Source organism: Humulus lupulus, chromosome 9, assembly GCF_963169125.1.
Source record: "Humulus lupulus chromosome 9, drHumLupu1.1, whole genome shotgun sequence".
NCBI lineage: Eukaryota > Viridiplantae > Streptophyta > Magnoliopsida > Rosales > Cannabaceae > Humulus > Humulus lupulus.
The window spans coordinates 162,235,184-162,379,362 of NC_084801.1; positions in this window are offsets into that span (position 1 = coordinate 162,235,184).

The window sequence follows — 144,179 nt, forward strand, 5'->3', positions numbered from 1 at the left end:
GAGTAATCGGGGATCTGTTGGGAGCACAGGCGTGTGTTCATAGAACCGCGTGGTCTCACTCTCCACGGGCTGGGCTTACCTCAGCTCGTGTCAAGGAAACACATTCAGATTCTTCTCCATTTTTAGGTCACCTTTTTCTAAAATTTCTTCTTTTTGTTCGCTAGGCGACCAAATGAGACCCAAGAAGAACGCTCTCAAGAAGTCCGTAGGCAGCTCGTCCTCCCAACAAAACAAAGGAAAGGAGGTGATGGCTGAATCCCCGATTCCCAACTTCGGGCCAGCAGTGGAACGGGAGCTCGAGGTGGCCCCCGACGCGTTCTTCGAGGCGGAGAAGATCGTCTCGAAGATCACTGACCAGGCGAGGGTAAACAAAATATTCCTCTCCCATAACATCGAGCTGGGGAGAGGATCCGTGATTGCCCGACCTCCCGCAGAAGGCGAGCGGAGCTGCGCGTCGCTTGATGAGGTGTTCTCGGCCTGGAGCGACGAACATTTCAAGGCGGGGGCTTTCCTCCCGCTAGACCAGTACTTCGCCGATTTCCTCAACTACGTGAGGTTGGCCCCATTCCAGCTCCCCCCCAACTCATAACGTTTGTTGGCAGGGTTAAGATACTTGTTCTTGAAACAGGAGTGGGAGGTCCCCACTCCTGCAGACATTCTGTATTTCTTCTGCCTCAAGGCCAGCCCGGAGCAGCAGGGGCGAGGTGACGGGTTCTATTACTTGACCCGGTTCCCCAACACGGCTGCGGTCATCGAGCTGCCCAGCCACCCCAACGACTTCAAAGACCAATTCTTTATGTCGACGGGGTTCCGAAACTGCGAGCTGTACTACTTCAACCGTCCTCGTAAGTGCCTTTCAACCTTAGCTCATAAGTTAAGTATCGGTTAGCTCCCCCTGTATCTATTTCTGACTTAGATTAATTCTGCAGCTATCTTCGCGAGGACAGAGAAGTCTGTGATCCTCGGGAGCCAGTACGAGACACTGGCGGGCTTGCCCCCCAGTGAAAAGGACTATCGCTAGCTCGTGACAGACGAGATGATGCTGGCCTGCAAGTTGATCTCCCCAGGCCAAACTTTGAATCTGAGGAGACCCTGGGTGCCTCCCCCAGCTCGCGAGATGAGAGCCATCCCCGAGGAGGAGGTCGTGGGGGATGAGGACGAGGTGCCCCTCGTGAGGACGAGAAAGCGGGCGCTGGAGGTCGCCCAAAGGACGGACGAGGAGAGGATCCGGTCCAGAGCAGCTGCAGGTTCCTCCGGCCAAGGTAACCCCTATATGTTTAGGAACTTAGATAGGGCCATTGCAGACCCCCGGCTAGCTAGGTTCAATCCCAAACAGCTCGTCCAACGTCACCGAAGTGACCCAGACTTTGATGAAACCCTGCTCCAATGCGTCGACCAGCTCGTGCTGGATTACGAAAGTAGCCGCCCTAGGGGTACCATAGTTGTAGACAACATCCTAGCCTTTAGGTCGGTCCTATTCGAGGAGTATGGGACTAACCTTCGGTCATGGCCATCACTCCGGGAGGGTGTCGTAGCTCCGGGTCTTAGGCAATACGTAGAAGAGTCTAGTCCTGAGACAGCCTCGGATCCAGAACCTGCGCCAGCTCGAGAAGTAATTGTCTTAGATTCCCCCGCAGAAGCTCCGGGGCTGATGGTCGTGACCATAGATTCCTCTTCTAGCTCGGGGGGTAGGATTCCCCTTAGTATATATATATATACTTGAGTTTCTCCTTTTTTCCCCTTTGTTTTTTGTTTTTGCATGACTGCTTACTGATATATTGAAGTTGTCTTTGTTTTGCCAGAGGAAATGTCTCAGCCCGGGGGAAAAAATCTACGAGCTATGTTCACCGGAGGGAACTCCTCAGCTGGGGCCTCCGGGCCCAAAATGAAGAAGCTCCGGGTGGCGAAGAAAGTCGCTGGGACCCCAACCAAGTCCTCTGCAAAGGGGAAGGAGCAGCCCCCAGCTGCCCAGGTCAAGGAAACTGCACCTCCTAATGCAGTGGAGAACATGCCCCCACCCCCTCCGCGAGCTCCGGCCTTTGTCCGGGACACAGGGGTGGAGCTCGGGGCCTCGGCAACTGTGCCCCCTGAGATACGTATCCCAGTGGACCCCCAGGACCTGGAGAAGATTCCAGATGTCTTTCGGGGGACGGTGTATGAGACGGCGAGCTACGCCGTCAGCCACTTCTACCGCTTCAATGAGAGGGAGCTACGGGCCATCGAAACAAGGAGCTCGGTGGGTGTAATGGAGTCTTCATTTGGCATGGCCCTAACGGTAAGCTCACTTTACCCTTATTTTTTATTATCATGCCTTGCCCTGTTTTTCCTCTCTTTTTTTTTCTAAGGCAGTTGCCTCTTTGATTTTGCAGAGTGTCTTGGCCCTTCACCGGAGCATAGCCAGGGCCAAGGCCCAGCTCGAGGATATGAGGGGCGAGCATCAGACGGCTTTGGCCGTCCATCAGACTTCCTTGCAGATGGCCCAACAGAAGGAAAAGGAAGCCAAGGATGCCCTGGCAGGCGCGCCAGCCGAGCTAGCTGAAGCCCGTCCTAAGCTTCAAGAGGCCGATGCCACCAAAGACGCCCTCTCCGCTGCATGGGCAGAGCTAGACACTGTGAAGGCTGGGGCCGAGGAGGCCAAGGCCGCCCTGGAAGCCGAGAAGGCAGCCTCCTGCTCCGCCATGGAGGACATGCTCTACCACTGCTGGGTCTACAACTCGGACGATGATTTCTCCTTCTTGGGAGCGGACGTCTGGGAGCCCTTGCTGGAGGGGTTTAAAGCTCGCCTCTAGAAAGAGGTGCCTTCTGAGACCGGAGAAGTCTCCATCGTAGCCGAGCAGGAGGGCGAGACGGCGACCTCCACGGGGCAGCCCGGTGGAGCCTAGGGCCTTTCTTTTTCGCATCCACTCTTTTATTATTATCATTTTTTTGTGTAACTTTGCATGAGGTTTTTTTTTTTACCTCGAGACAATCGGTTTTTATCAATTTTTGCCTTTGATTGGTTTATTTCCCTTTGCCCTTATGCATTTTAGTTACTATTTTGAAAAACTTAGTTCGCGTTAATTTTTATCAATATCTCGTGCTCTTTAAGAAAAACAACGATCAATCAATTTAAATTAACTTCTAAGCTTTATGACCTGGTTATGTCTAGGAACTTAGTTTGAAAACTTAGTTCGCGTTAATTTTTATCAATATCTCGTGCTCTTTAAGAAAAACAACGATCAATTGATTTAAATTAACTTCTAAGTTTTATGACCTGGTTATGTCCAGGAACTTAGTTTGAAAACTTAGTTCGCGTTAATTTTTATCAATATCTCGTGCTCTTTAAGAAAAACAACGATCAATTGATTTAAATTAACTTCTAAGTTTTATGACCTGGTTATGTCCAGGAACTTAGTTTGAAAACTTAGTTCGCGTTAATTTTTATCAATATCTCGTGCTCTTTAAGAAGAACAACGATCAATCGATTTAAATTAACTTCTAAGTTTTGTGACCTGGTTATATCCAGGGTAGAGCTTAGTTCGCGTTAATCCTTTATCAATATCTCGAGTTTTTTAAGAAAAACAACGATCAATCAATTTGAATTAACTTCTAAGTCTTTAAGGTGACCTGGTTATATCCAGGCACCATATGCCCCCCAAGTAACTAGGAAATGGTCTTTCGTGGTTGCTTTAGATTACACTTGTAAACATATACAATCATAAGCGAAAAGTTAATTCTCATTGCTTAATAAATAAAAAATGGCCTTTTAGGCCTTACAAGGGGGTCATTGATAATATCTCTTCAAATGGATGGCGTTCCAAGTTCGTGGGACTGCGCCTCCATCGAGCCGAGCTAATTTGTAAGTTCCTTCTTTAATGACCTCAATGATTTGATATGGCCCTTCCCAGTTCGGTCCCAATACTCCATCTTTGGGATCCTTACCGGCTAAGAAAACCCTCCTGAGGACCAGGTCGCCAATGCTAAAGGCGCGCTTTTTGACTTTTGAGTTGAAATAACAAGTGATTTTTTGCTGGTAGTGCGCGAGCTGGAGTTGTGAATCTTCTCGTCTTTCGTCAACCAAGTCAAGGGAAGCGCAAAGTAGCTTGTGGTTGCGGTCCTGGTCATATGCCTGGACTCTATGCGAAGGTACCTTAATCTCCACGGGGAGGACCGCCTCACTCCCAAAAGTCAGGGAGAAAGGAGTATGACCCGTAGGAGTCCGGTGCGAGGTCTGGTATGCCCACAGAACCTGGGGGAGCTGTTCTGGCCAGACTCCCTTGGCTTCGTCTAGTCTCTTTTTAAGGCTCGCCTTTAACGTCTTGTTGACGGCCTCGACCTGGCCATTCACCTGAGGATAGGCCACGGAGGAGAAGCTTTTCACAATCCCGTACCTTTCGCAAAATTCGGTGAATAGGTCGCGGTCGAACTGAGTCCCATTGTCGGAAACGATCTTCTTGGGCAGCCCAAATCGGCAAATAATGCTCTTAACCACGAAGTCGAGGACTTTTTTGGAAGTTATCGTTGCCAAAGGTTCTGCCTCAGCCCACTTCGTAAAGTAGTCGATGGCCACCACGGCATAGCGGACCCCGCCTTTTCCAGTAGGGAGGGCGCCAACCAAGTCGATTCCCCAAACCGCAAATGGCCATGGGGAAGAGATCATTTTCAGCTCGATCGGGGGAGCTCGGGAAACGGTGGCGAATCGCTGGCACTTGTCGCACTTCTTGACATACGAGATCGAGTCCTTGGACAGAGTGGGCCAGTAATATCCTAGCCTCAGGACCTTTAGGGCCAAGCTTTGCCCCCTAGTGTGATCTCCGCAAAAACCCTCATGCACTTCCTGCAGGATGGCCTTTGCTTCGCCTGGAAGAACACATCGTAGGAGAGGTAGGGAGTGCCCACGTCGATACAGCACCCCGTTTACTATCGTATACCTGGGAGCTTGATACAGTACTTGCCGCGCATCATTACGCCCTTCAAGTAGCTTCCCCTCGGTGAGATACTCAAGGATGGGGGTCATCCAGGTCGGCCTAGCGTCGATCATCTCGACCTCCGTCCTGACTTCTTCTATACTTGGTTTCTCCAAGAATTCTACCGTCACTAACCCCAAAGCCTCCGTCTCCCCGGAGGTGGCGAGCTTGGCAAGAGCGTCTGCGTTGGCGTTCTGCTCCCGAGGTATCTGCTCGATTGAGCCTCGCCCAAATGCAGACAGCTTGACTTTTACCTTCGCTAGGTAGGCAGCCATCTTGGGTCCTCGTGCTTGATATTCGCCCAGAACCTGGTTTACCATGAGCTGGGAGTCGCTGAAGCACTGGACGGAGCTCGCCTTCAGCTCCTGGGCTATTCTTAGCCCGGCCAGCAAAGCTTCGTATTCGGCCTTGCTGTTGGAGGCCTTGAATCCGAATCTCAGCGCCGAGTGGAATCTATGCCCCTCTGGGGATATCAAAATGATTCCAGCCCTGGAGCCGTTCTCGTTGGATGAGCCATCCACGAAGATCTTCCACGATGCCCGGGCCGAGGTGACCTGGGGTGAGTCTTATGCAGGATCCTCCCGGAATCCTGCGCACTCTGCCACAAAATCGGCAAGGGCCTGACTTTTTATAGCAGTTCTTGGGGTGTACAGAATCTCGAACTGACTGAGTTCGATAGCCCACTTTAACAGACGTCCCGATGCTTCAGGTTTTTGCAAAACCTGCCTTAAAGGCTGATCGGTTATGACGTGTATTGAGTGGGACTGGACGTACGGCCTGAGCTTTCGAGAGGCCGTGATAAGACAAAACGCCAATTTCTCCATCAACGGGTACTGGGATTCAGCTCCGAGAAGTCTCTTGCTGATGTAATAGACCGGTTTCTGAACCCGGTCTTCTTCTCGGACCAGTACGGCACTAACTGCATCCTCTGTGACAGCTAGGTAGAGAAAAAAGGATTCTCTTGCCTTCAGTTTGGACAGTACGGGCAGCTCGACCAGATGTGCCTTTAGCTCGAGGAAAGCACTTTCACACTCTTCTGTCCACTCGAACTTTTTATTTCCCCGGAGCAGGTTGTAGAATGGCAGGCACTTATCGGTGGATTTTGAAATAAACCGATTGAGGCCTGCCACCCTTCTTGTCAGGCCTTGGACGTCTTTGCGCGACCTGGGTGAGGGAAGCTTGAGCAATGATCTTATCTTGTCGGGGTTTGCCTCGATTCCTCGGGTATTGACGATGAAACCCAGGAATTTTCCAGATGCGACTCCAAAAGTGTACTTCTGTGGATTAAGCCTCATACCATACTACCGTAATATCTTGAAGCACTCTTCCAGGTCGGAAACATGGTTATCGGCAGTCTTTGACTTGACTAGCATGTCGTCAACGTACACTTCCATGTTCTTCCCGATCTGGTTGGCGAACATTCTATTTACTAACCTCTGGTATGTAGCGCCAGTGTTCTTCAGCCCGAATGGCATGACCTTGTAACAATAAACGTTAGTCGGGGTCATGAAGCTGGTGTGCTCCTAGTCCGCCGGATTCATGGCGATCTGATTGTAGCCTGAGTACGCGTCCATAAAGGACATGAGCTCGTGCCCCGTCGTGGCATCCACCAATTGGTCAATCTTCGGCAAGGGAAAACAATCTTTGGGGCAGGCTTTATTCAGGTCGGAGAAGTCGATGCAGGTCCGCCATTTCCCGTTGGGCTTCGGGACCAGCACGGGGTTGGCGACCCAAATCGGAAACTCGGCTTCACGAATAAAGTCGCATTTCTTGAGCCGGGCTACTTCTTCCTCTAAGGCTTCAGCCCGAGTTGTTCCCAGGCGCCTCTGCTTCTGGGATTTCGCAGGAACGCTCTTGTCCAGATGAAGGGTGTGCATGATGACACTTGGATTGATTCCCACCATGTCCTCGTGTGACCACGCAAACACATCCAAGTTATCCTACAGAAATCTGATCAGCCCCGCTTTCCTCTTGTTAAAGAGGTTTTTCCCGAGCTTGACCATTCGTGAAGGGTTCTGCGGATCGATGTTTACTTCCTCGAGCTCTTCAATAGCCTGGAGCTCGGACTTATCCTCGCCTATTCGGGGGTCAATATCCTCACTTAAGACGATATTTTCCCCTTCGGCGCTCTGAGGTTTTTCAATCTCAAGATCAGCTAAAGGTCCCTGAGGTTCCTCTCCTCCGCCTTGGATGGCCATTGCTAGCTGCCCGGGTTTCGACTTTCCCTTCATGGAAATGTTGTAGCATTCCCTGGCAGCGAGCTGATCGCCACGGACAGTGCATATTCCTGTGGAAGTGGGGAATTTCATCGCGAGGTGGCGAACGGAGGTGATGGCCTCAAAAGCTATGAGTGTGGGTCGGCCCAAAATTGCGTTGTACGCAGCGGGGCAGTCGATGACCACGAACTCGAGGAGTTTGGAGATTGTCCGAGGTCCTTCTCCTAGGGTGATCACCAGCTCGATTGTCCCTATGGCCGCTGATCCTTCTCCCGAAAAACCATACAGCATCATGGAGGTCGCCTTTAGCTCGGCGACAGTCAAACCCATTTTCTCCAGTGTGGACCGGAATAGAAGGTTTACCGAGCTTCCATTATCGATCAGCACCTTCCTAGCCTTCCGATTAGCGAGCTGCACTGCTACGACCAGAGGGTCGCTATGCGGGAACTGAACATGGTTGGCATCTTCTTCAGTAAAAATAATTGGATGTCTCTCCAATCGCTGCTGCTTTGGCAGACGCTGCTCCGGGACGAACTCTACTTCGTTATGCGCCTTGAGTTCGTTTACGTACCTCTTCTGGGCACCCCTGCTCACGCCAGCTAAATGCGGACCTCCAGAGATTGTGGATATCTCTCCTCCTATCATTGGAGGAGGGACGTCTTGGTCTACCCGAGACCCGGGCTGACTGACCGGGACTTCTGGAGCAGATCGACTTACTGGAACCCTGTTCCGCGCGTACTGAGCCAAGGGGCCGGCTCTGATGAGAGTCTCAATCTCATCTTTCAAGTGCCTACAATCATCAGTATTGTGGCCAACGTCGTTGTGAAAATGGCAAAACTTGGAGGTATCCCTTTTCCCCTTCTGGTGCTTTAACGGCTCCGACTTCTTCCAGGGGAGGCGAGCAGAATTCTCCAGGAAGATGTTCTCCCTAGAATGGGTGAGCTCTGTATAAGTCGCGTAGACCGGCTTAAATTTGTCTACGGACTTATTCTTCTTTGGGCCATGCTGGTTGCCCTCGCCGTTCTCCTTTCTTTTGCCTCCACCGAACTGGTTATTCTGTGTGACGTTTTGGGTCGCTGTCACGACCTCCGTCCCTACTCCAGCGGGCTGCTCAGGGACCTGGCTGGTTCCTGCAGCTGAGGCTTCGGCCTCCTCCAAGTTGATCCATTCCTGGGCCCTATTTAGGAACTCGTTCACTGAGCTAACTCCCTTCATTTGTATTTCTTTCCAGAGTCCCCCGACGACGAGGATTCCAGTTCTCAGGGCCATGAGCTTGGAGCTGTCATCTGCATCTCTGGCCCGAGCAGCAACGTTCGCGAACCTGCTCAGGTAAGCCTTCAAAGGCTCGTCGGGCTGCTGTCTCACGTTGGCCAGAGAGTCGACCTTGACGCGGGCAGCCTGGGAGGCTCGGAATGCCCTTTTGAAGTCAACGGAGAAAGTTTTCCAGGAGCTGATTGATTGTCTTTTGCTTTGTTTGAACCACTTCCTGGCTGGTCCAGTCAGTGTGGAGGGAAATATCAAACATCTTAGCTCGGGGCCAATGTTGTGGGCCATCATCAGGGTGTTGAACATCCCCAGATGATCCGACGGATCTCCGTCTCCATTGAATTTGGACAGGTGCGGCATACGGAAACCGAGTGGGTAAGCCGTTGCTGCTATGCTGGGGGCCAAGAGCTCCAGCTCGTCCCCCGAATCATATTCATCTTTCTCTTTCTCCGACAGGAGCTTCCTCATTAGCTCCTCCATCTGAGCCAGGCGCTCGAGGGTTTTGTCCTGATTTCCTTGGTTATTCCGGGGCTGCTCAACAGCTCCGGATCCACTGTGTACGTTTGGTGGGTTATTGCCCCTCCTATCTTGAGATAGGTTATTTGGGGCGTTCCCGCCGTTACGCATCTCGGACAGGTCTCCCCCTGAGCGAGCATGGCTGCCACCTCCTACTGGTTCCCCTCTATGAGAGTTTAGGTGATCTCGCAGGTCGCCCCCCTGGGTGGTTTGAGGACTTTGTGCTGAGCTTAAACGTTGACGCAGGTCTCTGCCAGAAAGGTTGCTTCGGCGACTGCCGGTCCAGTAGCTCCCGCTAGAAAAGCTTGGAGTCCGCCTTTGGGGTGAGGATCTGGGCTCTCTCTCGGCGCCCTGCTGCGTCGGGATGGTCCTGCGGACGGCGGGTTTCTCCTGCTACTTCCGTAGGCTGGAATATCTCGGATGGGCCGAGGAGGGGACGGATATCTTATTGGAGACGGAGGATGCCTAACCGGAGATGCAATCCTGGTTCCATCAGGGCGGATCAAGTTAGGTGGGGGCCTTTCAGCCCTACCAACCTGCGGGTACCGCGCCTGGCGATCTGGACGAGGCGCAGGACGTCTGGTGGGGACAGGCTGATGCTGTGAGCCCTCCCCGGATCTCCTTCTGGAATTTCCTCGAGCTCTCCTGGGCGTGCTCGAGGCTGGTTGGGAGCTGGGAGTTGAAGTTCGGACCGAACGGCTGTACTGTTGTTCGGCTCTAGGCATTTCTTTGAAGTTTGCCTCTCGACGGTGCGATGAGGGAATAGAGTTGGCTGTCGAAGGTCTGTTCGAGCGGTTAGGCCTGGACCGATTACCACGGCGGGACTTATGAGTCTCGCCTTGCCTCTTTCCGACGCTAGCATCGGTTGTAAGAGGGGGTAGTCGGGCCAACACCTCCTTAATCTGCTGATTAGCTTTCGCTAGTTGGCTCCTCAGCTGAGCGTTTTCCATCTCCACTGTAATGTAAAAATCTTTGTTTGGATTAGGTGGCCGGGGCGCCGAACTTCCAGTGTCATCTTGGCCCACCGGCTATTTGCCCGGCCGCTGTTGGACTTCAGGAATTTGTTCACCGGGGATGGCGATATGATGAGCCTTCTGCCCATCATGCTATTCCGTCTCGTTACCGTGTCTGGATCGAGTGGTCATCATAGTTGGATGTTTGCGATAGCACCAATCTAACTAGCTCTTAATGAAAGCACCAAACTGTTGACGCGGTTCTTCGCCAACAGGTAATTAAGAAAATAAGAGGAAGAGATTAGTGCTTAACTATGAATCGAAATAGATGAATGATCTTTTGAAAATGGGCTGGTGACACAATTACATTTTTTAGGTGGTTCAAAGGTTAAAATCCTTCTACTCCACCAGTCAATATTATTGCTATATGCTTGGTATTCTTTTACAGGGTATTTCCTTACACAATAGAATCCAAACCTTTGCAACTCCCAGGGTCTCCATATTTATAGGAGAGGGCACCTGTGAGTTGGTAAGAAGGTCATCCCGTGACCTTCTTACCTATCATGTCAATTCTGTGACATTCATGATTAATTCCTAAAACCTGACACATGAAGTGTGGTCTAATCAATAGGTAAGGGGGATAATGGGACGCACGGCCCAACCCAGTCGTGGGTGCCAGAATACGCACGTTCATGCTGCGTGTCCGAGAAGTCAGTGATATATCAGACACGTGATGTCTGATATATGCACGTTTACCTTGCGTGGTTGACTTTATAAAAGGTCACAGCCTCCAACTCTAGCTCGTACCACTAGCTGGATGCTTCCCTCGACCTGTGGTCTTCAGAGTCCAGACTCGGTCCTTAAGTAATCTTGGCGAACCCTTAGGTTACCTCGAGCTAAGGAGGTAGGATCTTACGATGAAAGCTCCGGTCTTGGGGATGTCTACGTGGTTGACATGATTAGGCCGTATCTCAGCTCGCTAACAGCCCGTGGAAAAATCAGGGCGTACAGACACATTTATATAAACACACATGTTAAGTAACATGCATGTACAATTTTTATAGATTTATTTTTTGATAACTTTACTAACTACTTGATTTAAAAATAAAAAAAAACAAGATAATCAATTATATTTTTGGAAGAAAAAAAAACAAGAGATGTATATAATATCAATGGCAACCCGTACAAGTATCATCTAGAGTTTGCGTTGAAGACTAGGTAAAACTATCTTTACTCATAGTCATCACTTGCTTTATCATATATTTAGGTTCCAATAGCAACTTTTTTTTTCCTATTTTCAAATACTATACCATTATGTATTTGTTTGTACAAATATTTTAGATTAAAACTGTAGTTTTGATTTTTTTTTTAAATTATTGAGCTTTTAGTGTTATTATTCAAAACCCAGTCAATTAGTTATAATTACTATGAATTCGGAATGAAACCAAAAACAGGTCAAACCAATCATATGTGACAGAACACCAATCACTATATAGTGTATTAGAGCATTTTAAAAGGAGTTCCAAATTATTGATGTATTACTAAAATATAATTTATTTTATAAAAAAGTTATCCAACAATGCATCAAAAGATAAGTTAAATTTGTTACATGCTAAAAATTGTGTCAAATTTGGCACACAATATAACATTATGCATAGTTTGCATCACTATAAATACTATATTTTTTTATATATTTTTTATTATTTAGTATTATTTTCAATAATCACCATTAAAGAAAAATATTTTATTATTATTTCTAACTATCAACAATAAAATATAAAGAAAAACTATTACATTTTGAATATTTTCAATAAATATCAAATAAGCATTAATAGAAGATTGATTTTTGCATCAACTTTCACAATTGTGTATTGCATAGCACATGTTGATTTTTTATGCCAAATATAGCACTATATTGTTAATTCCATTTTTTGCATATTTTTATTTGACAAAAATATTTTGTATTTTCTTATTATATTCGGCTGTATCTAAATATATATTATTGATATATGTTTTATTTGTTTTAAATAATAAATTTATAATTGATGACAAACTTTTTTATATTAGGAAAGTTTGCCAAAAATAGTGTGCATTTATTATTATAAAAACAAATGAGTTGTCTTTTTCCAGCCGATTACCTCATTATATATAACCATATAATTGAGTTTTATTGCATGATTAGGTTATAAAAGGGAAGCATTGATTCCTACATCAAATGATGGATTGTTACTATATATAGCTCACGATTATGTAGCTACATAATCAGGAAATCTTGTCAAATTGAAGAATTCTTTTAGGAAAGTTTTCTTGTGGGCTTAGGTCGGTTTAGACTGTGTATTAGTTGCCCAATATGAGTTTAATGACTATAAATACTCATATTGGCTGCTAGGTTTTAGTCACCTCTTTTTGTATTTCATTCTTATTTGTAAAAGAGAGTCTTTGTTTTGTAGAGGTGAGTGAGTTTGACTCTACCTCTGTTTTTCAGTGTCCTTGTGATGGACCCAAAACGGGTATGTTTTAAAAATTTATACTTGCAAGCGCACGAATCATATATGGAATATAGAGTTCGTGCAAGCACGAGATCGAACCCAAAGGAGTTGTCTAAAATAAAAAATAAAACTATTTTAAACCAAAATTAATAAATTCTAACATAGCTCCAAAGATTGATGAGTTTTAATATTATGAACATAAAATAAAATATTTAAAATAAAGTTATTTACGAGAATAAAAGTAAATCAATTATGATTTAAAAATAAGTAGTAAAAGAAAGATTATTAAGTTACTCGAATCCACAAAATGTAAGTTTGATAATACTTATTAGTATATTGATTCCCAAGTTTTAGTGATAGTTAAAATAAGTCAAACTATCATTTTTCAAATAGGTTTATAATTTTAAGCACAAATTACTTCTAAAAAAATAGGATTTTTCTTCACTTTTCAAAAAAGTATAATTTCAAAGTATTTAATGTGAATCAACCTAATGAAACAACAAAAAATCAAATAACATTATTTATAAGGAAAAACACAATATTTTTGTTCTAAGCATGGATGTGTACAATTTAATGACACATCTTACACAAAGAATATTATATTTTTGCAAATAAAGAACAAAGTGCATATTATCTAACAATCCAAAATATGAGATATTAAAGATGAAAGACATATATGAAGAAAAAAAATCCATAAACTTTGTTGTATTACAAGGGAAATCAACATACAACATAAATATTATCTAGTTTCAAGTTGCTTCATCATGATCTTAATAATCTTATGAAAAATATTAGAAACACATAACTAGAGTAGAAATTACAAAATAAATGACATACATACTTGAAAATGCTCTTGAAAAACCCAAAATAGAAGAGAGAATGGTAGAAAGAAGATGGTAACAAAAAATTAAGCACTAAACTCCCTTATTTATAGCCAAAAAAAAGGTATTAAAATAATCAATTTAAAATGATTAAATTAATTGAATTAATTATAATATGGCAAATAGTGGTAAATTGTAGGATGTAATGATGATTTTTGGGTAAAATGTATAGAAAGGGGGTAAAAATATGACATTTTTAGACAAAGGGACAAATGAGCTATGTTCGGCTCAAGAAGGGAAAATGGCAGCTTTGGGTGGCTGGGACAGCTGTGTTGGAGGCTTCTGGTGGGCTTGGCAAGACTGGGTCGAAGGGAGGCAGCTGCTAATCGTGGGCCGCAGAGCACGGGCTGAAGGCTTGCTTGGTTGTGATGGTGTGGGGTGCTTGCTGGCAAATGTTGGGCGTGTGGGCTTCTTTACTGGGCCGAATGGCTAGGAGAGGATGAAGGCTTTGGCTGGGCAACTGTTGGGAACGACTGGGCAGCTGTTGGGCCTGATGTGGGCTGGATTGATGCTGGTGGGCCCAGGAGGTGGTGAGAGGCAGGCGGCTGGATTTGGCTTCGGCTGGGAAGGGAGGCAGCAGGGAGACGGGTCGTGGGCCTGGGGAGGCTGGGCTGCTGGGTGGAAATGAAGCGGGTTGGGCCTAATGCTGCTGGGCCGGTGGTGCTTGGCATTGAAGGAAGCTTCAATTTCCTCATTTTTCTCCTTTCTTTCTTCAAAAATGTCACTTCTTTCTTTTGATTTCCTTATTTCTCAAAGCCCAAAAAAAACAACAAACTCCCTACAAAATAAATATAAAATAAATCATAATAAAATATTTCCAACTATAAAATAAATCAAGTTAATTCTTTGAAAATATTAATTGTAACTTAATTTATATTTAACACTTAAGCTCAATAATACAACATTTTTTTTACCTTAAATTAAACAACAATAATTCCAATAATTAACTACAACATAATACAATAAAATATCTATAAAAACATATAAAAATCTAGAAAAATACAATAAGACTAATAAATTCAAAATTACTTAAAAATTTAATAAATCAATTAAAAACTCAAGAACTAAGCAACAATTAGCATAAAAATTGTGGTAAAATAACTCTGTTTTGTAGAGTTATCACCTTGTAATTGTTTTGAGTCTTCAAACAGTTCTACAAAGGAGGAGAACAAAGTGCAAACCTTTGGGAGAAGGTTCTTCAAGCCTTCGGGAAAAGGTGGTTCAAGTCTTACTTCGGGAGGAAGCAAGCACACTTCAAGCAGATCGAGGGGAGTTCGTATTCTTGAAGGTTCAACAAGGTTCATTTGTCAAGGTGGAATACATCAAGCTTATGGCATATAATAAGAGGGATTATATTTATGCATAAGTAAAAAACTTTGTATTTTTGAGATCTTACTAATGAATCTTATCTCTGGGCGTGGCCCCGTAAACTAGTAGAAATCTGCAAGGATTGCTAATACCACGTATAAAAACCTTGTGTGTTTTTATTTTCTGTATTTTAGTTCTTTTCTGGTTTTCAGGTATGTAGTTACAGAACACTGGTCTGTAGCTACAGAATATCTGTTTCAGTACCAACTTAATTATTCCGCATTTAATTAATTGATTAATTAAATAATAAGCTGGTAATTATAAAATATCGAATTTCATTTGGTATCAGAGCAAGTCACTAAACTCTTAGTGAGATCTTGAGATTATATTATTCCGTTTAATTTGTTTTGTGTGAGATGTCATTCTTTGCAGAAGGAAACTCCATCACTCGACCACCTCTATTAAATGATACTATCAATACTGGAAGGTTAGGATGAGGGCATTCATCAAGTCACAAGATGAGAGGGTTTGGAGATCTATACTCTCGGGTTGGACTCCACCAATTGAAAAAGATGATAAAGGTAATTCAAAGGTAAAATCTGAACTTGAGTGGTCCATTGAAGATGAAAAATTATCTGGTTATAATAATAAAGCTTTGCATGCAATTTTTAATGGTGTTGGTGAAGGCTTTATAAAATTGATATCATCTTGTGAATCTGCAAAGGAGGCGTGGAAAATCCTTCAAACTCAGTTTGAAGGTACCGCTGATGTAAAGAGATCACGTTTTACCATGTTGCAAACTAGATTTGATGAATTAAGAATGTTGGAAACAGAAACTTTATCTGAGTTATATGAAAAGTTGTCTGATATTGCTAATGAGTTTTTTGCCTTGGGAGAAAAACTAGATGAATCTGTGTTGGTCCGAAAAATATTTCGTGTGCTTCCAGACAGGTTTGACACAAAATTGCTAGCAATGGAGGAGGCTAAGGATTTTGGCAAAATGAAGGCTGAGGAGCTTATGGGTTCGTTAAGAACATTTGAGCTAAATCAACAAATAAATCAAAAGGGTAAGTTGAATCCTTCAATTGAAAAAAGCAAAGGTATTGCATTTAAAGTCTCTGAAAAAGATGTTTCTGATGATGAGAAAGATGATGAAATGGCCTTGTTAACAAGAAATTTTCAAAAGTTCATGAAAAAGGTCAGAAATAAAAAGAATTTTTCAAAAACTCCAAAAGTTAACACCTCTTCTAAACCTTTTGTTTCTAACAATAAAAAGGGTATTCAATGTCGAGAATGTGAAGGTTATGGTCATATTCAATCTGAATGTGCCAACACATTGAAAAAGAATAAAAAAGGTTTTAATGTTACTTAGAGTGATGATGATTTTGAAAGTAGTGAAGAGTATAATGAGAAAGTTACTTTAACCAGTGTTTTGTCAAGTGCTTTTCAGGAAAGAGGAAAAATTTTGTGTTTAAACAATACCTTAACTGATGTTGATAAAAAGGAAATTGAATTGGATTTAGACGAATCAGAACTCAATGAGGAATCATTGGCTGAATCATACAAGGTAATGTATGGTAAGTGGTTACAGGTTTATACTGAAAATCATTCCTTAGTGAAAATGAATAAATAATTGTCTCACAATATCAAAGATCTTGAAGAAAAGAATAAATGTTGTGAATTTGAGTTGTGTTCAAAAAATTCTGAAATTGTATTTTTGACAATAGAACTTGACACATTGAAAAGAAATGCTAAATCCAGGTTCTAACATTTTTGAGGAGGTTCAGAATTCAGATCAACTGAGTCATGCTGGATTGGGTTTCATTGAAACCCAATCGAAAATGAATACTAAATTTGTTAAATTTGAAAATATGTCTTCTGGATATTCTGATTCGACTTTGCAGGCATCTATTTTTACAGCTGAACGTTCTGTTTCTACAAAAATGAAGCAGTCAGGTAAACCTGAAAATTCTCATGGGAAAAAGAAACATTTCATTCCCTCTTGTCATTTTTGTGGAGTAAAAGGTCACATTCGACCTAGATGTCTTACTTTGCAGAACATGTTTAGTTATAATTTTTTTGGAAATTTTAAAGTGTTTCAAAATAAACATGTTTTTCAAAAATAAAATTGGGTTGTCAAAAATAAATGTCTTGCTGGTATCTCTTGTTTTAAAACTGCTGCTTCTCAAATGTGGTATTTTGACAGTGGTTGTTCCAAGCACATGACAGGTGATAAAGACTTTCTTGTCAATATTAGACCAATGCAATGTGGAGAAGTTACTTTTGGTAATGATCTAGCTGGAAATGTCATAGGATGGGAACTCTTAATTTTGAAGGTCTACCCAGGCTTAAGAATGTAATGTTGGCTGAAGGACTAAGAGTTAATCTTCTTAGCGTTAGTCAAATTTGTGATCAGGGTTACACTGTTAATTTTAATAGTAATCGTTGCTATGTTGTTAGTGACCAAGATGTAATTATTTTGCAAGGGTTAAGATCTAATGATAATTGTTACACTCTCACTACCTATGCTATTTGTCACTCTGCCATAGATAACTCTACTGATTTATGACATGAAAAGCTTGGACACATTCACTTCAAAATTTTGAAAAAACTGTCAAATGCAGGAATTGTTCGAGCCAAACTGGGTAAAGAATCCGTGGGAAAATGCAAACCTTGTCAACTTGGTAAGCAACTGAAAATTTCTCACAAAAGTATTCCTGATGTGAATACTTCCAAAGTTCTTGAACTTCTTCATATGGATCTAATGGGTCCAATTCAGGTTGAAAGTTTGAATGGTAAGAGATACATTTTTGTGTGTGTTGATGATTTCTCTCGGTTTTCATGGGTAGATTTTTTGAGAGAAAAATCTAATACATTTGATGTTTTTCAATCTCTTTGTTTGAAATTGTGTGTGGAAAAAGATTGTAATATTGGAAAGATTGTTCGGATTAGGAGTGATCATGGAAAAGAATTTGAAAATATTGTTTATGATGAGTTTTGTAAATCTAAAGGTATTTCTCATGAATTTTCTGCTCCTAAAACTCCTCAACAAAATGGAGTCTTTGAAAGAAAGAACCGAACTCTGACAGAGATGGCTAGGGTAATGTTAAACAGCAAGAAACTTACCAAGCGTCTATGGGCTGAAACAATTAACATTGCTTGCTACACCATCAATAGGGTGTTTTTGCGACCAGGTACTCATAAGACTCCTTATGAGATCTGGAAAGGTAAGAAACCAAATGTGAGTCATTTTCATGTTTTTGGCAGTGCTTGTTATATTTTAAGGGATCGTGATCATACAGGTAAATTTGATGCAAAAGGTGATGTTGGTGTGTTTATAGGATATTCTATTAACAGTAGGGCTTATCGTGTTTATAATATGAGAACCCAAATTGTGATGGAATCTACTAATGTTGTTGATTATCTAAAAGATTTCTCTGAGTTTTCCACAGAAGAACAAATTTAAAGTTTGCTAGAAAAGTCTCCTGAACTGGCAGACAATTTGGATGCAATCACAGAATCTTCATCTGAGGCTACACTTCAAGATTCTGTAACTACAACTGATGATTTTCCAGAAACTTCAACGAAGAAAGAAACTGAGCAACCACCAAACATAATCACTGATCCAATTCAAAGAGAACCATCCTCCAGAGTCAAGAAGAATCATCCTACCGATCTCATACTTGGGAATATGGATGAGAGCATGGTTACTAGAAGAAGGTATGATAATTTGATTCAATTTGTGTGTTTTGTCTCTTCTTTAGAGCCTAAAAATGTGAAGAAAGCCTTGATGGATGAAGCATGGATTTGGGCAATGCAAGAAGAGTTGGATCAATTCATTCACAATAAAGTATGGACACTTATTCCTAGACCGACTTGTGCTAATGTCATAGGAACAAAGTGGATTTTCAAAAACAAAAGTGATGAGTTTGGTACCATCATTCGAAACAAGGCAAGATTGGTTGCCCAAGGTTATACTCAAGTTGAGGGTATTGATTTTGATGAAACTTTTGATCCAGTAGCAAGACTTGAGTCCACCAGGTTACTTTTTTCCATTGCTTGTATTATTGGTTTTAAATTGTACCAAATGGATGTTAAATTTGCTTTTTTGAATGGTTTTTTTGAAAGAATAAGCTTTTGTTGAGCAACCCAAAGGATTTGACAATCCTCATTTTCCTGATCATGTATATAGGTTAGACAAGGCGTTATATGGTTTGAAACAAGCCTCTCGTGCTTGGTATGAACATCTAACTGAGTTTTTAATCTCTCATGGTTATAGAAGAGGAAATGTAGATAGAACACTATTTATCAAAAACATTAAATCAGATGTTATTGTTGCTCAATTATATGTTGACGATATTGTGTTTGGATCTACTTTTAACTCTGAAGTGCAGATATTTGTCCAACAAATGCAACAGGAATTTGAAATGAGCATGGTAGGTGAACTCACCTATTTTTTGGGTCTTCGGGTGAAACAATTTGATGATAGCACATTTGTTTCACAAAGTAAGTATGCAAAAAACTTGGTGAAGAAGTTTGGGCTTAAAAACGCCAAACATACTAATACTCCTATGAGCACAACTTTGAAATTATCCAAAGATGAACGAGTGAAGGTAGATCCTACTTTGTACCGAAGCATGATTGGAAGTTTACTTTATCTTACTGCTAGTCGTCCTGATATCTGTTATAGTGTTGGTGTATGTGCTCGTTATCAGGGAAATCCCATGGAATCACATATTTCAGCTGTGAAAAGAATCATTCGCTAGGTCAATAACACTGTTGATTTTGGGATTTGGTTTTAAAAAGACACTAACTCTAATTTGGTGTGTTTTAGTGATGCTGATTGGGTATGAAATGCAGATGATACAAAAAGTACTAGTGGTGGATGTTTCTATCTTGGAAACAATCTCGTTTCATGGCACAGTAAGAAGCAAAACTGTATCTCGCTGTCAACTGCAAAGGCTGAATGCATTGCTGCAGGTAGCTATTGTACCAAATTGTTATGGATGAAACAAATGGTGGAAGATTATGGGTTTGATTTGAAAACTTTAACCATTTTCTGTGATAACACTAGTGCTATAAATATTTCAAAAAATCATGTTCAACACTCTTGCACTAAGCACATAGACATTCGTCATCACTTTATTTGAGAGCTTGTAGAAAATAAAATTCTTGTCTTAGAATATGTTGAAACAAGCAAACAAATAGCATATATTTTTACTAAAGCTCTTGATTCGGTCCGCTTTATATCTCTAAGGAAATCCTTAGGGGTTTGTTGTTGGATTAAGCTTATACAGGATCTTTATTTATTTTCATGTATATCTAATATTAAACAAATTAATACAAGATAGCCTAAAAGATGTTTCTAAAATTGAGTTCAAATAGAAACAAATAATATAATACTTACAGTATACGCAGCAGAATTAAGAGTCATTCTTTCAGTTTCTCTAACTCTTGTATCCTTTCTGTCGCAGAGGATTATCAAGAAACTGAACCGAACTTCTATTTTCTTCACAATCTTCCAATGTATCCTTAGAACCACCTAGACTAGTGTGGGCAATTCTCAACACATGAGATAGATATAGAGAGAAGAAGAGAAAATAACAAAGTGGCTTAGAAAATGACTTGTGTTTAGAGAGAATCTAACACTATAAGAAAATCTGACTTGTGACTTATCAAACTTTTTTTTTTTTTTGACTTCTCTCTAAGCACTCCTTTTATAGACTCAATTAGGCCATTTAATTTAATTAAAAAAATAATAAAATAATAGTCATTTTGAAACCCTAGGTCGAAATTATTATGGGCTATAGGCCCGTGAAATTTCCCATTTGATTATAAGCCCATTGGACTTAAAATCAAGGCTTGTATTATTTTCTATTGATTTAATTAATTAAATAATTATTTAAATCCTTTATCAAATTAATTATTTATAATTTGAACCTTGATTTAAACTTATTTATTAATTTAGATACCAATTTATCTTAATTAATAAATCTGCCATAATTTCTCTTTTCTTCTCAAAATTACATAATTCTGTGAAACTATCCAAAATTGACCTGGTCAACTTTGATAATTCTAATTGATGATTAAATCAATTAATTGAGACTATCTAGATGATTTTATCCAAGGTACAGTGGGGACCATGGGCCTATGAAATCAAGCTCCAATAAATTATCATAAATCTAACAAATAAATTTACTAACTTATTAATTCCTCGTGATTCCACTATAGACTTGTCATTGCACTCTTGAATTCATAGAACGCTCTATAACAAATATAGATACGCTATTAATTATCCATTGTTACAACCATAATTGTCACTCAATCCTCTATAGACGGTCTACAATAAGATAGGACTAAAATACCGTTTTACCCCTCATTGTATTTTATCCTTAAAACACTTAGTTCCTTGTAAATGATATTTCAGTAAACTAATTTAATTACTGAAATGAGATCTCTATCATTTATCACCTTGAACCAAACTAAAAGGAAACCATCGTTTCACTTCTTCATCAGAAGCTATAGATGTTCATATCTATGATTAACACTCCCACTCAATTATACTACCGAGTTCCTAAGATGTAAGTATGGGCTAGTCCGTAGGGTAAGCTGGTAACGAACAAGTCAAAGAACTCACATAATACAATCAGTTAGAATACTAACCACTCAGAATTGAGATTGAATTGACCTATGGTCAACTATATGATATGACTAGAATAGATAATAACGGTATGTTTACTTATCTTATCAACTGTCAATATCGGTCATGTCCGATGTAACAAATACATCCGATCTTATCTACTTTACTAATGTTCTGGAAAGAACATAACACTGTAATGTGTAAGTAGATCATATCGTAGATTGGCAAGTCAGTGCAAATCCAGTGCACTGACTAATCTTAGGACTAACTTATTTTGAACATATAATCATATTTATATTCCACTGTGATTACATCACTATAAATAAGATTAGCTATATGCTCGGGATTTGATAGAAGTTTATATTAAACAAATAATCATGAAAATAAAACATGTGAGCAAAGTGATTGACCAAGTCAAAAAATGATTTCTATTCTTTTATTGATAATAAAATGAGATTACAAAGAATTTGAGTTTTAATTAGGACATAAAACCCCAACATTTGTACCATTTAATTTTGTGTTCTTTATGGTTCTTGATATTTTGCTTTGACTTGATGTACATAATGTTGTTGTTGTTGTTGTTTTTGTTTTTGTTCCAGAAGAAAGTTTCAAATTCAAGAGAATTGCTGATTACTATTTTTATTGCTAAATTTTTGGTGCAATGTTTTCATACAAGGTTAGTTCAGGAAAATATTTTCACTCCTCCTAGAAATATTTTGGTCATTCAATCAGTGTTATGTGTGTGCTACCATTTCAAAAAAAAAAAAAAGTGTGTTCTAGCTCCATTGGAAGAATATAGCTACCTATTTCAATGTGTGAAAGCCTTCACTGAGTAAGTTGGTACTATGTAATTGGGAATTATGTAGAGAATACACTACCATTGAGGTAGTGTGACAGCATCTCCTTTGGTTACAAATACTCAGAAAAAGTCTATTTGACAAATTGGGCAATGTTCCCTGCTTACATTTTCACACACAAATGCTTGACACATTTTTTTTTGAAAAAAAAAACAATTGCATAAAAATAAAAATAAAATGGTTTCAAAAAGCTGTTACATACTGATTGAATTTCTTAAAATATTTTTTTGGTGACTGAGTAAATTCCTTCATGCGTAACTTGTATGGTCTTATTGCAATAAGAAATTAGCTTGGTAAAATAATATATGTGCATTCTTTCAAGTTTGATTTTTTTATCAGGAACAAAGGCAAATCAGACATGTTGTTTCATATTGTTGGCAAAAATATCTAGGTTTGATTTTTTTTTAAAAAACAAAAAAATAATAAATAATTTGTGACCGATTTTCATGTTGAGCTTAACTAAAAATATTTGTTTCTTTGTCTTGTTTTAATTATATTAGGGAAATTTGGGTATTTATTCATATTGTAGGTGCATATATAAAAAAATATCATTCTTTAACATCATTCAGAAATAATGCTAGTATTTGTTTGGTTTCCAAAAATACCCTTATCATTTTTTTAGCTTCCATCCGTCTTCTCTCTCTCGGGTCACATTTATTCTTTGGACACTATCCATCCATCCATCCATCTCTCCATCCCTTATCAATTAAGATACTAATTTATGCATTTCGAATAGATCTGTGCATGATTTTTTAGTTTATTTTGTAATATTTTTCACAATATTTTAGATCTGAAACGTAAAAATTTGCAGAAAACTCGATAAACCTCGATGTAAATCGATGCCCAGCTCGATGGGCCCTTAAAAATCATGATTTTCAAGAAAAAAAATCATCTGTCTCGATAGGTCTCGATAGGCCTCGATGCAAATAATTGTAATTAATAAAAAGTGCATAACTTTTCACTCGGGTGTCCGTTTGAGGTGATTTTTTTTTAATTTGGGTATTTTCTTGAGATCTACACGTCTGGGATGTGTACATACACATTTGGGAAGTTGAAAGTTTGAAAACATACCCAACTTTGAAAATATAAGGGTATTATTTTGAACTTTGCTGTGTTTTCAAGCTTTCAACTTCCCAAATGTCTGTGTACACATCTTAGATGTGTATATCTCAAGAAAATGCCCAAATTAAAAAAAAATCACCTCAAACGGATACCCTAGTGAAAAATTATGCACTTTCTATGAATTGCATTGAGGTATGTCGAGGCATATCGAGGTGGTATCGAGACATATGGCTTTTTTCATGAAAATCATGATTTTTAAGATATACTTCGATAGACCTCGATGTAACTCGATGCCCAGCTTGATGGGCCCTTAAAAATCATGATTTCCATGAAAAAAACCACTTGCCTCGATAGATCTCGATAGGTCTCGATGGAAATCAATGCAATTAATAGAAATTGCATAACTTTTCACTCGGGTGTCCGTTTGAGGTGATTTTTTTTTTGAATTTGGGTATTTTCTTGAGATCTACACATCTAATATGTTTACACATATATTTGGGAAGTTTAAAGCTTGAAAACACACCAAAGTTCAAAAACAATACCCTTATATTTTTAAAGTTGGGTATGTTTTCAAAATTTCAACTTCCCAAATGTGTGTTTACATATCTCAAACGTGTAGATCTCAAGAAAATACCCAAATTTAAAAAAACAATTACCTCAAACGGACACCCGAGTGAAAAGTTATGTAATTTCTATCAATTGCATTGATTTGTATCGAGACATATCAAAGTCTATCGAGACCTATCGAGGCAGATGATTTTTTTCTTGAAAATCATGATTTTTAAGGGCCTATCGAGCTGGGCATCGAGGTACATCGAGTTCTATCGAGGTATATCTTAAAAATCATGATTTTCATGTAAAAAACCATATGTCTCGATACCACCTCGATAAGCCTCGACATACCTCGATGTAATTCATAGAAAGTGCATAATTTTTTACTGGGGTATTCGTTTGAGGTGATTTTTTTTTTGAATTTGGGTATTTTCTTGAGATCTACACGTCTAATATGTTTACACATACATTTGGGAAGTTGAAAGCTTGAAAACACACCAAATTTAAAAAACAATACCCTTATATTTTCAAAGTTGGGTATGTTTTCAAAATTTCAAATTCCCAAATGTGTGTTCACATATCCCAGACGTGTATATTTCAAGAAAAATACCCAAATTCAAAAAAAAAATCACCTCAAACGGACACCCGAGTGAAAAGTTATGCAATTTCTATCAATTGCATTGATTTGCATCGAGACCTATCGAGGTCTATCGAGACCTATCGAGGCAGATGGTTTTTTTCTTGAAAATCATGATTTTTAAGGGCCTATCGAGCTGGGCATCGAGGTACATCAAGGTACATCGAGGTATATCTTAAAAATCATGATTTTCATGTAAAAAAACCATATGCCTCGATACCACCTCGATAAGCCTCGACATACCTCGATGCAATTAATAGAAAGTACATAATTTTTCACTGGGGTGTTCGTTTAAGGTGATTTTTTTTTTTAAATTTGGGTATTTTCTTGAGATCTCCACGTCTAATATGTTTACACATACATTTGGGAAGTTGAAAGCTTGAAAACACACCAAAGTTAAAAAATAATACCCTTATATTTTCAAAGCTGGGTATGTTTTCAAATTTTCAACTTCCAAAATGTTTGTTTACATATCCCAAACGTGTAGATCTCAAGAAAATACCCAAATTCAAAAAAAAAAATCACCTCAAACGGACACCCGAGTGAAAAGTTATGCAATTTCTATCAATTGCATTGATTTGCATCGAGACCTATCGAGGTCTATTGAGACCTATCGAGGCAGAAGGTTTTTTTCTTGAAAATCATGATTTTTAAGGGCCTATCGAGCTGGGCATCGAGGTACATCGAGTTCTATAGAGGTATATCTTAAAAATCATGATTTTCATGTAAAAAACCATATGCCTCGATACCACCTCGATAAGCCTCGACATACCTCGATGCAATTCATAGAAAGTGCATAATTTTTCACTGGGGTGTTCGTTTGAGGTGATTTTTTTTTTGAATTCGGGTATTTTCTTGAGATCTACACGTCTAATATGTTCACACATACATTTGGGAAGTTGAAAGCTTGAAAACACACCAAAGTTAAAAAACAATACCCTTATATTTTCAAAGCTGGGTATGTTTTCAAATTTTCAACTTCCAAAATGTGTGTTTACATATCCCAAACGTGTAGATCTCAAGAAAATACCCAAATTAAAAAAAAAAAGATCACCTCAAACGGACACCCGAGTGAAAAGTTATGTAATTTCTATCAATTGCATTAATTTGCATCGAGACCTATCGAGGTCTATTGAGACCTATCGAGGCAGAAGGTTTTTTTCTTGAAAATCATGATTTTTAAGGGCCTATCGAGCTGGGCATCGAGGTACATCGAGTTCTATCGAGGTATATCTTAAAAATCATGATTTTCATGTAAAAAACCACATGCCTCGATACCACCTCGATAAGCCTCGACATACCTCGATGCAATTCATAGAAAGTGCATAATTTTTCACTGGGGTGTTCGTTTGAGGTGATTTTTTTTTTTGAATTTGGGTATTTTCTTGAGATCTACACGTCTAATATGTTTACACATACATTTGGGAAGTTGAAAGCTTGAAAACACACCAAAGTTAAAAAATAATACCCTTATATTTTCAAAGTTGGGTATGTTTTCAAAATTTCAACTTCCCAAATGTGTGTTTACATATCCCAAACGTGTAGATCTCGAGAAAATACCCAAATTCAAAAAAAAAATCACCTCAAACGGACACCCGAGTGAAAAGTTATGCAATTTCTATCAATTGCATTGATTTGCATCGAGACCTATCGAGGCAGATGGTTTTTTTCTTGAAAATCATGATTTTTAAGGGCCCATTGAGCTGGGCATCGAGGTATATCGAGTTTTCTGCAAATTTTTACGTTTCAGATCTAAAAAATTGCAAAAAAAAAACCAAAAAATCATGCACAGAAATATTCGAAATACATAAATTAGTATCTTAATTGATAAGGGATGGAGGGATGGATGGATGGTGTCCAAAGAATAAATGTGACCCGAGAGAGAAGACGGATGGAGGTTGAAAAAATGATAAGGGTATTTTTGGAAACCAAACAAATACTAGCATTATTTTGGAATGATGTTAAAGAATGATATTTTTTTGATATATGCACCTACATTATGCATAAATACTCAAATTTCCCTTATATTATTAGACAAATTTTTTTGCTCTAAAAGTTTTGGTTGTTTGTCTTGTGTTTCTTAGCGTTTTATCTTTATTTTTTTTATGTTTCGTTGCTTTCTTAATTATTAAAAAAAATGTATAAATTGAAAAATCATTACAAATGGGGGCATTTTTTTTCGACTGGTCATTTTTTTTTTTAATTATTTTTTCATTTGATTTGATTTGGGGTGTCATATTTTCATGGGATTGGTCTCTTTTTGGAAACTATTGATTTAATTTCAAAATTATAATGAAGTATTATCTGAACTCACTGGAGACAAGGATGTCGAGCTCACCGATGCTATGCACATCTTTCAACTCACTTATCAACATGCAGTGCTTATGAGGTTTGCCTTGTCGAATTGGTTTCCTTGCTCCAATTTGTTAAATGTTTCTAATGACCTTGCCTTTCTATTATACAAAATCACTACTGGTGCTCAAGTTGATTTGGTTGATCTTATTTGGGAACAAATTATGTCTTTTAGAAAGGGTAAAAATCCCAAACTTAACCTTTTGTTTCCCAATTTGATTTATAAGATCTTTTCTGCTCAAAGGGAATTGATTCTTGACAATGAATCAATTGAGCCTCCCACTGTTGGTCAGACATTCAAAATCTCAGAAAAACCCTCTCAAGGAAAGTCTTCCAAGAAATCGGGTCGTTCTGCTTCTCCTGGAGTACCAGATGCTTCACTTGCTGCCACAGCTTCAACTTCTGCACCTGCGGAAATGGCAGAAATCAATACTCGTTTGGCTAGGATGGAGAATAGTCAAGGACAACTTCTAAGGAAGATGGACAACATCATGAAGTACTTTCAAAGTGGCTAGGATGGCTAGTTGAATGAATGTTTATGTTGAACTTTCATGTTAATTTTTATTGTCTTTTGTGGTTTTTGGCTCCTTTAATAGACAAAAAGGGGGAGTAGTATTAATTTTTGGATTACAACTCTGGACCCTATTTTTAGGGGGAGTTGTTTGTTTGTGGTTTCGTTGAACTTTTTCCTTTTAAAAAGTTATCATGTTTTTTGTTATATGTGTTAGTAAACTTTCATGCAGGGGGAGTATTTTTATACTCTCATTTTTTGTTCTAACACTTTGTTTTGCAGATTCATCCTTGTTTATTTTCTTCAAAATATGTTGTCAATCAAAGTGCCAAAGGGGGAGATTGTTAATTCCATTTTTGGCATATTTAATATGATAAAAATATTTTGTATTTTCTTATTATATTCGGCTGTATCTAAATATATATTATTGATATAAGTTTTATTTGTTTTAAATAATAAAAGTATAATTGATAACAAACTTTTCTATATTAGGAAAGTTTGCCAAAAATAGTGTGGCTTATTATTATAAAAACAAATATTTTTTAGTTGTCTTTTTCCATCCGATTACCTCATTATATCTGACCATATAATTGAGTTTTATTGCATGATCAGGCTATAAAAGGGAAGCATTGATTCCTACATCAAATGATGGATTGTTACCATATATAGCTCACGATTCTGTAGCTACAAAATCAGAAAATCTTCTCAAATTGAAGAATTCTTTTAGGAAAGTTTCCTTGTGGGCTTAAGTCGGTTTAGACCGTGTATTAGTTGTCCAATATGAGTATAATGACTATAAATACTCATATTGGCTGCTAGGTTTTAGTTACCTCTTTTTGTATTTCATTCTTATTTGTAAAATAAAGTCTTTGTTTTGTAGAGGTGAGTGAGTTCGAATCTACCTCTATTTTTTAGTGTCCTTGTAATTGTTTTGAGTTTTCAAACAGTTCTACAAAGGAGGAGAACAAAGTGCAAACCTTCGGGAGAAGGTGGTTCAAGTCTTACTTCGGGAGGAAGCAAGCACACTTCAAGAAGATCGAAGGGAGTTCGTATTCTTGAAGGTTCAACAAGGTTCATTTGTCAAGGTGGAATATATCAAGCTTGCGGCATATAATAAGAAGGATTTTATTTATGCATAAGTTAAAAACTTTGTATTTTTTAGATCTTACTAATGAATCTTATCTCTGGGCGTGGCCCCGTGGACTAGTAGCAATCTGCAAGGATTGCTGATACCATGTATAAAAACCTTGTGTGTTTTTATTTTCTGTACTTTAGTTCTTTTCTGTTTTTCGGGTATGTAGTTACAGAACCCTGGTCTGTAGTTACAAAATATCTATTTCAGTACCAGCTTAATTATTCCGCATTTAATTAATTGATTAATTAAATAAGAAGTTGGTAATTATAAAATACGGAATTTCAATTTACATTTCACATTAGATATGGCCTTACTAAGTATAATGTTTATGATCAACCATCATAAATTTGTGGATTATTTCTTTATCACCAACATTGTATAATGTTTATGATCATAATCTTACTAAGTCAAACCAGCATAAATTTGTGGATTATTTCTTTATCACTACTCATATAGAGAGAGTGAGAGAGTGAGATTTGAGATTGAAGATATTTGGTTGGTTTGAAAGTTTTAATATAATAATATTGCGGAATTTGGATTAAAATTTTCAGTCTAGAATAAGTGTTCTAATTGATATATAATTCTACGTAACATTTAAATATTTGGTTAGAATAAGCTTAATGTTAATTTGTGTACTTCGTAATATTTAGTTAAAGAACTTATAATTGAATCAAGACTTACTATTTGTTATTTTTTTAGTATGAGATTAACAATCTTAGGGCCTGTTTGGTATTGTTTTCTGTTTTTTGTTTTCAAAGTTGTGTTCTCAGAGAAATGAGAATAGAAAATATTTTTTGTAGTTTTCGAAAAACAAGAGGGTTAATGTTTTAAAAAAATATATTTTTAGTTTTATTTCTTTTAAATCTTAAATAAAAAATTAACAAATATATTTACAAATATTTTTTTAAAAAAAGTTTGTAATAAATAATGAGATAAAATAATTTGAAAGAAAAAATGATAAAAAGTAAGGAGTGAGAAAGTGAGGAGAGAAAATTTGAAGAAATAAAAATTGAGAAGAGAGAAATTGATGCAAGAAAAAATGAGAGAGAAGGTGATGAGAAATAAAGTGGAGATAGTGAAGTGAGTAGAGAGAAATTGATGAGAGAGGAATGGCGAGAGAAAAAAATGATGAGAGAGAAAATGATGTTATATTAAGTGATGAGAGAAAAAATGACGAGGGAAAAAGTGACGATATAATAAGTGATGAAAGAGAAAATGATGACATAATAAGTGATGCAAGATAAAATAAGGAGGTAGAAAATGATGAAAAAGAAAATGAAAAGATAGAAATTGAGAAAATAGCGAGAGAGAAAAGATAAGGAGAGAGAAAGTGATGAGAGAGAAAATAAAGACATAGCAAGTAATGAGAGAGAAAGTGATGTGAGAGAAAGTCAAGAGAGAGAAAATGATGTGACAATAAATGATGTTAGATAATAATAGATAAAAAAAGGATGTGAGAAAAAAAGTTGTTGTTCTCAAAATTTTTTGTTTTTTGTGACTTTGTTTTTAAAAATTGTTTTTTGAAAACAACGTCAAATACTCTCAATTTGTTTTCAAAAAACAATTTTTAACTTTTAAAAACAAAAAGCAATTTTTTAGTTAAATAGCTAAACACCCTCTTACATTCTATAAATAAATATTCACACAAATATACGAAGATATAAGATTATTTTGTAATCCCAAATTATGGTAAGCCCAAAATATGAAATCAAAAAGTGACAACCAAAACATTACACATATTTATGTAGTAAGTTATTGTAATGACCCAAAATTACTAATAAGGCTTAAGGGCCTTGATTAGTGTGCCAGGAGGGCATAATTGATTTATGTGTGATTTAAATGATTAAATGCATGATTATGTGATAAGCATGCCTATATGATTATTTGGATGTATGAGATGCATGATTATGAGTATTAGTATGCATGTAGGCCTTGTTTAGATTATAAGTGCATATTTGTAATTTTGGCCCGTTGATGGCATAAACATGATTATCTATGATAAAGTGTCGAGAACACATTATTATGTGGATATATTTGCAGCTTGTGGCACGAGGCGATCCTGGTGAGCGGTTTAGCAAAAAAGTCACGGTGGAGATTTATACTCAGCTTGGGGGAGCCTGGGGGTATTTATGGGAACTTGGGAAATATATTAGAGACTATTTGACATTGAGGAAAATAATTGGTGATTAGTTAAGTGTCGATGTTTAAGCGGTAATTATTAGGGACACTCGAGGAATTAGCGGGAATTGGGAACAAATGACCAAAATGCCCTTGAAATGTTTAAAAGCTTAGGTTTTAATGGAAGGGAAAAATGGTCTTTTGGATGGTTAAAAGAGGATAAGTGTTATTCTGCCATTTAGCCTTAGTGGGATTAGTAGAATGTGTGAGAAGCTGAAGGAAAGAAAAGGAAGAAAGAAAGAAGGAAAAACAGAGTTCCTTACCTATATCCCATTCTCTCTTACGGGGAATCACCATTTCTTCTGGAATTTGAAGCTGTAACTCAAAGGAGGCTTAGGCTAGAGCTTGGGGCTTTAGTTCTTGGAGAAGCTAGGAGGTTCAGCTGGAGTTAGTGTCCAATTAAGGTAAAATTTACAGAGATTGGTTTGAATTTTCTGTCTTGGATGAAGTTGTTTCTGAATTTGAGTTTTGAATGGAAATCAAGGGGCTTGAGCTTGGGGAATTGAGGACCTAAAGGCTAGAAGGGTACTAAAGGCAACCTAGGATCCAATTCTCCATTAAAGGTAAGGATTTCTGGGTTTGATCATTTGAATTTTTGGGTAGTTTCTGGTTTTTCTGATGAAGTTCTTGAGCTTCAAGCTCAATTCTTGTTTTCTATGTTTGATGGTGCATGTGGACAAATTTGATGTTGTTGGGCCATGTGGGATGAGATGCAGTAGATGGTAGACTTATTTTGAAGTGTAGTTGAGGTTTGGAGGGGTTTTAGGGAGTTTTGGCTCGGGGAAATTCGAAGGAAGAAGTCAGAGGACTGATGGTGCTGTTTGTAGCGCTAGCCTTAGAGCTTTACAACGTTATGCTTGGTTCTGGGGGGCGTTTTTGCTTCTGTTTGTAGCGCCCACCTTGTGGCGCTGTAGCACTACCCTGCCTCCAGAATAGGGTTTTGGGTATTTTTCTTAGGGTTTTCGCTTGGGGTCTCGGGGGTCGATTCCACCACTCCGTTTGGTGGAATTAGGGCTTCCTAAGGGCTCGGGATTGGTCCCGAGGTTAGGTTACATAATTGAATGTTAACGAGGGTATCATGTTACGTTTGTGGCTAGGTGTACGCTAGGGCTCGGATGGGATCGTGCTCAATGATCATTTCAACTAACCAAAGCGCTTGGAATCAAAGGTAAGAAACTGCACCCGGTTATGTGATTGTATTGGGACTAAGGGTTCCCTATATTTGTATGTGATGTCATGAAATGGTATTATGCCATGGGGACATATGATAAACGACCTAAGAGTGTTGTAATCAATATTTTTGCATAGGGCGCAGCTCGACCACTGGTAGCTGAGGTTAAGTACATAAACACTGAGCTCGACCTAAGCGAGCCGGAGTCAGTGGGATAATCAGAGGGTGCGGCCTAAGGGCGTCGACCCTGAATTTTGGTGTGATATGTTTATTGTTGTTTAAACTGATGATTGTGACGAGTTTGTTATCTGAATAACTAATTAATGACTTGTAGGTTGGTATCATTATTTATGTAAGCAGTATGACCTGTTGTATATCTGATTGATGACTTGCGAATTATCTGTCTATTGGTTGTTGCTTATGTTATGCATTATAGTTTTCTTGTTGGGCCTTGGTTCACAGGTGCTACGTGGTGCAGGTAAAGGCAAGGGCAAGGTGGACCAGTCCTGAGTTGTTGAGCTTTGAGGCTAAATGTACATAGTCAGTTGATCGGCCGCCACAGCCGAGGAGTGGTACAGGACAGGAGAACCTTAAATGTCTATTTTGCCCTTAGAGAGGGCAGTAGCTGTATATATATCCTGAAATTTTTGTAAATTGTCTTTTAAACTCTATTTCTTTTGGGATCCCATGTACAAAATGCTTATTTAAATTAAATGTATCTTTTATGACCAAAATATTTTAACCCTAGTTCAGTTATAGTTTCAGTAACACGATTCTAATTAAACGACTTGATTAGCAAGTCTTGCACCTTTATAAACATTCAGTGTAACGGTCTTGGCTACCTAGGACGTTACAGTTATTTTAACTTAATAAGACCTATTTTAAATGAATGTGAATGATTGAAAAAAATTACCAAATAAATATATGTAATATTTTTGTGTGTGTAAATTGTGTGTGCACTTAATGACACTTGCTTTAGAGTAGTAAAAGATGTGGCAATGCCTTTGATAAAATAATAAGGGAAAATTACATCATACACGGTAATTTAAAAAAACATTCATTTTATACAGAAATTTAAAAAATTACAAAATTACCGTGCTCCTCCCAACTTGTGTGTACACGTATGTTTTTTTCTTCCTACCCGTAACTTATTGATACGTAATTTTGAACCATCATGTTTTTTTTTGTCAAATACACTTTTCTTTCAAATATTGTATGTCAAATCACTTTAATATTTCTTGTCAAATCAATACAATTTTAATCTTATATTTTAAACTATTTTAATTATATTAATTTCTATAATATAAATATTACAATTTTCATATTATATATTTAATAAAAAGTCTCAATACTTTAATTTTTTTTTTATCTTATTCTCTTCAGTAATTATTTCATAGATATTTTTGGTACGATAATAATAATAATAATAATAATAATAATAATAATAATAATAATAATAATAATTACAAATAAACATATTTTTCTTATAAATATTTAAAATAAATATAATTATTAATATTAAATAAATATTTATGCTTACATAAAATATTATATATTTAATCATTATAATCTATTTCTTTATTAGTTGTTACAATTTAAAATATATATATGTTACTTGTTTAATGCAATTTAACATTTTTGTTTATACTAGTTATAAAATTATTTTAGTTACAAACTTAGTTTTATATATTTTTGTTACAAATATGTTAACTAAATTCATAACTTACTTTTTAAAAATATTAGTCACAAATATAATTTTTTTAGTTATGTAAATCATTGTTACAAAAAAAAAAAAAATTAGCAATGAATTATTCTGTAAATGTTGTCTTCAAAAATGTAAAATTTGTTTACAAATCTGTAAAACTTTGTTATATATTTGTAAATGTTGTTTACAAAAATATTTTTATGTAACTGGTTTACGCATCTGTAACACATGTTTACGAATTTGTAACGACTATTAACAAAAAAAAGTTGTATTTCACTACTACTCCGTATTTACACTTTTGTCATTCTGTGTTTTTCATGAAAATTCCGTATTTTTGTAATCTCCCGTATTTTTCATATATTTTTTTAAATGTTAATGTATTTTTGTGAATTTCCCTAAAATTAATCTCTTTAAATAATATTAAAAGATTAGTAATTATTAAAATAATAACAAGATGTTACAAATTAATAACGTTATGTTACGAATAATATTGGGAGAATAAATAACTATTAAAATTATGAAACTAGTAAATTTTTACTACAATTATGTTAAGTAAATATATAAATTATTTATGCAACTATTAGTTGAAAAATATAATTTTATTTGTGAATTAGTTTTATAAACTTTTGTTACAAAAATAGACTTTTTTTTTGTTATGAATTAATGTGTAATTGTTGTTTACAAATTTGTAAAAAATTATTCACTTATTGCAATAGTTTTGTTACTACTTGTTACAATCTTGCAACATATTTATACTTTTTAATGTGTGCTAGTTATTGTATGTAACAATTTTATTATTAATTGTAATAGTTTTGGTATTACTTGTTATAATATTAATATTAGTTGTTCTAACATCTAACATTTTTGTAAATTTTTTAGTTACAAAAATTGAATATTTTACTTATAAAATTAATTATGTAAATCATTGTTACAAACATGTTAACAAAATAAAAGAATTTGTTACCGCGATAATAAAATTTTAAATTAGTAAATTAATGATGACCGAATTTTAAGTATTAAAATCTATATTAATTTGTTTGTTAAAAAAAATAATATTTATTTAGATTGGTTTTCACGAGTACCATTTTATTTTGCAAATATTTTTTTTGTTATGATTAATTTAGTTAAAAGAGAATATGTTAAAAAAAATCAAACCGACAAACTTTATGGTGATAAATTTGGCCATATTATAATATTATTAAATAAATAATTTTCAAATTATTAGATTCATCTTTATAATACTAATAATTAATAATTATATTGTTAGTTTCTAAAAAGATTAATAATTTATTATGAGGAAAAATGATGTGTTGTTGAATGGGCTTAGGTGTCATATTTACCAATAGATTATTTATTAGTTGGCATCATTTAGGTGTCGTATATTTGTAATTAATCACAATTACCGTATATTTAGACTTTTTTTTATTAACTTGCCGTATATATTCAAATTTCCCAAATAATAATAACAATAAGAGAAGTTTACATAAATATGGGAAACATATCTATAGTTTCTAAATTTATGGGAAAAAAAATAATTGAAGAAAATATGGTAAGTTTTGGAAAAAAAGTTTAAAATATAGTAAATAAATTACCATAAACTTGATTCTCTTATTTTCTCTTCTCTCCTCACGATCTCTCACTCTTCTCATTTCTTTCTTTCTCTTCCCCAATTCAATGGCCATCTCAGATTTCTTCCGGCGATGCTACCTCCGCTGCTGCCTCCGACGACGACGAAGAACTGATTTTCTTCTTCTTCTTCTTCTTCTTTCTTTCTTTCTTTCTTCTTTTTCTTCGTCTTCTTTCTTTCTTCTTCTTCTTCTTATTTGGTCTTTCTTATTCTTCTTTTTCTTTCTTCAAATCTAGTTTTCTTCTTTTTCACATCTGATTTTGAACTTCATATTTGATTTTTCTGGGTTTTTTTTCTTTCTAAATCTGTTTAAGTAACCAGGTACTTGACTTGATATTTGATTTTTCTGGGTTTTTTTTCTTTTCTAAATCTGTTTAAGTAACCAGGTACTTGACTTCATATTTGATTTGATTTAAGAAATGTACTTAAGAAAAGTTGACTGCTATTATTTAGTGTAGACTAGGGTAGTATAAGAAGCTAGGTAGTTAAATATTTTAGGGTACTTTTAACATATGAAAGCTTAGGTTAGCTAATTAGTTTTTTTGGTTGAAAAGGGAAAAAGTTGTCAAAAGGTTCTTCTCTCTGATGTTTAGATCAAAAGGTTTAGCAGCCAAACATTCATCAAATAAGGTTCTAACATAAATATTTATGTGTTTATTAATTATTTAAAGAAATAGAATTAGAACGTTTGCTCAAAAAATGTATCGATAGGTTTACAAAATTTATTCAGAATACAAGTACAAGAAATAAAAAAAACAAGCAAACAAAACTTTTGATTTTTCTGGGTTTTTTTTTTCCTAATATGTTTAAGTAACTGGGTACCATGACACCTGAATCATTTTATTCGTATCAGATTTTTTTTAGACCTAGGTGTAACCAGTTACAGTAGCTATTAATTTAGATTTTTTTGTTTAGATTTGATTTTGTTTTCACACCTGACTAAGTAACCAGGTACCATAGCAATTGGTTATTTTTTTTAGATTTGATTTTTTTTTTCAAACCTCGCTGTAACCAGTTACGATTATCAATTTAGATTTTTAAGTAATGTGGCAGTAACCGGTTACTACTATCAATTTTAACTGTCATGGCAAGTACTCAAGTGAATTGTAACTGGTTACTGACAGATTTGGAAGAAAAAAAAAAAACAGATCAGAATACATCCAGTAAAGAAGAAGAAGAAGAAGAAGCTAACCGGTTACCCCTATTAAAATAATTGATTGATAACTAGTTACTGAGCCAAACCTAAAAAAAAAACTCAGAAAATAAAAAAATAATATGAGAAGTAGTAGTAGAAGAAGAAGTGGTAACTGGTTACCCCTGTCAAAAAAATAAAGTAAGGGAATCAATTGAATAGTCTAAAACAGTAGTAGTAGACTTAGAAAAAGCGAGGGTATTTTGGTCGTACAACAACTTATAATTACATTCATTTCATTTCTAGCCCAAGCCTTACACTTGCCGAAATTTCAGTTTGGTTTCTTAATTAAAGGTCAGGCAAGGCAACGTATTTTTCTTATTCGTTAAGAAAAATAAAAATTAAAAAGACAAATAAATGAAACAAGAAGATGGAGGAGAAGAAAAAAGAGAATATGCCATTGTTGTAATGCTATGTTCTTCATAGACATCCATCCATCCCTTCTTTCCTTCCTTCATTTTTTATATTTATTATATAATTATTCATTCCCCAAGACCACTACAAGCCTTAAGTGTACTCGTATAGGTGTGTTCATCTGGAACTTCTCTTTCTTGCATTTCACGAAACAAAATCAAAGCTTTTTCTCCATTTCCTTCAAGTGTGTAGCCACTGATCATTGCATTCCAAGTTACAAGATTTCGAAGGGACATTTTGTTGAACATCTTAGCTGCGTCTTTAATTCTTCCACATTTAGCATACATGTCCATTATAGAATTGCCCACCACAATAACCCATTCAAAACCAGATTTAACACACAACTCATGAATCTGCATACCATACTCAGCAATACCCAAAATCCCAGATGCCTTTAGATTCGTGCCCACGTTGAGAAACTGTACTAATGGCACCAGAAAAAACTATATCAAGGTCATACATAACTTTAACATTAATATATATATATAAAGATCTTTATCACGTAAAACTGATTAAGATACAGAACCATATATAAATCTTGATCATAACTTTTAACATTAATATATATATATATATTACGTACTATAGATAGATACCAACACATGCATATACTATATATATATATATATAAGTACAACGTACGTACCGACGTGACCACTGCGAGCAGTAGAGAAACTCCACTGCCTAAGAATTCGCCTAAACAATCGAAAATCGCAGAGCCAGCGTTAACAATGGAGTACGTGAGTTTGCTTTTCGAACAAGTGGCTGAACGAAACGTTTTTTTTTTGTTTGTAAAATATGGTCTACAAATAAAGTTTTACAAATATATGAAAAAAAACTCCCATAAAAATGTAAATAAAAAAAATATGCCATAAAAAACTTTAAAAAAAAACTGCCATATTTTTCAAAGTTTATAAAAAATTCTTCCTCTAATAATAATCATAGCGCCACTAGAAGTTGGGCTCCATTGAGGTTGGAGTGGAATGTGCTTCGGTAGGCCATAAGAAACAAATCAAACCAATATGGGCTTATTATAATAAGTGTGGGTCAAGCCCAAATAGTATATGGTTCAGCCCACAACATCGATCTTAACCTCTCTCATTGGCCTACACATTTCAAGCTCAGTTGCTACTACATCCAGTTTTATATCTCTCTCCTTCATTCTTTTTTATGAGAATATTTAGGTATTTTTCGTTAATAGATCTGAAAAATTGAAAGGTATGTAAGTTTATTTTTTCTAATTTAGTAACTAGTTATTAATTTTTTTTTCAATTTATGGTTTGGATTAGTAATTATGGGTGCGTTCGATAATCATTAATTTATCACGTTGTTTCTGAGTTAAGGTCGGACAAAGTATAATTTAACCTAAATTATTAATTTATTGATGTTATATAAGAGATATTTATTGAGGTCATGCTGTGAAGACCGTGACCCTTAACTTCCCCGGGTCCCTTGTGTATTTGCTATAAGACAGACATATCACCATTTGCACAGCCAAACTCCAACTCATCATCTCTCTAGTTCTATGAATTTCTATGCATAGAGACCTAATCCAAATCAAATTGGAATATTGTGCATTACGACACAAAATATCTCTTTAATGCGTCTAGTCTCTTTTTACTCTATATATATTACTGTTTGTGTGTTTGATTAGGACGTTTATGTAACGTGTTTTGGAGTATATAGGTCTTTGTATTTATATTCAACAAGGAAAAGTGTGAAATTGCATTAAAAGAAACTTGTTTTTATTCTCCCGGCCCTTCCTAATTTTGGCTTGGCTATTATGTGGGGCATCCAGTGGCCCCACACCCTACCCTAATATAACCCCAACCAAATAAACTAATTTATAAGAAACTACTTGTAATGGTCATGTGATAAGAGCAAAACATATAATATATGAGTACTCTTGTATCTGAGTCTCGAGATGATGACATGAATATGAATATATATATATATATCTACTAAATTTAATATGTGTATATATAATATAAATTATAATGGTTGACCTAATGTATCAAACTATAACGGTGGTAGATATATCAACCATCCAGTAATGATATGCTTTATTAGATTAAGACCTAATAATTATTACGATGAAATCCACTATTATCAGTATGACAGGGTGTCATGTTTATCCTAAATTGATATAAATATATATGTATTAATTTAGCTGATAACAAATTCAGATATCGTAATTATTTTAATACTAAAATTAAAATAGAATTGCTGTACACGTAAATGGCATGAATTTAATGTCTATATATGTAAAAAAAAATATTACACAGGAACTTTATTCGCAATAAAACTTGAGGTAATATATCCCCATATATATATATACATAAATATATTTTTATTATTTTCGTCTTATAACCTTAATAATAAGGGTTTATATTTTTTTGGATTTTGTGTTTTGTCTCATTATCTGTTTGGATCATGTGTTTTGATAAATTACTTTTTGGACCTTATGTTTTGTAAAATGGTAAAAATAGAACCTTAAACTCAATTTTGATGAAAAAAAATTGAATATAACAACACAATTTTTAAGCAGAATGATTTTATTTTTGTTTTAAATTGTTAGTTTAGTAAATTATTTGTAATTTTAGTTGAGAAATTATTGACCAAAATCGGATTTAGGGTTGTATTTTAACAATTTTACAAAACACATGGTCCAAACAGGTAATGAGACAAAACACAGGGTCCAAAAATGTATAAACCATAATAATAATAATTTAGTGATGTTATTTGTGATTACTTACCTACTACTTGGTTTAGAAAAATTGATTTTCCATGAGGACCATATATATACCTTTCTCCATTTTTTTTAGGGTAGGTAACCATTTGGTACATTGTGTTTTTGCAAAGTATCATTTTGGTACTCTTTGTTTTCAATAATGCTCATATGGTACCTTGTGTTTTAAAATTGTACATATTTAGTACCCTAAACTCAAATTTAATTAATAAAATTTTACCATTTTAATCAAACTGTTGTCAATTATGTAAGTTCCAAACTTAAATTTAATTACTTAATTACATATAACTGATGACATATTGATCATATGGACAAAATTTTATCTATCAAATCTGAGTCTAGGGTATCAAATATGTATAATTTTAAAATACAGGATACCATATGAGCATTATTGAAAACAGATGGTACCAAAATGATACTTTGCAAAAACATAAGGTACCAAATGAGTAAATTCCTTTTTTTTTTATTATTCATTTTCTAGTGATAAGAGTTTTTTTAACTTGATCTTATCGTTATTTGGCAAACACATAATAACTCGGTTAATTGATGTCTAGTAAAAAATAAAGGCCAAGTATTTTAATACATACTTTATTAATAATGATTATGGAAGAACTTTTATATTATTTATAATATTAATGTTTAGATTAAATAATGTGAAAAGTGTGTCACATATTGTAACATAATATATATGGGAGTTACATTTTTTTAATAGTGTGAACATCAAAATGTGTAATGTATTTGGTGTTACAAAAACAGTTACAAATTTGTAACTTCCAAATATTACCCAATAATTTGTAGATTTGATGTTACACATTTTGATTGAATTTTTCAAAGTCATAAGAGATATGGTTGTTGGAGATGTGATTTTAACTCCCATAATGTGTATGGAAGTTACAAAATCATGTGGGAATGAATTTGTAACGTTTTGGAAAAGTTTGGAAAATTGGGTAGCTGAAAAGCATTGTGGCCGGGGCCAATGTTTGTCCCAGACTGCGACCTAGAATACAGAAGCCAGCGGCTGTGGCTTGGAGTGCTGACCGTTTTTTCCAATTTCAGTTTTATCCAACTTTGAACGTTTCCAACAACCAAGTAACTCTCAAATCTCATTTTTAATTTCATAAACATCCAATTAAACATTGGAAACATCCATGGGGTTGGTGGAATTTGAAATTCAACGGGGTGTCTCACATAGAGGCTTGTTTATTCCAAATGGCTATTTCCATTTGAGAGAATCCCTTAGTGCTTGAGATATGGGGAAATAAGCTTTTGGACAAAGGTTGTAAACCTTGTTCAAGTTTGGTAATTCCCAATGCTCTTCACTTTGGTTGTGTGAATGAGAGTGTTTGTTTTTTGTTTTTGTTCTTCTTTTCTTCTATTGTTTTTTATCTTCATCTCTTTATTTGTTTATTTACATATTTAGTTGTATCTTTATGCTATAGAGTTGTAAATCCATCTTTATCTTTTGTTCTTCATCCTTTAGTTTATTTGTATCATTTTGTTATAGAGTTGTATTTTCTATTACTCTCTTCTTCTACATCTTTCTATATTTACATGTCTTTTTTGCAATAGAGTTGTAACTTATTTAATCAATCATTTTGTCTTTTGTATTCTTTTGCTTAGAGTTGTAAGAGTCTTACTTTTTCCATTGGGGCAATATATATATCTCTAACATTCAAAAGCTTATTTCTTGTTTGTTTCAATGGAAGGTGAGACCATCAAGATCATGAACCAAGACCTAGTGAGGTTGGATAGGTTTGATGGATCCAATTTCACTAGGTGGCAAGACAAGGTGAGATTCCTTTTGACCACTCTTGAGATCGCCTGCATCCTAGAGCCCATCCTTGAACCTCTCCCAATGCCATCTGACAAAGACACTCCCGAGGTGGTGGAGAAAAGAAGGAAGAGAGAGGAGGACAATCTTCTTTGTAGGGGTCATATCCTCAAAGCCCTATCCAATAGGCTCTATGACCTCTATACCGAGACCAAGTCGGCAAATGAGATTTGGGATGCAATTGAGACAAAATTCAAGGTGGAAGAGGAATGTACCAATTTTTTTATTTCTCAATACTTTGGTTTTAAATTTTTTTGGTGATAAACCTATTCTTCCTCAAATTCATGAGCTTCAAGTAATTTTTAACAAATTGAAAGTTTTGAAGATTGAGCTTCCCCAAGTCTTTCAAGTTGGTGCAATGGTGGCAAAATTACCACCAACTTGGAGGAGTTATAGGAAAAGAATCCTTCATAAAAATGAGGATTATTCTTTGGAGGAAATCCAAAAACATATTCAAATCGAGAAGGCATTGATATGTAGAAATAAACTTGTGGAGGGGTCTAATGGAGAGACTTCCAAAGCAAATGCGGTGTCACAACCAAAACTTCCCAAAAATAAAGAGAAAGGCAAGAAAGGAAATGAGAAACCTTTGGGTCCGAAAACCAACCCAAACAAGTTTAAGGGCGAGAAAGGTCTTTGCTTTGTGTGGGGGAAAAATGGTCACTATGCTAGAGAGTATAGGCATAGAAAGGAACAACAAGGACCTAAGGTGAATGCAACTCAAGAGGAGAATATAGTTGCTATCCTTAGTAAGGTGAATGCGGTCCAAAGAAAAGTGAAAGGGTGGTGGTATGATACATGTGTCACCGTCCATGTCACCTATGACAAATCATTGTTCAAGACCTTTGGAGAGTCAAAGGGCAACCATGAGATTCAAATGGGCAATGAAGGCAAATCCAAGGTACTTGGCAAATGTACCATTGAAGTCTTTTTCACCTCCGGCAAGAATGTCACATTAGTGAATGTGCTTTATGTTCCCGAAATGAGTAGAAATTTGGTAATTGAAGATTTGCTTGGCAAGCCCGGCATTAAGGTCTTTTTTGAGTCCGGTAAACTTATTCTTACCAAGTCCAATGTATTTTTGGGAAAAGGGTACTCTTGTGAGGGTATGGTTAAGTTGTGTACCAATGATGTAACTTTCAATGTTATCAATAAAGATGCTAATTCCGCTTATATTGTTGAGTATGATTCTTTATTTTTATGGCATCTTAGACTATCTCATATATGTTTTTCAACCATGAAAAGAGTAGTAAAATATGGTATGATTGCATGCAACATTAAAAACTATGGAAAATGTGAAACATGTGTTAAAACAAAAATGATAAAGAAATCATTTTCTAGTGTAGAAAGATCATCTAATTTACTTGATTTAGTCCATAATGATCTTTGAGAATTCAATGTTTTTTTAACTAGAGGTGGTAAAATGTATTTTCTTACTTTTATAGATGATTTTAGTAGATATACCTATGTGTTTATTTTAAAGCATAAAGATGAGACTTTTGATGCTTTTAAAGTTTATAAATTAGAAGTTGAAAATTAACCAAATAAAAAGATTAAGGTGCTAAGAAGTGATAGATGAGGTGAAAACTTCTCTAATGAATTCAATGCATTTTGTGAAAAAAATGGCGTAATTCATGAGTGCACCGCACCTTATACACCACAACACAATGGTGTTGCCGAAAGGAAAAATAGGGCTTATGTAGAGATGATAAATTCTATGTTGGTGTTTTCTAAGTCGAACCTCGACTTATGGGGTGAAGCGTTGTTAACCGCTTGTCACATTCTTAATCGAATACCGATGAAGAAAAATGAGATATCTCCATAAGAGTTATGGAAAGGAAGAAAACCCAATATAGGGTACTTCAAAGTGTAGGGGTGTCTTTCATATTGCATGAAAAATGAACCTAATATAATAAAGTTAGGTTCAAGAGCCATAAAGTGTGCTTTTGTTGGTTATGCCAACTGTTTACTGAGTTTTTCAGAAACTATAAATATATTATAAAATAAGAGCTGGTAAGAAAAGATAAGAGATGAAAAATCATAATTTTTACGTGGTTGGGGCGTTAATGAGCCTTAGTCCACGAGTCACTAGTATTAGGCTTTAGAGAGTTTTGACAATGGAGGTTTTTTGCAATTTCACCAGCATTTTGCTTACAAGAGAAATTCTGGGATCCTCGCTACAGTGCACAACTGACCCTATTTATAGGCAGTCATGTCACTTGGGTCAGACTAATCTGGGCCCAATGAGGATGTAATTATAATTTGCTCGCTAACAGAGCCATAATACAAAGAATGTAACATAATTAGATGTTGTTAATCTGGGCCCATTGGGCCGACTAAGGTTTGGTCTAGCCTTACAACTGCCCTTTGTACGTAAGCATGGACTGATCTGCGTGGGCTACTAAGGGGATCCTAGGGACATGATCTGTCAGAGTAGTGGCAGTACCATTTCCTAGGAACAGTGTACGTTCCGTGCGTACCCCCTTCTGTAGGTTAGTTGGGGAGACCAACTGCCGAATTTCTCAGGGACACGTCAGCATCATGGAAGACTAGACTTGTACTATTCGGACATGTGGTCCAGGTTCATTTATCGATATCTGTGATCATTTACCTAAGTCCTGGTTCATTTACCAAGACCCAGGTTCATTTATCAAGGCAGATATCTTGATGACGACGTCTTCTCCTGGATCCCATTTAATGGGATCCGTCTCTTGGAGTGAATTGTCCGCCATCATAATTTATATCTCGAAGGATGTAGATTGAGAGTGGCCATGGAGATGATGCGGGTCTGCAACTTAGTTCTGGCCCCCTCACTATGCTCGCGCTACTTGCCCGTCATCGGGCTTAGTATGGTCTGGGCCGTCAGGGTTTCCTTATTCATTGTTCAATGGGCATAGGTTGGGCCCGGACCTCTTTTGAGGGCCCATGGACCTGTTCAGCCCTACCACATGTCATAGGTGGAAAATATGGATAACATTTACCCCCCAAGTCTTTATCCATGTTTGCATGGTAGAGACTAGCATTCCTTCTCTCGGATCAATCACAAGTATCCTCTTTCGTTTACTTAAGTCCTGGTTCATTTATCAGGATCCAGGTTTGTTTACTTGGGGGCCATTTGGTCGATCACCATCCCTTCAAATTCCCAACGTCCTAGACATGTGTTTCCAAGTTTACAAACAACTCAACTTCTATAATTACAGTCATCGACATTTGATCTCTCTTGATATGTTACCAGTCTGTTGGCAACAATCACAACTCTTTACAAAGGCACTAGCATCTTTAAATAACGTAGGCCAATAAAACCCACATTGCAAAACTTTTGCTGATGCCCTTGTTCCTCCAAAGTGACCGTCACAATGTAAAGTATGGAAATGAGTAAGAATGGAAATCATCTCCTCTTCCGGGATACATCTTCTAATTACTTGATAGCACAATGACGAAAGAGCTCATCCCAATAATAATGCTTGACTTCCGAATATAACTTTTTAAGTTGCTACCTTGACATGTCCAAAGGCACAACTTTAGCTACCAAATAATTGACATAATCAGCAAACCAAGATAGCTTTTCTTCACTTTGAATGGAAAATAATTGTTCATCCAGGAAGTTTTCATCGATTTGTTCCTCTTTCTCATTAGGCTCTTCTCCTTCTTCCAATCTAGATAGATGATCTACAACTAGATTTTGTGTCCCCTTTTTGTCATGAATTTCCATATCAAACTCTTGCAATATTAGGACCCATCGAATCAAATGGGGTTTGGCATCCTTCTTGGTCATAAGGTACTTAATAGCAGAATGATCTGTGTAGACAATCACCTTACTACCAATTAAATATGGCTTGAACTTATCGAACGCGAAGATGATTTCAAGTAATTCCTTCTCAGTAGTTGCATAATTTAATTGAGCATCATTCAAGGTTCGACTAGCATAATAAATTGTTCAGAATACCTTGTCAACTCACTGTCCCAGAACCGCTCCTACTGCATAATCGCTTGCATCGCACATCAATTCAAAAGGAAGTTCCCAATTTGGTGATATAACAATAGGAGCAGATACCAATTTCTCATTCAACGTGTTAAATGCCCTTACACATTCAGCATCAAAGTCAAACACCACCCCATTCATAAGTAAAGTGGATAAGGGCTTTGAAATCTTTGAAAAATCCTTTATAAACCTCCTATAAAATCCAGCCTGGCCCAAAAAACTACGAACCCCCTTAACAGACACCGGTGGAGGTAAGTTTTCTATTGTAGATATCTTGGCCCTGTCTACCTCAATACCATGGCTTCGAAATCCTTGAAAAATCCTTTATAAACCTCCTATAAAATCCAGCATGGCCCAAAAAACTACGAACCCCCTTAACAGACACCGGTGGAGGTAGTTTTCTATTGTAGATATCTTGGCCCTGTCTACCTCAATACCATGGCGTGAAATTTTGTGGCCTAAGACTATTCCTTCTGCCACCATAAAGTGACATTTCTCCCAATTTAATATTAAATTTGACTCATCATATCTTTTCAAAACCCTCTCCGAATTAGCCAAATATCCATCAAAAGAGGCCCCAAAGATTGAAAAGTCATCCATAAAGATCTCTATACCTTTTTCCACCATGTCTGAGAAGATAGACATCATACATCTCTGAAATGTTGCTGGAGCATTACATAACCCAAAAGACATTCTCTGAAATGCAAATGTTCCATAAGGGCACGTGAAGGTGGTCTTTTCTTGATCCTCCAGTGCTATGGGAATTTGATGGTAACCCGAATACCCGTCCAAGAAACAGTAATAAGGATGGCCTGCTAATATGTCCAACGTCTGATCTACACAAGTCAAGGGGAAATGGTCCTTCCTTGTTACCTTATTCAGTTTATGGTAGTCTATACAAATTCTCCACCTCGTCACCGTACGAGTTGGAATCAGTTCATTATTATCGTTCTTAACCACCGTCATGCCACCTTTCTTCGGGACTACCTTAACAGGACTAACCCATGCACTGTCAGATATTGGGTAAATCACCCCTGCATCCAACCATTTAAGGATTTCCTTCCTTACCACCTCCTTCATTGAAGGATTAAGCCTCCTCTGAGCATCGATACTAGTCTTACTATCCTCCTCCATTAATATACGGTGCATCACTGTTGAACGAATTATACTTTGATATCTACCAAAGTCCACCCAATTGCTAGCTTGTGAGCCCACAACACTCTAAGTAGCTTCTCTTCTTCAATCAGAGACAACAAAGCTGAAATAATAACTAGTAGCGTGTTGTTCTCACCCAAATATGCATACTGAAGGAGATCAGGCAATGTCTTTAATTCAAGGACTGGTGGTTTCTCAATAGATGGAAGCGGTCTATTAGGCACTTGCCCCAAAACTAGCATTACAACGCTAGTTGATTTTCATTTTGGAGACCTAATGGTAGCGCTACAACGCTAGTTGATTTTAATTTTGGCGACCTGATGGTAGCGCTACAACAGTGTAAACAAGTGCTACAATGCTAGTTCACGAATTTTCATATGACTTCGATTCTGTAAATAGCGGTACAACGCCCAAAACCTAGTGCTACAACGCTATTGACGCAATTTTCTAACTTGAAGTCACTTTTAGAAGGACAAGACAATCTTTTCACTTGGGAGCATTGAAAAACTATTTAAGTGACATTATTCTGCGAATTTGAGGAGGCTGATGTGTAACGACCCAAATTCGCTAATAAGGCTTAAGGGCCTTGATTAGTGTGCCAGGAGGGCATTAATGGAATAATTGTGATTTAATGAGTAATTATATGTTTAATAATGTTTATATGATAATTGATTATATTATGTGGTAATATGATATGAAATAAATATGTGATATATGTGAGAACCACATTATTACGTGGACAGGTTCGCAGAGCACGACTCAAGACGATTCTGGGGTCAGAAGGCGGGAAAAGTCACAACGGGGTTTAAGATATGACTTTGGATAAGTTGGGGATACTTTTAGATAGCAGGTAGCGATCTGGACTATCGGATCATGAAAATAAATATATGGAGATATATTTGAGGTTAGGATGTCTAGGCGAGAATATTGGGGGATTTTACCATTTTGGCATCGGGGACGGTTCCGGCACCCCGAGCCTCGGGATTAACTTAACAGATAAGTTATACATAAAGAAGCTTTTAGAAGAAAAACACAAACCGACTAGGAGCTTTTGTCTAAGCTCTCTTTCACGCTCAAGGGAAAACAAAGGAAAGGAAACACAGAAAAACATGGGAACAAGCTGGAATTTATGGGATTTGTGGTGAGGATTGGGAGGTTTAGCTCAGGAGTAAATCAAGAATTAAAGTAGGGATTAAGGTAAGCATCTAATCTTCTTTTTTGTGGTTGAATTCTGAGTTCTAGCTGGGTTTTGGTTAAGTGTTGAAACAAATGTGGTTTTGATGTTCTAAGGCAGAATTAAGAGGGAAAACTTGGGGACTTAGCTTGACTTTGGCTTGGTGAAGTGATTCAACAGAAAAGGTAAGCTTCAACTCTTGGTTTAGAGGTTTTAAATTGGGTTTGAATGGCTGGTTTAAGTGTTTATAGCTCTTGGGTTACAGAAATTGGAAAGAGAAGATTAGAGTGTGCTAGGTTGTGTTTTTTGTGGAATTATGCTGTTTAGATCATGCCAAAGGAGTTGGGAATTAATTGGTTAGGAGTTGGGAAGCTTTGGGATGGTTTAGGGTGAGGTTTCAGACTTAAAAATGGTGTAAGTTCTGGGTTCGAAAGGGAGGGTCGCGGCTCTGTTCTAGAGCGCTGCGGCCCTAGCATGCCAAGGAGCCAAGGAGGCTCGGCCAAGGGAGAGCGCCGCGGCGCCCAAGGCAAGGGTCGCGGCGCGTGTGTGGTTCAGCATGGGTGTTGGTTCTGTTTTGGGGAAGGGCTGCGGCTGGGCTTCGGGGGCCGCAGCCCTTGGTTGCACACATGAGTTTTTGAGGGTTTTAGGCACGGGAAGGTGGTCTAGTGTGCTCGGGATTAGTTTCACCACCATGCTTGGTGGAATTCGGATTCCCGGGAGTTATTTTTATAACCGGGAACCTATATTTGAGTATTTATGAAACCCTATACTTTGGTTGTGGCTAGGTGATAATGGCTTAGGCTCGGGAGCGGATCGTGCTTGAGGGGCGTTGCTCGTAATTTTATAACTGCACAGACTAAAGGTAAGAAGACTGCACCTGGTTGAATATATGTGACGGGACTAAGGGTTCCCTATTGTAAATGCTTGAAAAGATGGTATTATGCCATGCAAGCCATTTGGTGAACCAACGGCCTAAGGGTGCCAAGGGTTACACTAGCGCACAGGGCACGGCTCGGCCATTGGTAGCCGAGGACAGCTTATTATGCACTGAGCTCGGTTTAAGCGGGCTGGAGTCAGTGGGTTAAACAGAGGGTGCGGCCTAAGTCGTCGGCCCTGAATAATATGTGATATGTGTATTATATGTGGTAGAATGTATCTTGAATTGGATTGTATGTGCTGAATATCTGTTGAGGATTATCTTATGGGAATACATGCATATTGAGCTATTTGTCTGTTATTATTGTTTGAGTTGTTTATGATGTTTTCTTGCTGGGCCTTGGCTCACGGGTGCTACGTGGTGCAGGTAAAGGCAAGGGCAAATTAGATCAGCCCTGATTGGAGAGCTCAGCGAGAAGAATGTACATAGCCAGGTGCTCGGCCGCCACGGCTGAGATCTAAGCAAGGACATGGTACCTAAAGACTGTCTGTTTTGCCTTAGTATGGCTAGTGGATATTCATGTATTTTTGGGAGTCTGTAAACTTGTTCTAACTTTGTTTTTATATGGGATCCCATGTTTACTACAGTTTAAATATATGAAACTAGTCTTTTGAGACCAAAACCTTTTTAACCTTAGCTTTTACATGTTTAGTGACACATTTTCAAATTAATGACTTGATTAGCAAGTCTTGCACCTTTATAAGTACACAGTGTAACGGTCTTGGCTAACCAGGGCGTTACATGATGAGTTTTGTAAACCCTAGATTAAAAAAAGACTGTTGCTTTATTGTTTCTAGATTTCTTCTTCTATTTTTATTGTTTTCTAGATTTCTTCTTCATCTTAATTCTTTAGGTTATTTTCTATGAACAATTATCTGAATGTTATTGTTATTATGTCTGATATGATTTAAATCCTCTATCTAGGGGTCAATGTAATCGCTTGGATTTCTATTTAATGTTATTATGATGTTCTATTGATTCCTCTTTATTCTAATTTATATAATGTTTGCTTAATGCTAGTAAATATCTAATCAATATTTGCTTGATTTATGATATTGATTCAAAATTCGAAAGATGTGAATTGAATATGCTATTATTATATAGACATATGCTACATATTGGACGAAAATACTTGTATGGCTTGTGTAGCAATTAGGTTTTTATGCTTAATGCCTGCTATATGTTTAAGTTTATCACAAAGATGAAGAAAACATGCATATAGGTTGAGATCTTATATCTTGAAAAAGAATAGGAATCGATTTTTGTTAACCTGCTATTAGAATAGGAAGAAAGAGATTTAGAATTGATTAGTAAAATTAATAGAATGAAAAGTTGATGAAGTTAATACCCTAGATTTTTTTATTATCGTTTTTTATCCTTTGATTAATTGCTTTGTTTACAGTTATTTAAATTGTGTTTGTAGTTAGATTTATTCATCTTAATTTTACTTTCCAAATAGAAAGTAAAGAGTAATTATTGGTAATTGGGTTATAATCTCTGTGGGAACAATTCTTATTTACTATATATATTACTTGAATCGATTGCGTATACTTACATGTCATAATTTACCGACCAGGTTAATGGTGTGTCCGTACCACTCGCGCCTTAGAAATCTAGAGAAATTTTTTTGATTACCTAGGTGATCGATGGGTGTCAACGTATGTCTCAAAACGTCCAGTCTGTACAAAAAAGGTGCTTTGGGTACTCGAGTGGGTTGTTTAATGCTTCTGCACTATCCAGGACAGTTGGATGGGGATAGTTTTGGGATTTTCAATAAGGACCGTTGGATGAGGTAGGCGCTGATCCTGGATTGATGAATCCACAATTTAGTACTCGATTGGGCCAATTAAATCCCCTGCCCTATCCAGGACCATAAGATGAGGCTAGTCTCGGGATCTTCATTGTGGACTGTTAGATCGAATAGTAAATTTTCATCCTATAAATACCTCGACAGGCTTACTTCCACATTTTACTCATCCCAAATTCTCAATCTAGATAGAAGAGAGCTAGAGCTTCGTATGTCCGAAATTACTGATGAGATTCTTTGGCGATTAATATATATTCGTGCTCATTTGTTTCGACGAAGCCTTTTTCCACTCAACAAGCAGAAGATTCTGTACCGGTTCATCCGTCTGGGAGTGCCAACGAGCAGCTACTTCATCTCCTCAGGTTCAAGACCAAAATATTGCTGACGTTGTCCCCTAAAACTCAACGAATCCCAAATCCAATACCCCACAGTAAGTTTTCTAGTCACTTTCTTATTCCTTTTTGTCATTTTTGTTGCCATGTTGTTTTCACGACCGTAGAGCTGTTAAGGTTATGGCCACCATGTAGGGTGGTTCTAAGTAGTGGTAATGGTAGAGATGAACACTAGGGTTTCTAGATGACACCTTATACCATAGGTAGTTTAATTGGTGAAACAGGCTTAATTGTCCCAGACCACTGAACTTGAACGCCTCAAAGTCATTTGGGTGAATTAGTTGATTAGCAAATTCCCTTGGCCTTTAGTTCTTGACTCACATTCCTGGGATCTCTATTAGTCCTGGATCTGGGTCTGGAGGGGACCTCTCCAAGAAGTTTTATGAGAATCCCCATACCTTAACCAGTTTTCTTCGGTTTCGATGCTAACTACTTGGTTCTCGTCTTTCTTGTTGCTTCCAGGTATTTGATCATGAGTCGCAACGTTACTCTGCATTCGGAAGATAGTGTCCAAGTGGGCCCCATAGTCCTGTAGAGGCACAAGCTTCCCACTAGCAACACATGGGAAATGGATGGGGAAAATAACGAGTTCTGGAACTACCAGATGCTGAATGAGCTGGAGAAGGCCCTTGGAGTAGAGTCGACTCCAAGGCTCTTTTACAACAGACTGGCCTGGAGAGAAGATGAAGCTCATACCAGAGTGGGCAAGTTCAGGGCCTGGAGCATAGGCCACATCAGCACAGGAGCTACTCTCCTGCTCCATGACTATATCGCGCGGTTCCTCAAGTTCGTGGGGATCGCACCTTTTTCAGCTTCTGCCCCAGGCGTCTAAATTGTTTGCGGGAAGGCATATATTTTGCGCCTTGAAAGAGATCCCAGCGCCCACCCCCACGGAGTTGTTGTACTTTTACAAGTTAGAGCCGCAACTAAATTCCAAAGACAACACGCGGGACAGGTTTTATAGGCTGAAGGCCCGTGGCATTAGTCCGACTCCATTCAGTACGTGGAAACATCCCCCAGTTGTCAGGCATTATTGGTTCATGACATCTGGGTTCCTTCTAGAGAAGAACCCTACCTTGGTCTTGGACTTTCAGTGCGTGTGTAACGACCCAAATTTGCTAATAAGGCTCAAGGGCCTTGATTAGCGTGCCTGGAGGGCTTAATGGGAAGTATGCGTGAATTTAATGATTAAGACGCATGATTATGATTTTAAGCGTGTTATATGACTATTTGAGTATTTGAGATGCATGATTATGTGTACTATGGTATGTGATAATTCTAGCCCGTTGAGGGCATACATGTGATAATTATGTGATGTGATTTGTACCACGTGGGTGTGGTGATATTAATGCGATGCACGTGCCGAGACGGTCCTAGAGAGCTAGATAACTCAAAAGTCACAACGGGGTTTCATACCCGGCTCGGGAGGAGCCTAGGGGTATTTTGGGGATTTTGTAATTTAGTTCTTGTGAGATATTGGTAACCGGTGGTTTGGTAACTTGTGTAGCTGTTAGTAACCATATAGAGTAACAAGATTGGTTAAAGGAAGTGGTAGAATTGTAAGGAAGTAGGAATGACAAAAAGGGCCTTGAGGTTTAGTTGGAATGGGAAATAGATGGAAGGGTAAAGTGGTCATTAGGCAAGGAATTGGATTACTTCAGCTGAAGGAAAGGGGGGTCACGTATAACACTTGGTGGGGAATTGATTTATGCTGAAATGTGAGGAAAAGATAGAAGAAAAGAGAAGAGGAGGAAAGCTGAAGTTGGGAGACCTAGGAGGGGAGCTTTGATGGTTCTGGGCAACTAAATTGAGCATAAATCAAGGTTACTCAGAGGTAAGGGTTTGTTTATAATTTGTGTAAGTTTCAAGTCTGATTTTTGGTTGATAAGTGTGAATTGAAACAAATTGGTGGCTGGTTTTGTATGAACTCAGAATTGGGTAATCAAAGGGGAAGGAGGTTTAAAGCTAGAGGTTGGAATCACCACTCAAGGTAAGGTTTCTGTGTGATTATTAGGCTTGTTTCTGTTAAGGTTTAGGGAGTTTGGAGTGTGGTTTGTGTTTGAGTTCAAGTTGTTCTTAATTTTCTGGTTTGAGTTGTTAAGTATGAAATTCAAGAGTGAATTTTAGGATTGAAGGTGTGAGTGAGCTTGGGCATGATGTTTTTGAGTTGTTGTGAGGTTTATTAAGGGTTTAGAGTTGGTTTTGGGACTTAGGATGGAGTTTGGGGTGATTTGGAGAGGTTGAAGCTCGGGAAAACGCGAAGGAAAAACCCAGAATTCTGGGCTGCGAAGGCATGCCGCGACACGGGTTTTGTGTGTCGCGGCGTGGAGTCCCTGACTGATGGGTGCCGCGGCACAAGAAAGTGGTGCCGCGGTACAAGGCCAATTTCAGGATGTCACTTTTGGCAATTTTTGGGCCTTCGCTGCGGGGGTTCGTGGGATGTCTCCGGGGTATTGTTTTAAGGTCTTGGGGATTCCGAGAGTGTGGGATTGGTTCCGGGAAGTAGTTTTGGATTGGTTAGTGATAAAGGATGTTTCGTTTGTGTTGTGACTAGGTCTTTGGTGAGGCTCGGGAAAGAGGACCGTGCTCGCGGCTTTGGGGCATCGGAAGCTCGGGATACAGGTAAGAAAGCTGCACCTGAGTATGTGGTTAGGTTGGGACTAAGTGCTCCCTATGTTTGTATGCATTATTATGTGAATGTGATTAACCATGTGGTCACGATGGGACTAAGAGTTCCCAATATTTGTATATCATGTCATGAGATGGTGTTATTACGCCATGGGACATGCGATTACCGGCCTAAGGGTGTCAGAATCATTATTTGCGCACTGGGGTGCGACTCAGCCACTGGGAGCTGAGGCAGCTTATTTATCACTGAGCTCGGTTAAGCTGGCCGGAGTCAGTGAGTATTACACTGGGGGCGGCCCTATTGAGCCGAAGACAGTGTGTTAAATAGAGGGTGCGACTAAGGGCGCCAACCCTGAATGTTATTTGATGGATATGACAATCTATTAGTTATGAACGTGAATATTGTGCTATGAATATAGTTGATTGACTGTCTGGATGACAATTGTTATCACTACGTGGATAGGTGTTATGAACTGATGAATTTCTGATTATGCACTGTGGAATATTTGATTATTGATGTTAATCTTGCTATGTTTTTATGCTTTCTTGCTGGGCCCTGGCTCACGGGTGCTACGTGGTGCAGGTAAAGGCAAGGGTAGGCTGAATCAACCATGAGTTGGAGAGCTCTGGGGGCGAGGTGTACATTGTCAGCTGCTCGGCCGCCACGGTCGACAAATTGTGCAGGACGGAAACCTAAAATGTATATTTTGCCATTAGAGTGGCTTGAACTATTTGTAACTTCTAGAATTTGTTGTAACTAAGACATCTAAACCCTGTTTCGAGTCTCCATGTACTAAATCGTCATTTTTAATGAAAATAGCCTGTTTGTAACCAAAATCTTTTTATTCCTACTCTGATAATGGTATAGAGCTTACACTTTGTCTGAATGACTTGATTAGCAAGTCTTGCACTATTTTAAACACACAGTGTAACGGTCTTGGTTATCCAGGGCGTTACAGCGTGGGTAAGTCATCCTTCTTCATTCTTCATCTAACCCTTTATTTTGTTTATTGGAAACTCACGTTCCTGGAAAACAGGTCCATACGCTCAGACTCAGCTCACCAAGTCAATCCTGGACCGCAAGAAGTACTACGCCACTCTTAGTGCTGAGGAACTGGATGTGGGAGGCTTCGTGACCATGGAGAACCTTCGGCTGGTCAAGATGATTGCCGCCCACCAATCAATAGATGCCCCTAGCTTTCGGGGTCTGCAATTCCAGAGGGATCTTGCCCTAAGAGAGGAGCTGACCCTTATTCACATCGAGGCAGTGGAGGCCACGACCAAGGCAGATGCGGAGAAGATGAAAAAAGAGCAAGCGCGTCATGTGGAGAGGGCCGAATCTGAGGAACTGGATGCCTTTCTCGAGGGGAGGCAGCCTAACACTAGAGCTCCTGGGGCTAGCATTTTGGAGCAAGGTAAAACGCCTCCGGTTTTAACTTACGCCCCTCATATTGAGGGCTTAGTTAGGAATAAACAACAGTACCAGGATTATTTGACAGGGACTATTAGCAACGTGGGGCTTCCTTGCCGCATTTCTGTAGACATACTGACCTTCATGTACTCTTCCTGGTTCCTTCAATATGGTAGCTTTTTGGACCCGCATGACATGGGGGACCAAATTCATTCTTTTGTACTAGGAGAGTTGAGTCATGCCCATTTCATGGATGAGGGTTTATCCTAGAGGACTTTAGACTTAGCTTCATTCTTTTATATTCATTTGTCACCCCCATCCTTTACGTTACTAATTAGTTTTCTTTTTATTCCCATCTCACGTGACCCATACATGTCTAATCCAGTGGCCAAAATGAAAGAGGTGATCGAGGCCAGGGTTGTTGCGGCCAAGGCTCAAGCAAAGAAAGCTTCCAAGGGCCCAGCTAAGATGAATATAATCGATCTATTACTCGGGGACTCACAATCGAACTTGGGAGTTTTTGAGGGAGTTCAAGCTGCAGCATTGGTCCTGGAGGAACCGATTAAGCAACTTCCATCTCAACATACTCCTCTCCAAGTCATTAATTTGAAGCAGGATCCTTCGGAAGGAGGATGGATGGATAAGAGGAGGGCAGACTCTGTCGCCGCAAAGTCTTCGAAACGGGCCAAGAGGGCCAAAACCAAGGATTTCATGCTGGTTGAGGAACATTACTCTGGTGAAAGCCTTATTGTCATGCAGGAGCTCCAGGAATTGGACATTTCCCTTTTCTCACACTAATGCGGCGCTGATGGTGTGTTATGACACTTCCAAATACAGGTACAGTGGTTCCCCATCCACTGGTTTCGACAAGATTGGCACTTGGGCCAGATGTTCCTTTAACTTTTGGAAGGCCTCTTCACATTCGGCTGTCCATTCGAACCTCTGGTTTCCGTGATGTATGTTGAAGAATGGGATGCACTGTTCGTGGACTTCGACACAAAGTGACTCAAATCTGTTATTCTTCCCATTAGCCTTGGAACATCTTTGTGTTTTCGTGGTGAGGGCATGTCGATCAGGGCTCTGATCTTGTTCGGGTTGGCTTCTATCCCTCTTGAGCTTACTATGAAGCCCGAAAAATTCCTAAATTCCATACGCACAGTGCACTTCTTAGGATTTAGCTTCATCCCATACTTCCAGATAATGGCAAATGCTTCTACCAAGTCATGCGCATGTTGGGCCAATGTCTTGGACTTGACCAACATGTCATCTATATAGACTTCCATGGTTTTCCCTAGTTGGTTCTGGAACATCCTGTTGGCTAGTCTTTGATAGGTGGCCCCAGCATTCTTTGGCCCAAAGGGCATGACAATGTAGTAATATACACCCTTGTCCGTTTGGAAGCTAGTGTGTTCCTGGTTTACTACATGCATCGAGATTTGGTTGTAGCCGGAGTAATCATCCATGAAACTTAGCAATTCATATCTAGATGTGGCATCCACCATCTAGTCAATTTGAGGCAAAGGGAAGCAATCTTTGGGGCATGCCTTGTTAAGGTCTGTGAAGTCGATGTAAGTCCTCCACGTTCTGTTTGGCTTTGGCACCAACACTGGATTGGGCATCCAAACAGGATATAAGGCCTCCCGGAAGAAGTTGATCGAGGACAACTTCTCGATTTCTTGCTTGAGGGCCTCTGCCCTTTCCACGCCCAGGGGCCTTCGCTTCTGTCGGATGGAAGTTGGGTTTTCGTTAATGTTCAGGGCATGGCATATGATGTTGCGGTCGATCCCTGTCATATCTGAGTGAGACCAAGCCAGGACGTCCTGATTCTCTTTCACCCAGACAATTATGGCAGCCCTGACGTCCGAGTTCAAGTTTCTCCCTACCTGGATCACTTTGGTCGGGTAGGTATCATTGATGCACACCTCCTCAAACTCCTCCATGGGCTCTAACACCCTATCCACCTCTATTCGCGGATCCAATTCATCATCCTCCCAGACCACCCTCCGTGTTGGTAGAGGTGGTGGGATTGGATCAACATTTTCCCTTTTGAGAGGCTCTTCGCGGATCATGAAGATTGGTCAGGCAGAGACGTGATAACATTTCCGAGTGCTATTCTGATCTCCCCATACAGTTCCCACTCTGCCGTTATTACACGGGAGCTTCATCATAGATGGCGGATGGAGGTGATGGCGCCGAAGTCGACTAGAGCGGGGCACCCAAAGATCACGTTGTACGCAGTGGGGAAATATACCACCACGAAGGTGCAATACTTGAACGAGCTCTGAACCTCGTTTCCCAACGTCACGGGGAGTTGAATCTTGCCCATTGGGAGCAAAGGATCCTCGTTGAAGCCATATATCTACGTAGAGTAGGAGGCTAGGTTTGCCTTTATTAGTCCGATCGCCGTGATGGCTGGCTTGAATAGGACATTGATAGAGCTCTCGTCATCCACCAACACTCGGGATACCCGTTTATTGGCGATTTGGGTGTCAATGACCAAGGGGTCGTGATGCGGGAAGTGAACATTCTGGGCATCTTCCTCCATGAACATTATGGGCAGGTTCATTATCTTTGGGCATCGGGCCGGAGTCTGGACAACCGTGCACACCTCATGGTCATGATCGAGCTCGCAGAGGTATCTCTTTTGATCGTTTTAGGACGGTCCTTCTAGGTGCAGGCCTTGTGATATGGTGGCCATATGGCCATCTACTCGAGGGGGCGTGGTTTCGGGAGGATACGACATTCCGGGCCCAAGAGCCAATGGGCCTCCAGGTGATTGCAATATTGGGGCCCCCTGAGGGGCCTGTGCTCCCGATCCAGGAGCGTACCCTCCTTGAGAAGTTCGGTATGATACCTGTGCACCCGGGGCCAAAGGTTGTCTAGGAGTTTCGAGCAGTCCTGGAACTTCCGTTGGCATCCTGTCCCATTGGCGGAGATGTCCCAGTTTGATCAAATTCTTGATCTTGTCCTTCAGCTGACGACATTCTTCGGTTGTGTGGCCCACGTCCTTGTGGTAGGCACACCTTTTGTCGGTGTCCCTTGAATCATTTCCCCCTTTTAAACATGGGGCTTAGTTTCTGGTAATGGACTACATTGCCTGTCGTAAGGTACATGTTTTCATGGGTGTCCACCAAGTTTGTATACTCTGTGTATTGGGGCTCGAACCCCCTCTTTCCCTTCTTCGTGGCCTTGGATCGATTCTGACTTTCTTCCGATCTCTTTCCCTGGGAGTGGTTTATGCTCACCTCAGCAGCTTTGGCCTACGGCGGTTGGGCACCGCCAAGAGTGACACTATACCCGGTTGGTGCCACTCCGTACTTGGAGAAAAGGGCGGATGGAGGTTGAGCATATCCCGACGAAGTGGACCCATAGACAGTTGGGGTCATGAATGGCATCCCAAGGGTTCCAACGGATCCAGACGTCACTGGAGGTGCCTGATAGAGATTTGCCAGATACTGTGCTTCGTATCTAGGAAAGGTTTACGTTGTTGACTCTTGTGCAGGCTGCCACCCAAAGGCTTGGATTCAAGCCTCCTCCCAGCTGATGAAACCTTGTGCCCTCCTTATTAATTCTTCAAGAGTGGCCGCCTTGTTGCGTTGCATGTCCTCCCAGAGAGGAGATCTAGATATAATTATGGACTGGAGAGAGTGTTGTCCGTCATCCACCTTAGTCTTTGAGGATTCTTCTATGAAGTGTTGGATGTAAGCCCTAAGGGTCTCCGTGGGATGTTGTTTGATGTTGGCCAGTGCACTTACTTCCATGTCCAACTTAATGGCGGCCACGAATCATTTAGGAAATGCTGATTGCAATATAGACCAAGACTGGATTGATCTTGTCTTGAGTCTTTTCTACCACTTTTCTGCGGGTCCATCCAGAGTGATTGAGAAACACAGGCATTTGTCGTTGTCATAGACATGAGCTATAGTCATCAGGCGATTGTAGCGAGACAAATGATCTCTGGGGTCAGTGTTCCTAGTATTGGCGATTATGTCCGGCATCTTGAACCTTTTGGGCAACACAACATCCAGGATGTGCTTGGCGCACGGTTCCTTTTCTTCATCTTCGAAATCGAATGCTCCAATTTCTTGTTTCCAGACTACACGGTCTGTGACATTTTTGAGAGCGGCCATCTGTTCCATGAACTACCTGGCCATTCCATTGTCTAGGGGGACTCTTTCGTTCCTCCCGTCGTTGAGATTATTCCTCAAGTTGCCTCCTCGAAGGCGGATCTTTTCTTTTCGAGCCTGCTCCTTCCAGGTGTTGAGGCCGTCTCGCAAATCCACTCGGGATGTGTTGTCTCCCGAACTGACCGTTTCTGGCTCGTCTCCGCGTTTACACCCTCTGTGATCCTTGTTCACGGATGTGATGGGATAAAAGTATCTTCCCTGATCGTCCTATCTAGGGACATTCCAGGGCTTTGTACCCTGCGAGCGCTTCCCCTGCAGATTTTTCAGAGGATTTTATCCTGGGACAAGAGTCATCCGTTCTTTCCTAGGGAATTGCCCTGGGTCAGCCCTAGTTTTTGGAGCGGGAGGAGCTTTCTTTTGGGGGTTTGCTTTTTTGCTGGGATTAGACATCTTAGCTTTCCCTTTGTCTTGAGCGTGGTTTGATGGACCGACTCTGGGATGCGAGGATTGTCCCGGAGGAGGAATAGGGGCAGCATTGCTGGGCACGCCAGTCCTTATAGGTGGGATAGGTGACTACGTTCTTGGGGGAGGAACGACTGGAGCATTTGCTGCCAATCCTTGGGCAGCAATAAAATCCTGAAGAGCCAGGAGGGACTCTTGCCTTTGGCGGGTAGCCTCTTATTGTTCAGCCATCTTAGCTTCTTGATCCAGGACCTGTTGTCTCAGACGAACAACCTCTGGATCCTCCTGTTCAGGATCCACATCCTTCTGGTCAGGATCAACAGGGTTCTCGCCCTCGTGATCTTCATACTCCCCTTCATCTTCCTCATAATAGCCTTCCTCGTAATCACCCCCTTTGTAACGCCCCACGTCACTATGGCTGCTTCCTAGAATGACGACTGGCCCTACAAACCAACACGAGTCTTTCTTGTGTGCTTTGTCCTCACTCGTACGCTTCTTGGGAAAACTTCCCAGGAGGTCACCCATCTTGAGATTACTCCAGGTCAAGCATGCTTAACTTTGGAGTTCTCAAGTGATGGGCTACCGAAAAGAAGATGATCTTTATGGAAGATTCAATAATCTACTTGGAACTCCATGTTCCTGCTTTTCAATTCAATAAAACTTTACTGTCTATTCTGAGAAGCGGGCATCCAAGCTCTAATCTTTTCAATAACCTCAATGGTTCCCTAAACTACTTCAGGATCTAGATATAAACTCTCATCCATCTCATTACAATGAACGAGTGATATACATTCTCTATCATATCTCATCTCATAATGTGCCTTTCCAATAACTGGATAACTCTCTATCTCTAATTTATCATCAGTCTGAGGATAATGAACTGTACTACATTCCATCTATATACTCTTTTCCTTCTGCAATTTTCCTCCAGAATTGGAACGGAGTCCTCATCTGATAAGATAGACCTCGGATTCTCAAGAAGGCATACTATCTCTCTCACATAGAGATCTGCATACTGATCAATTGTATTATTCATTCTTACTGATAGAAGTGAACTCACTTTAAATACTGGTCCATAATGACCCAATTCAATTCACGCTGACCCACTGTCTTAGGCAACCCCACAGTGAAACCCATCGCGATGTTTCCTTATTTCCATTATGGAATACCCAAAGGCTGTAATAGCCTTACTGGCTTTCTGATACTCTGTCTTGACCTGCTAACAGGTTAAGAACTTTGCCACGTATTCTGATACGTCCCTCTCCATTCCAGGCCATCAGTACAAAGCTTTCAAACTTTGGTACCTTTTCCTGATGCCTGGATGAAGATAATAACAAAATAACATGAGATTCATCTAGAATCTCCTGATTAATCCCAGTGTCCATCGGATTCCAAATCCGATCCTTATATCATAATAATCCCATACCTGACACTGCAACACCCTTAGCTAATCCAGCTAAGACTTTCCACTCAATCTTCCTATCTATGGTTTCTTAATTGTCATTCCTTTGATTCTTTCCGAAATGATAATCTCAAACATAAGGCTGGCCACCTGGTCCACCAGAAACACTACTCCAGTTCAAGTCAGATCCTTTAACCAACATGACGCATAGGCAACCACTATTCCCTATCACTGAGGTGTCATAACAACCTACAAACTGATTCTGATTTGTAAGAAGACTCAGAATTCTTTCCCGAAGCACATATAATATCCTGCCTGTCCAAGAAAACTCCTGCCCTCTAAGGCGTTCCATGACCTTGGCAAATCTCCACAGAGAATACATCACGATACCATCTTCCAAGATGATCACAAATCCAATTCAAATAAACCTTGATTACTCTGGTCATCTAATCCATCAAAACATAACTTAGCATTAACCAACTCTTCAAAACATAACTCAGCACTCCCAGTGCCCTTATCTAATATAACAACAATCTTCTGCATATCATTCTCCCTGATCTTTAGCAGGTACTAACCAGATCAAAGATCCACCTTGGAGAATACCACCTTATCCACTAACTGAGTCCCTTAGTTCTTACAACTTTGCTAAAACCGTTCAATACCGTCCCCTAGACCTGATTCCATTCTTGGCACCAATCCAACCACCATTTTACCCCTTTATATGAAAGTAATCCCGATGAATCCCCTGGAAATACATCCAGCACTTCACAGACTAATCCAATCTGTCTTGATCCCACTAACACCATCTAAGTGGTATCCACCACACTAGCTTGTAGTTCTATGCATCCTCCTGCAATAGATCTCCAGCTCTGAATACAGATGTCATAAGCATACAAAATCCATGCACAACGCCAACTATCACAAGGGTTTCCCACTCTCAAACTCAAGAGTTACTATCCTTTCCTTACAAGCTATCATTACCTCACACTTGGCTAACCAATCCATACTCAGGATCATCTCAAAGTCAGTCAAAATCAACCTTATCATATCAACTGATGAGTCCTTTCCACCATAATCCAACTCGTCTCTTAAGATTACCAATAGAATATTACATTTTCATCATAACATAATCATGCAATCTGCATAACAAATTTATGCTTCTCTCGATGCAACAAACAAAGAACAACATGGTACCAAACTAGTCAGCACAATACAAAAATAAAAACTAGAAAGTTGACCTGCCATCCCTGAGGAACCGGCCTCAGCCTCAGTCTCAGTCTCCGAATCTGACACCTTCGGACTGAACACTTGAGCTGGAGTCGAGCTGTTCATCCCTTTTTGCTTATCTTTCCTTCGCTTTGGGCAATTCTTCTTACGATGACCAAACATTCTACATAAGAAACATGCCTTTGCTCGACATTCTCCCAGATGACGCCTCTTACATCGAGTGCATTCTGGGTAAGTCCTCCAGTTCTTTTCCGTACTCGCTCCAATAAATGGAGGTGTTGCTGCTTGAGCTCCATACTCTCCAGCACTTTTCTTCTCAATCTGATTTCCTGTGCTCTCAACAGCAAGAGCCTTCCCTACCACCTGAGCATAGGTAGAGATTTCATGCACTGGGGCAACTCTAATTCCCTGAGCTATCCTGGAATTCAATCCTTGGATAAAATTTTCCTTCCGAGTTACATCTGTGGGTACCATATCAAAAGCGAACATGGCCAAACCATCAAATTTATCAACATACTCTGTTATTGTGGCATTTCCCTGAACGAGATTCAGAAACTCATTCGTCTTAGCAGTCTGGGCTGCATCATAATAATATCTCTTATTGAATAGCTGCCTAAATTCTTTCCAATCCATCACAGTTATGTCTCGCATCTGGGATACTACTTCCCACCATATCCGGGCATCATCCTGCAATACATATGTAGCACAGATCACCCTATCATGACCTACCAGCCCCATGCTATTGAGAATAGAAACGATCATGCCCATCCATTGCTCAGCTCTGAATGGATCTAGGCCTCCATTAAAGACTGGAGGGAAATACTCCTGGAATCTTCCACAAAGAAATTCTCATCTACTCTCAACCCTAGGCTGAGCAAAAACTGGTGCCACTCCTGGCATAACAAAGGAATAGATGTTTCCCGACAAATTTCGTTGTTGCTTCAAACACCTAATCTCTTCCTCCTGCCTCTGCAATCTTAATTGCACATCTATAAGCACCTGTTGGAAATTCTGAGGGGCAGATGAAGAACTCAACCCCTGGCTGAAACTCCCAGCCCCAGCATAACCACCATCAGGTCTCATTATCTGCCTTGGATACATACCTTCTGGTTGAATCTGTAGCCAATAACTTGACCTATTAAACATGATGAGAATATCTAGAGCTTTCCCCATGGGAACAATCTTACCACACTACAATCACAAACCACTGCGGTGCTAAAAGCATGCCCATAGAATTTATACATCAATCATAATCCCTGCTCTTCCAACATACCTACCATGCCTCTAACTCCAGCATGCAATTAATACATTTATATATATATATATATTCATGGAGCAGGTAATCATATAGTCAAGAGCCAGGCTCTATCAGAATCTCATGCTCCCTAATACAATGTGCAGGTAAAGTATTAACATTCTATTTAAGCAGTTAAGCATATAACTACAGAAATAGTTACCATTCCCTGAGTGAAGCTATCTTTGATGACGAGTGTACATACCGAGCTTGTTTTCAAGAACCCTTAACCTTGGCTCGCTCTGATACCAAGTTGTAACACCCTAATCTCCAAGGACCGTTACGGTGTGCCTTTTAAACAGTTCTAAACTCGCTAATCGAGTCATTTGACCATAATTGTGTAACTAAGTATGATTAGTGGTTTAGGGTTAAAATTTTTGGTTAAGATGTAACGTTTCACTAAAACGTTTACTATATACTTTGAGATCCCAAAAATATAATTTAAAGGTTAATTATAAGAAAATATTTACAACCAGCCGACCTAAGCGGCAAAATAGGGTTAAACTCTAGTTCCTCTTTCAACCCTCAGCTGTGGCGGTCGAGTAGCAACATATGTACACATCATTACCTAAGCTTTCCAACTCAAGGATGGTCCAACTTTCTTTTGCCTTTACCTGCACCACATAGCACCCGTGAGCCGAAGCCCAGCAAGAAAACTCAATATGCTCATGAACAATAATAACATGTTACTAAATCATAATGTGCATGCCTAGCAATAGTGGCCATATTCACGCATGCAAATAAGTCCAAACAATGATGGTTGCGGGCCACGCCCTCCTGTAAGGATGACTATGAGTCAATCCTAAACAGATGAGTGATTAACACTAGAGGTTTTGATAACCATGCTGGGGCTTATAGCCCTAATCAGATGAGTGACGGAGGAGTAAGTCACTATCATGGGTTCCGCACCCTCAGATGAGTGACTGATGAGCAATTTACTAACTTAAACCAGATGAGTGACTAATGAGCAAGTCACTAACATGGGTTTCACACCCTCAGATGAGTGACTGATGAAGGAGTCACTACGTAAACCAAATGAGTGACCAATGAGTCACTAGTGTGGGTTCCGTACCCTTAGCTATGTGACGATGCGGTCACTTGGAACTTCTGGCCCTGACTCTAAGTGACTAGCCATAGGCTAGGCAAGCGCTTTTAGTTTTCATCAAACTTGAGGTCAGTCAGGCATTTATGCTCATGATGAGTCATTCAATGTAGATGTCGATTAGATTTAATCTTTTTGGCTCTGCGTTCATGACGCTTATGCCGCTCCTGACTCATAGGTCAATAACATACGACCAGTGCTCAGTACTACTCTCGAACTTGACTAGTAAGTCGCAGCTTCACAGTCAATTCTGACACCATTGCCGATTCTGACTAATAAGTCAGGGCCACGCACAAGTAAGCAATGCAACCAGACATACATCATATGTCAAATATCCAAATGTAGAGCATTCAACATGCTTACTTCACAATTGTTAGCATAGTTATGGTCATGCACAAACACAGAGACTCAAGCTCTGATCAATCTCATATTCAACATTCATGGCATGCCCTAATCACATGTTTCTCATGCATCACATGCATCACATACTGGGTGCAGTTTTCTTACCTCTGGTTCGAGAGAGAAATAACAATTGAACGACCCTTGAGAACGATCAATCCTTTAATCCCTTAGTGGTCACCTAGTCATAACCAATTATAACTTCCATTAATGAAAATCAATAATAAAAGGGTCTTGACCTAAACCTCACTCTTGGGACCCCGAATTGTACCCAAATGGTGAGTAGATTCGATCCCGAGCCTTAGGAATTGAAACCCCGAGCCAAAAACCCTTAAAAGTGCCTAAAACATTCATCAGTGAAAATAGGGTAGCGCTACAGTGCTGCCCCCCTAGCGCCCCAGCACTACTACAACCAAGGGCCCTTTGGGCGCTATAGCATTAGGACCAGACAGATTCACCCTGGTTTTTCCCCTCCTTCGAATCCTCCATTTCCAACCTGAAAATCAAGCTTCCAAACTTCTTTCAAACCCCCAAATAAACCCAAATTCCATATACACAAGTCTTGGGCATCATAACCCAAGTAACCCTAGCCAAAACTTCCATCAAATTCTCAACTTTCCAACTCAAAAACCAAACTGAAAACCAAATGAAAACAGAGCAAGAAATAAGGTTTTAATGGCCCGAAACTCACCTTAATCTCAGATTAGCACCCTCTTCAATGGTAGAGCATAACCCAAAACCCTCAAGGCTTGGTTCCCTAGCTTGGTTCCTCAAAAAGAGCCTCAAAATCCAAAGAGAAATGAAGAGAAGAAGAAGAACGGGAGAAGAAGATGAAGTGCTCTATTTTCTTAAGCTTTCTACAACTTTTCAATGATATATATCCTTAAGGTCAAAAGACCAAAATGCCCCTAGGTTATTTAAAGTCCTCTTAAGGACACCAAGGGAAAAACAATCATTTCCTGCCTATTTCGTTAATCATAATTAACACCCTCCAATTCCCGTTATTCTCAATATTATCAAATGCTAATAAATCATATCTCATTACCCTTTAATTCCTGACAATGTTCTAATCCTCAAATTACCCCAAGACTCACCCCGAGCCCCGAAACTAATCCCGTTATGACTAGACTGATAACTTGCATTCAAAGATCGTCTCATGCCGAATGACTCGAACAAATCCACACATAATGTGGTATTATTCATAATTCTCCAACATGCATGAAAATACACAATTACGCCATCAACAGGCCAAATTACCAAAATGCTCTTATAATTAAAAATGGACTCATATGCATGCATTTATCATCATATTATAATATAATTCACATAACCATGCATATAATCATTTAATGGCATAATAAATCAATTATGGCCCATCTCGACCTCCTAATCAAGGTCCTAAACCTTATTAGGAATTTTGGGGCATTACAACTATCCCTTTCTTACAGAAATTTTGTCCTCAAAATTTATCTAAACTGCCCGGAATAAGAATTCCGTACAACTGATTCCAGTTTCCCAGGTCGTTTCCCTCGACCTCACTGTCTCTGTAACATTACCTTGACTCAAGGTATAACTTTGTTCCTCAAAACCTTATTCTTTCTATTAAGATCTGAACTGGCTACTCCTCACAGGATAACTTAGCCTCAACCCCCAGATTCTCATAACTCAACACATGAGTCTTTTCTAACCCATGTCTTCAACATGGAAATATAAAATGCACTGTATACAGCTGACAGTACCAAAGATAAGACCAATCCAAAGTCAACCTGACCAGTCCTATCCATAACTCAAACGGTCATAACAATCTAGGGCTCAACTTGCCCTTAACTTCTCACATTTTTTCCCATGGTGGTACTTTATGGAAGAATCAATCTTCTACTTGGAACTCCATGTTCTTGCTTTTCAATTCAATAAAACTTTCCTATCTATTCTGAGAAGTGAGCATCCAAGCTCTAGGTACTAAACCCAATATAGCTTTTGCGGTAAGTAAACTTAGTAGGTTTACAAGTAATCCAAGTGTGGATCAAACCAAAGGACTAAGCCTTCACTACTCCAAATTTCCTAGGTTATCTTGAGAAAACCAAAGGACTAAGCCTTCACTACTCCAAATTTCCTTCAATCTTAGAAGGATATACGGATGCAAGTTGGATATCCATTCTAGGGGACAATTCTTCCACCACTAGTTAGGTATTTACACTTGGTGGGGGTGCAATTTCTTGGGGTTCCAAGAAACAAACCTGTATATCTCACTCCACTATGGAAACAAAGTTCATTGCTCTAGATGCTAGCGACAAAGAGGCCGAATGGTTAAGAGATCTTTTGATGGAGATACCCCTAATCAAAGAGAATGTATCCACTATATAGATATACTGTGATAGCCAAGCAACATTGGCTAGAGCATACATCAGAGTGTATAATGGGAGTCTAGAAACATTAGTCTAAGACATGGATATGTAAGAGAATTGATTCAAAGATGAGTCATCTCAATATCCTATGTGAGAACAAGTGAAAACTTGGCGGATCCTTATACTAAGCCACTAACGAGAGATTTGGTGGCTGCCTCGTCTTGAGGGATAGGACTTAAACTCCCTAAAGAGATTCACGGTTGATGGTAACCTATCTTAATACTAATTACTTAACTAGTGTTAGGTTCAGTAGGTAATAACAAGCCAATCAAGTGAATATTAGTTGTACTCAAAATAGTCCCATCAAGGATATGAGTACTTGTGAGTTACCAATTTGAGGGTTAAAACTGAGATGTTTTTTAATAGAATTCAGTCTTGAGAAGACAAGTATTTTACGGTAACAAAATACTGTAAGCGTTCTACCTATATGGACCTAGGGGTGGTGCCGCCTCTCATGAGAATTGGGAGTATTCTCAAGAACGTCCATTAATGGAAAGTGCACATGGTCATTAATGGTGCAAAGCGAGACAAAGAGGTCTCAAGTGAACATAGCAAAGGTGTGTGTGTTATCATTGGTTTGTTATTATGGAAAGTTGGTTCAATGCCTAGTGCAACCAAATTTTCAACAAACTTTGTGATAATTACACTATAGTAAAAAATTCAAGTTAAAGAACACTTTACTTTATGCACCAATGCAATGACTTCTATATGAGAGAGTTATTATTTAATCAAGTGGGGGAAAATGTTATATTTTAAATATAATGTTGATTGATTAAATAAGTGTTACAATAGTGAACTATTTATTCTGCTGGGGTAATGTTATATTATTTATAATATAATGGTTAGATTAAATAATATGAGAAAGTGTGTCACATATTGTAACATAATATATATGAGAGTTACATTTTTTGGATAGTGTGAATATCGAAATGTGTAACATATTTGAGATTACAAAAATAGTTACAAATTTGTAACTCTCAAATATTACACAATAATGTGTAGATTTGATGTTACACATTTTGATTTGAATTTGTCAAAGCCATAAGAGATATGGTTGTTGGAGATGTGATTTTAACTCCCATAATGTGTATGGAAGTTACAAAATCAAGTGAGAATGAATTTGAAACGTTTGGGAAAAGTTTGGAAAATTGGGTAGTTGAAAAGCATTGTGGCCACGGGTAGTGTTTGTCCTAGGCCGCGACCTGGGGGACAGAAGCCAGCGGCCGCGGCCAGGCATATCCCAGGCCTCGGCCTGAAGTGCTGACAATTTCTTCCAATTTCAGTTTTATCCAATTTTAATGTTTCCATCAACCAAGTAACTCCCAAATCTCTATTTTAATTCCATAAATATCCAATTAAACATTGGTAACAGCCACGGGGGTCGGTGAAATTTGAAATTCAAAGGGTGTCTCAAAACTCTATAAATAAGGGTCTATTGCTCACTTGTTTGACAGACAATTTTTCTATCCACTAGAGCACTTGGCTACTTAGAGGCTTGTTTATTTCAGAGAGTTATTTCCATTTGAGAGAATCCCTTAGTGGTTGAGATATGAGGAAATAAGCATTTGAACAAAGGTTGTAAACCTTGTTCAAGTTGGTGATCCTCAATACTCTTCATTTTGGTTGTGTAAGTGTGAGTGTTTGTTTTTGTTCTTGTTCTTCTACTGCTTTTTATCTCCATCTCTTTATTTGTCTATTTACATATTTAATTGTATCTTTATGCTATAGAGTTATACTTCCATCTTTATATCTTGTTCTTCATCCTTTAGTTTATTTGTATCATTTTGTTATAGAGAGTTGTATTTTCAATTACTCTTTTCTTCTACATCTGTCTATATTTACATGTATTTTTTGCAATAGAGTTTTAACTTATTTAATCAATTACTTTATCTTTTGTATTATTTTGCTTAAAGTTGTAAGGGTTTACTTTTTTCAGTGAGGCAATATATATATATATATATCTAACGAGAACCTTATACCTACCCACAACAGATTATGTGACCAGTTATATGATAAATAAGGTGAAAAAAGTGTGAGAATCGCCAACAAAAGATATATATGGATTTTTTTAGAATAATATTATTCTCATATGGGTCCATACTCTTTAATAAGGAATATTATATGCTTGTGTTTTGTTGTCTATTAACTTTTTATTCCAAATAATTTTTTACTATCTCTAGTTTGGTTTTTTAACTCCAAATTTCTTATATTCTTGTATCCTTGAGTGAAATGCTTAGCTTTACCGTAGTCCATTCATAAACAAATTGAGAAAATAACTAAAGCAATTTGGTTATAATAAAAAGGGGAATTGAATTAAAAGTCCGCAAAGAAAACTCTCAAATTAATATGTCCCAAGAGCCACATTAAAGAAGAAGAAAAAAATTATATATATATTTGTACGTAAATATATAATATATTGTCCAAAAATGTCAAAATTATTAGGATTAAAGTGGTTTGCCTTGCCGACATATAATTTGGTTGTAATAACCACACTTTCTTCCTGCACATAAATAATTCAGTACCTATATATTTATTATATTCTCCTCCAGATTCTAAATAATAAATTTTAATCACTTTTTGAAGTTTCATTCATAGAACATCGCAAGTTGATTGTAAAAAAATTAGAGAATAACTTGCACCGTTCAAAAAAGAATCTACTTGTTTTGGAATATTAAAAGAAAGAAAGAAAAAAAAACTAATTAGCTAAATAGAAAGAAAGTGACGGTCATGAGTTTTCCAAAAATTGTTTGGAAATATTACCAACGTCAATTAGAAAATGTATAATAAAAATATAAATATATAAATGTAAGAATACAACAAAATTGGCAAATTTGATTACACGTACCTACCCATCCGCTTTAAAAAATTAATAAAATTAAATGAATAACTACAAAATACAAAAGAAGATCTGGAATCCTAATAATTTGTATGTTTGATTAATTATTGATGAAAGAGGCATTTCAGCTAATTATTATTATTATGAATGCCCTACAAGAAAAGAAACCTGCTCATTAATGTAGATACATGAAAATTCAAGGCTGAAAGACACATTTTTTTCCCGCCCTTAAATAAAATAATTTAAAAGGAAAAAAAATCCAGGATAAGTGCATGCAGAGTATACATTTAATTATTTGATTATGATGTGATTTTAAAATAAGTGCTATATAGACTATAGAGTACATGCAACCACAGCCATAACACTAGCTCAGTTATTATTATTTTTAAAGTTTAATGTTTAATGGTTTAGCTTAAAAGTAACAAATAAGCAATTGATTAAGAGACTCCTCCCAAAATTGCTTATGCATAAACATAATAATACTTTAGTTGGTGGCTATATCGATTATTTGTGATTTTAAAACTAAAAATAAATTAAATTAAAGTTTGGTCATTAGGTGACTATCGGTCCCTTCTTTCACAATTTTTAAAAAAAATATTTTTATTTATTACATCATGCACTTTGATTCAATTGTATTTATGGTCATGACATATCTCAATTTTAAAAAAAACTAGAGAGGGAAAATGAAGAAAAATTGTAAATTAAAAAATATGTATAATTTCCTTATATTTTTTTTTAAAAAGAAGGCAATACAAAATCAAACAAGGAGAGACATATCCTCTAATAAAACAGAGGCAGCCAATGGAGGAACCCCTCCATCCCAAAAGCTAGAAGTTTTGCTAAGAAGAACCTTCTTGGCTATACAATGTGCAACTCTATTAGCCATCCCTGGACTGAATCTTATACCCTTGAGTCTAGCTTTAGACGCCTCTGTACATATATCAATAACTAGCAAATCCAAAGTACCACTTTCCTCGGGAGGACTATTATATTAAGCATTGCTACAACCATAATACAATCTGATTCCACCACACACCTTTCGAAAGATAAAGATTTCACCAGCCCAATTCCATGTCTAATGGCCATCAATTCAGCTAGAAGATGAGAGAAAGGTCGGTCTAAAAACGCACTATTCGTAAGGACCCAAAATCACTAATAAAGCTTAAGGGTCTTGATTAGCGTGCCGAAAGGGCATAATTAGTTTATGTGTGATTTAATAATTAAATGCAAGATTATGCGGCATGCATGATTATATGGATACGTGAAATGCATGTTTATGAGTATTAAATATACATGTGAGTCATGTTTAGCTTTTAAGAGCGTATTTGTAATTTTGGCCCGTTGAGGGCATAAATGTGATTATGTGTGATTAATTATTGAGACCACATTATTATGTGGATATATTTGGACTATTTGACTCGAGACGGTCCTAGTGAGTGGATTGGCGAATTAGTCACGATGGGGATTTATACCTGGCTCGGGAGAGCCTGGGGGTATTTTTGGGAATTTAGAAAATATATCGGGGATTATTAGACGTTGGGTAAGTAATTGAAAATTAATTGGATGATGGGATTATCTGATAAATAATGGGAACATTTGAGAAATTAGCGGGAATTGGGGAGGATGACCACTTTACCCTTAGATTAATTAAATGTTTAATTAGTATTTGGAGGGGCAATTGGGTCTTTTGGCTATTAGAGGATATAATCAGACTTTTTAGAATATAGTAGAAAACTATAGACTTATTCAAGGAAAGAAAGAAAAAGAAAACTCTCTCACCTCACCCCCTCTCATCTCTCACGTTCTCCTCTCTATCTCACTCTCCCTTGAGGGAATTTGAAGCTAAGAATCAAGCTAGAGTTGGAGCTGGAAAACAGGGAGGAACTCAGTCATAATTGAGGTAAGGATTGTGGTTTTCAACTTTGAACTTTACTGGGTTTGTTAAGTAGAGTTTTGAGTATTCAAGTGGTGATTTGTAGCTGAGTTGGTGTGAGGTTTCTGCTGGGAAGTTGGGCCACAATTTGAGGTAAGAACCTTGCTTTAATCTTTGTGTTTTGCAGAGTAGTTTAGGTTGAACTTTGAGAGCTTGAGTATGGGTTTTGGGGATTTGTTGGAATTTTTGGGAAAAACTTGGTTAGGCTTGGTTGCCTTTGATGAGTAGAGTGTGTTCTGTGGTTAATTTTGGGTTTGGAGGTTTTGAGGGATGGATTTTTGGAGCTTTGGATCGGGGAAATTCGAAGAGAAAACCCAGAATTTTGAAACTCTAGCATCAGCGCTGTAGCGCTAGGTTGGGAGCGCTACAGCGCTAGGCTATGATTTTGGGGACTAGAGTCTCTGACTCTAGCGCTGTAGTGCTACTCAGCTTTCAAAACTTGATTTTTGGGTACTTTTTAGGGTTTTTGCTCAAGGGATGATTTTACCACCTCGTTTGATGGGATTAGAGGTCCCGAGAGCGCGAGATTCCCAGGATTGTTCTTTGGAATTTAAACTCATCGAAGTACCATTTATGGATTGTGACTAGGTGTACGCTAGGGCTCGGAATGGGATCGTGATCGAGAGTCATTCTTATTAACCAAAGCACTCGGACCTGAGGTAAGCAAACTGCATCTGTTTGTGTGGCTATGTTGGGACTAAGGTTCCCTATATTTGAATACAAATGTTGTATGTTTATGATATGCCATGAGAGCATGAAATAAACGGCCTAAGAGTGATGGAACTGATATTTGCGCACAGGACGCGGCTCGGCCACTGAAAGCTAAGGTTAGCTAAAGAATCACTGAGCTCGGCCTAAGCAAGCCGGAGTCAGTGGGTTAAATAAAGGGTGCGACCTAAGGGCGTCGACCTTGAGTTTTGTGTGATGAGTATTGATATGTTTACGATTGCTAATATGTTGCTTATAGCTTGTTAAATACTGGATGAATGATATGTGAATAAATTGATTGTCCTCTCTGATTAGATAACCGTTATGACATGTTGTATAATTGGTTAACTATGTTTATGGATCATTTGATTGACTGTATTGTTTATGCTATGCTTTATGGTTTTCTTGCTGGGCCTTGGCTCACGGGTGCTATGTGGTGCAGGTAAAGGCAATGGTAAGGTGGACCAATCCTAAGTTGGAGGGCTCTGGGGGCGGGATGTACATAGTCAGCTACTCGTCTGCCACGGCCGAGGGACAGTACAGGGATAGGAAAACCTAAAATGCATATTTTTCCAATAGATTGGATTGTGATTGTATATGACATTTGAAATTTTGTAAACTGTCCTTTAAACCTTATCTTTGGGATCACATTACCAATCGTTTATTTAAATGAAAATTTATCTATTTATGACCAAAATCTTTTAACCCTAACTTGATTATGGTTCTAGGGTCACATTTTTTACTAAACGACTTGATTAGCAAGTCTTGCACACTTATAAACACACAGTGTAACAGTCTTGGTTATCCACGACGTTACACCATTGGATACCAACACCATTCTAAGATGATTCCTCACCACATCTCCCCTACTACAATAGCCACTAGAACCATCTACAGCAGCATCAACATTAACCAAAAGCTCATTTAAATAAGGCGGTTTCCATTTATGTGGAGGTCGAGGAGTTTGAACTCTTCTGCCAAGAGTATTATCCCAAAACTAAAAAATAACCACCTGCCCAATCTAATATTGCCCCACTTTGAGGAACAAATTTCCGATGAAGGCCACAATTCCTCACATACCAAGCCTACCATGCTAGAGTAACAAAAAATTCAAATATATCAACATGAAGAACATTGGAAATGCGAATTAGAAAAGAAATAGGATCTTCATTAGATAGTCTTTGAATCACAGCTTTAAATTCTCCCTTCTTCCAAAGACGCTTGATATGAGAACAACCCCAAATAGCATGGTACTAATCCTCCTTCCTCTTAGATATACTACATCTACAACAACCTCTTACTCTTTCCAAACCCCCTTAATTTAGCACCATAGTAGTTGGAAGCCAGTCATGACTAAGCTTCCATAAAAAAAGTTTAATCTTAGGAGGTACCCTCAACCCCCAAAGTTTCTTCCACCAATTCTGTTGGGGTTTGATGTCCTGTGTAAAACCAATTTTCTATCTAACCTCATTTCATTATCAATAAAGAATAGAAATTAGATTTGACTTGTCAATCACATTGCTCACTTGTTTATTTACATGATTATTTATTTAATATAAACATCTATTAAATCCTGAACATATGGATAATCACAGTTATAGTGACTTAGTCACGGTGGATTATAATTATGGTTATATGTTCTAAAGCATTAGTCCTAAGATTAAGTTAGTACACAGGATTTACACTGACTTGTTAATCTACGATATGATCTACTTACACAATCTGGTGTGTGATGTCAATCACATCGCTCACTTGTTTATTTACATGATTAATATTCCACTAGTTATATTATTCAAGTCCTTAGATTTTTTCGTTACCCACTTACCCAACGGACTAGCCCATACTTACATATTGGGGACTTGGTAGTATAATTGATTGAGAGTATTTATCATAGATATGAAATCTATAACTTCTATCTAAGAAGTGAAATGACGATTTCTTATAGCTAAGTTCAAACGTTAAATGATAGAGATCTCATTTCTGTAATTAAGTTTACGGAAATATCATTTATAAGGAACTTAGTGGTATTTAAGGATAAAATACAAATGAGGGATAAAACGGTAATTAGCACTCGTCTTATTAGTAAATCATCTATAGAGGGTTGAATGATGGCAATGGTTGTCACAATGGATAACGTATTTACATTTGGTGTAAAGTGTTCTATGAATTCAATAGTGCAATTCCGAGTCTATAGTAGAGTCACAAGGAATTAATGAGGTAGTGAAATTATTCGTAAATAAATTCACGGTAATTTATTGGAGCTTGATTTCATGGATCCATGGTCCCCGCATCACCTTTGAATAAATCATCTAGAATGTTTCAATTAATTGATTTAATTATCAATTTAGAATATTGAATTGACTAGGTCAATTTTTGTGATATTTACATGAATTATGAATTAGAGAAAAAAAAGAGAGCTATTGAAAAATATTAGATATATTTATTAATAATGAAAAATTGGTGTTAATATTAATAAATAATATTAAATCAAATTTCAAATTATAAATAGTTCATTTGAATAAGTATTTAATCATTTAATTAATTAATTATAAAATGTATATATAAAAGGGTCTTGAATTTGAGTCCATTGTGCCTTAAATTTAAGACACACATCATGAGCTCAACCCACATGGTGTGGGTCAGCCATGATAAAGCTTTATTTATATTTTATTTTTTATTAATTTAATTAAGAAATAAGTCCATAGATGTGTCTATAAATAGAATGTTAAAGCTAGGGTTTTCACGAGACATGTTTTGGTAAGTGCTCAGTCATAGAAAGCCCTAGAATTACACTCTTCTAGCCACTCTCTCTTCTTCTCTTCTAGATCTCTATCTCACGTGTTGAGTGTTAGGAATTGTGCTCTTGAAAGAATGTGTTGGACAATGTTTTATGAAATAAATAATTAAGATGAATTTTTCCATATATTGATTGTTTATTATAATTATTTGAATAATATTACATGAATATCTAAAAATTCTCAAATTTGTTATTGTGACTACAATCTTCTATTGTTACGAGAGGATTAAGATTGTATGGAATGAATTTAAATAGTTCACAGTAAAACAAAATTACATGGAATCTTTGGACGAAATACCGTAAGTATAGTTCACTAGTATTATGAATACATGTAATTAGAGCTGTAAATACAGGCCGAGCTTTTTAGCACGACTCGAAACCGGCACGAGCCCAGAAGACACGAGCACGACACGACACGGTACGAAAAAGTATGGGCTTGGGTCAGGCATGACATGAATTGAAAATTGGCACGACACGACATGGGCCTGAGCATGGCACGACACGACACGAAAGCACGAACAAACTAGCCTGAAAGCACGACACGATAAAAAGCCCGATATTTTGACATTAATAATGATAATGTCAATTATCTATAAATTAAAATGATAGAAAATGTCTATTATTTTTCTCAATGTTTTTAATTTTATAATTATATTAATTTATTTTAAGATTTGTGAGTTAAAATTTTTAGCATTTATTAGTAGGTATTCAAATTCTAATAATTATCTATGATATAATTTTGTGTAAAGTATTGTTGAAAAGTATATAAAACTATCTCAAACTATAATTTAAACAAAGAAATGTATTTGGATTGGTGGTGAGTCCATTGATTGTTAAAGAGGAGGTAGATGGTTCAATTCCTCATCCTTACATTTTTTGGCAATAATAAAATGGGCCTGAATTTGGGCCCAAATAAGGAAAATGGGTCCACCCGAATAAGGAAAGTTGACTGACCCGACTTGGACCCGACACAGCACGAGCCTATGGGCCGTGCTGGGCTTACTCTTTCAAATATGGGTCGGGCCGGCCCGACACGAATTTAAATACGAGCCCGACCCGAATTATTCGGAGGCACAAAATTGTGGGTTGGGCCGGGCCAGCCCACATTTACAGCTCTACATGTAATCTAGATCCAGATTATTGATGTAGTAGGACATCTTAGTGTAGGTACTTTGTATAATGTGGTTATACAAGAGCTAGACTCAATATGTTATTAATACTTAACTAAATAGCATTTTGTTTTATAAGTATTAATTAAACATATCAATAAGATGATCATATACAAATTGATCTTAATCCTGAAGTTATTATGAACTATTGTTTATGTTATTTGAGTCATTTGATTCACTTGTTATGGTTTGTCAAAATGATCAAGCTGAAAACTTTTATTTTGGGGACTTACTGATGTGAATGGCTGGGGACATAATATACAAATTTGGAATCTATACTTTTTCGAGAGGAATTGAATGATGGTTATCTTAAGGGTTAACTTTTGGAACTGAAAGGTTATTGAGCTCAAATTCATAAGTTAGTTTATGAATTAACTTTCACTAGTAAAGTTAATGGTACTTAAGGAAATAAGAAATAATTAAAAAGATAAAACGATGATCTTATCCTTGCTTTAATTATGAACCATTAATAAATGATTGAATTGTATCTAATGATTAAATCGATGGACGCTTTTTATCATTAAAAATACTCAATAAATAAATGTCTATAATTTCAAGGGTGGAGTCTCATATTTTTAGTGGAATAATATTGAGATTAATAAATTTAAGTTATTATATCAAAAAGATTTAATTAATAATCTAAATTTATTGGAGCTTGAAATTTTAGGTCCATAGGTCCTCGAGATGGCTCTATCAACACTATTCAAAGTAAGAGTAGATACCGGGAAAAATTAGGGAAAGGACATACTTAAAAGAAATTTTTTCTTCAGGGTCAAATATGTAATTGAGATCAATAAATAAATAAATAAATATATTAATTTTTGAAATTAATTAATTAATTTAATTTTCAAAAATTAATTATTTAATTATAATTGTAATTTTTGAAATTGGCATTTAAATAATTAATTTTGAATTAATTAGTTTTATTTATTTAAATAATATGGAATGATAATTCAGATAATTCAAATTGGGTTTGAATTAGTTTAAAATTTATTCATTAATTAAAATATTTATTTGATAAGATTAGTTATCATGCTTTAGATATCTTTATAATTTTTTAATTTAAATTATTGAATAATAAATAAATAAAATTGGTTAAAACACATGCCCTGAAAAAATATGTGTTACATGCCAATCACATTGCTGCAAGTGTAATAACTTAAGCCAATCACATTGCTTGCATTGTGACTAGCTTGTAACAACTTACAAGATTGAGTATTTGATATTTTTATTTATTTAATTTATTATTCAATAAATGTTTTATAATTCGAATTTTAAATTTTGAATTTATTATTCTTTTATAAAACTAACTGCTAGAAAAGAGTTTCTAGAGTTTTCTTCTACGTTTTACTTTTTCACATAGAGAGAAAAAGATATCTTATTATATTCTCTATCGCTGAAAATTATCTGAGACCTGAAAATTCCAAGATCTCAAGTGTTGAGAATATCTTGAGAATCAATAAAATTCCTACCATTACTCTATGTGTCCACTCTCTTCTTGAGGTATAGAGATACATCTTGGAAGATCTTGGTCTGAGGTATAGAGATACATCTTGGAAGATCTTGGTCTGAGTATTTTGGAGGCTACTAGGATTGGATGTTCGTACGAGATACGAAAAGATAGTGAAGAATCTTGATAGTTCTACAACTGGTAAAATTCTTTATCTTTTTTATGTCATTTATTAACGTCCGCATGTTAATGGATCTAGTTATTTAAAGATTGTTTAAATAATTTTTTTTTGAAATTTGTGGGCCCACCACCCCGTGCATTCTGCTGTGCACGTGGTAAATCAAACCGAGTATCTTTTCCATCAAAAGAAAATTCTTTGCTAGATTAATTATTTTCCTCTTCTCACGTAGCGTAGACTTTTTCTTTATCAAGTAATGCCTCGTAAAAAGTCTCCATTCCTTCATCAAATACAACTCGTTTCCCACTCGTATACCCACTCTCAGCCTCTGGAGCACCATTAGATCTGTTATAAGGAATATAATAATATGTTGGTATTCCTTGAGTCATTCTCATTACAGTACAGATATTATATACGGTACAAGAGGGGACCATTGTAACAAGAATAGGACACCTATCCATATACTCAAAACAGAATAGAAGGAGAGGAAAACAAACTAATATTGTAATGACCCAAATTCGCTAATAAGGCTTAAGGGCCTTGATTAGTGTGCCTGGAGGGCATAATGTGAATTATGTGTGACTTTAATGAGTAAAATGCATGATTATGATTTAAAGCATGTAATATGACTATTTGAATATTTGAGATGCATGACTATGTGTATTAGTATGCATGTAGGCCCTGACTAGGTTAGAAGGGCATAATCGTAATTTTGGCCATTATGGGCATAATTGTATACATATATGTGATAATTTTTGAGACCACATTACTATGTGGATATATCTGTGATCTGTGACTCGAGACGATCCTAGTGAGTGGTTTAGCGGAAAAGTCACGGCGGTGATTTATACCCGGCTCGGGGCGAGCCTGGGGGTGTAAATGGGAATTTAGTGAGTATATTGTAGTCTATTTTGACATCAAGGAATATTATTGGTGATTAATTAGGTATTGGGAAGTAAGTGGGAAAATATTAGAGACACTCGAGGAATTAGCGGGAATTGGGTAAAATGATTAAAATGCCCCTAAGTGGATTAAAGGGTTTAGAATTAATAGGGAGGGAATTTTGGTCAATTGGCTTCTTAGAGATAAGTATGTTAAGGCTTTATACTTAGTGGGAATTGTAGAGAAAGGTAGAAGGTTGTGGAAAGAAAGAAAAGAAAGGAAAAAGAAGAAAAAGAAAAGGAAGGGAAAACATAACAACTTCTCCTAGGGTCGGTTTGTGGTTCTCTCACCATTTCTCTTCATTATTCTTGGAGAAAAATTCAGAGGAGAGCTAGGTCAACTAAGCCATAAGGTTTCTGAGCTAAGCTTGAAGATTTGGCAAGGGTTTAGCAAGGATATTTGCTTGAGGTAAGATTTTGTAGTTCCTTCAGTTCTGGTTTTGGTTTTTAGCTAAGACATCTAAGCTGTGTTGATGGGGAATTCTAGGGAAGTTGGAGCCAAGGGTTGAGGAAGAGCAAGCTAAAGAGGTCTAGAGGCAACTTGAGGTCGAATTTCCATCAAAGGTATAAATTCTGAGCTTTTAACTTTAATGTTTTGACTGGTTTCTGCTGAGTTTTGAAGTCTAGAAGTGGCTATGGTGGATTTTGAGATTAGGGATGCATGTGCTTGGGTTTTGAGTATTTTGAGTATTTGGGGTGCTTGGGATGAGTGGAGTGTGTTAATAAGCTTGTTTTTGAGTTTGGTGAAGGTTTGGAGAAGTTTTGGTTGAGTTTGGTTCGAGGAAATCGCAGGAGGGAAAATTGGGAGGTTGGCTGTCTGTGACTAGCGCTAGCCTTTGGGCGTTGTAGCGCTAGGCCATGCTTCCTGGGGGATTTTTCTTCTGCTTGTAGCGTTGCAGCGCCCTCCTAAGAGCGCTGTAGCGCTGCCCTGTTTCCATAAAGGGATTTTAGGGTTGTTTTCAAGGGTTTTTGACCAAGGGTTCGGGGTTTGGCTCCACCACCTTGTTTGGTGGAACTAGGACTTCCCGGGGGTCTCGGGGTTGGTTCTGAGACTAGGTTTTGGACTTGAGGTTTGGTGATGACTTTGACCTATGGTTGTGTTTATGTGAGCGCTAGGGCTCGAGAGGGATTGTGCTCAAGGAGTCAAGTGATCAAAGCTAGTGAATCGAAAGGTAAGAAAACTGCACTCAGTTATATGTTTGTGATGGGACTAAGTGCTCCCGATATTTTTACTATGTCAATGATGGTACTATGCCATGGGACATGTGATAGCGGCCTAAGGGTGCCGTACACAATATTTTCGCACAGGGCGCGGCTTGGCCACTGGTAGCCGAGGACAGCTTAATATTCACTGAGCTCGGTTTAAGCGGGTCGGAGTCGGTGGAATAACGGAGGGTGCGGCCTGAGGGCGCTAACCCTAGTTATCATATGTGATTTGGTGTATGCTATGAATTGATATGCTTAGTATGCTGAATACTTGACTATTATGAATATTGATATGGTTAAGAATATGTGATGCAATATGAGATATTGATTTGTCTGTTGATTGCTTATGCTCTGTTGTTATGTTTTCTTGCTGGGCCTTGGCTCACGGGTGCTACGTGGTGCAGGTAAAGGCAAAGGCAAGTTGGACCAATCCTGAGATGGAGGGCTGCAGGGTGGAATGTACATAGCCAGCTGTTCGGTCACCATAGCCGAGGAGTGGATCAGGACAGAGATTGCCTATTTGTCTGTTTTTCCTTAATATGGCTAATACTGTATTTAGTCCTTGAATCTTTTGTAAACAGTTTCAAACTAAACATTTTTGGGATCCCGTGTAATCAGGAAATGTTTCTTAATGAAAATGTGACTTTTAAGACCAAAACATTTTAACCCTAGTTCCTTTGTAGTTTCAATAACATGTTTTTAATTAAACGACTTGATTAGCAAGTCTAGCACTTTGTAAACACACAGTGTAGCGGTCTTGGCTATCCAGGACGTTACAAATATAATGCATAATTATGGGTTAATATCCCCCCTCAAACTCAATGGGCTAGGAAGAACAGTGAGTTTGGTCCTTAACTCATGAAAACGGGAGGCAACCAGTGGCTTGGTGAGACTATCATCAACCTGTTCAGCAGAAGGAGTGAACACCAGCGAGAGAGAGCGCTGATTGACGTGTTCACGAACAAAATGGTAATCTAGTTCAGCGTGTTTAGTGCGGGCATGTAAAACTGGATTGGCAGCAAGGTTCAGCGTACTCAGATTATCACAGTGCAGAGAAGGAACAGAGGAGAGAGGAACGCCAAGTTCAGAGAGAAGAGACTCGATCCTGGAAAGTTCCGAGGCTCCATTGGCTAGTGCCCGATACTCAGACTCAGTGCTTGACTGAGAAACAACTTTATGTTTTGCAGAAGACCATGAGACAAGGTTCATGCCAAAGCAAATACAATACACAATTATGCTGCGGTGTACATCCGGACAGGAAGCCCAATCAGCGTCAGTGTAACACTGAAGCAAAAATTTGGTGTCCGGCTGTAGAAAAAGGCCAAGGTAAGCATGCCCCTTCAAATAACGTAAAACTCTTTTGGCAGCAATGAGGTGAACATCAGTGGGGGCGTGCATGAAATGACATAGTTTATTGATAGGGTAAGCAATGTCAGGGCGAGTAAAAGTGCAATATTGCAAAGCTCCCACAAGGCTGCGATACTCAGTGGCATCGGGTAAAGGATTTCCATCTTAAAGAGATAAAGGACCAAGAGCAATGGGAGTGTTGACTGGTTTTGAATCAAGAAGCCCGGTCTTGGCCATAAGTAGTAGTCTCTGGATCCAAGGTAATATTCACATCGCGGGCGATCATAACATTCAACCCCCGCACAAACCTATCCCTTCTTGCTGCATCAGTCGGCACTAGATCTGGCGCAAACTTCGCCAATCTATCAAACTTTATTGCATACTCTGTCACTGTCGATCGATTCTGAGTCAGGTTGATAAACTCATCAACCTTCGTAGCTCGTACTGCCACACTGTAGTACTTCTCATTAAACAAGTTTTTGAACTCCTCCCAAGTCATAACTAATACATCCCTTCTCTGAACCATCACGTCCCACCAAATGCGGGCATCCTCTCTGAACATGTAGCTGGCACAGGCTACCCTCTCATTCCCCTGAACTCTCATAAAATCCAGAATTAAGGCAATCATATTCATTCACTTCTCTACCCGCAGTGGGTCTGATCCACCCTCGAAGGTGGGAGGATGCTGCTTCCTGAACCTCTCATACAAAGGTTCCCACTTATTCTCCATACCAGACTGCACTGGCACTGATGTTGCAACCTGCTGCACTAGCAGCCCAGTAACCTGAGGCAGGACCTGCTGCCTCAACTGTCGCAACTCTTCCTCTGTTCGATGCAGTCTCACTTCCATCTCGACAAACATCTCTTGCCAATTCTGTGGGGTAGGTGGAGGGTCCTGACCCTGGTTGTCATCCTCGGCCCTACTGTTGCGGAGTCTAGCTGATTGTCGAGGCATCTCAACAAATATGCCTGCAACCAACGACGCCGTTCATCAGGCATGATAACAACATCCAAAACCACCTCCCAAACACATCAGTCATCCACAAACCATAACCCATATAACATATAACACACAACGGGCCATGCCCTAGCATCATGCATATGTTAACTCATTCATCATGCTCTATATAAAATAAGCAGGCAAACAGGGCATTCAAACACATATTCAGACATATTAGCCAATCTTACCAACCAACTCTGAGTTGAGCCTGTCACTGACAGTGTGTGTACATGTTCGGTCAATCTCCACAACCAATAACCTTGGCTCGCTCTGATACCAAGTTGTAACGCCCTACTTCCTTAGAGCCGTTACTAAGTGAGTTTTAAAACGTGCTTTCAACTCGCTAATTGAGGTTTTAGGTCAAATTGTGTAATTAAGCCATTAACAAAGGAAAAACTCTAGAAGTAATAAATTCTATAGAAAGTCATAAAATTTTTACATTTGGGATCCCAAAATACAATTTAGAAACCTTTACAACATGAAAACTGAACCAAGTCGACTAAACGACAAAACTAGGTTTATTTACAAACATTGCCCAAAAACCCCTGGCTGTGGTATCCAGGCTGGCCCAACATGTACACGCCGCCTCATGCCTGCTATACTCATGATTGGTTGTCCTTCTCTTTACCCCTACCTGCACCACAGAGCATCTGTGAGCCGAAGCCCAGCAAGAAAACCCACTAACAGATAACATATGCAACACATATATCAAGCATATAAACAGGCCACCATTGGCTAAACACATACGGCCTAGCCGTCCCAGGCGTTTACCAAGCCTTGGGTTCGCGGTACACACCGTGAGGATATCCCAGGTATCCTTTTAGGGACTCACCCTGGCAACTCACACTCCACGTGCTCAACGCTGCACCCGGCCCCTTGCCGTACTCGGCCTTGCACCCAACGTGCCTATCGCCGTTCCCGACCCTTTGCCGTTCCTGGCCCCAGCCGCTCTCGGCCTACACCGTTCCTGGCTCTTGGCGATCATTCACATAATAACATACATAGCATAACAAGCAAGTACAAAATTCTAGCAAATTCAGTTAAAGGCTACGCCCTACAGTTCTAACATATTGGGCTCAGCCCTGCATACCAATTCTATTCAAACACATTGGGCTCAGCCCTGCACACAAGCTCTATGGGAACAAGGGTTTTCTTACCTGAGTCCCGAGCTCTTCGAGCACCGATGTCTCGAGCACAGTCCTCTAACTTGAGCCTCTCCGAAACCCTAGTCACAACACATAACAATATCCATCCATCAAGTTCTAATCCAATAAATAACTTTAAACCATAACCCTAACCTCCGGGACCTTGAATTCTATCAATCCGAGTGATAAATTCCATCCCGAGACTTAACCATTGAATTCCCAAGCCTAAACACCCTTAAAAATGCAGACTGGCACTAAGAGCCACGGCCCCACCCTCAAGAGCCGCGGCTAACCTCAAAACAGAGGCTAGCACACCCCTGCAACACACACGGGCCGCAGCGCGCATGAACTCCTCGGCCACACTCGGCCGCGCGCGCACACGGGCCGCGGCGCGTCCCTCCTAGGGCCGCGGCCCTCACCTCTGAACCTAGAATTCCCATCTTCTTCCCTGCACTTTCCTCAAGCTAACTCACTCAAAGCTTTTCTAACAAACCCAGATATTTAACACATACATTCCAGCTCAATATCCACATCAAAACCCCATTGAATCCTACTCCAAAGCTCAACTAAAACACTTAAGACAGATCAAACTTAACCAACATGCAAACTCTTACAAACCAGCAGCAAATCTAAGCATAATCTTATAATTATAGCTTACCCCTTGCTGAATTCAATCTCTGAAGTTGATCCTTAATCCCCAAGCTCCTAGCTCCCAAGATTTCTCAACTGAAATCCTTCTAGCTTCTAGCTAATTCCTCCAAGTTCTCCCTAGGCTTCCAAAGAGAAGATATCCACTTGCTTAGAGAGAAAGAATGAGTCGGTTCCTTAAGTGTTCTGTATAGTTCTAAGGTTTGTCTTATTCAACTTATGTTTATGTGGTTACCTCAAGGCTCGGGGTACCAAAACGTCCCCGAGGGCAAAATGGTAAATTTCCCCAGTATTCCCTCCTAGACATTCTATCCTCAAATATATCTCCAAATATTTATTTCCACAACCCGATAACCCCCATAACACATCTAAAATCTGAACTACCCCTCAACTCGCCCCGAGTCAGAATCTCAACCCCGTTGTGACTTTTTGGCTATCCGCTCCCCAAGACTGTCTCGGATCGTGCTGCACAGACATAACACATATATATCGCATTTATCACATTTATGTCCCTAATATCCAGACGGGGCCCACATGCACATTCAACTCAACTAAACATGCATCATTATCATATATTCACATTAATTCACACATTAACATATTAAAGCATTTATTGCCCTCCAGGCACACTAATCAAGGCCCTAAGCCCGATTAGCAAATTCGGGTCGTTACAGTAATGGCTGCTATAGCCAAGAAAAACACAAGACGCAGAGCGAAGTTCTAACTTGTGATGATGTAAGGACGGAGAAAGGGAAAACACTCACAACCAAATACACGAAAATGAGCATAGGAAGGGAGTTTGTTGTACAAGGCTTGAAAAGGACTGAGAGAATTGAGTACACGGATAGGGAGACGATTGATAAGGTACATAGCTGTACTGAAAGTATAAGGCCAAAAATGAAGAGGCATGGACGCATGGGTTAAAAGGGTCAAGCCAACTTTGACAACATGTCGATTTTTGCATTCCACCCGACCATTTTGTTGGGGCGTATGAGGACAAGAGAGTTCATGATGTATGCCAAAAGCGGAAAAAGAAGAAGAAAGAGGGCGAAATTCCCCACCCCAATCAATACGAACACATTTGATAACACCATTGAATTGAGTAGCAACCATGGCTTTGAAAGTATGAAAAGCATAAAATACTTCATCCTTAGACTTGAGTAAATAAAGCCATGTGAAACGGGTATAATCATCTATGAATAATGCAAAATATTTGACACTAGTAATTGTAGTAACAGGGGAAAGACCCCAAAGATCGGAGTGTATTAATTCAAAGGGCATAGAAGCCCGAGATACAGAAGAAGGAAAAGCAAGTCGGTGAGACTTTGCTAACTGACAGGAAGTACAAAAGGAAATACATTCATGTTTAGAAAATGAAAGATTACATAGAGATAAAACTTTAGAAAGAACATCTGGAGCAGGATGGCCTAGCCGAGAATGCCACAGGGGAGGAGAAGACTTGGTGGAGAGATGGAGTTGTGGGGATATGCTGGCAATGGAAGGAAGCGATGGAGGAGAGGAAACACGATAAATGCCCTGATCAAGGATTCCTTTTAGGAGGATTTTGTGACTGCCTTGGTGCTTAACACAGAAAAAGTGGGGTGAAACTCAACATAAGCTTGATTATCAGAACAAAGTTTGGAAACACTTAGCAAGTTTTTGGATAAGGCAGGGGAGTGATAAACTTGGGACAATTTCAGAGCAGAGTTATAAGTAGGTAAATAAGCACAACCAACATGAGAGATAGAGGTACTCGTACCATTGCCCAAAGTAATTTGGTCACCACCATGGAACGGCTGAGGAGACTCAAGCAAGTTAAGGTCTGATGTGAAATGATGAGAGGCCCCGGAGTCCATATACCAGTGTGGATCAGAGACAACACCATGAGTTGTTGGAGGAGGAGATGGGGTATGAGGAGTGTGGTGAGAAAAATAGGCATGATATGGTCGAGGAGAGTGTTGTGGGGGTTGGAAGCTAAGGTTGGACCGGTGAAAACAAGCATTGGCGGAATGACCAATCTTAAAACAGATCTGGCATTTGAGAGGTCGGAAAGCACGAGGGCCATGTGGGAATGGAGAGTGCGGTGATGGGAGCTGAGGCTGAGAGGGTCAAGGGGAAGAGGAAGAAGGTTGGTATGAGGGGTGTGAAGAAGATCGATGAGGGTATTGGGACAGAGAGGAAAGGGAAGAAGGTTGAGAATGAGGTTTGGATTTGGGTAAGGTGAGATTGGAAAACTTGGCTTGAAGGGAGCTAAGGGTGGCAGCAGCAGTTTGGCATTCAAGTTGTGCATCAAAGCTAAGAAGCAGTGAGTGGACCTCCTCGATGGTGGGTTTGGGGAAGTGAGCTTGAATCGAGGTAACAAAGGCATTGTACTCCATGTCGAGACTGTTCAATAGGTAAATCAAATGGTCCTGGGACGAGACAGGGTCCCCGGCCGACGCCAGAGTGTTACAAAGGGAGTTCAGTTTCTGCAAATAGGAAAATGTCGTGAGCCCTTCCTTCTTGATGGTCTGCAAGGTGGTGTGAACCTCTGAAACCCGAGCAAAGGAAGCAGCGGTGTAAATGTGCACAAGGGAGGACCAGATCTCAGCAGCAGTAGTAAAATGGACAATCTGACCGAGCATACCATCTGAGAGTGAGGCATACAACCAGCTCATGAGTAACCTGTTAAAGCGGTGCCAAGAAACAAACTCAAGATTTTGGTGAGAGGATTCGGGAAGAAACTGTGCAGGACAGACCATCGTCCCATCAAGGTAGCCGTCCAACCCATTGGCGATAACTATATTGAGCATTTGCATTTTCCAAACAAGATAGTTGGTGTCATCAAGTTTAATGGAGAGTGTTTGGCTAACAGAAGTGAAATTAGATGAAAGTTGGGGCTGAGAAAAAAAAGAAGGAACAGGTGGTGGTGGAGTAGGTGTGACTGGTGGTGCCGAAGAGGAGACCAGTGGGTCAGGGGAGGTGTTGTGTATTGGTGGGGTGGTAGACCCCATACTGAGTTCGGATGCCATGAAAAGAGCCGTAAGACTCTGATACCATGTTATAAGGAATATAATAATATGTTGGTATTACTTGAGTCATTCTCATTACAGTACATATATTATATAGGGTACAAGAGGGGACCATTGTAACAAGAATAGGACACCTGTCCATATACTCAAAACAGAATAGAAGGAGAGGAAAACAAACTAATATAATGCATAATTATGGGTTAATAAGATCTAAGTTTATCTATTTGAATATCGCTTCCAAGTACTTGTTCTAATGCCCTTATTTACACTATAGCCTTTAGTAATTAGACCGCCCACTTCACCACTAACAGAACTCAATTTGGGCTTTAATATTCCAATTGAGGATTTTGGCCCACCACTCTTGGCCTCATTCAAGTCATCTATCTGAATCTCTACATTCACCACACCCGGCGCCACCTCATCTCCACCGTTGACTACTACTTTAGAAGGAGAACCCATAACTTAGTCTGACATGTCCTCAACTTTCGTATACATCGTGGGTCAAATTCCTGAAGCTCAACATTCAAACAGTTACTTCTTACAAGTAGGTTGATCATCAGAACCACCATGGTGACTGCCCATCACTGCCTTGGTAGATTTCCCATCCACCATATTAGCAAGATACCACTCCGGGGACGTGATCGCAACCCATGAGATTCAACAATCTTAAAGAAGCAGTCCTTTCGATCATCACTTGATTTAAGCCAATCTTTGTATAATGGAACCTATTGTCCATTCAAAGCCTCAATCATAACTATTTCTTAACTACATCTTTGTTGATCATGACCCCACCAACCACATCGAAAACATAGTAAAGGCAAGTAATCAAACTTAAATTGAACCCATGGTTTTTTCCCATCTGTAGGTAAAAATCTACCCACAAATATTGACCTATTAATGGGAAACTGAATCTTCACTCGCACCTCTTCCTTCATAATAATAAGTGTTGGATTATCCCACTTAACCTTCACTACATTACCTGCTAAATTGCCTAGCCTTGTTGCATTATTTTTAGTGAGAGCTTTTGGATGGAAATTTGTCATTCTAACCCAGCATGTAACAGTGTCCAATTTAGCATCCATTCAATTTCCAGAAACCAGCCATTCGTTTCCTAATAGCAGACCTCCATTAAAAGACCATGGAAGTCTATTCATAACTTTTTTGCGTAGCCATTCATCTTCAAAGGTACAACCAGAAATGTGCTCCCTTCTTCTGATTCTAGCACTTGTACATTCCACCCGGATTTGACTTCCCATATATGACCAAAGACTGCCTTGAGAAAATTCCATGTACACTTCCTTTTTGCCAAAATCCTACCCACCATTGACATAACTCTCATCCCTTCCACAGGTGCATCATTACTTTCCCACAAATCCTCCTCCTCAACAGAAAGTTGTACTATTCGATTGATGATATCATCCACATTTTAATTCTTACTAGTCGACAAATTCATTGTCACAACCACAAAGCAGATTAAGAACATAGGGTTACTCAAAATTACCACCAATAGAACTTAGGGTCTCAACCAGACCAACCAATCAGATTTATAATTTCTTGATTAAAAATTTAAGTTTAATAGTTTTCAACTTAAATTCAACTATTGGTAACATGACATGCATGTAGTTACATAGTCTAATAATCTATATCTGAGGAATTCATGATTGTAAAAAAATATAGTATATTATATATTTTTTTATTATGTGTTTTATCTTATTAATTGTTTGGATCTTGTATTTTGGAATATTATTTTTTGGACCCTGTATTTTGTAAAATAGTTCAAATAGACCCATAAACCCGATTTTGGTCAATATTTTTTTGAACTAAATCACAAATAATTCACCAACACTGCAACAAAAATGTAAATTAGAGATCTATTTGAACTACTTTACAAAACACAAGTTCTAAAAAGTAATTTATCAAAATACAGGATCCAAATAGGTAATGAGACAAAATATGTCTAAAAATATATATACAAAATATTAATTAGAAGTCAATGATTACAACCCGCGCATTGCACAAAAATGTATATATTAATTATTTTACTATTAAAATTAAGGATATTTACAATTGTAAGTGGTATAAGAACTCGAAATCTTTTTATAAAAAAGTAATAATATGTGTATTCAAAATATGCTCCAAAACTTTACTCATCATTTTAAAAGATTATTATGTATAGGGTAGGTAACCATTTGGTACCCTGTGCTTTTGCAAAGTATCATCTTGGTACCCTGTGTTTACAAATAATGCTAATTTGGTACCTTGTATTTTGAAATCGTATATATCTGGTACCCTACATTTTAAAATCGTACATATTTGGTACCCTGTATTTTTTTTCTTTTTTTGATCAAGAAAGATGAATTTCAATAATCACAAGCCGAAATATACAAGGCAAAGTCCAAGGACTCAGACAAACAACCATACAAAAGGCAGCTACCTTCAGTAGCTCAGCTTAATGCCTCTAACAATCTTATGGTTAAAACAACTAAGTCTAAACATGATGTCTTTTTTGATCAAATCTATGACAAATTTAACACTAAGAGAATAGTGCTGAAAATGACAAATATTCCTGTTATGCCAAAGGTAATACACGGTTGCTGAGAAAACAACAGCCACTAGCGAGGCATGAGTACCCCCCTTCATGTCTTCAATCCAAGCAGTCCAAGCCGTGAAAATAAGAGGCCAATTGCAACGGACCCAGCCTTGAATTAGTCGAACCACCTGCTGAGAAAATAGGCAATCATATTTGGTACCCTGTATTTTAAAATTGTACATATTTGGTACCCTAAACTCAAATTTAATTAATAAAATTTTACTAATTTAATCAAATTACTCTCAATCATATGAGCTACAAATTATATATAACTGCTGACAATTTTGTCATAATGATAAAATTTTTATCAATTAGGATACTAAATATCTATGTTTTCAAAATACGGGATACCATATGAGCATTATTGAAAATAGAAAGTACCAGAATGATACTTTATAAAAACAAAGGATACCAAATGAGTAAATTCTCGTATGTATATAATTATGATGTATCATATTACTCTTAATAAAAAGGACAATGTATATTATTGTATAATTCTCGAAAAAAGAAAGAAGTGAAAAATATATAAGTTCAGTTGAAAGTAGTTGCATTGGAAGCCTATTCACGTTCACATACACCTCTGACTCATGATGTTTGCTGCTTGTACATCTCTTATCTCTTTCTCTCTGCTTAATTCCTTTTGTCATTTACCAACGGATTCTTGTATTATTTTACTCACACCATTCACCTCTACTCTACTCTACTCTACTCTATTCTATTCCAAAACTACCTTTATCAAAACGGTTCTTATACTCATTTCATTATCTCATATTACAACCATACACTCCATAACAAGGATAGTTTTTTGTTTTTAATAAACAACAACGGTACTGTACTCATTTAATTATTATTTTTAAATACAAGAAGAAAAAAAATTCTCAAAATTATTATCAAAATATGTAACTAGACTACTAGAATGTAAACCATAATTAGCTAGGTCATCTAATATTGGAGCGAGAGATAGCAACAAGGCCGAAAAAGCCAATTTTTTAAAATACCATCATCATCTTCCTTTATTTTTCTTCACTTCAATTCCTGCAACAAAGCTATTAATTTTTTATGGAGCAATTTTTGAAGAAAATGGATATATTATTTTTTTTTTAAAAAAAAAAACTATTTACGCCCTATCATTTAATATTTACACACCCAAATTTATCGATTAAAAAAATAACATATAATATTAAATGATCATAACTTATTAAAAAATATATATTGATTATAATACATAAGCAATACAAGTTTGGTACATCAAATATTTTTAAATAGGGACTTCTCGTCCTAGTTACCCACCTTACTCATTTCGGAAAAAAAATACATTATTAAGGATGGATCATTGTAGTACACCTACACTGCCTCACCAAGTAAAATTACATTCCTAGTTGATTAATGTAACGCATACTAATGGTGTCCAATATCACCTTATACAGCATACTAATAGTGTATTTTAGTATTCATCTCACATATTTTAATTTAAAATAAATTATATAAAAATTGATATTAAAATACACCAATTATTATAAGCTGGTGTTGGGCACTATAGGTGCGTGCTCTACATAATTGTAGGATGTGGAAGTTGCTAAGACTCTTAAAATTCTAGGTGCTTTTTTATGGTTGATGTGTATAACTAAGTTCTTATCTATTAGCCCAAGCTAATCTTGAAGTGGTTATTAAGTGGATTGCGATCTCAATGCTCTAATTTTAGTATTGATAAGTGGCCCACAGTTACTAAATTATTAAGATATCAACATTAGGTTAATTATTGCGCCTTTTATATCTATTTTTGCAATAGTTAATTTGGTTGGTTAATAACACCATTCATTTCAAAATAATTAAATAAGAGTACTTTATTCATTAATACCATATTATGTCATTATTTAATATAATTAAACCACTAAGACTATCTTCGAGGTGAAGGAAGAAAAAGGATAAGATAGAAATGTGAAGTTTGAACCTTATATCTCATTGTTTATGGAATATGGTACTTTTACTTTAAATCTATAAATTTTAAGTTTCAATCAAAAATATAAAATAACTTATAAAGGGTTTACTTTATTCATTGAATGCTATAATCATTTGGTGGTTGAATTAAGATAATTTTTTTGATGTTATACTTATACTAAGTATCTATTTCACGTTTTCATTTTCAAAATAAAGATAAAGGCTATTATTTTTATTTAGAATTTCTTTTCATTAATTGAATTTACTAGTGGAGTCTAGTATATTGTTATTATTTTCTTATAGATTATTAGAATAAGTATTACTGTTATTGGGTTGTTAGTCCTTGTAACAGTTTGTTATCTTTCTTCTCTTTCTAACTAATATATAGATGTTTTGTGTACTCTGTTCATTAACATAATAATACAATAATATTTCTCTTCGATTCCCTAATATGGTATCTGACAAAAAACCCTAAATCCATCTTCTTTTTTTCTCAAACCTTCTCTTCCACTCAGTCATGGCCAAACCAAAAACCAGAAGCTCCGTCAACAATGGCGAAACTATCTTCGGCATCAAAACCATTCACGCTACTTCTGCTGCTCATCGCCACCAATCCCCACCACCACCTGCACGACCCAATCAGATCGACCCCAACCATAATCGTGATCAACACCAGGGATCTCCCCCTACTTAACGTCAAGAACGAAGAGATTGTCCCAATCTAGATGATACTCCATATCTCTTGAGCTCTGCTGATCACCCCAACCATGTTCTCACAAATTCTCTTCTAACTGACCCAAACTATCAGTCATGGAAACGAGGCATTTCTGTCTCTCTTGCAACCAAGAACAAGACTGCCTTCACTGATGGATCTTTCCCTCGTCCTCCTCCTACTGATCCTCTTCTTTCATCTTGGCTCAGATGCAAGAATATGGTAATCTCTTGGATATTACACTCTGTTTCTCCAAGTATTGCTGAAAGTATCTGTTTAATCAAAAAAAATGTTTGCTTGCTGACGTGGCATGACTGAGGGGCACGTGGATAGCACATGACTGTTTAGTGATGACAGTCTGGTCAACCAACGACCAGAATAGAAGTTGGTCGATGGATTCAAGAAAGATGTTGAACAGTACGACAAAAGATGTGCTGACATATGCGACCAGGTCTGATCGTAGTAACAAAACTAGAGTTCAAATACAGCTATAAGTCGGATATTTCAAAGATATTTGACCCTCTTTATGTGTAATTATTAGGATTTCTGTTATTATTCAAATATGCTTATAACAAAGTTTAAACACGGCCCATCGACCCATATGTACATCCTTGAGCCTATAAATAGGACTCATGAGATTCATTTAAGGATAGGCAATAATTTGTATTCAGAGAGAACTAGTGTTTTTTATACACGACTTTTGTATCCCTCTTTGGAGCTTGTGAAACGCAGTCAACCCTAGTTTGTTGATCACAAGTTTCAGAGTACATCAATAGAAACACTAAGTGGACGTAGGTCATTACCAATCTCTGGGGCCAAACCACAATAAATCTTTGTGTTATTTAGTTCTTGCATTCAGCTTATAAATCTTTATCGTTTTAGTGCCTTTGTGTCGTTAGCTAAATCATCAGTCAACATTTTGGTGCTTTCATTGAGAGCTAAACTCAAGACCTTCAAGATAAACAATGGCGAAAACCTCCAGGAAAGCGGGATAGACAGGGCAAACATCTGGAAGTATGCCAAATCAACCTCCTCCACAAGATGTAGTGGAGGATGAGCCACAGGTGGAATTGGAAGAGGATGAGATGGATGTTGAAACCTTGCAAACAACTTTGATTGTATTGAAAATGTAATTAGCTACTCTGAAAGCTAATAAAGAGAATGTGGCTGAAACGATGGTGCTGCAGCAAAGGGAGATTAATCGGCAGCGCTGGGAACTGAATGAGCGGCAAGCTGACATGGATCGCCGGCAGAAATATGCCACAACAAGGACAACCTGCACCTACCCCTCAACCAGATCAGCCACACAGCTCTCACCCTCAACAAAATCCGCAGTCAGAGCATCCCCAGTATCGTCACAATCCACCACACCCAAGGAGTCCTCAAGGACCAAAGAAACCTCCCGCTGCTCAACAGGAAAGACCAGCCCAAAATCCTAACAGAAACAACGAGCAGCAGCCACCCTCTCGATCTGGTCGAGATAATGTTCAGCAGCACAGGCAGAATAGGGTCGAGCAACATCCCAGAAGCCCTAGACGTCAGACAGCTAGGGAATAGAACCCTCCTGGCAGGGGAAAATGACCCTTAGGAAGCAGAAGGCAAGTGGACTCAGGCTCTACGGTCCAGGATCCCCACGACATAGTAATGTTAGAGGACCTAACGACCAACGCAGGCCTCCCCCTGTTTATCGAGACGTGCCAATTGGAAGAGAGGGGAACAATGCGCACAGCAAGTCGCACACTCATAGGTCGCAATTCAGAGATGGCCATGATTATAATGAGGCGGACTCTGGCAGGAGGAACAATGGTCGGCAGCAAGAGGAGAGAGGCGGACAGCAAAATCCTCTGCCAATGGAGAATCAATTGACAAGCCAAAATGTTGGAGGGCAGCCTAAACAGCCCAATGTCTTTGACCGACTAGGTGCAAGCGATCAGAGATGTAGGGATGAAGATCTGAGGAATGTGCTCAATAACCGAAGAGAAAGACATGACGAGTACTTTCCCCCGGCCCCAGTCGCTCCAGCAATACCAGATGTTGTACATGCTCAGATAGATGCCTTGAATCAGGTCGTGCAGCAGCTAGTTGGGAATAAAATGTCCCACATAGAGTTTTATCGAAGGAAGGGCACCCCATTTGTTAATAGAATTGTTGTGGCAGAAGTTCCAAGCAAATTCAAAATGTCAATTCTACCCAACTTCACAGGAGGGGAAGATCCAGTATCTCACGTGAACAAGTATGAGATACAAATGGACATCCAGAAGGTGTTAGAAGATGCTCGATGTAGGATTTTTCGTGCCACTCTGGCTAAATCTGCTCAGGAATGGTATTTCAAGTTCCCTTCGGCCAGTATAGTTTCCTGGGAGATGTTCGTGAAGGAGTTTTATGGACAGTTCTATGCTAGTCGAATACATCCAACAGATGCTAATCAGCTGGTCAACATTCGACAGAAGGAAGGAGAAACTCTCAAGGAGTATATCCAACGATTCATCCGAGAGGCTACTCGGGCCAAAACTGTTGGAGACGAGGGAAAGATGATGGAACTCACAGCTGGAGTGCAACGCCATTCTCCCCTTTAGAGTAGTCTGCGAAAGAATAGAGTCAAGATCATCAAGAGTTTCTAGAACGAGCAGACAAATATGTCAAACTCGAGGAGGCCATTGCCAATGAAGGAAAGTCTCCAAAGGATGACCAGGGTAAGAAAGAAGACCCGACCAAAGCTGCCAATGGGTTTGGTAAGCCCAACGACAATGGCAAAGGTAACGGTAACGGTAAGAATGGGGGGAAAAGGGCGAACACCGAACCAGCAACATCTGATAGCAAGCGCCCCAAACAAAACAGATATGAACCAAGGTTCACCAATTACATTGCCCCAGTCGATAGCCGAGCTAAAGTGTATCAGGCCAGTCATACCATCTTTCCCGTTAGGCGACCAGCCCCGATCAGGAAAGACATATCCAAAAGGGATACGACCAAGTTTTGTCATTTTCACAATGACTATGGTCATGATACCAACGAATGTAACCAGCTCAAGGATGAGATCGAGTTCCTTATTCAACAAGGACATCTGAGGAGATATGTACGAGCAAGTGGAAGTTCTTAGCAGGAGGCTTACAAAGGCAACAAGCAGGTGCCTATATGCCAACGCTCGCCTCCTCTATAGTCAGCTCCGATCGCCGGTATATTGTTGACCATCTGCGGAGGACCACATATAGCATGTGACAGTGGTAAGGCGAGGGAGAGATACACCATAACCCTACGTCACGATCAAGACATTGAAATGCTGAACGTCGAGGAGTGAACTCCCAAAAAAGCTCGAACAAAGGAAGAATTACTAACTTTCTCCAAGCTGGACACACATCATGTCCGATTTCCCCACTCAGATCCTCTAGTCGTGGATGTTCAGATTGCCAACATGATGGTAAAATGAGTGTTGGTAGATACAGGAAGCTCAGTCAATATTTTGTATAAGTCTTCACTGGAAAGAATGAAATTGTCAATGCAAGATTTAGAGCCATGCAACCAAACCATCTACGGTTTTTTTGGCGAAGGGCTAGCACCAACATGGTCGATCAGACTCCCAGTCACAGCATGAGCTGCACCTGTGAACATGACATTACTCGCTACTTTTATAGTAGTTGATTGTCCGTCTGCATATAATGTTGTGATCGGAAGACCCATACTCGTCGATCTGCAAGCCATAACTTTGGTCTGATATCTGGCCATGAAGTTTCCAACCAATGCAGGAGTTGGGTGCGTGTTGGGAAACCAGCGAGAAGTCAAAGAATGCTACAATTCCTCGATCACAAAGGCAAGAAGAGGCGGATCAGAAAGCAGAGCCGAAAAAAGGTTGCTAGTAGTAAATGAAACGCAAGGCCAATCAGATGAACAAGTCACCAAATAGGGCGTTGCCCAAAGTGAAGATAGGGACTTAGATCCTCGCTTTGGGGATTTTGAAGAAAACATTGGGCCTATGGAGGACCTCGAGGATGTCCAACTAGAAGAGAAAGATCCGACCAAGGTTGTGAAAGTCGATAAAAACTTAGAGACAACAACAAAAAACAAACTGGTGGAGTTTTTGAATAAACACCAGGAGGTCTTTGCCTGGTCGCATAACGATATGGTTGGGATAGACCCAGCAGTGATTAGCCATGTCCTGAATATAAACAAAAATCATCCACATGTACAACAAAAAAAATGGCTGCTCGACAAAGATAGATCTAAAGCCCTAAAAGAAGAAGTTGAGAAGCTGAAGGAAAATGGATTCATCAGGGTAGCGTTTTATCCATCTTGGGTCTCTAATCCTGTACTATTTCCCAAGCCAAATGGTAAGTGGAGGACGTGTTTGGATTTCACAAGCCTTAATAAAGCCTGCCCAAAGGATTGTTTCCCACTTCCAAGAATCGACCAGCTGGTCGATGCTACATCAGGACATGAAGTTTTATCATTCATGGACGCGTACTCCGGTTATAATCAAATTATTATGCATCCACCTTATGAAGATCACACTAGCTGTTTAATAGATACGTGACTTTACTGCTACAAAGTAATGCCCTTCAGGCCGAAAAATGCTAGTGCGACTTACCAGTGACTAGTCAACCATATATTTAAACAACTGCTTGGAAATAACATGGAAGTCTACGTCGATGATATGCTGGTCAAGTCAAGAAAGGCCAGAGAACACATCAAGGACCTACAGGAATGCTTCGACATCTTGAACAAATATTAGATGAAGTTGAATCCTCTAAAGTGTTCCTTTGGTGCTGGATCAGGAATTTTTTTGGGATTCATAGTAAACTCACAAGGAATCAAAGCTAATCTCGAAAAAATTCAAGCATTGATCGAGATGCAATCACTTGCCAAAGTTAAAGACGTACAAAGCCAAACAGGAAGAATTTTTTCCCTAGGTAGATTCATATCTAAGTCTACGGACAAGTGTGTCCCATTTTTTAATCTACTCAGAGGAAAAAAAAAATTAGAATGGACAGAGGAATGCAAACAGGCTTTTTAGGAGCTCAAAGCTCACATGTCGCAACCGCCTATTTTCTCCAAGCCGGTCCAAGGAGAGACTTTGTACATCTACTTAGCAATAACAGAGTATGCTGCTAGTGCTATTATAATCAGAAAGGAAGACAACATTAAAAAAGCAGTGTACTACGTAAGGAAAAGGCTAGAGGGAGCAGAACTATGATATTCGCCCATAGAGAAATTGGCTTATTGCTTGATACTGACGTCTAGAAAACTGTGACCCTACTTTCAGGCTTACTGACCAGCCACTACAGCAAGTCTTACAAAAACTAGAAACCCTGGTCGACTACTAAAATGGGCAGTTGAGTTGGGGAAGTTTGAAATTTCTATGCACCACGAGCAGCTATAAAGGGACAAGCCCTAGCGGATTTCGTTGCAGAATTTACCGAACTCCCTGCTAGTGAATCGATGATAGAGACTGATAATCAAAATCAAACCCCTACCTCGAAGTTGTTCGTAGACGGACCCTCCAATGAGCACAATGCATGGGTAGGGCTAATCTTAATCACACCCGAGGGACATCGGTTTCACTGTGTGATCAGATTCAACTTTACGACCTTTAACAATGAAGCCGAGTATGAAGCTCTGCTCGCAGGATTAAGACTAGCCAAGGATATGAACATAAAGTCACTAGAAATATATAGTGAATCCTAGCTAGTAGTTAATCAGATTATTGGAGAATATCAGGCTAGGGGTCTTAAGATGGTTGCTTATTTGAACAAGGCGAAGGATTTATTAACACAGTTTGAAAAGTATACTCTCCATCAAGTACCTCGTGATCAAAATTCAAACGTCGATGCCTTAGCCAAATTAGCAAGCGCCAAAGATACTGATGCTTTGAGCATAGTACCGGTCGAACGTTTATTGACACCAAGCATTCAAGCAGAAGAATCCTCGCTAAAAGTACAAGTGTCCAACACATTGATGACTCTCATCATACAATATCTTGAACAAGGATTATTACAAGTAGATAGGAATAAGGCAAGGACGATTCAAAGACAATCGACTCTGTTTATTTTGATCGATGGAGTGTCTTTATTACGGCGTGTTTCTAAGGAAAAGGCTAAGGAATTAATGCAAGAAGTACATGAAGGTTTCTGTGGAGATCACGGTGGGGGGTAAAAATTGTGAAAGAAGATTCTCCGGCAAGGGTATTTCTGGCCTACCATGATCGAAGATTCAATGGAATTCGTTAAGAAGTGTGATAAGTGCCAACGATTTTCCAAGATTCCACGAGCAGCCCCAAATGAGCTTAAACAGATGCAAAGCCCATGGACCTTACTAGAAGAAAATGGGCTGACTTGGTGTACCTGTCCACTATCACCCACACCGAGTCATGAAGCCCCACTGTCCTAGGTAAACCTCCCACAAAATCCATAGTAATATCCTCCCATTTCTACTCGGGAATACCCAAAGGCTGAAGCAACCCTTATGGTCGCTGATGCTCAGCTTTCACCTGCAGACAGGTTAAGCATCTGGCAACGTACTCCACCACATCCTTCTTCATCCCGGGCCACCAATATAACATCCGTAGATCCTGGTACATCTTCGTGGTACCCGAATGAAGTGAGTACGGCGTCGTATGAGACTCATCCAATATCTCTCGTCTGATTCCCTCATCAACTAGAACACAAATCCGTCCCTAATACCGAAGCAAACCAACCTCAGAAACAAAATAGTCCTTCGCTACTCCCGCTAAGACATCCTCCCTAATCCCCTGTAACTGAACATCTGCCAACTGTCCTTCTCTGATTTTCTCCAGCAGGGTCGACTGCAGGGTAATATTGGCCAACCGGCCTACCACCAACTCTATCCCTGCTCTGACCATCTCATCAGCTAACTCCCTTGAGATCTGAATGGAACTATATAACTGACCTGGACCTCTGCGGCTCAATGCATCTGCCACTACATTGGCTTTCCCCGGATGGTAAATAATATCACAATCATAGTCCTTTACCAACTCCAGCCAACACCTCTGTCTCATGTTCAGGTTCTTCTGTGTAAAGAAATACTTCAGACTCTTATGGTCAGTGTATACCTCGCACTTCTCCCCATACAGATAATGTCACCAAATCTTCAGTGTGAATACCACTGCTACTAACTCCAAATCATGGGTAGGATATCGCTCTTCATACTCCTTCAGCTGTCGTGACGCATATGCTATGACTTTCTCATTCTGCATCAACACACAGCCTAAACCCAACCTCGATGCATTGCAGTAAACAACAAACTTCCCTTCCCCCGAAGGAAGACTCAACACAGGCACTGTAATAAGCCGTCGCTTCAGCTCTTGAAAATTGTCTTCGCACTTGTCTGACTAGATAAACTTTAAATTTTTCCGTGTCAATTATGTCATCAGTGCCGCTATCTTCGAGAAGCCCTCTACAAACCGTCTGTAGTAACCTGCCAAACCAAGAAAACTCCGCACCTCTGAGGCGTTCCTTGGCCTCGGCCAATCCCTAACCGCCTCTACCTTAGATGGATCCACCTTAATCCCATCCGCACCCATGATATGTCCAAGGAATGTCACTTCTGGTAACCAAAATTCACACTTCTTAAACTTGGCATACAACTGATGTTCCCTCAACCTCTGAAGAACCTGTCGAAGATGAAGCTCGTGCTCTGCCTCTGAACTGGAGTACACTAAGATGTCATCGATGAAGAAAATAATGAACTGATCCAGAAAATCCTTGAACACCCTATTCATTAGATCCATAAAGGCTGCTGGGGCATTGGTCAAACCAAATGACATGACTAGAAACTCATAGTGCCCGTACCGCGTTCGGAAGGCCGTCTTCGATATATCCTCATCCTTGATCCTCAGCTGGTGATAACCAAATCGAAGATCAATCTTTGAGAACACCGTCTTACCCTGCAGCTGATTGAACAAGTCATCAATCCTTGGTAGGGGATACTTATTCTTAATAGTCAAGTTGTTCAATTCTCGGTAGTCTATGCACATTCTCAAAGTCCCGTCCTTCTTCTTCACAAACAAAACTAGTGCACCCCATGGCGAGTAACTAGGCCTGATAAACCCAAAATCCAGAAGATCCTGCAACTGTATCTTCAACTCTTTTAGTTCCGTCGGTGCCATCCTGTATGGTGCCCTTGACACTGGCTCTGTCCCTGGCGCCAACTTAATAACAAACTGAATCTCTCTACGCGGCGGTAACCCATGCAAATCCTCAGGAAACACATCTAGGAACTCGCAAACCAATCTGGTCTCCTCCGGTCCTACTGGTGAAACCCTGGTGGTATCCACCACACTAGCCAGAAAGCCTATGCATCCACCCTGTAACAAGTCTTTGGCTCTCAACGTTGATATCCTGGGCACGCGGGGTCCATGCACCGCTCCCACAAAAACAAAGGGATCCTCACCATCTTCTTCCTGCAGCCAATGGTAGCTCCATATCTAACCAACCAATCCATACCTAGAATCATATCAAAGTCCTCCATACTCAACTCAAGTAAGTCTACTGATAACTCCCTACCATCAACTATCACTAGCAGTGCTCTAATCCACCTCCTAGATAATACCAGTTCCCTTGTAGGCAAAATGGTTCCAAACCCTGAAACACAATAATCACTAGGTCTACACAGTCTATCAATCACCTTACTAGAAACAAATGAGTGTGTAGCACCAGAGTCAATCAATACAGTAAAAGGAGTGCCAGCACTAGAAAGCTGACCTGTCACTACCGAGGGGCTAGCCTCGGCCTCTGCCTGTGTCAGGGTGAATACTCGAGCTGGATTCAAGCTATCCACCTTCCCCGCATCTCCCTTCTTCACTGTCGGGTAGTCTTTCTTGAGGTGTCCCACCACCCCACACACATAACAGGCCTTAGCCCGACGCTTGCCCGCATGGCGTCTTCTGCACCTTGTGCACTCAGGATAAGTCCTCCATGTATCACCGCCTCCCTGACGGCCTCCCTAAGTACCTCGACCTCTCCTATCAAAGCCAGGAGCGATCGAAGCATCAAGGGTCTTCCTCTTCAAATCACTGGGGCCTTCGCCCCTACCAGAACCAGAATATGGAGGCACCGCCCTGCGGCCCTCCCTTCTCACTACACTCTCTCTCCATATCTTATTCTCCGCTTCCTCAGCAGTAAGAGCCTTTTCTACAGCCTGGACATAAGTTGTTCCGCCAGGAATTGTTGTAATTCTCACATCTCGGGCTATCATAGCATTAAGCCCTTTAATGAATCTATTCTGCATAGCTGCATCAGTAGGCACAAGATCTGGTGTGAATTTCGCAAGTCTGTCAAACTTTAGGGCATACTCTGCAACTATCATACTGCCCTCAACTAGCCCCACGAACTCATTTACTTTTGCTGCCCTGATGGCAACATTATAATACTTCTGACTGAATAGATCCTTAAATTCGTCCCAAGTCAAAAGAGTAACATCCCTGGTCTGTGATGCCACCTCCCACCAGATTCGGGCATCCTCTCTCAGCATATATGTGGCACAGGCCACTCTGTCATGTCCCTCCCCTCATAAAATCAAGAATGGTAGTAATCATCGTCATCCACTGCTCAGCCTTCAGTGGATCTGGTCCTCCCTCGAAGATCGGGGGCTGCTGCTTCCTGAACCGCTCATACAATGGTTCCCACTTGTTTCCAACCTCAACTGGCTGCACAACAGGTACCACTGCAGGTGGCACAATGGGGGAAACACTCCCAGATGGAGTCTGATGCCGCAAAATTCAGATCTGTTCATCTTGGCTCTGTAGCCGAGCCTGCATGTATGCCATCAACTACTGCCAGTTCTCAGGGACTGGCGGAGGAGTCTGGCCCTGATCATCATCTCTAGTCCTGGACCTGCCGGCTAGTCGCGTAGATTTTCTTGGACGCATAATTATCCAAGTCAATCTGCAATCAACGACTTGGCAATCAGACTATGATGACAAGGTAATAATCCTTTCATGATCCATCACTGGAAATCCAATCATTCACAGGCAATTTATTTCATAGAAATTTATCCAAATATTCATCCATACATTCATTCACATGCATAGCAGTGCTGATAAGCACGCCTCAATAACATCATGCAATAGTCAAGGGCCAGGCCCTATCAGTATCTCATGCTCCCTAATAATCAAACAAATATCAACAGTCATATCTCATTCAAATCATTTAAGCACATAATCATGTGTACACAATTACCAAACCCTGAGTCGAGCTTGTCTTTCACTGCGAATGTACATGTCTAGCTAGTCTTCAGGAACCCATAAACCTAGGACGCTCTGATACCAAGTTGTAACGCCCTGGATAGCCAAGACCGTTACACTGTGTGATTATAAAAGTGCTAAACTTGCTAATAAAGTCATTTAGTTGAAAAATTGTTACTGAAACTATAATGGAACTAGAGTTAAAAGATTTTGGTCTTAAACGTCGCATTTCTTATAAATAAACACCTTCTGTTTACACGGGATCCCAAAAATAATGAGATTAAAACCATTTACAAAAAGGTTCGAGATTTAGATACAGTATTAGCCATACTAAGGCAAAATAGACAGTTAAGCAATCCCTATCCTGATCCACTCCTCAGTCGTGGCGACCGAACAATTGACTATGTACATTTAGCCCCGCAGCCCTCCACTTCAGGATTGGTCCAACTTGCCTTTGCCTTTTCCTGCACCATGTAGCACCCGTGAGCCAAGGCCCAGCAAGAAAACACAATAACAGAGCATAAGCAATCAACAGACAATCCAATATCTCATATCACATAGGCATGTTCTCAAACATATAAGCATTCATGATAACCAAGTATTCATCATACTAAACATATCAACTCATATCAATTACCAATTTACAAATGATAACTAGGGTTAGCACCCTTAGGCCGCATCCTCTGTTTATCCCACTGACTCCGGCCCGCTTAAACCGAGCTCAGTGAATATAAAGCTGTCCTTGGCTACCAGTGGCTAAGCCGCGCCCTGTGCGCAAATATTGTATACGGCACCCTTAGGCCGTTTATTACATGTCCCATGGCATAATACCATCTATGACATTATACAGATATCGGGAGCACCTAGTCCCATCACAAACATATAACCGGGTGCAGTTTTCTTACCTTTAAATTTGCTAGCTTTGTTCACTTTGATCCTTGAGCACGATCCCCCTTGAGCCCTAGCGCACACCTAGTCACAACCATAGGTCAAAATCATCACCAAACCTCAAGTCTAGAATCTAACCTCGGGACCAATCCCTAGCCCTTGGGAAGCTCTAATTCCACCAAACGGGGTGGTGGAATCGAACCCCGAATCCCCGGGCAAAAACCCTTGAAAATAACTCAAAAACCCTCTTTTGGAAGTAGGGTAGCGCTACAGTGCTACAAGCAAAACCAAAAATCTCCACAGGACAAATGGCCTAGTGCTATAGCGCCCAAAGGCTAGCGTTGTAGCGCTAGTCATAGACAGCCAATGCTGCACTTTTCCTTCCTGCGATTTCCTCGAGCCAACCCTTACCAAAACTTTTCCAATCCTTAACCAAACTTAAGAACAAGCTTATTAACATACTCCACTCATCCCAAGCATCCCAAATACACAAAACCCAATCACATGCATCCCTAATCTCAAAATCCACCATGGTTGAACCTCAAACTCAGAAACTTCATAACATCAATCAAAACCTCAGAATTTAGAGCTTAGAATTTCATACCTTCAATGGGGATTCGACCTTAGGTTTGCCTCTACACCTCCTTGGCTTACTCCTCCTCAAACCCTTGGCTTGAATTCCCTAGAATTCCCATCAAATTCAGCTTAGACACCTTAGTTCAAAACCAAAACCAGAAACTGAAGAAACTTCAAAGTCTTACCTCAACTGAATGGTTTGTTCTTACTAAACCCTTGCCAATTCTTCAAGCTTAACTCAGAAACCTTATTGCTCAGCTTGATCTAACTTTCATCTGAACTTTGCTCTAAGAAACCTCAAGAAAATGGTGGAGAAGAGCCTAAACCAACCTTGCTTTTCCTTCCCTTCCTTCTCTTTCTTTTCTTTCCTTCAGACTTCTATTTCCTTCTACAAACTCCACTAAGCATAAAGCCTCAGTTATGCCTATCCTCTACAAGCCCAAATGACCTCAATACCCTCCCCTTTAATTCTAACTCTTTTAATCCACCTAGGGGTATTTTGGTCATTTTACCCAATTCCCGCTAATTCCTCGAGTGTCTCTAATATTTACCGCTTACTTCCTGATACTTAATTAATCACTAATTATATTCCTCAATATCAAAATAAACCCCAATATACTCTCTAAATTCCCATTTACACTCTCAGGCTCGCCCCGAGCCAGGTATAAATCCCCGCCGTGACTTTTTCGCTAACCTGCTCACTAGGATCGTCTCGAATCACGGATCACAAATATATCCACATAATAATGTGGTCTCAACAATTATCACATATATATATACAGTTATGCCCTCAACGGGCCAAAATTACTATTATGCCCTTTCTAACCTAATCAGGACCTACATGCATACTAATACACATAGTCATGCATCTCAAATATTCAAATAGTCATACAACATGCTTTTAATCATTAAATCACATATATTCCAATTATGCCCTCCCAGCACACTAATCAAGGCCCTTAAGCCTTATTAGTAAATTTGGGTCGTTACATAAAGTGTTATGCTAAGTTTGGTTATACGAGCAGATGTTATAATAGTAATGAGAATATATTATAATATCACATGAAATGTCTTTACACCGCAAGCAAATGCTGCTTGGATGTAATTAAAAATATTAAAAGGAAATTAAAGCTGCCTTAGGCAGCTAATTGTCTTAACACTGCAAACATATTGTTCGTATGTTTTAATTACATAAATAATTTTTTTACTGTGCAGCTGAAGGAGAGTCCTGCTGAGGCTGTTGGTCGACTGAAGTTCTATCTTCTTCTTCAGCACCATTGATGCATGTCGCCAAGGAAATTTTAGGAGAATCCGAGGCATTTTGAGCATTTCTCTCCTCCTCTAGGTGAGCAGCACACTTGGCAAGTTCAGCTTGCTTTACCTGCTCGAGAAGATAGTCAAAGGTTGCCTATGGATTGTTCTTCCAAAACATGTAGAAGCAATTGAAGGTGGCTCCTCGGAACCTCTCCAAGTTTTAGGAGTTTTTCTCCTCGAGCAGTTTGACTCGCTCCTCTAGACCAGTGGCCTCCTTCATGCTTGCCTCCAGATCCTCTTGAAGCTTGGCTGCTTCCTTGCAGTTAGTCTCGGAGGCTTCCTTAAACATCTCCTTGGCAGCAACAGCTTTGGCCAGATCTTCATGGCTCCTCTTCAGCTCCTCGGTTAAATTTGCGACTTTTTCTTCAGCCGCCTTAACCTTGGCTTCCCATGACTTGATCTCATTGGCAACCGCCTTATCCTTGGCCTCCCATGCCTTGATCTCCTCAACATGTTTTGCATCGACCTCCTCAACGTGATACCACTTGTTGCTCATGGTCAAGATTCTCTGCGAACAATGAAAGAATGAAGCCTTTAGATATAATCGAAGGAAATGTTGTTCGACTAAAACACGATACAGAAGAGACTTACACAGAGGACTTCATTGAGCCCGCGAGCAAGGACCTGGCTGGGTCTCAATGGAGGGAGACTGGCAAAGGCATCCTGACTGCGACGGTGCTTGGGCAATCTCTACATTTTGTCATTTGTTGAGCTATAAGCATTTCTCAACAATTGTGCAGCCAATGATCTTCCTGCCTGGTCGATGGAAGGATCAATGCGAGGAGGAGGAGGAGGCGTAGTTGACTTAGAAGGAATGGGAGCTGGAGGGTCCTCTGGTCGAGCTCTTTTTCTTGAAGGCTCCCCACTACCTTCTCCAACGTTTCTTCTGCTTGACTTCTTCTTGCTCGCTGGAGCGTCTGCAAAAGCATAGATATCAAAGGCGTCGTCGGATGGCATGACCACAAAACAAGAACAAACGAGCAGATATGTCAAGAAATAGTTTGGCACAATAAATGAACAAAATAAAGAGAAATTCTAAGTAGTATACCCGAACTATTATTACTGGTTGCTACATTATCTAAAGAACTACTGCTACATTCACTATCTGCCTCGAAGAAGTCCAAGATTAAACTATTGGTCGTAAATTTAAAGTTGCCATCCCTATCAAATTAATGACAAGGGATGGGCAAGTTATTTAGAAGTGAGAAATCTATATCGTTCTCGTCTGAAGATTCGAGTATAGGGCCAGTGTATTCCACTAGTTTTTGTCCCCCCCCCCCCCCCCCCCATGTTGGGTAGGGATATTAGCTGCTTGAGTGTTAGGGGATGGTTCTTGAATGGTCACTCCCACTGGTCGTCGCCTCTGGGGTTGTGACACATCTTGCTGCTGCTTGGGGATTTCTTGTCCTTAAGTGCCCTCTCCAGTGGCACTCCTCGCGGTGGATTCCCTCACTTCATGGTGAGGTTCTAAAAGACCAACCAGCCTTAAATTGCTCTCCGTGACCAGCTCCTTGATGCTTTTTTCTATATTCATCATGCTGGCCAGAGCTGCGGCTCTTATCTCCATTTCTGGAGTGGGGTCTGGTCAGTTCCATGGACCTAGATACTGCACAAAATAACTAAGAAAAAGGAAAGATGAAAAAATGATTGTATAATTGTCAATTAGAGATTGAAAGTTTACCTCCTCGTGTGAAGGCCATGTTGTCGGCAACCAATTCGGTTGTAAGGAATTACTCTTGGAAGTATCTTCCTACATTGGACTTGTAAGTAATGTCACTCAGGAATGTGTGAGCATATTCCTGGTGGTAGAAATGGAAGAACCCCGTATTGTTCTAATTGGGGTTGGATTTGAGATCAAACAGATAGTTTATCTAATGCAGAGTGGGCACAGGCCATTTTTTTGTGGTTGTATAGAATATAGAGTGTTGAAAGTACTCTATATCCATTGAGTGTTATTTGCAAAGGGGCGACCTCGAAATAATTGGCCACCCCTTGGAAAAAGTCATGCAAGGGCAAGATTACCCCTACTTCTATATGAACCTCGACCAGGCGCTGTAGGTGCCTCCAGGCACGTTTTCCTTGGGATATTTTTCCACCATCCTGGTCGATATGACGCTAAGAGGGGCAATGTACCAGTCTACCTCTGTTCGAGGGCCATCACAGGGATGAGCTTTGGGCTGGATATCTGGTGGTAAAAAGTTTAAAGGATGAAGACCGCTTGAAGGACCCTCTACATTGGTTGCAGGCTGGTTGGAAGGTGAATCTATGGTTTTCCTTTTTCTACGAGCAGTGTAATTGACACGACCCATGTTCGATTGGTTCTGTGACGGGTAGTATAGAGGATTGGTAGTAGGGTTTGGGTGTAAAACCGAAGGCTCAGGAAAAGGCAAAAAAGGTTGTTCTTGATCCTCGAATAGCAAAGCGAGAAGATCATCGTCTATCGGTCTCTCTCCTCCCCAAGGATCATGCATGAATATCTGAGAAGAGCAAAGGGGAAGTGAGAATCTACGACCAATAGATAGAAGACATTGAAAAGCAAGGATAACGTTGCTCATGTATAAAAGATAAGCTTTTATACGACCAGCAACATCCTGATAAAAACACAATAAACATGCGAGCATTTTGGAAAAATAGATAAAAAAGTGAATGTGAAAAGAAAAACTTTTCAACTCCAAAAACAGGCGGGAAAAACCTAGTTTTTCCTAAATACTCAAAATCGAATTTTCACTTTGATTTTAGACCCAAAATCATTGTACCTATACCCACATTGCTTTTTAAGCATTGTCTAGTATTTTATACTGCCTAAAATCCCTATTCTAGAATACTTATTCTATGTATGTTTGCCTAAACCCGGTTACCCAAAAATTTCTCAAGAACAGTAGAAACCCAATTACGGAAACTCGTGAATCAAGACCAGAATACATGAAAATTTCTACAAAGATAAGAGGATGGATTCAAAAACTTACTTGGAGTACGAATTGTAGGAGAAATCACAAAAGCTTTTGCTTGGAGTTGCTCAAAGACGTCTCGAATCGCACTAGAGTCTCTGGGTTTTCTTGAAGGTTTTTCTGAGTTCTTGAAGAGAGAGAAGGTTCAAGTAAAAAATGAAAAAAAAGGTGAAAAGGCTTATATTTATACTGCTCGGGGCGGTAATAGAAGGTAATGATGGGAATAGAGTTTCGATGCATGGGAAATCGTGATAACCGTGAAAACATTTATGGGAAACTGTAAAAGTCATGATTACTTGCCTTTTCAAAAAAGTAAATATTGACAGATGTGACATGTCAGATGGATTGTTGGTCGAGTAAGTTTATTAAATGCTGATCGCATTAAAATAAACTTGGGGGCAAATGTTTAACCAAAAAATGTTTGCTTGCTGACGTGGCACGATTGAGGGGCATGTGGATAGCAGGTGACTGTTTAGTGATGACAGTCTGGTCAACCAACGACCAGAATAGAAGTTGCTCAATGGATTTAAGAAAGATGCTGAACAGTATGACAGAAAATGTGCTGACATATGCGACCAAGTCTGATCGTAGTAATGAAACCAGAGTTCAAATATAGTTACAAGTTAGATATTTCTAAGATATTTGACCATTTTTATGTGTAACTATTAGGATTTCTATTATTATTCATATATGCTTATAACAAAGTTTAAACACGACACATCGACCCATATATACATCCTTGAGCCTATAAATAGGACTCATGGGATTCATTTAAGGATAGGCAATAATTTGTATTCAGAGAGAACTAGTGTTTTTTATACACGACTTTTGTATCCCTCTTTGGAGCTTATGAAACTCAGTGAATCCTAGTTTGATGATCACAGGTTTCAGAGTACATCAATAGAAACACTAAGTTGACGTAGGTCATTACCAATCTCTGGGACCGAACCACTATAAATATTTGTGTTATTTAGTTCTTGCATTCAACTTATAAATCTTTATCGTTTTAGTGACTCCATGCCATTGGCTAAATCATCAGTCAACAGTATCATGTATCGTGATACTGCTGCTGCCATGTGGAAAGATCTTTCGGACAGATTCAACCGTAGCAATGGACCTAGAGTTTTTCAGCTCTGCGAGTTAGCCACTGCTCTCAAACAAGGTGAACATACTTCACCAGTCTGAAGGTTCTATGGGATGAGTTTGGGGAATTTCATCCCACCGTTGTTTGTACTTGTGGTGCTATGGAGAAACTCGATGATTCTTACAATCTTCATCAAGTCCTCCAATTTCTAACTAGACTCAATGAATCATATCACCCAATCTGTGCCCAAATTTTGTTGACTGACCATCTCCCAAACATATCCAAAGTTTTCTCAATGATCATACAAGAAGAACAATAATGTACTCTTGGTTCCACTTCTACTCCTACCGTTGCTGCCACCACCATTCCTACTAATGCTATCACCAACATTCCTACCATTGTGGCCACCACATCCAAAACCACAAATCTACCTTCAAGAACCAAGAAATTACGCCCATTCTCACTCACTGCAATAGGCCCAGACACATAATTGATAAGTGTTTCTTTTTACATGGATTTCCCCTGGATATGGCGACCAAAGAAAGCCCCAAGACAAAAGTAAAGCTACTGCTAATCAAGCATCTTCCTCCTCGACACGAGATCCACGCCTATTGACCAATCAATGTCAATAGCTCATCTCCTTGTTCACTCAACACTTGAACAAGAGTGCTTCTACTTCAGCAACTACTTCTACCCCTGTCTCAAACTTTGCTGGTAATATTACTTCTTTCCAATTAATGGTTGATAGTGGTGCTACTCACCACATTTGTTTCCACAAAGCATGTTTTTATTCATTTGATTCTATATCATTTCCAAAGTATATTTCTCTCCCAAATGGCAACCATATTAAAGTTATTGCTTTAGGAACTGTTAAAATAAATAACATAATCTTACATAATGTTCTTTATATCCCTCAATTTAAACTTAACATCTTTTCTGTCATTTCTTTTACTAAGAATACGTCGTATACAATTTCCTTTACATCTGATTGCTGCATTATTCAAGAGCACAACTTGAGGAATATTGGGAGAGCTTAAAAGCATGGCAATCTATACTCCCTACAACAAGATAGCTCTCTTGCATTTAATTTTCAGCAATCTATTCTTTGTAATATTGTATTTGATGCTACTTAGTGGCACAAATAGATGGGACATCCATCTATGCTCATTACTAAGAGTTTGAATAAAGTTTTTGATTGTTCTCTATATTAATCTCATGATAAACATTGTGTTATCTGCCATTTTTCAAAACAAAAGAAATTGTCATTCATCTCTCATAACAATATATCCCAAACTCTTTTTGATTTAATACATCTAGATATTTGGGGACCATTTCATATTGTTAGCACTGAGGGTTTAAATACTTTCTTACCATAGTTGATGATTGCACAAGATTTACTTGGTTATACTTACTTAAATCCAAATAAGATGTTATCACTATTATACCTAATTTTTTTCTCTCTCACCAACACACACTTTGGTTCCAATATCAAGTCTATCTGATCGGACAATGCTAAAGAACTTAATTTGACTTCCTTTTATGCTACAAAAGGTACTTTACAACACCATTCTTGTGTTGATACACCTCAACAAATTCATTTGTTAAGAGAAAACACCAACATATCCTAAATGTTTCCTAAGCCCTTTCTTTTCAATTGAGGATACCTCTAATATATTGGAATTTCATAGTGCAAACTTCAATTTATTTGATCAATCACACTCCATCAAAGTTGCTGCAATATAAAATTTCATGTCAACTCTTATACAATAAAGAACCGGCCTATGACCATTTGAAAACCTTTGGTTGTTTATCTTATGCTTCAACCTTGGTTAGTCATTGGCACAAATTCACACCATGATCAAAAGCTTGTGTGTTTATTGGTTATCCAGAAGGCATGAAAGCATATACTTTGCTTGATCTCCAAACAAACCAAACTTTCCACTCTCGTGATGTTCACTTTCATGAACATATATTTCCTTTATAAATGAAAAACAATTTGAGTTGACCGATTCATTATTTTCACCATCTGTTTTACCATGTTTTAGGCCTTTATCTAACTCTAATACAGATTCTCATTCAGACTCAACTACCACCACAACTTATGCTATCTCTCGGTTTGGCTGACCCATTACTACCCTTACTCAATGTGGATGCTCAAAATTTCGTGGTTGTAAAAGACCCAAAGTACATGCTCAGGTCCCATGAACATTTGAGTGTATGGCTGAGTTGGGGTGGCCCCGAGCCACCATTGCCTCGTACGTCTGCCCAGATGGCCTCGCACCTCGTAAGGGTGGCATGCATCTCAGACGCCTCGCGCACCAGGCGTCTCGTGAGGCCCCTCCGCCTCGCATGCCCAGCGTCTCGCGAGGCCCCTCCAACTCACGCACCAGGCGTCTCGCAAGGCCCCTCCGCCTCGCATGCCCAGCATCTCGCAAGGCCCGTCCACCACGCGCACCAGGCGTCCCGTGAGGACCCTCCGCCTCGCATGCCCAGCATCTCGCGAGGCCTGCTCGCCTCGCGCACCAGGCGTCTCGCGAGGCCCCTCCGCCTCGCATGCCCAGCATCTCGCGAGGCCCGTCTACCTCATGCACCAGGTGTCCCGCGAGGCCCCTCCGCCTCGCATGCCAGCATCTCGCGAGGCCCGTCCGCCTCGCATGCCCAGCGTATCACGAGGCCCGTCCACCCGCGCGCCCATAATGCTTCGCGCCTCACGGGTGCACACAGGGCCAGGACCTTCCCATGCCCTCGCGAGGCCTCACTGGCCTTATAACATGCTATACCCATCTCGTAGAAAAGGTCCTACGTCGCTTGGTGAGGTTGGGGCCATCAACGAAGTGCACTCCATTCAATTAGCTAGTAGGGACCACTTGCGAGAAGGCCAACAACCAAATATGTCGTTCAAGGTGGCCCACAAGAGGCATAGAATACCAACAAAGTACCTCTGGATAGGTACGTACATGCCTGCAAGGATTAAGGGATAGGCCTGACACCTGTACCCGATAAGTAGTGGCGGTTAGGAGTAGTACGAGGAATGGCAACACCACCACCACGTCCCTGACACGCACCAGGGCCGACCACCACTCTCCCAACACCACTACACATGATATCACTCTCCTGACAGTGTACTTGTGTACCACCTGGTCCCCTGGACCACAGTGCATCCAGGGCCATTAGAGTTCACTATAAAATGAACCCCACTTCCACATGGAGGGGGGTTGGAAAAATTACTGTAGCATTGCACCATAATCAATACAAACTGATTTCACCATTTTTCTTCTGCAATTATTCTTGGAGTTTCTACTTAGATTTCTAAAGCTTTTCTTGTGATAATCTCTACGTTGCAATTTTTCTATCTTAACTTAGTTGATGAGTTCTCACCGTCAACACTCACTTACAGGATTATGCTTGTAGTTGTACTAACACTTCTACAACTCACCCTATTGCTTCTTATTTGTCTTATAATAGGCTTTCTCCCTCTTTCAGAGCCGCTGTCCTTGCTGCCCATGATGTTCCTGAACCAACCAACTACAAAACTACTTCTCAAATTCCTGAATGGCAGCAAGCTATGCAAGTGGAACTTGAAGCTCTACAAAAAAACAACACATGAACAGTTGTATCTCTACCTCTCGGACTCAATATCGTTGGAAGCAAGTGGATATACAAAGTTAAATACACCCCCAATGGAAAAATAGATCGCTACAAGGCTCGATTAGTTGCAAAAGGCTACACTCAAAAGCATGGAATTGACTACCTAGACACCTACGTCGCGCTTTCCAAATTCAATACTTTCAAGCTCATTCTTGCTCTTGCAGCCATACATAATTGGACACTTCATCAAATGGATATAGACAATGCTTTTCTCCATGGAGATCTTGGTGAAGTTGTATATATGAAGCTTCCAGACAGGTATACCCACAACAGCCAACTTCCACCAAATCTTGTGTGCAAATTAAACAAAAGATTATATGGCCTAAAACAAGCATCACGACAATGGTAATCCAAACTCAACTCAACTCTCATTGCTAATGGGTTCATTCAATCCCCATCCGATCACTCCCTCTTCATCAAGAACAAGTCAGGTGTATTCCTTGATCTTCTCATATATGTAGATGATATCTTAGTTGCTAACAATAATGACTCTGTTGTATAGTCCTTTAAAATTTATCTTGATAACAAGTTCAAACTTAAGGACTTAGGACACCTTAGATTTTTTCTAGACTTAGAAATTGGTAGAAACAATACTGGTATTTATGTATCCCAACGTCCCTTCACTTTATAGATTCTTTTTGATACAGGATACATAGGTGCTAATATATCTTCTACACCAATGGAAACAAATATTAAGCTTAGCAAAAACATTGGTGACTTATTACCTGAAGCAACATCTTATCGTAGTCTAATTGGTAAGTGTTGACGTGGTTTTTTGCCAACAGATAATTATACGAATAAGTAGGATGGATTAGTGCAAATTGGTAAACGGTAATATGAAAAGAATTGTAATCTAGATTTTGGGAATTTAATAGCAATAGAAAGATGGTCACTCCTTTTTTTTGGTGGTTCGAAGGTTAAAATCCCTCTAGTCCACCAGTCGATATTATTGATATCTCTTGACTATTTCTTACAGAGTGCTTCTTTACAAAAAATGTTCCAACCCCTTACACTATCCAGGGTCTTGGTATTTATAGGAATATGATATCTGGGTAGGTATTGGGATCATCCCGTGACCTCTTCATCCATCAAATCATTTATGTGACCTCGATGATTAATTCCTAAACCTTGAAGTGAAGTGTGGTCTAATCAATAGGTAAGGAAGGATAATGGGTCGCATGGCCCAAATCAGGCGTGGGATGTCTGAACGCGCACGTTTATACTGCGTGTCTGAGAATTCAGGAATAGAATAGACATGTGACGCCTGGGATATGCACGTTTATATTGCGTGGTTGACTTTGCAAGGATTCGGAGGTGTCAGGCCTCTGATGCACTACGAGCTTAATGTGGTGCTAGCTCGTAGCTTTCAACATGCCGACACAATGGCTCCAGGGAGTAGCTAAATGATTAACCAGCTAGGGCTGGTTAAATTAGGGGATGGTAATAAACAGCTCCGGGTGGATAGTTGACACGTGGTAGACCGAGTCAAGCTCTTTTCTTTAGCTCGCCGAAGTGGGCGGATATTCAGGGCGTACATTTGCCTCCCAAGCCCCTGCTCGTGACTTATGACGTCACCTCTGATCTTCACAGCGGGGGCTTTTAAACTTTTCTTCCCACTCTTCATGTCCTGCCCACTATATTGGTACCAGACACGTGGAATGCCGTGGTTGGCGACTGTTCGAATTCCGAGAATTGCATTAAATGGCCTAGCCACCTTTCTGCTGTCGTTTCACCTCTCGAGTTATGACCCTCGTATCTCGCATTAATTTGATCAGACGGTCCTTGCTTTCTCATGCCTCTTACATATATATATGGTGGGCAATCTTCAGTACTAGTTACTCTTGGCTTGAAATTTTTTCCTCATTTTCTCTTTTTGAGTTTTAGAAGTCCTTCTTCTGGTCATAATCCCAGAGATCCCCACGTTCTTGCCACAAGAGTCTCTCAGAAGTCCAGCTTTAAGGATTCAACCAGGACTCTTACCCTTACGCTTTCTGCAACTTTCATTCGGAAAAACACACTGTAAGTTCCCTGTTCATTTGCATGTTTCGATTTCCCTATTTCTTTGTTAGGCAAATTTATTTCTTAGATGTAAACAATAGGCTGTTTTGGGCTTGTTTTCGGTGCATAGGTTCCAATTCTAGGCATATTGATTACACTTAGAAACATGTCTAGGAATGTGATGTTCATAACCAAGGAACTTCTGGGTAATTTTCTGAGTTATTTTCTGGGTAAATTTTTGGGTATGCCTATTCAGAGTATGGAAGGTGAGAGGTTTTTACGGTGCAAAACTGGGTAGCTTAGGGGTCACGCTTCCTAGGTGGTTTTTCTCTCAAAACTTCCCTTCCAAGGCAAGTAATAATCTGCCCTTCCTGCCCAAAGATCCCTGGAGATCAAGGATCCGTTGGGAACGTGGGCACGTGACTATGGCAACGTGTGGCTTCACACACCATGAGATGAGATTACCATAGCCCGTGTATGAAAATCATTTCTTCTCGCGCTGTTTTCCCTTTTCTATTTTTAGGTCGCCAATTTAAGTTTTTTCTCATTCTTGTTCGTTAGGCGACCAGATGGAACCCAAGAAGAACGCACCCAAGAAAAGCATGGCTGGCTTGCTGTCCCAGTAGTCCAGCAAGGGGATAGAGATTAAAGTGGAGTCTCCCATCCCCCAATTTGGTCCCATGGTGGAGAAGGAGGTCGAGGTGGGACCTGACGCTTTCTTCGAGGTGGAGAGGATAGTCTCGAAGATAACGACCCAAGGGAGGGTCAACAAGATTTTGTTGTCCCATAACATCGAAGTTGGGACAGGCGCTCTTGTAGCCCGACCTCCCCTCGAGGGCGAGAGGAGCTGCGCACCTCTTGATGAGGAGTTCGTGGCCTGGAGCGACAAACACCTCAAGGCTGGGGCCTTCCTACCTCTGGACTAGTACTTCGAGAATTTCCTGAATTACGTGAAGCTGGCCCCCTTCCAACTGCCCCCTAACTCCTACCGTCTTCTGGCGGGGCTGAGGTACCTCTTCCTAAGGCAGGATTGGGAGGTCCCTACTCCAGCGGACATCCTTTATTCCTTCTGCCTCAAAGCCAGCCCGGATCAACGGGGACGAGGCGACGGGTTCTACTACTTGACCCGTTTCCCAAACTCTCCTGCAGTCATCGAGCTGTCCAGCCACCCCAACGACTTCAAGGACTAGTTCTTCATGTCGACGAGGTTTCGCAACTGCGAGTTCCACTACTTCAACCGTCCTCATAAGCTTTCATTTCTCAACCCGCGGCTAAAAAAACTTGTTTCTTTCCTTTCTTTCTTTTTCGCGTGTATATTGACTGGAACAACGTCGTGCATCCATCTTTGCGAGGACGACCAAACCTGTGACCCTCGGGGGTCAATACGACACCTTGGTGGGGCTTCCGTCGAGTGATAAGGACTACCGCCAGCTCGTGTATGATGAGACAATGCTGGCATGTAAGCTGATCTTTGTAGGCCAGACTCTGGCCTTGAGGAGGGCGCGGGCCAATCAACCAGTAGCCCGCGTGATGGAGACTATTCCTGAGGTCGAGGTCACGGCTAGTGACAGCGACAAGCAGGAAGATGAGCCGGAGGTGCCACTTGTGTGAAAGAGGAGAGCTCTGTAGGCTGCCCAGGATCTAGATTTGGACCGAGCTCAATCAGGGGCAGCAGCCGGCCCCTCCGGTCCAGGTAACCCCTATCTCTTTCGGGACCTAGATAGGGCAGCTGCAAACCTTAGGTTAGTTAGGTTTAACCCACACCAGCTCATGCACCGCCACCGAAATGACCCAGACCTCAATGTAACCCTGCTCCAATGCATAGACCAGTTGGTACTGCGTAATGACGCGTGCCATCCTAAGGGTACCGTAGTATTAGACAATACGTTGTCCTTTACGTCGGCCTTCTTTGAGGAGTATGGGACCAACCTTAGGTCGTGGCCCTCCCTCCTAGAGGGTATAGTAGCCCCTGGACTTAGGCAACGCGTGGAGGAATCTAGCCCCGAGGTAGAACCTGAGCAGGCACCTCCCACTATCCAAGAAGTGGTTGTTTTAGATTCTCCTTCCCCTGTAGCAGCTCCGAGGCCGGAGGTCGTGGAAGTAGACTCTTCCTCTAGCTCGGAGGGTAGGAAATTTTTTTACTGTGTTGTCAATAATTTTCTTTTGAGGAATGTGCATATATCCTTAACGTATTTTTCATTCTTCTTTTCAGGCGAGGAGATGGCAGAGAGGGGAGGACCTGACATCCGATCGATGTTCCCAAGAGGGAAGCCAATCGAGGGTCCCCTTTTCAAGAGACTTCGACCTTCTTCTAAGAAAATGCTGCCCCCGGCTGTAACCACCTCTCAATCCCCAGCTAAGGGGAAAAGCTCGGGCCCAGGAGCTGCACCTGCTGCCGGACCTACCGCGACATTTCCTCGCCTTCTTCCCCCTCCTCCTCCTACTCGGGAGCCGGTAGCACCGATTGGTCCCCAAGCTCCAGTGGTGCCTGCTGCCACAGTTCGCATCCCCATCAACCCTCAGGATCTGAAACTGATTCCAGACACTTTCCGGGGGACCGTCTATGAGACGGCGAACTACTCGGTGGAGCACTTCTACAAAGCCAAGCCCACCGATCTGAGGGAAATCGAGGAGAGGAGCCCTGAGAACGTGATGGAATCTTCTCTCGGGATGAACCTCACAGTAAGTACTTATTCCGACCACTTTTTACATCTTACTTTTCGGGAATGCATATAACTGTTCCTTTGCTTTTTGCAGGCGGTCTTGGCTCTCCACCGCAGCATCTCTCGAGCTAGGTCCAGGAATGAGGAGATTAAGGCCGAGCTAACCATGGCCCAAGCTGCTCTCGCCGCATCGTAGCAGAATGAGCAGACTGCCAGGGCTGCCTTGGTGGTAGCCCAAGTGAGTGAGCGGGAAGCGAAGTCTGCCCTCACTACTGCCCAAACAGCCGAGCAGGAAGCGAAAGCTGCCCTCGCCGCAGCTCAGGCAGGCGAGCAGGAGGCAAGAGCTACTTCGGCAGCTCTCCAGGTCGAGCTTGAGGGGGCTAAGGCAAAGCTGTTGGAAGCCGAGGCGGCCGTCTGGGAGGAGAAGGAAGTGTCAGCATTCTCCATGGAGAGTATGTTGTACCATTGTTGGGCCTTCTACCAGGACGGTAACTTCTCATTCATGGCCCCCGATGCATGAGGACACTACCTGGAGAAGTTCAAGGCTCGGCTACAATCGGAGCTGCCAGCGGCAACTGAGACCGGGAAGACCTCTGCTGCCGACGAGCAGGATGCTGAGGAGGTGACGTCCTCGGAGCGACCTTAGGGGGCTTAGGATTTTTCTTTTTCGTTTTTATCTTTTGTAATTATTTATTACGAGGTTTTTCTCCTCGAGACAATTTTATGATTTTAGTTATTTCATCATTTATTTTTCTTTTTAATATGATGTGTTTGGTAAAAACTTAGTTCGTGTTAGTTCATTGACTATTTTTCTTTGAGGCTGCAAAGCACTGCTAGTCAATTTTAACCAACTTCTAAGTTTTAGGACCTGGTCGTGTCCAGGACATTTAACTTAAAATCTTAGTTCGCGTTAGTTTTATCGACACCTCGTGTTCTTTAGGAAAAACACTGGTTAATCAATTTGACTAACTTCTAAGTTTTTTAGGGCCTGGTTATATCCAGGATATTAATTTAAAAACTTAGTTCGCATTAGTTTTATCGACACCTCATGCTCATTACGAAAAACACTGGTTAATGAATTTAACCAACTTCTAAGTTTTGGACTTGGTTAGGTCCAGGATATACGCCCCCCAAGTAAGCAGAAAAAGATCTTTCTCGGTTACTTTGAACACGCTCTTTTAAGCCTATACACACACGTAAACATACGATACAAGAAATATACTCCTCATTTTTTAATAAAACAGGCTGGCTTTTACAATTAAGCCTTACAAAAGCACGACTATTGGTAATATTTCTTTAGGTGCACAGCGTTCCATGTCCGTGGGACTGTTTCCCCATTAAGTCGAGCGAGCTTAAAGGTTCTTTCCTTCACAACCTCTATTATTTGATAGGGTCCTTCCCAGTTTGGTCCCAAAACTCTGTCCTTGGGATCCTTACAGGCTAAAAAGAGCCTTCGGAGCACCAGGTCACCTAAGTTAAAGACGTGTCTCATACCCTTGAGTTGAAATAATGAGTGATCTTTTGTTGATAATGTGTGAGCTGGAGCTGCGAATCTTCTATTTTTTCATCAATTAGGTCGAGGGACGCGCTGAGCAATTTGTCGTTCTGGTCTTGGTCAAACGTCCGGACTCTATGTGAGGCTATCTTTGTTTCGACAGGAAGGACGACCTCGCTTCCGAAAGTTAGGGAGAAAGGAGTGTGCCCTGTCGAAGTTTGGTGTGAGGTCCGGTATGCCCACAACACCTGGGGAAGCTGTTCAGGCCAAACTCCCTTAGCTTCACCCAGCCTCGTCTTAAGGCTCGCTTTGAGCGTCTTATTCATAGCCTCGACCTGCCTATTAGCCTGGGGGTAGGCCACGGAGGAAAAACTTTTAACTATGTCGTGCCTTTCGCAGAATTCGGTGAAGAGGTCGCTATCGAACTGGGTTCTGTTATCTAACACGATCTTCTTCGGCAGTTCGAACCGGCAAACAATATTCTTAACCATGAAATCGAGGACTCTTTTTGATGTTATTGTCGCCAAGGGCTCCGCTTCTGCCCATTTCGTGAAGTAGTCAATAGCCACCACCGCATAGCGAACTCCTCCTTTTCCCGTGGGCAGGGCACCGACTAAGTCAATTCCCCAGACCGCAAACGGCCACGGGGACGAGATCATCTTCAGCTTGATTGGCGGAGCTCGGGCAATCGTGGCGAACCGCTGGCACTTGTCACACTTTTGGACGTAAGAAATTGAGTCCTTTGATAGAGTGGGCCAATAATATCCTTGCCTCAATATCTTCAAGGCCAGGCTTTGCTCCCCAGCATGATCCCCACAAAATCCCTCATGCAGCTCATGCAGAATAGTCTTGGCTTCGCCTGGCGGAACATATCGCAGAAGAGGTAAAGAAAGACCACGCCGGTACAACGTCCCATCTACCATTGTATACCTCGGAGCTTGGTAAAGTATCCTCCTCACGTCGTTTCGCTCTTTAGGTAGCTTTCCTGTTGCGAGGTACTCGACTATGGGAGTCATCCAGGTCAGCCTGGCGTCGATTATCTCGACCTCTCTCGTGGTTTCCTCTATGCTTGGCCTTTCCAAGAAGTCCACTGGTACCAGGCCCAAGGTTTCGGTCTCCCCGGAGACGGCGAGCTTCGCTAAGGCGTCAGCATTGGCGTTCTACTCCCGAGGTATCTGTTCAACTAGGCTGTACTCAAACGCGGACAGCTCCTTCTTTACCTTGGCCAGGTAGGCCGCCATCTTGGTTCCCCGCGCTTGGTATTCTCTTGATACTTGGTTTACCACGAGCTGGGAATTGCTATAGCACTGGATGGAGCTGGCGTTCAGCTCTCGGGCCACCCTTAGCCCAGCCAATAAAGCTTCGTACTCGGCCTCGTTGTTGGACGCTTCGAATTTGAACCATAACGCGGAGTGGAACCGATGTCCCCCTGGGGATATAAAAATGACTCCACCTCCGAACCCGTTCTCATTAGATGAACCGTCCACAAAGACTTTCCATAAGGCTCGTACTGGTTCTTCCACTGGTTCCTCTTGGAATCTCTTGCACTCTGCCACAAAATCAGCCAGAGCTTGGCTTTTGATCGCAGTTCGTGGCACGTATAGTATCTCGAATTGGTTGAGCTCAATAGCCCACTTCAAAAGACGTCCCGATGCCTCAGGTTTCTGCAAAACCTGCCTAAAAGGTTAATCGGTTATGACGTGGATTAAATGGGACTCGAAATACGGCCTGAGCTTTCTAGAGGTTGTGATAAGGCAGAACGCCATCTTTTCCATAATCAGATATCTAGATTCGGCTCTGAGGAGCCTCTTACTAATGTAGTAGACCGGCTTCTGAGACCGGTCCTCTTCACGAACCAGCACGGCGCTAGCTGCATCTTTCGTGACAGCCAGGTAAAGAAAAAGAGGTTCTCCTACTGTTGGTTTAGACAACACGGGTGGCTCAGCTAAATGTGACTTTAGGTCAAGGAAAGCACGCTCGCACTCATCGTTCCACTCGAACTTTTTATTTCCCCAGAGCAGGTTATAGAATGGCAAACACTTATCGGTTGATTTGGAAATGAACCGATTAAGGGTCGCCACCCTTCCTGTCAGACTTTGGACATCCTTTCGCGACCAGGGTGATGGCATTTCGAGTAGCAATCTGATTTTATCGAGGTTTGCCTCTATTCCTTGGGTGTTGACTATGAAACCCTGAAATTTTCCTAACGCAACTCCGAAGGTACATTTTTGGGGATTCAGCCTCATGTCGTACCGTCTTAAAATCTTAAAACATTCCTTCAGATCGGGGACATGGTTATCGGTGGTTTTTGACTTGACCAACATGTCGTCAACATACACTTCCATGTTTTTCCCGATCTGATTAGCAAACATCCTGTTGACCAATCTCTGTTATGTAGCTCCACGTTGGTTGGGGTCATGAAGCTAGTATGTTCCTGATTCGCAGGGTTCATGGCGATCTGGTTATAGCCCGAGTATGCATCCATGAAGGACATGAGCTCGTGCCCCGCAGTGGCATCCACCAATTGGTCAATTCTCGGCAAGGGGAAGCAATCTTTGGGGCATGCTTTATTCAGATCAGAAAATTCGATGCAGGTTCGCCACTTCCCGTTGGGCTTCGGGACCAAAAAAGGATTGGTGACCCAGATCAGGTATTTTTCCTCGCGAATAAAACCGCACCTTAAGAGTCGAGCTACTTCCTCTTCTAAGGCCTCAGCTCGGGTCGTGCCCAGGCGCCTTTGTTTCTGGGACTTCGCAAGCACATTTTTGTCCAAGTTGAAGGCGTGCATGATGACGCTTGGGCTGATCCCTATCATATCTTCATGAGACCAAGCGAACACGTCTAGATTCTCTTGCAGAAATCTCAGCAGCTCCGCCTTTCTCTCATTACACAGGCTTTTCCTGAGCTTCACCACCTTCGAGGGGTCTCTCAGATCGATGTTCACCTCTTCGAGCTCTTCGATGGCCTAGAGCTCGGATCTATCTTCGCCTATCCTGGGGTCGATATCATCATTCAAGGTGATACCTTCCGCATTGGCTTCCTGAGGTTTTTCTGTCTCAGGAATAGATCCTACTTCCTGAGATTCCTCACTTCCACCTTGAATGGTTATCGTCTGCTGCCCGGGTTGTGATTTTCCCTTCATGGAAATGCTATAGCATTCCCTGGCAGCAAGCTAATCACCTCAGATCGTACATATCCCCGTAGAGGAGGGGAATTTAATTGCGAGATGGCGGATAGAAGTTATGGCCTCAAATGCCATCAACGTAGGCCGGCGCAGAATAGCATTGTACCGGTGGGACAATCGATAACCATGAACTCGAGGAGTTCAGAGACAGTTCGGGGTCCCTCTCCCAAGGTTATAACTAGCTTGATTGTTCCTATCGCTGCTGACCCTTCTCCGGAAAATCCATACAGCATCATGGAGATGGCCTTCAGCTCGGTTACAGACAGCCCCATTTTCTCCAGCGTGGACCGGAACAGCAGATTCACCGAACTCCCATTATCGACTAGTATCCTCCTAACTCTTCGGTTGGCGAGCTGGGTGGTTATGACTAGAGGATCGTTATGGGGGAACTGGACGTGACCAACGTCCTCTTCGATAAAAATGATTGGTTGCCTCTCCAATCGCTGCTGTTTGGGTAGATGCTGCTCCGAGACGAATTCCACTCCGTTATGAGCCTTCAACTCATTGACATATCTCTTTTGGGCACCTCTGCTCATGCCGGCCAGATGGGGGCCTCCGGAGATTGTGGAAATCTCTCCTACTATTACAAGAGGAGGGGTATCCTGATTGATTTTCCGGAGCTTCCGGGGCTGGTTGACCAATAGGAACCCGATTATGCGCATATTGAGCCAAAGGTCCGGCTCTGATGAGTGTCTCGATCTCATCTTTCAAATGCCTACAATCGTCAGTGTTGTGGCCAAAGTCGTTGTGGAATCGACAGAACTTGGAAGGGTCTCTCTTGGCCACTGGTGTTTCAAAGGCTTCCGCTTTTTCCAGGGGAGGCGGGCAGAGTTTGCTAGGAAAATGTGTTCCCTAGTGTTTGTGAGCTCGGTATAAGCCGCGTAGAGTGGCTTAAGCTTTTCAGCGGGCTTGTTCTTCTTCGGATCGTGTTGGCCGCCCTCGCCGCTCCCCTTTCTCTTGCCTCCACCCCCTTGGTTATTCTGGGCAATGGTTTGAGTCGTTTTCACGACATTCGTTTCCGCTCCAACGGGTTGATCAAGGGTTTGGCTGGTTCCCGTGATCGATGCTCGCGCCTCTTCCAGGTTTATCCAATCCTGGGCCTTGTTCAGGAATTCATCCACGGTGTTGACACCTCTTCCTGGATTTCTTTCCACAGCTTACCTCCAACGAGGATTCCAATCCTCAAAGCCATAAGCTTGGAACTATCATCCGCGTCCCTGGCTCGAGCCGCAACGTTTGCGAACCTGCTCAGGTAAGCTTTTAAAGGTTCACCAGGCTGCTGCTTCACATTCGCCAGGGTGTCAGCTTTGACGCGGGTAGCTTGAGAAGCTCGGAATGCCCTCTTGAAATCGGCAGAAAAATTCTTCCACGAGCTGATGGAATGCTTTTTACACTGTTTGAAACACTGCCTGGCTGGCCCGATCAAGGTGGAAGGGAATATCAAGCACCACAGCTCGGGGCCGATATTATGGGCCATCATCAGGGTATTGAACATACCCAAATGATCTGACGGGTCCCCGTCTCCATCGAATTTGGACAGATGGGGCATCCAGAAACCCGACGGGTACGTTGTGGCTGCTATGTTGGGGGAAAAAAGCTCGAGCTCGTCCCCTGAGTCATACTCGTCCTTGTCCTTTTCTGACAAGAGTTTCTTCATTAGCTCCTCCATCTGAGCTAACCATTCTAGGGTCTGGTCCTTAGTCCCTTGGTTGTTCTGGGGCTGTTCAATAGCTCCAGTTCCATTGTACGCGTTAGGCGGGTTATTGTCCCTCCAAGCTTGAGCTTGGTTAAGTGGGACATTCCCACTGCCACGTACTTCGGAAAGACCATCCTCTCGGCGAGCATGACTTTCATTTCTGGCTGGATCCCCTCTCTGCGAGTTGAGGCGATCTCGAAGGTTGCCCCTCGAGGCGGCCCGAGGGCTTTGCGCCGAACTTAAGCGATTACGCAGGTCTCCACCGGATTTGCCACTTCGGTGGCTCCCGGTCCAGTAGCTCCCATTGGAAAAGCTTGGAGCTTGCTGTTGGGGGTGAGGATCCGAGACCTCCCCGCGTGCTCATGGGCGATGGGAAGGACCGGCGGGAGGAGGATTCCTTCTGCTTCTCCTGTGCACCGAAATATCTCGAGCAAGACGAGGGGGAGATGGGTATCTTATCGGCGAAGGGGGATGCCTAATTGGTGAAGCGATCCTCGTTCTGTCCGGCCGAATTAAACTAGCTCGCGGTCGTTCTACCCTACCGTCTCCAGCTTCCTGCGCTCGGCGGTCTGAATGCTGCATGGGAGGGATGGCCGGAGCAGGTTATCTGTGCGAGCTTTCCCTGGACCTCCTCCGCGAGCTGCCACGAGCCCTTCTAGGCGCGTTTGATGGTGGTGCCGAACTAGGAGTTGAGGTTCTGACTGATCGGCTGAATTGCTGATTGGCCCTGGGAAACTCCTCGAACATAGCCCCTTGGTTATGGTGTGACATGGGTGCAGAACTCGGGGTTGAGGTTCTGACTGATCGACTGGGTCTGGGACGACTATCCCTGCAGGACTTGTGAGTCCCGCTTTGCCTCTTTCCGACATTAACGTCGGTTGCAAGAGGGGGTAGTCGGGCCAAGACTTCCTCGATTTGCTTACTTGCCCTGGATAACTGACTCCTCAACTGTATGTTCTCCATTTCTGTCGCCGTTAGGTAACCCGGGTTCAGATTTGGTGGTCGGGGCGCCGAACTCTCGGTGTCGTCTTGGCCCATCGACTGCTTTCCTGATCGCTGCTGGACCTCGGGGTTTGGTTCATTGGATATGGCGGTATGGTGGGCCTCCTGCCCATCACGTTGATCTGCCTCGTTACCATGCCTCAACCGAGTAACCACCATGATCAAGTTTTTGTGATAGCACTAATCTAAATCCTCTCAATGAAAGTACTAAACTATTGACGCGGTTTTTCGCCAACAGATAGTTATATGAATAATTAGGATGGATTAGTGCGAATTGGTAAACCGTAATATGAAAAGAATTGTAATCTAGATTTTGGGAAACTAATAGCAATAAAAAGATGGTCACTCCTTTTTTTAGGTGGTTCGAAGGTTAAAATCCCTCTAGTCCACCAGTCGATATTATTGATATCTCTTGACTATTTCTTACAGAGTGCTTATTTACAAAAAATGTCCCAACCCCTTGCACTATCCAGGGTCTTGGTATTTATAGGAATATGATATCTAGGTAGGTATTGGGATCATCCCGTGACCTCTTCATCCATCAAATCATTTATGTGACATCGATGATTAATTCCTAAACCTTGCAGTGAAGTGTGGTCTAATCAATAGGTAAGGAGGGATAATGGGCCGCATGGCCCAAATCAGGCGTGGGATGTCTGAACACGCACGTTTATACTGCGTGTCTGAGAATTCAGGAATAGAATAGACACGTGACGCCTGGGATATGCACGTTTATATTGCGTGGTTGACTTTACAAAGATTCGGGTGTGTCAGGCCTCTGATGCACTACGAGCTTAATGTGGTGCTAGCTCGTAGCTTTCAACATGCCGACACAATGGCTCCAGGGAGCAGCTAAATGATTAACCAGCTAGGGCTGGTTAAATTAGGGGATGGTAACAAACAGCTCCGGGTGGACGGTTGACACGTGGCAGACCGAGTCAAGCCCTTTTCTTTAGCTCGCCGAAGTGCGCAGATATTCAGGGCATACAGTAAGCTTATATATCTTACCATCACATGACATGACATTAGTTTTGCTGTAAACATGTTAAGTCAATTCATTCATGAGTCAAGACTCCATCATCTACATGCTACCCAAAAGATTCTACAATACCTCAAAGGCACTGTCGGACAAGGACTACTTTTCCATTCTCTTCATAATAAGAATATCAGTCAAGCTCTTCAACTTAAGGATTTTGCCGATGCTAATTGGGGAAGCTGCATCAACACAAGGAGATCTATTTCGCAATATTGTGTGTTCCTCGGAAAATCATTAGTTTCATGGAAGTCTAAAAAGCAAAGCATTGTCTCTCGGTCGGGCAATGACAAACGCCACTTGTAAAATTACTTGGTTGCTTGCAATTCTCAAAGACTTCGGCATATCATCCCAAGGACCCACTATTCTCTTCTGTAACAATGATGCAACAATCCACATATCGAAAAACCCAGTTTTTCATGAACGCACAAAGCGCGTTGACATCGACTGCCATATTGTTAGAGAAAAATGTCAAAATGGAACACTGAAAATGGTTCATGCCACCAACAAAGACAACCTAGCAGATGCATTCACCAAAGCATTATTTCCTTCTGTTTTCACTACCCTTATCTCCAAAATGGGTGTAACAAATTTGTACACTCCATTTTGAGGGGGCTATTAGAATATGTATTACTATAATTGGGTTGTTAGTCTGTTAGGTCTGTTAGTCCTTGTAACAGTTTGTTATCTTTCCGTTTGGTTCTCTTTCCAACTAATATATAGTTGTCCTATGTACTCTGTTCATTAACATAATAATACAAGGAAGACTTCTCAATGGTTACTACTTATAGATGAGTACTAACAATATGACGATGTAGCAATATAGTGACTTGGTATAACAAGTCACCAACGGGTAAATTTTTTTTATATTAATTTTGAATTTTAATATATAATGCTTAAATAATTTTTTGTTAATTCTTTAATTTAATAAATATGTGACTGTCATGTAATCAGATAGCATTTCCAAAAATTAAAAAAAATAAAATTTTAATTTTAGAAATACTAATTAACAACTATAAATATGGATCATTGATCTTAATCTAATAGTTAATATTAAAATAATTATCAATAAGCAGTAATTATTAAAAGTGCCCCAATAATACAATAATATTTCTCTTTGATTCCCTAATATAGATAAATATATTAGCTCACACGTTTACTATAGTTATAGATTGAGATTTGAAATTGTGCTCACTAAGATTGTCGAACTATGATTAATTTTATTTGGCTATATATATAAATAATACAATAAAACTAAAAAAAAAAATAGTTTGCCCTCACGCATATCATATACAATATATCTGTACATACATATATATATATTTATATACTTGCTTTGAAAATGACTGAAGAGGTGATGGTTGGAGATAATTGGGATTGAAATTAATTAATATCTAATGATCTTAAAATGAGTGTTAATTATGAGTTTTATTATTTTACCGCAAAATGATCTTCTTTTTTATTTTCTTAGAAGGTACATTATATTGTTATCATGACAATTATATATTAAGAAAATATGATAAAATATAATCATAACATAATTCTTTTTATTATTAATTATTATGATAAAATTTCTTTATAATTATGCATAACAAATCATGGAAATTGCTGATCAGCTTAGAAATATCACTTTGATTACATGCACTACAAAAAAACCTTGATTCTACCTAGAACTCTATACCGATAACATTTTCTCGGTAGTTGTATTTTCATAAAAGCGGTCTTTCTCATGGGTTGAGAAAATTTTAAGTGCCTATACCAAGAACGTGTTCTTGATATAGGTTCATTACATAACCCAGCCACGCGACTCCCCTTCTTCCTCGTTCCCTCATTTGGACAAAGAGCTTTCTCTCTCATCTGCACTCCGCCTCTCTCACTAAACAACCTTATCTCCCTTTCACTAAACCTCCATTTCTAGGTCCGATTCTCTCCAAAATTCAGTTTTCTTGGAAAAATGACCTATTTTTTGAAGTCATTTTGCCATCTAGCCTAGTTTTGATCATTTTTTGCAAAATGACTTCCGACATTCCAGACAGCTGGTCAAATTTTTAGACAGAGACAATTTTGCAAAACAATATCAAAACTAGGTCAGAATGAAAAATGACTTCAAAAAAGATGTCATTTTCACCAATTACTCTCTATATATATTTTTGTATAAAATGGTAACCCTTTTTTTTTTTTATTTTGGAGATCTTGTGTTTGAAGGTGTTCTTGGTGTGATTTGTCTCCCTCTAGTGAAGGATTTGAAGTCGACCTGCTCTTTCAAGATTCAAAAGTAATTTGTTTTTAATTTTTCAGTTTTGTTGGATTTTTTTTTCAATTTTATTAGCTTTTTTAAAAAAATATTTATATAAAATTGATTGTTTTTTTTTTTTTGTATAGATCTTAGGATTTTTTTTAATATTTTCATTTTTTATATAAATGAATATGTTGACCCAGATTTTGGTCAACTGACACGGAGTCAAAATATGCTTGATGTGAATGAATGCGTTGAAAAGAATCGAATGACAAAAATAATAAGAACACGATGTTTTATAGTGGTTCGGCCCCAGGATCTGGTAATAACCTACGTCCACTTAGATTGTTATTGAAGTGAGAATCAAAGGAGTGATCAAAGAACAAGGGTTCAATGAGTTTCACTAACCTCTGAAGAACAATACAATATTTCTGGTAGAATTACTCTAGTATCAAATAATTCAAAAGCCAAAAGTCCCTTCCTTGAGCTATTTTTCTCTATTTATAGGCTCAATGGGGTTTACACGAGATTGTTACAGATATTCTCTCTTGAATAATCGGATATTCAAGAGATTGTGTGAGTTAATTTCGGGATTTACAAAGATCTTTATAGAAATATCACGTCGCATGCGGAACAGTCGACCAGACTGGTCGCAGGAAAGACTGGGCCGCCTCCTGGTCGATACACTAGCAGAGTTCCTCCATATGTCAGCCACGTGTCCAGGGATCACTTGCCACGTCACCAATGCCAATTTTTTTGATAACATTTGCCCTCCAAGTTTATTTATTACGATCAATAAATAAACTTTTGAATGAACGACCCTTCGGTGACCCCGCCATACGTGTCAGAACCCTTCGTGTGCTCTTGGAAAAAGCAACCTACTCTTATCTAATCATGACTTTTCGGTTCCCCAGTAATAATTCGACAGCTATCTCGCTTCCCCATGCTTCGAAAAAAGGGAAATTGATGATTACACCTTTTTAATGCCACAGACAAACTTATATAACACCTCCGAAGTTCTCTTTTTTCTTTTTACGCACGCTATTACTCATTTCAGAAACCCTAAAACTAGAGCTTTCGTCTTCTCCCAGAGACCGTTCTTCTGTACTCTCAAGATTCAGTCCGAGAGCTCCTTGACTTCCGAAGACTCTTTATCATTCTCCACGATCTTCTTTCTGGTTAGTCTTCAAATCTTTATGTTTTGTATTTTTGTAATGCATGCTCCTGTATGTTGACTGTTGAGTTTATCTTCTGGGTTGAGATGTTTGTCAATAGAATGTCTTGTAGGTGAGAAAGGTTACGAGTTAGTTTAATAGTTGGGATCATATTTTTAGGACGTAAAATCGAAGTAAAAATTCAATTTTTAGGCCAGTCAGAAAATAGGTTTTTCCCGCCCTAAGGGGAGTTGAAAAAGCTTTTTTGAAAAACTTTTTGCTTTCACCCTTTGATCCGTTTCTCAAACTGTTCGTGTGGAAAGATTTAGCTTTTTGTTAGAATGCTGCTATATAAAAGCTCGACTTTTATACTCGGTCAGCGTTATTCTAAAAAGCCTTTAAAAATTCTCTATCCTCACCTCCCCATTCTTATGTTTGCAGACTTTGATGCCAGATTTATGGGGAGGTGAACGGCCCATCGACGACGATCTTCTCGCCTAACTGCTCGAAGGCGTAGAACAACCGACCGACCGAATCCATGAGATTCCTTTTTCACGATCTTCGTCCAGACCTCATCCTTCTCCTCCTCAAATGGCTCGTTCCAAATCCTTAGGCAAGAAAAGACCTGAATCCGACGATAGTCCAAACCCTCCTGCCCAGCCTGATTCACAGGCCAGGGTTCCTTCGACCAGTGGCCAAGAAAATCCTGCTCCTGACCCTAACATCCAAACTAGAGCCCGCCCTCGCCATCAGAATCTGCCTGATGTCGAGTGGTATTTCTCCCCGACCAGCCTAGTGACTCCTAGGATGCTTGCTAACTACCTTAGGAAGTATCCCCTCACAGGGGTTACTCTCAAAATTCCTGCTGCAGACCAAAGGGCTAACCTCCCCGGAGGTGTATACAGTGCTTGGTCTCGGTACCACATAGAGGCAGGGGCTATCCTCCCTCTTCATCCTTTTTATCAGGGGGTGGCCGACTATTTTTGTGTCACCCCCTTCCAAATTACTCCAAATGGATATAGAATGCTGGCCGCACTCTATATCCTGTACAAACTTAAAAAATGGCCAGAACCCACCCCCCATGAGGTCAATTATCTCTTTGACCTTAAGTCCAACCCTCAACAGTATGGGACAGGCTTCTTCCATCTTTGTCACCAGGAGACAAGCCGGACGTTTCTGAGTGCCACCACGCACATATCCAATGTGGGGAAGTACAGCAAGGAGTACTTCCTTACTCCGGACATAACCAGCAACAACTTGGCCTTCGCTCGAGGAGGTAAGTGCTGCTTTTACTGGTCGGTACTTTTCATCAGTGAATTTCCCTTCATTTTTCTTAAAGTACATTTTGTCTTTCAGGCCCATGGTTACGTCCGACCCCAACACCAGACATGGTGTTGAGGTCCAATGCACTGGCCAGGATGACAAACGCAGAAAAAAGCGTCAAGTCCTTGGTCACTGATGAAAATTTGAGGCTAGCTGGCCTCCTGGCTCCTCGCCATGAAACAAGAGGACCCGTGGTAGCCGATGCCACTGCCGAGGGGGTTCCCGAGTAGCAACCTCCTGCGTCCCCTCCACGAAGGAGGCCGACTGGGGTTACCATCAGGGAACCCACAGGCAATCCTTCTGCAGAAGGGCCTTCTGCTCCCCAAGGCAAGGGGAAACAAAAGGCAAAAGAGCCTATTGTGGACTTGGGGGAATCCTCCGATGAAAACGGTACAGTAATTTTGCTTTTAAATAGCTTGCCAATTCCCTGTCACTTGTTTGACGGGGAGGGCAACTTTACATATACTCCAAATCTAGGGCCAGACTTCTTCATGCCAGATAGTGAGTGTATGACTAATAGAGTCAATAGTGTAGAGACCAGTAGTTGTAGCTCAGGTATTAACTTTGTGACATATTTTTTGTTTTATCGAGAGTTTTTACCTGCCTTTATTTTATCATTTGCATGTGTTTACTTGTATGCAGATATGGCCACTCCCAACGTCTTCGACTTATACCAAGCTGAGGAGGAAGTAGAAGTTCCTCTGGTTCGGAGAAAGTCGTCTAGGAGACACAATGGCGAAACAAGCCAAGGGCCTCCTGCCAAGAAGGGTCGAACGGAAGATCCTCCTAAGTACCTACCAACTAGGCAAACTTCTGCTCAGCCTTCGGCTCCTGCTGAAAAGGAAACTCCGCCTGCGACGACGACCCCTCAACCTGCAGCTGCCAAAAAACAGACCCAGCAAGACAAGGCTCTCGGGGCCAAACTCTCGAGCCGCGCTCTGCGAGCGGCCAAGGACCGCCTTGCACACATCGTGAAGTACGATCATTGTAAGGATGCGATGACTGAGGCAGAGAAAATGGGGGTCGACCAAATTCTAAACAGGGACCTTAATGAGATGGCCAGCGTAAGTGTTTCTTATTTCTTCGGCCTTAATCTCTTATTCTTTGCAACAGGTTCTAACTTTTATCCTTTGTTTACAGGCCTTGCTGACCGCAACTGCTGCTCGTACCCGTGCCCAAGCTACCATCGACCAGGCTCGGGCGCAGGCCATCGAGAGGTACCAGGTGAAAGCAGCCGAGGACCTTTCGGCTGCAGAGGCCAGGCATGTGAAGGAGTTGGAGGCGATCATTCAGCAGAGGGATGCTGCAGTGACAAAGCTATCGGAGGCTGAAGCTTCGAAGGCAGCTATAAGGAAGCAGAGGGAGGAGTATCAGGAGTCCAGCTGAGTCCAATATTGCGAATGCAAGAGACTGGGTGAGGAGCTCAAGTCCAAGGACGAGGCCATCACTACTCTTGAGAGCCAAGTAGAGCAGCTGAAGCTTGACAACTCCAAGAATCTGGAAAGGTATAAGAACGCGACGCTCCAGTGTTTTTACAATTTCTGGAAAAACAATCAGGGCGCCAACTTCGGTTATCTTTCAGAAGATGTTAGGAATGCTGAGCTGGCCCGCTGCACTGCTCAACTGGCTGGAGAGGAGGCAAGACCAAGGATCCCTGCTTCCCTAAGCATCGCTGGCGTAGAGGAAGAAGGAGTCGCCGAGGATGCGACCAACCAGAACGCTGATAAAGACCCTCCTACTCCTAATGCCTCTTGAGCTTTTATTATTATTTTTTTTTCTTTCTTTTGATTACACGACCCACGGGTCGTGATGTAAAGACAATATCTTTTTTGAATTTGCTGCACGGGCTGCAAACTTTTCCTTTTATTTGAACAGTTACATCCAAGTAGTGATGCTTGCGGTGTAAAAGATTGCTTTATAATGTTATAATATTTTCATCTACTATAACATCTATCCGCATGACCGAACTTAGCATAGTACTTTGGCTTGATTTAACAAAATATAAATTTTGAAAAATACTCTAAGTACCTTAGCATGCTTTCACTCATTTTGTTCATGTGTTTACATACCTCATGGTACGCATTGCTATCGATGTGCCTTATATGCCCCCCAAGTGATCGAGGAGCTTTAGGTCCTTGGTCACTTGCCTTGACCATGACCTGTTCGAACATTTCTGCTCGGGTGAAAGAGTAATACTTGTAATACAGCAAAACAACACACGTAATGAACAAATATTTGTAAATATAAATTTACAAAGGTTGGCAAGAATGATTGGCTGCGCACAGTCCCTTATAATCTCGTATTAAAAATGGACTAAACATGTCTTTACGAGTGATTCTAAAATAGAATCTTACATATACGAGCGATTAGCCATACAGGGTGGCTAACCCTCTTTGCTAAACTTGTAAAAAAGAAAAATTTAATACAAGCCAGTCCTTTAAAAAGGATTGTTCACTGATAGTACTTGCGCAGGTGTTCTCCATTCCAATAACGTGGAATGAGATCTCCGTTTAGGTGTGCAAGTTTGTAGGTGCCCGGATGAAGGACTTGTTCAATCTGGTAAGGTCCTTCCCAATTAGGTCCGAGTACTCCAGCAGTGGGGTCGCGGGTATTTAAGAAAACTCGCCGTAGCACCAAGTCACTGACGTTGAATTTTCTTTCTTTAACTTTGGAGTTAAAGTACCGGGCAAATTTTTGCTGGTACGCAGCAACTCCGAGTTGGGCCTTCTCCCGTATCTCGTCAATTGAGTCTAGGGACTCCATCATTAGTTGGTTGTTCTGGTCCTGGTCGTATGTTAGGCGGCGATGTGAGGGGGGATCTAATTCGACAGGTAACATAGCCTCATATCCGTAAGCTAAGGAAAATGGGGTATGACCTGTCGCTGTTCGGTGAGACGTTCTATACGACCAGAGGACTTCAGGGAGCTGCTCTGGCCATGCTCCTTTAGCATCTTCAAGCCTCTTCTTTAGGGTATCCTTAAGAGTTTTATTTACGGCCTCGACTTGCCCGTTTGCTTGGGGATGCGCAACTGAAGAAAAGCTTTTAATAATTCCATGCCTTTCACAGAAGTCGGTGAATAAGTCACTGTCGAATTGGGTTCCGTTGTCTAAAACGATCTTTCGGGGCAAACCATACCGGCAAACAATGTTCTTGATGACAAAGTCAAGGACTTTCTTGGTTGTTATGGTAGCGAGTGGTTCAGCTTCGGCCCATTTGGTGAAGTAATCAACTGCCACGACTGCGTACTTTACTCCGCCTTTCCCGGTAGGTAGGGACCCAATCAATCTATCCCCCACACCGCAAAAGGCCACGGACTTTGCATCTGTTTCAATTCATTTGGGGCTGCTTGTGGAATCTTGGAGAACCTTTGACATTTATCGCATCTTCGTACAAACTCCATCGAATCCTCGTTCATGGTTGGCCAGAAATAGCCTTGCCTTAGAATTTTCTTTGCCAAACTCTGCCCCCCAGCATGATCCCCGCAGAAGCCTTCATGCACCTCTTTCATGAGTTCCTTAGCTTTTTCTGGTGTAATGCATCTGAGTAGTGGCATTGAATGCCCTCTTCGGTACAGAACACCATCGACCAGTATGTACCTGGCGGCCTGCCTTTGTAGAGTTCTGGCTTTGTGTCTATCTGCTGGTAGCACACCGTTCGTCAGATACTCCAAGTAAGGTGCCATCCATGTATCCTCCATTCGAATCTCCATATTGGTCTCAACCGCTTGTATGCTTGGCTCACTCAGTCTTTCCACTGGCACAATGTTCAAAGTGTCAGCATCCTTCGCGCTCGCGAGTTTGGCTAAGGCGTCTGCGTTTGAATTCTGATCCCGCGGAATTTGCTGGAGGGTGTACTCCGTGAACTGGGCTGGTAGGTCTTTTGTTTTATTCAAGTAGGCCACCATTTTTAAGCCTCACGCTTGATATTCTCCTAGAACTTGGTTCACCACCAGCTGGGAATCACTGTAAATATCAAGTGTCTTTATGCTCATGTCTTTCACCATTCTCAATCCAGCGAGGAGTGCTTCGTATTCGGCTTCATTATTTGACGCGGTGAAGTCGAATCTAATAGCGCAGTGAAATCGATGCCCTTCCGACGTTATCAATATCACTCCCGCTCCTGCGTGGGATTCGTTGGACGACCCATCCGTGAATAACTTCCACGAACGAGCTTTCTCTTGAGGCTCAGGCGTACTAGGCTGTTCACTTTGTTCGCTGTCTGGAAGTTCGGTGAACTCTGCAATAAGATCGGCCAGGACTTGTCCTTTTACTGCTGCTCGCGGTGAATAAGTTATATCGAACTGCCCTAGTTCGACTGCCCATTTTAGCAACCGTCCAGCCGCTTCTGGTTTTTGGAGGACTTGCCGAAGGGGCTGGTCAGTTAAAACTGTGATAGGATGGGCTTGAAAGTAAGGGCGCAGCTTCCTAGAGGCCAGGATTAAGCAGTATGCTAACCTCTCAATCAGTGGATATCTCAGTTCTGCCCCGATCAGTCTCTTGCTAACATAGTAGACTGCTTTTTGTACGCCTTCTTCCTTTCGCACTAGTACCGCGCTAGCAGCAACTTCAGTAATCGCCAGGTAAATAAACAAAGTTTCTCCTTCGATTGGCTTTGATAAGATGGGAGGTTGTGCCATATGGACTTTTAAGGCCAGGAATGCCTGCTCGCAGTCTTCTGTCCATTCAAATTTCTTATTGCCTCTGAGCAGATTGAAAAATGGGACACACTTGTCTGTTGACTTTGAAATAAATCTGCTTAGGGCTGCGATTCTCCCGGTTAAACTTTGTACATCTTTGATTCTTTCTGGAGATTTCATGTCGATCAGGGCCTTTATTTTGTCGGGGTTGGCCTCGATTCCTCTTGAATTTACAATGAACCCCAATAACTTCCCTGATCCAACTCCGAAGGAACATTTGAGGGGATTTAGCTTCATCTGGTATTCGCTCAATACATTAAAGCATTCTTGTAAATCCTTCACATGTCCTTCTGCCTTCTTAGACTTTATCAGCATGTCGTCCACGTATACCTCCATGTTTACTCCGATCAGCTCCTTAAACATGTGGTTGACTAGCCGTTGGTAAGTCGCACCTGCATTTTTCAGTCCGAAGGGCATTACTTTATAACAGTATAAGCCCGTATCGGTCCGAAAGCTGGTGTGATCCTCATCAGGGGGATGCATGCTGATCTGGTTGTAGCCCGAATATGCATCCATGAACGAAAGGATCTCGTGTCCTGCAGTAGCATCGACCAGCTGGTCGATTCTCGGGAGTGGGAAACAATCCTTTGGGTAGGCTTTATTGAGGTCTGTAAAATCCACGCAGGTTCTCCACTTGTCGTTAGGCTTGGGAACTAGCACTGGATTGGAGACCCACGATGGATAAAATGCCACCCTGATGAACCCATTCTCCTTTAATCTTTCAACTTCTTCTTTCAAGGCTCTCGATCTATCCTTATCGAGCAGCCTTCTTTTTTGTTGCACGGGTGGAAAAGTCTTGTCTATATTCAGGACATGGCTGATAACTGCAGGGTCTATCCCAGCCATGTCTTTGTGTGACCAGGCAAAAACCTCCTGGTTCTTCCGCAAAAATTCCACCAGTGCGTGCTTCATGGTGGGCTCTAGGTTTTTCCCGACCTTTACAACTCTGGTCGGGTCTTTTTCGTCGAGTTGGACCTCTTCCAGGTCCTCAACGAGTCCAACGTTTTCTTCAAAATCCCCAAAGCGAGGATCTAAGTCTCTATCCTCACTTTGGGCAACACCCTATTTGGTGACTTCATCACCGGATTGGGCTTGTGTATCAACCGCCATTTGCAACCTATCTGAGGTAGTGCCTTTTGGCGTTCCCTTTCTCGCCTTTGTGATCGAGGTGTTATAGCACTCCCTGGCTTCCCTCTGGTTCCCCAACACGCGTCCTACCCCTGCGTCCGTTGGGAACTTCATGGCTAAGTACCACATAGAGATGACGGCCCGTAGATCAGCCAGTATAGGCCTCCCAATGACGGCATTGTACGTCGAAGGACAATCGACTACCACAAAAGTAGCGAGTAATGTCCTGGTAGCAGGCGCTGTACCTGTCGTCATTGGTAGTCTGATCAATCCGGCGGGGGCGAGTCCTTCTCCAGAGAAGCCGTATATCGTTTGGTTGCAGGGCTCCAAGTCCTTAACAGACAACTTCATGCGTTCCAGCGAAGACTTATACAGGATATTCACCGAACTCCCTGTATCGACCAGCACTCTCTTTACCATCATGTTAGCCATCTGGATATCCACGACCAGCGGATCGGAATGTGGGAATCGAATGTGTTGGGCATCGCCATCAGAGAAGGTTATTTCACCCTTTTCTGATCGAGCCTTTTTTGGCGCACGGTCCTCCATAGTCATCATCTCGATGTCCTGGTCGTGGCGCAGGGTCCGAGCATATCGTTCCCTGGCCTTTCCGCTATTTCCCGCGAGGTGCGGGCCTCCACAAATGGTCAGTAATGTGCTAGTCACGGGGGCAGACTGTAAGGGTGGCGAGCGTTGGCGTGTGGGCGCCTGCTCGTTGCTACCCGGAGCTTCTCGTTGGGAATTTCCCGAGGCCAGTACGTATCTTCTCAAGTGTCCTTGTCTAATAAGGAACTCGATTTCGTCTTTCAGCTGGTTGCATTCGTTGGTGTCATGTCCGTAGTCGTTATGATAACGACAGAACTTGGTAGTGTCTCTCTTCGAAATATCCTTTCGAATGGGGCCAGGTTTTTTATAAGGCACACTAGAACTTGTGGCCTAATAAACCTCTCCCCGTGACTCAACGAGGGCAGTGTAGTTAGTGAACCGAGGTTCATAACGGTTACCCTTAGCTCGTTTATTGTCGGAGGTGGAAGGCTCATTGTGCGGCCGTTTTCCACCATTCTTGCCATTGCCGCTACCGTTCCCGTTGCCTTTGCCGTTGCCGTTAGGTTTGGACCCATTGGCGGCTTTGTCGGGCTCGGCTGCTTTCTTATCCTTGCCTGAGGGCTTTCCATCATCGGCAATGGCTTCTTCGAGCTTGATGTAACGATCAGCCCGGTCCAAGAATTCTTGGGTAGTTCTAACTCCTTCCTTGCTGAGGCTCTTCCAGAGGGGGGAGCGACGCCTAACTCCTGCGGTTACAGCCATCATTTTGCCTTCGTCCCCCACTGTTTTTGCTCCAGCTGCTGCTCGCATAAAACGCTAGATGTAATCCTTCAGCGACTCTCCATCCTGCTGGCGAATTTTAACCAGTTGGTTTGCTTCGGTCGGATGCACACGACCTGCATAGAACTGTCCGTAGAATTCCCTTACGAACATTTCCCAGGAAACTATGCTTGCGGGAGGGAACTTAAAAAACCACTCCTGCGTGGCTTCAGAAAGTGTTGCAGGGAAGATCCTGCACCAAGCGTCTTCGGACACTTTCTGAATGTCCATTTGTATCTCAAACTTATTGACATGAGATATTGGGTCTCCGTACCCATCAAAATTCGGTAGCGTAGGCATTTTAAACTTTCTAGGAGTCTCTGCCATAGCTATCCTCTGGACAAAAGGAGTGCCTTTCCTCCTATCGTGGTCGATGTAAGATGTCCTTCCCCCGACCAGCTGTTGCACCGCCTGGTTAAGGGCATCTATCTGGGCCTGTACAGCGACAGGAATCGCTGTGGCCTCTGTTGCTGAGGGGACGTTCTCGCCATGCCGCTCGCGGCGATCGTTGAGTACGTCTCGCAAATCCTCATCTCTTCTCCGCTGCTCGCTACCCCCGAGCCGGTTGAAGACATTATTTTGCCTGGGCTGCCCCCCAGCATCCCGTCTATTGGGTTGGTCATCTTGAGGTACCTGGCTCCCGCCTCTACCTCTTTCTTCATTCCTCCGACCAGCATTTCCCTTGCCTGAGTCGGCCTCATTATACCCATGGCCATCTCTGAACCTCGATTGGCTATGGTGGGATCGATTGTTCCCTCGATTTCCATCCCTGGCTGAAACGTCCCGAGCGTTAGAGGGTGGCCTGCGCTGGTCGTTGTGTCCCCGTGGATTATCATGCCGTGGAGGACCCCGGACCGCAGAGCCTAACTCTGAGTTCCTCCTGTTACCAGGGGGTACTGACCTCTGTTCGATAGGTTTGGCTCATCACCCCTATGGCATCTAGGACTGTGAGGCTGATGCTCGGTCCTATTCTGCCTCTGTTGCGGGGGATTGTCGTGACCAGCTTGGGATGGAGGCTGTGCCTCAGGGTCCAGCGGGACATCGTCATGGGGCACCTAAGGCTACTCGGGCCTTTGTGGACTCGAGGGCTGGATTGGTGGGCTAGGATTAGGACCTCTTTGGGGTGGCCCATTTGTTGGGTGTTCAGGCTGCGAGGCAGGCGCAGCCTAATTCCTAACCAGTTGTAAGGCTGCCTCAAGGGCTGCCATGGCTTCGCTCTGACGGCGGTCCATCTCCGCCTGCCTTTCGCTTAACTCCGCGCGCTACCGCTCAATCTCTTGCTGCTGCCGTGCCATAACTTCGGCAGCAGTCTCTTGACTGGCCCTCAGATTAGCCAGCTCTTCCTGCAACGCCCCCAGGGTACTCTTCAGCGTCGCGTCATCCATTTCTTCCTCCTCAAAGTCCAAATGGGGCTCATCCTCAGCTACGCTTGCAGGAGGAGGAGGAGGAGGAGGAGGAGGAGGAGGAGGGTTTGACGGTGCAGCGGCGGCCGCCTGTCCAGTTTTCCTTGCAGTTTTCGCCATTGATTTTTTTTTCAACGATGATATATCAAGCTCTCAATGAAAGCACCAGAATGTTGACCCAGATTTTGGTCAACTGACACGGAGTCAAAATATGCTTGATGTGAATGAATGCGTTGAAAAGAATCGAATGACAAAACTAATAAGAACATGATGTTTTATAGTGGTTCAGCCCCAGGATCTGGTAATAACCTACGTCCACTTAGATTGTTATTGAAGTGAGAATCAAAGGAGTGATCAAAGAACAAGGGTTCAATGAGTTTCACTAACCTCTGAAGAATAATACAATATTTCGGGTAGAATTACTCTAGTATCAAATAATTCGAAAGCCAAAAGTCCCTTCCTTGAGCTATTTTTCTCTATTTATAGGCTCAAGGGGGTTTACACGAGATTGTTACAGATATTCTCTCTTGAATAATCGGATATTCAAGAGATTGTGTGAGTTAATTTCGGGATTTACAAAGATCTTTATAGAAATATCACGTCGCATGCGGAACCATCGACCAGACTGGTCGCAGGAAAGACTGGGCCGCCTCTTGCTTATAATGTACCTTCTGGTCGATACACTAGCAGAGTTCCTTCAGATGTCAGCCACGTGTCCAGGGATCACTTGCCACGTCACCAATGCCAGTTTTTTGGATAACAGAATAAATATTAGTTTAAATAAATATTTGTTATTATATTAGAGTGTGATTGTTTTAGTTTTTTATTAATATATAGTAAATAAATATTAGGGAGTGAATGTTTTTATTATTAGATTTTTAAAATGTTTTATTAGTGAAAATCGAATTAGGGATTAGAAAATTAGAAAATCATTAGATGGTTCATTAGTATATTTTTTTTTATTAAAATGAATTATTTGTTGGTTTAGTAAAAATTATATACAAAATTAAATTAAGTAGATTATAGAACCTATAAATTGCATTTTAGATTACCTTTAAGTTATTTATTTTTAGTTAGTCTTATGTTTTTAGCTAAATAAGTATGAAAAATTATACTTTAATAGTATTGTTAACTGCATTTTTCGCTATCAACCTAATCTAGGAACTTGACAAAAACTATAAGAAAATAACATAGAGGTTTTACGTGGTTCAGGCTATAAAAGAGTCCTAGTCCACGAGTTTTTGATATTAGTGAGTTTGAAGCTTGTTTGAGCAAGCTTCAATGGAGTCTCAGGCAGTGTATATATTGCTCTAAGCTAACAATGTTTAACTAGCTGAAATTCCAAACTCTTTACAAGGAGATACCTCATCCCTATTTATGAAGGACTGGGTCATTAATGCATTTAATGGACATTTAATACACATTCCCCCATTATTAGGGGAGTAAACTGCTAATTAATTATGGATGCACTAGCAAAGACCATGGGCCCAGGCGGATTGCACGGGGCCCATTTGCAGAAAGTTTCCCACCAACTTCATAGGGAACAAGAATTTGACCATATCAGAATACGGCGCACGTTCATCCATGTCAGGCAACATTGTGGGAAATATCGATTGTCGAGGGTAGGAACTCGACACCACTAATCGAGGCTCACCAAAAGTTGTCAGATGATCTGGTGGGCCATAGTTGCGGCGACTGACACCTGGCAGCAACTCCAAGTTCGAGGACAAGAATCCTAGTCCTAGAATAATGGTGAATGAGGAGAGCGATGACTCTCTAAATGGTCCTCGGGGCGTGGCCTCACTCGGAGACATCCATTCCTTGGAGGTGGGTCACTGGACGTTGCCTCGCCTTGAGACATATGTGCCTTGAGGACAGACCCCGGGGCGTGGCCTCACTTAGAGACATCCATTCCTTGGAGATGGGTCACTGGACGTAGCCTCGTCTTGAGACATCCGTGCCTCGAGGACAGACCTTGAGGCGTTGCCTCACTTGGAGACATCCGCGCCTGGCCAGATTATAGTACAAAATCTCATTAGCACTCGAGGAGCTAAATTACTCGTCTAACGAATGCCACGTGTCCTTTAGTGAAAACACAGACAACAAGAATATTTTTGCAATTAGATTTAATATGCTTTAAGATATTTTCGGTATGTAATTTGACTTTTAGTTATAAAAATGTGTTTGCAATGTTTTGTTGTTTATTCTGGGTATTTTTTGCGTGTTGTTTGCAGGTTTTTTATTTTTGGGATGGATGAAAATATAGCCGTTATGCTGCCGATTTTTTTTTATATAGATTTAGGATATCTACTAAAATGTTTAATAAAATAAATTTTCAATAAAACAAACATTTAATTGATTTCATTAGTGAGTTAATAAGTAAATTTAATCATTTTGTTAATTATGATGAAATAAAATTTATAAATATCAGTGAACATTTTCACTAAAAGCCTTAGACCCGTTCGAAGAATATTATGAGTGTAGATCACAAGGGGAGGTGCTACCGTAATTTTAATATCTATATTTTTCAGATATGACTGACATTATTTCTTGATCTCATGAGGGTGATGGTGGAGGATGCGATCCTCTACATAGACCGTCAAATATCTCAGCTGATTGTGAATAAGGAAAATAGGAATAAACTAAAAGAGCTCAGCTACGGAGGTTCTCAGTCCATCACAGCGTTGCGCTACACAAAATGAGTTAATTAAATTTTTTTAAGTTTATTTTTCTTATTTACGTTTAATTATTTTTTTTAAAAAATATGTACGTGGCAGCGCAATTTAGAGACTGTGCAACTTGAGCCGATCCCTGATACCTAGATGAATACTCACCACAAAGTAGGCATGGGCTGAGTGACACAAACAACCGAGAAAACCTGGGTATGTTAAGTTTTTTTAAACAATTTTCAAATTTTTAATTGTTTATGTATAATACATAATTACATTATATATATTGTATCATATGAACAATTGCGTGCATATCGAGACACATAGCAGACACAGTCAACTAATACTGAGAGTTCCACACCAGTTTTCGAGTGCGCTTGAAGATTACGACTTGTCCTTGGTATAAAATGTCTTCAGAAAATGACGTGGCCACCAGAAAGGATATGGTCGTATCCTTAACATAAGGGACCAAATTCCATTTACTACTAATTCTCCACAAACTAGAGATGAATAGATTGTTGAGATGAGAGAGCATCTTCAACAATTAGAGGAGCACATTCTGACTCAATGTATCACCCCGGGATCTCAATGTGCCCCACCACCACCTGATGATCCTGATGTTGGAGGACCGAGTCAGTAGAAGGACTTATGTATGAGTTTTATTTTTATAGACTATTATATTTTCATCTTTATGACAACTCTTTATTTGGATTGAGCAAACATACCCATATGTTTTTATTTAAATATTTAATATAAGTATTTTAATTTTAATTTATTGTTTTGGTTTTAATTCAAATTAAGTCAACAAATAAATAGGCTATACCGAGGATATATTTAATATCCTCAGTAGAAGACATCTACCGACGAGGCTATACCGAGAATGTTCTACTGAGAACATCCAGGCTTCTGCCGATAACTTTTGTTCTTGGTATAGGCTCAAATTTTTGTAGTGAGAGAAGAAATAAAAAACAAATCACGTGTCTTGTTGAAAAATTCAAAGCAAAATACAGTTTTTTTTTTAATTCACATTTTATTGATATTTTTTATCTTAATGAATGTTATGATTTTTTCTGACTGAACTAACTTTTGTGATTTTGAAAATTTGTTTTTATAAGGATGTAATGTATATTGGAAGTTTTAATAGATCAATGTATTTTTAGTAGTTTTAACCTTGGCCTTGAAGAAATCTATTTTAAATTATTCACAAAAAAGAAGAAAAGAAAAAAGTATTGTGCTAATTAACTAAGGATGTTAATAAGACGAATAATTGACTGGAGAGTGCTTGTCTCGTCTACCTTATTATATTTTTGGGTTTATACAATTTTAGACTCTGTGTTTTTTCTCATTATTTGTTTGGACTCTGTGTTTTGATTAATTATTTTTTGAACCTTGTGTTCTTTAAAATAGTTCAAATAGACCCCTAAACTCGATTTTGATCAAATTTTTTTGAACTAAAATCACAAATAATTCATCAAACTAATAACTCAGAACAAAAATACAGTCATTCTGCCTAAAAATTGTGTTGTTATACTCAATTTTTTTCATCAAAATCAGGTTTAGAGCCATATTTGAATAATTTTACAAAACACAGGATCCAAAAAATAATTTGTCAAAACACAGGGTCCAAACAGGTAATGAGATAAAACATATGGTCTAAAAATGTATAAACCCTATATTTTTCGTCCCCATTAAAAATGTAATGAGTTTTCAAAATTGATATTTTAAATATAAAAATTATACAATAATATTTTACCTTTATCTTTTTAACATTAAAAAAAT